The 121,896-nt window shown below is 44.5% G+C and overlaps 8 protein-coding genes and 1 non-coding gene across 18 annotated transcripts in view; 7 read left to right on the plus strand and 2 right to left on the minus strand.

Annotated features, from left to right (window-relative positions):
* The window catches only part of LOC111839716 (cell adhesion molecule CEACAM1-like), a 14,681-nt gene extending 10,334 nt beyond the window's left edge, over window positions 1-4,347 (plus strand). Inside the window, exons 8-11 of one of the 6 annotated variants that reach the window (XR_002837170.2) lie at window positions 1,033-1,199; window positions 1,648-1,692; window positions 2,424-2,455; window positions 2,999-4,347. Coding sequence is in view for 4 of the 6 variants with exons in the window: in XM_023803903.1 (XP_023659671.1) it covers window positions 1,033-1,180 (148 nt within the window). In the remaining 2 variants the exon portion in view is untranslated. The other 5 variants (XR_002837169.2, XM_023803906.2, XM_023803907.2 and 2 more) reach the window with 5 other exon arrangements.
* Window positions 4,348-39,347: 35,000 nt separating this feature from the next.
* On the plus strand, window positions 39,348-42,774 carry LOC111839735 (alpha-tectorin-like). The gene is made up of 4 exons (XM_023803955.2): window positions 39,348-39,480; window positions 40,511-40,561; window positions 41,634-41,920; window positions 42,181-42,774. The coding sequence occupies exons 1-4, from the start codon at window positions 39,468-39,470 to the stop codon at window positions 42,772-42,774; spliced, it is 945 nt and encodes a 314-aa protein (XP_023659723.2). The 5' UTR covers window positions 39,348-39,467.
* Window positions 42,775-43,367: 593 nt separating this feature from the next.
* Window positions 43,368-47,968, plus strand: LOC111839736 (IgGFc-binding protein-like). Its single transcript, XM_023803956.2, has 9 exons — window positions 43,368-43,604; window positions 43,900-44,464; window positions 44,650-44,915; window positions 45,000-45,341; window positions 45,543-46,110; window positions 46,337-46,536; window positions 46,697-47,074; window positions 47,219-47,478; window positions 47,819-47,968. Exons 1-9 carry the CDS (start codon window positions 43,368-43,370, stop codon window positions 47,826-47,828), a joined length of 2,826 nt encoding a protein of 941 aa, XP_023659724.2. The 3' UTR covers window positions 47,829-47,968.
* A 5,047-nt stretch (window positions 47,969-53,015) lies between these two features.
* LOC111839737 (IgGFc-binding protein-like) lies at window positions 53,016-60,111 on the minus strand. The gene is made up of 10 exons (XM_072706015.1): window positions 59,555-60,111; window positions 58,717-59,315; window positions 57,858-58,422; window positions 57,407-57,672; window positions 56,981-57,322; window positions 55,904-56,480; window positions 55,480-55,679; window positions 54,942-55,319; window positions 54,511-54,770; window positions 53,016-53,154 (listed from the first exon to the last, which is right to left on the minus strand). The coding sequence occupies exons 1-10, from the start codon at window positions 60,078-60,080 to the stop codon at window positions 53,148-53,150; spliced, it is 3,720 nt and encodes a 1,239-aa protein (XP_072562116.1). The 5' UTR covers window positions 60,081-60,111; the 3' UTR covers window positions 53,016-53,147.
* Window positions 60,112-70,263: 10,152 nt separating this feature from the next.
* On the plus strand, window positions 70,264-85,023 carry LOC111839723 (phosphatidylinositol 4-phosphate 5-kinase type-1 alpha-like). 4 transcript variants are annotated; one of them, XM_023803929.2, is made up of 16 exons: window positions 70,264-70,750; window positions 75,627-75,661; window positions 76,205-76,294; window positions 76,696-76,826; window positions 77,194-77,311; window positions 77,572-77,724; window positions 79,154-79,453; window positions 79,625-79,839; window positions 79,943-80,026; window positions 80,224-80,272; window positions 80,399-80,483; window positions 80,647-80,751; window positions 80,870-81,005; window positions 81,221-81,283; window positions 81,399-81,486; window positions 81,647-85,023. In XM_023803929.2, exons 2-16 carry the CDS (start codon window positions 75,647-75,649, stop codon window positions 81,647-81,649), a joined length of 1,635 nt encoding a protein of 544 aa, XP_023659697.1. In that variant the 5' UTR covers window positions 70,264-70,750; window positions 75,627-75,646; the 3' UTR covers window positions 81,650-85,023. The 4 variants fall into 4 exon arrangements, with proteins under 4 accessions (XP_023659697.1, XP_023659696.1, XP_023659698.1 ...); XM_023803928.2 differs by lacking the exons at window positions 70,264-70,750; window positions 75,627-75,661 and adding an exon at window positions 75,837-75,969; XM_072705436.1 differs by lacking the exons at window positions 70,264-70,750; window positions 75,627-75,661 and adding an exon at window positions 75,991-76,038.
* Window positions 85,024-86,625: 1,602 nt separating this feature from the next.
* Window positions 86,626-92,800, plus strand: LOC111839772 (26S proteasome non-ATPase regulatory subunit 4). Its single transcript, XM_023804013.1, has 10 exons — window positions 86,626-86,739; window positions 88,758-88,898; window positions 89,854-89,968; window positions 90,093-90,179; window positions 90,336-90,404; window positions 90,480-90,695; window positions 90,969-91,077; window positions 91,192-91,329; window positions 91,467-91,528; window positions 91,677-92,800. The coding sequence occupies exons 1-10, from the start codon at window positions 86,714-86,716 to the stop codon at window positions 91,848-91,850; spliced, it is 1,137 nt and encodes a 378-aa protein (XP_023659781.1). The 5' UTR covers window positions 86,626-86,713; the 3' UTR covers window positions 91,851-92,800.
* A 693-nt stretch (window positions 92,801-93,493) lies between these two features.
* Window positions 93,494-104,843, plus strand: LOC111839724 (zinc finger protein 687b-like). Of its 2 annotated transcripts, none has more exons than XM_023803931.2 (10): window positions 93,494-93,576; window positions 95,190-97,625; window positions 98,151-98,410; window positions 98,636-98,820; window positions 99,901-100,077; window positions 100,331-100,493; window positions 100,811-101,098; window positions 101,177-101,289; window positions 101,514-101,607; window positions 101,720-104,843. In XM_023803931.2, exons 2-10 carry the CDS (start codon window positions 95,210-95,212, stop codon window positions 102,272-102,274), a joined length of 4,251 nt encoding a protein of 1,416 aa, XP_023659699.2. In that variant the 5' UTR covers window positions 93,494-93,576; window positions 95,190-95,209; the 3' UTR covers window positions 102,275-104,843. The 2 variants fall into 2 exon arrangements, with proteins under 2 accessions (XP_023659699.2, XP_023659700.2); XM_023803932.2 differs by having other exon boundaries at window positions 93,533-94,586.
* Window positions 100,596-100,728, plus strand: LOC140582030 (small nucleolar RNA SNORA13). The gene has a single exon (XR_011985065.1). It is a non-coding gene; the product is annotated as a small nucleolar RNA SNORA13 (small nucleolar RNA).
* Window positions 104,844-105,797: 954 nt separating the features above from the next.
* Window positions 105,798-118,457, minus strand: otoa (otoancorin). Its single transcript, XM_023803977.2, has 23 exons — window positions 118,395-118,457; window positions 118,076-118,263; window positions 117,605-117,732; window positions 117,370-117,500; window positions 117,127-117,272; window positions 116,837-116,945; window positions 116,530-116,748; window positions 116,260-116,421; window positions 114,533-114,673; window positions 113,821-113,876; window positions 113,615-113,735; window positions 111,830-111,936; window positions 111,599-111,734; window positions 111,279-111,472; window positions 111,107-111,197; window positions 110,845-111,007; window positions 110,525-110,718; window positions 109,306-109,458; window positions 109,034-109,176; window positions 108,812-108,948; window positions 107,572-107,669; window positions 107,258-107,429; window positions 105,798-107,022 (listed from the first exon to the last, which is right to left on the minus strand). Exons 1-23 carry the CDS (start codon window positions 118,443-118,445, stop codon window positions 106,934-106,936), a joined length of 3,129 nt encoding a protein of 1,042 aa, XP_023659745.1. The 5' UTR covers window positions 118,446-118,457; the 3' UTR covers window positions 105,798-106,933.
* Window positions 118,458-121,896: the final 3,439 nt, after the last annotated feature.

Here is a 121,896-nt window from a genome sequence, read left to right on the forward strand (position 1 = left end):
CAGGACAGGACGCCAGTTCATTACAGGGCAGGGGACACCCTGGACAGGACGCCAGTTCATTACAGGGCAGGGGACACCCTGGACAGGATACCAGTTCATTACAGGGCAGGGGATACCCTGGACAGGATGCCAGTCCATTACAGGGCAGGGGACACCCTGGACAGGAAGCCAGTCTATTACAGGGCACAGGGCAGGGGACACCCTGGACAGGACGCCAGTCCATTACAGGGCAGGGGACACCCCGGACAGGACGCCAGTTCATTACAGGGCAGGGGACACCCTGGACAGGACGCCAGTTCATTACAGGGCAGGGGACACCCTGGACAGGATACCAGTTCATTACAGGGCAGGGGATACCCTGGACAGGATGCCAGTCCATTACAGGGCAAGGGACACCCTGGACAGGATGCCAGTTCATTACAGGGCAGGGGACACCCTGGACAGGACGCCAGTCCATTACAGGGCAGGGGACACCCTGGACAGGACGCCAGTCCATTACAGGGCAGGGGACACCCTGGACAGGACGCCAGTTCATTACAGGGCAGGGGACACCCTGGACAGGACTCCAGTTCATTACAGGGCAGGGGACACCCTGGACAGGATGCCAGGCCATTACAGGGCAGGGGACACCCTGGACAGGAAGCCAGTTCATTACAGGGCACAGGGCAGGGGACACCCTGGACAGGACGCCAGTTCATTACAGGGCAGGGGACACCCTGGACAGGATGCCAGTTCATTACAGGGCAGGGGACACCCTGGACAGGATGCCAGGCCATTACAGGGCAGGGGACACCCTGGACAGGATGCCAGTTCATTACAGGGCACAGGGCAGGGGACACCCTGGACAGGATACCAGTTCATTACAGGGCAGGGGATACCCTGGACAGGATGCCAGTCCATTACAGGGCAAGGGACACCCTGGACAGGATGCCAGTTCATTACAGGGCACATACACACATACAAACACACACATGCACACTGTGGGCAGTGTGGTGACATCGGTTTACCTAACCGCATGTTTTTGGACTATAGGAAGAAAGAGGAGTGCTGCACAAACACTGGGGAGCTGGCGGAGTGCCCATCCAAAAGCTGCACAAACACTGGGGAGCAGGCGGAGTGCCCATCCAAAAGCTGCACGAACACTGGGGAGCAGGCTAATGCTGCAGATACAGAGAGCTAGGGAAAGACGTCATTCAGCTGTATGAGGACATGGCTCCACCCACATGACTTCACCCACTGTTCCATAGCATTGACAGTTATGCTAATTTCACACAGATCATATGCAAATCAGTTGCAGTTGCACAAATTCTCTACAGCCCTGTATTCAGTCGGCTGCATTACTGTGTCAATAGACATGGTTTTTCGTATAGTACGGGTATCATTTTTGTGCCTGTCAATAAAAGAGCATTTAACAATTCAATTCCGGTTATAGCTGAACTTTAAATTCTTTAAATTCAGTTTTCCATAATGAAACCACTGGAAGAAACATAGATCTACTAGTGCATGAATGAGGAGGGAGGAGCTTTGAAACACTGCAGCACACAGAGGTGTGCGTAATGTAGTGCACAGTGTACTTCCAGGTCATAAAAAGCATGTCATTGAATAAATTGAATAATTGAATAACTAGTCCTTTGTTGTCCAATGTAGCTCTCACCTGGATTTGTGTGCTGGATCCAGTAAGACAATTGAAAGGTCTGTCTTCTGCTTGAGATTATCATTGATTTATATTGTGGCATGTCTGTAGTTTTTGATTGCACCCATACAGAGTATATGCCCTGCTAGAAATCATTCTTCCTTTATGCCACTACAAGGGAGGTGTTTCCTGTTTGACGAGTAGAAATCTCTAAAGGAATGACAGTTGGGAAAAAAACAACTAAGTGCTTTGCAATAACCGGATAAATGAAGTTTAGGGAAGCCAGATCATCTTTTTAAATCTGAATTGTCTTAATGAGCGGCCAAAGACCTTGCATGGATTATGTTACATATTAAATTACCAATGGAGTTACAGACAATAACAAGTGTTTCATGGAAGTACCTGCATACCCTCTCAAACCTTTTCTGGTAAATTCTATTTCTGCATTTGTTGAATATTTTGAAATCCAGATTTTTTCCGTGCAGCTTAATAGGCTTTTCTTTCAGAGCCTTGCATCAATGTTCTGCTGCACTGGTATAGATTGTGAATGAATCATCCGGCAATATGACTCCAAATGTACAGTAAAGTGACTTGTACTGTATTTGTGAGATAAGAACATTTGTTACTGAGCCCCAAGCTACAGAGCTCACCAGGCTGGGCAGCTGAACCAGACTCTCCCTGGATGAATCAATGAATAATTGCTAAATCTCATTTGTGACACATCACTTACAGTACTGACATCAGCAATCATTGACTCAATAGTCTCTCTGTTGCCTGTGCTTCTTTTCAGGATCGAATCACCGTACTAGCATCAGCGAATGGGTAAGTCACAGCTCCACGTTCCGGTAGTGTGAGCTCATTTTAATATGACATATATGCTGCATTGTTGGTTCAGGTTTAGCTGCTTGCCAGACATGCAGCACTGTTTGCTTTCTATGGCACTCCCCACACGGTGGCTGCTCTGCTCTCGGCTTTGCCACGTCCTCTAAAGGCAGGACAGTGCTCCGGAGCACAGTTGGCCCCGTGACGGCCTTCCTCACTGGCAGGTGTGATTTGGAGTCCGTGTTCATGTTGCGAGCTCAAATGTGATCTGAAACAGAAAGTGGAGGTTTTGGGGCTGAAAGTGGCACAGGGTAAAGCTCTTCCTCAAAGGCTATGGTTGCCGCTTATTTATTCCTGCCAGAGAAGGCAAAAAACATCCCAACTATAGCTAAACAGCACATTGTGAGATTAACATGGCAATCGCTGCCGGGAAGAGTAAGAGAGAAAAATTTGGTGTCCATCTACAGTTCTGCTGCTGTCTGCTCTTGAACCCTGGGTGCATATGAAGTTGCTGACACCTGGCCTCTCTGTCTCACCACCTAGGAGATGGACTGATGCCTTCGTCATGTATGACACTGACCCCCCGCCCCCACCGCCACCCCCACCCCCATCCAAGCCCCGCTACTGCATTCAGATGTACGACCAGGCAGGACTCCTGATCAAAAAGATGGCCAAAAAAGCAATCAGAAAATAGTTTTCAGCCGTGCAATAGGCTCCTCCCACTTTTGGTGACCTTCCCTTTGCGCCTTTTTTGACTGGCACTGAAGGAGTGAATCTGTGCCCAGCTGCCTGCACTGCCTCCTCCTGCTGGAGCAGTGGAGCAGCCTGATTTCACACCTGACTGCCCTGGCTTGCACGTATTTGCACTGGAAACTGCAAGGCTCTCCCTGTACATCAAGCCCTCGTGAAGAGATGCACAAGCGTCACCTGTCATCCAGCAGCGCAGCAGAATCCAGCCAGTCCCACTCCGCCTGTGCGACCTTTTTATCAATGGACTGCCTGTGCCGTATGCAAGTTACAGCAAAGATGGCAAGAGTCAGCACGTCTGTTTTGGGTAAATCAGTAACTCTTGTGGAGGGAGATTCTGGGTGCCGGGCTTTGATGTGAATGCTACAAACAGAAACGCTTCCTACATAGCAAAAATGTTAAAAATGGATCAATGAAAGCAACTTCTGCATTTTAAAACCACGAAAGTCACTGATGCGATAAGCAGGCACGTGAAATGAATATAGTTTTTTAGAAGGTGGCAGGTTATGTGTATTTTGTTAAAAAGAAAGAAAACTTTGTTTTGAGAAATCTTTTGTTTTAAGGTCATTTCTGGGTACTGTATGTTTACTGAATTCTCCACCAACTGAACTGGTTTTTTGCTTTTACCTTCAGTGGTTTGCGCCTCTTGGTATTTCGCCCTAAAGTATGCCCAGCTTGTTTACAGACCCAAGCTTTTAATGTCATTTGGTCTGTGAGGCGGCATGAGGGTCATGTGGAGGTGGAAACCTCATGCCCACCTACATACGTCTGAGAAGGAACTGCACAGCAGGTGGCCCTGGCTAACGAATGAATGTTCATTAAAGTGAATTGTAATACTTAGCTTGCTGCTTCTGATTGACCCCCCCCCCCCCAAAAAAAATCCAAAAATATTACTTCACCCACCATGTGCTGTAGACACTTCCCGCGCTTGACCTTATTTATTGGTAATGTCAAATAATGTGTTGAATGATACTGTCCAGTTCTGAGTTCAATGCATATCAATGTATGAAACTGCAAGGCATTATAAAGAAACTGCAGTGAGCGTAACAATAACTTGTTTATCAGATGCCAGAGATAAATCACTGTATCAAGGTTCTTAGGACGATGCCAACAACATTCCAAAGAAATAAAAATATTACTAATGACTCACCGTATAAGATTTTCAATTGTAAAATTTTTGTTATGACGATTTGACCTGTTTTTATATGTTTCTGCGAAGCACTCGGACAGCTTTTCTGTGCTTTTCCTCCAGTGCCTTCAGAGCAGGGTGGCTCGGTGCTCGGCTTGCGGGTCTTTGTTGACGTTGGGGGGGTTGTGCTGCCCTGCTATCTTACTGACGGAGGTGTGGCTCTTTGGCCATGAATGGTCCCCTTTGGCTGTCGCGCTACATTAGATCACAGTAGTTGGCGGAATGCAGACGTTACTGTGTTCTGTCAGGCCAATTAACGGGTGCTGATTGAGTCCCCCGAGGCAACACGGCACCTCTCCCACATCTGGGAGGTGTAGAGGCGCTGTGAGATCCCTCTGTCAGCGTCCCAGTTGCCCTCTGCCACTCCCCCCTCTCCATGGCTGCTCAGAAGCAGCTCAGAAAGTCAGTGTGCCCGGGGGCCTCACGCCGGGGAGCAGTTGATAGGTGAACGTGACACCGGTAGTCTGTCGTTTCTCGCTCTGCTAGCCGACGCACAGGTTTCCCGCTTCTCAGCCAGGGCCGCCTTCTTCCTCAGCCAGCTGTTCCCAAGGGCCAGGCGGATCCCACACGATGTCCTCTCACTTTTTTCTCCAGGCAGGCTTGGGGAGCCTATCTCTGACTGACGGCACACTGAATACCTTTAGCGTTTTATCGGGGGAGCAGCCAAAGGAGGAAGAAACTTTTGTCAGGTTCACACACACCGAACAAAAAAAAGTCAGCTGGATCCTGTTGGTATTTTGTAGCAGCTTGGATAGACTGGATTCTGCGTCACGATTCAGCAATGCTGCCTTCCTTGATGGTACATGGCAGGTTAACAACACCTGCTCTTTTGGGCTGGGTTCGGTTTAGGGGGTGGACTTAATCGTCTAGGTGAGTCTGGTTCTTGGCTGACTACCCTAAATGTGAATTGCAAAAAAAGTAAGTGTAGAAAAACTAAGTGTAGAAGTGAAACAGTGATCTTTTGGAACCTGCTGCTTCTTCATTCCTGACTCTTCCCTCTGCTGTGGTGACAGTGTGTTTTGGGGTGAGAGGCTGAGGTTTCAAAGGGGAGTATTAACTGCTGCACTGCATGGCTGAGCTCTGGCGGCGACGGTGCAGATCCGCTGGTAAAGCTTCTCCGAGGGCACCCTGCTCGCAAACTTCACTTCATAGCTATTTCTTGGGTTTTTTTTTATTTTTATTTTTTATTATTTTATAGAGAGGCATAAACTCTGTTGTATGCAAAATCCTTATTTTTGTATGTTAATAAAAACAAATAATAATGATCTCTGTGTGACTGTAGATCCGATCTGAACATTGGACTATTAGGACAGGCCTTGCACATCAATAGTAGTGAATTGCAGCATACAGGGACAAACAGCCAGCAGTCAGTGATGAAGGGCCCTCCTTTCCGCGCTGCGTCATTCAGCGCTCCGTCTCTCTGGAATGTACCTGAACTGTGTTGGCTCTTGGAGCTAAGAAGTCACGCTCAGTCGACTGTCTTGAACCTTCCTTTCAAGTGCAGAGCTGTAATTTCAGCAACCTATAATTAGAGAATTGCACTTTGAATATAGATTAGAGCTTCGTGGAGCAAAAGAAAATCTTTGTTTTGAACAGAGCTGAAATAATATAGCCATTAAATAAAACATAAAACATAAACGGTTTATTTCTAGTCTTCAATTTAACTTGTTTTGTGCTCAGTGCACTACAGTACATGGAGGTGCATTCAGCATATGAAGAAGGAAGACTAAACATGCAAAGGATCCCTGTTCTGTATGATTTGCGTCCTGAGCAATTTGCCTGAGGCAAAAGTTGTTTGTCTTTTGTTTGCTCATCCATCATAACACGCACCATTATTTTGACATGGATGGGACACAAACATACTACCCTGGGCTCCAGACTCTGACCATTCAGTCGCATTTTGCACACCAGTGCGACTTCGCCAGTCTTCCAAGCAGGAGCGAGGATTGGTCTGGAGGGTTTGGTATTCAGAGCCGGGGTGTTTCTTTAAATGTGTACTTGACCATACTTGGGTTCTCGTGTACCTGTTCTATGTCATCTCCCATCGCCAATGACCAGTTCCAAAACTAAGAACAGAAGTACAGAGGATGGTAAAAATCCCCAGATTGTTGTTCTTACCCCGCCCCAAATATGAAGGATACAGCGGTTGCATCCTCACTAAATGAGAGCAATCCTATGATTCATTGCATCCCAAGTTCATTCTTGGAAGGAAAATTAGCAAGACCGCTCTTGCCAAGGCCACAAGTATGATCTTTGCGTTCCTGGTATTGAAAAGACCCCTTTTTCCAAATTAGAACCTTTTCTATATTTCTAAGAACCATGACTGTGATAAGACATTTGAATTATGTTCCAGGTATTGATTTCTAAACGTGCATTTTTAGTCAGCTATGTAAGGGTTAATGCACGATTCCGCTTACATGTTTGTACTTGATTTTATTTTTACATTTAGAAACCAAAAATGCATTTATTATTAGAACTACGATTTAGTTTTTCAGTAAAATGGCAGCACAGCATTCTGCGCGGTTTTTCCTTTCAGCAAAACTGTATCTTGGGAGATTTCTAAATACCGGAATAATATTGCTTTTTAAAATACAGTCAAAATACCGCATGCATAAGGTTAATGTCTGAACAGTATCAAAAATTAGATATCACCTACTAGTATTAAATATCTTGGTTATCTACACTATATTGCCAAAAGTATTGGGACACCCCTCCAAATCATTGAATTCAGGTGTTCCAATCACTTCCATAGCCACAGGTGTATAAAATCAAACACCCAGGCATGCAGACTCCTTCTATAAACATTTGCGAAAGAATGGGTTGCTCTCAGGAGCTCAGTGAATTGAATTGTGATACCATGATAGGATGTCACCTGTGCAAGAAGTCCATTCGCGAAATTTCCTCACTACAACTGTTAATGGTATAATACCAAAGTGGAAGCAATTGGGAACAAGAGTAAGTCAGCCACAAAGTGGTAGGCCACGTAAAATCACAGATCAAGGACAACGCATGCTGAGGTGCACAGTGTGCAGAAGTCATCAACTGTCTGCAGAGTCAGTAGCTATAGACCTCCAAGCTTTGTGTGGCCTTCAGATTAGCTCAAGAATAGTGCGTAAAGAACTTCATGGAATGGGTTTCCATGGCCAAGCAGCTGCATCCAAGCCTTGTATCACCAAGTGCAATGCAAAGTGTCAGATGCAGTGGCGTAAAGCACACTGCCACTGGACTCTAGAGCAGTGGAGATGTGTTCTCTGGAGTAACGAATCCCACTTTTTTGTTTGTCAATCCAATGGACGAATCTGGGTTTGGCTGTTGCCAGGAGAAACGGTACTTGCCTGACTGCATTGTGCCAAGTGTAAAGTTTGGTGGAGGCGGGATTATGGTGCGGGGTTGTTTTTTAGGGGTTGGGCTTGGCCCATTAGTTCCAGTGAAAGGAACTCTTAATGCTGCAGCATTCGAAGCCATTTTGGACAATTTCACGCTCCCAAATTTGCGGGTACAGTTTGGGGATGGCCTCTTCCTGTTCCAACATGACTGCGCACCAGTGCACAAAGCGAGGTCCATAAGGACATGGATGAGTGAGTCTGGTGTGGAGGAACTTGACTGTCCTGCACAGAGCCCTGACCTCAACCCGATAGAACACCTTTGGGATGAATTAGAGTGGAGACTGCGAGCCAGGCCTTATCCAACATGAATGTCTGACCTCACAAATGCTCTCTTGGAAGAATGGTCAAAAATTCTCATATACACACTCCTAAACCTGGTGGACAGCCTTCCCAGAAGAGCTGAAGCTGTTATAGCTGCAAAGGGTGGGCCAACTCCATACTAAAGCCTATGTATTAAGAATGGGATGCCATTAAAGTTCATGTGTGTGTAAAGGCAGGTGTCCCAATACTTTTGGCAATATAGTGTATGACCCAAGCCACCATCTTAAGTTCAAAATTTTAAAAGTTAGTCTGGAGCCCTGCTACCCTGCCAACAGTATCAGCCTTCTGTGAGTAAGACGGGCTACTGAGCGTGAGGCGGCCTTTTGAGCGTAAGACGGGCTACTGAGCGTGAGACGGGCTACTGAGCGTGGATGGGCTACTGAGCGTGAGACGGGCTACTGAGTGTAAGATGGGCTACTGAGCGTGAGACGGGCTACTGAGCGTAAGATGGGCTACTGAACGTGAGACGGGCTACTGAGCGTAAGACGGGCTACTGAGCGTGAGATGGCCGTTGGAGCACGAGGCGGCCTTCTGTGTGTGAGAGATGGCCTTCCTCCTTCTCTGCTTCTCAGATGTGGGTTGGGTTTAATCAACTTCACTGCTCAGTTCAAGGGAAGCAGCAGGAGAGATAAGCCCAGTTCAAGTTGTAGGCATGTAGAAGCGTCTGCTAGCGCTGCAGTAAGACGTGACGAGTGTTAGGCTTGTTCATACAGGCCTGGCAGAGCGGGAGCCGCCAGCGAAGCAGCAGCGACGTCCCAGCAGGTAAAATGCCTTCAGGAATCTCCTCCCCTCAGTCTAACGTTTGAAATGCTGCCTCTGTGCCTGTAGAGGTAGAGGGCACAACAGCACATTCACGAGTGCGGCTTCCACAATACCAGATCTTGCATGGCAGCCAATGAAATGCGCAAACACATGTGCAATATTTGATGCCCCCTCCCCCACACACCCACAGACACAGACACACACAATACCTGTTGACACCTGCTGGAGTGTGGAAAATGACACATTTCCTCCGGTTTCCATGACTGTAGGTTACAGTGTTGTTTCTAAAACCTGTTCTGCCACAGGTTACTAGCCCTCAGAACGTATTTTCTCATGAAAATGAATCCAAAGGCCAGTGAATTTCCCGGTACTACACCTGTGCTGGTGTGTCAAATGTGGCCTTATGAAATTTCATTTGAGATTCCTAAAGGCACCTCTCAGCGTTACATTACTCACTTCCATAAAGTATTGTCATCCGTTGATAGTTTGGCCGCCCTTTCGTAAATGTTTAACTGCCTACGGCCCCCAGGGTGCAGCAGGCGTCCTGCGCTGCACAAACAGGAGCAGTCAGTCACAGAGCAGGATAAGACTTGCCATTAGTAATTACCTAAGACTGCAGTTGCGAGGCATTTCACCTCACATCAAACCGCAGAGTGAATTAGCTACAGAGTCAGCAGGGAGGCAGGGCAGGACTGGAGTCCATTTCCTGTAACCACTCTAGATTCTTTAGTCTAAGGACGTGACTGATCGTGATATATTGGTTGTGAAATGCATGTGCGCATGTGACAAGATGTGAGAAGCATTACATCCTCCGATTTCCTGGTACCGTTTGTGAGACAGTAGCTGTCAATCCCTTGTGTACCTGTGTGCTAATGAGCGTCACTGATCTCTCGCTTCCATACTGCTGACCCCATAATCCATGGCAGGCGACTCACACAGTTCCGTGACATAGAGGCCGCAGCTGAAATACACTTATCTGATTACAGGGACCTCAAATACATCATTTGATAGCTATTTTAAAGCATCCCCACTGAAAGGTCTCTGAATGGATGTGGTTATCACTCCAGTTACATTATGTATGTTTGTGTTTAATGATTTATCATCACGTTCAATATTGTAGATTGAATGCAGGAAGTACAAATGGAGGAGACTCCTTAAAGGGAACAGCTATGGAACAAAGGGGTTTAAAAGTAAATATTCACTCAGGTTATTAGCTACACCTAGTCATCAATGCAAACAGTCAATCATATGGCTGCAGCAGAATACCTACAGGGCCAACAGGATCAATTACTGTTCAGTGAACCACCGGAATGGCTGGGCCACATACTCTAAGCTATTTTGAATGTGGCGTGATTGATCTGGCCATGTGCAGAAGTTCCAGCATCTCCACTAGTCATCCTGCTGGGATTTTCACCCACTACAGAATCTCAATTATATAGAAAGTGGTGAAAAATCCAGTCAATGGCATTTCTGTAGATAAAAACTCCATGCTAGGAGCGAGGTTGGAAGAGCATAGCCGGATTCAATCATTAACGTGAGTAGAAAGGCACCTGTAACCTAAACTAGTGCAGAAATAACAGCTCATTGCAGCAGTGGTGTACAGAATGGCTGCTCTGAACTGGCAATCCATTTACTGGTTTTGGTTCTATACATCCTTGACAACATTGTCATAATGCACAATTGGCTACAGCAGCTAGTGTGATATTTTAATGAAATAATGCAGAGCAGTGACTGGTTTATATGTAACTGGGCAGATAAGAGCTGGGCTGCACCTTGTTCTACTGTGGCTAAACCCTGCGCAGCCAGCAGCAAAGTGGCACAGACTGGGTAGGCTTTATTCAGGAAGCGGTTATGAGGGCAGAGCGGGCAGACAAAACAGGTCCAAGAAGGAGCAGCTGCATTTATGTTCATCTTACTGGAGATCAGGAAGGCTGGGGAAGAAAGGGGACAGGAGCACACTGACAGGCAGTGTGTGCAGACTGAGAGACCCCACCATAGTTACACTGTGTTATACCTTTTATAAATGATGGGTATAAACCGTCAGACCTGCCACTTATCTATGAATCTTACATGTAATTCATATATGAATCATAACTGTGAGGCACTACGTTTTTGCAAGGGTATGAAAACTCATTGCACTTAGGCAGTAACATCAATTAGATATAATATATATATATACACACTCACACACTCAGTGGTTAGCTTGGGCCGTCATACTGCACATGACAAACCACTCTGTTTTTCACTTCAGTAACACAGTTTCTCAGAATTCACTGCCGCATTTACTTCCTATGCTGGAATTGTGTAATGACTCATTGCGTTTGCAATGCCACTCAGCACACCGACATGCCGCCCAGCACACCGACATGCCCCCCGGCTCACCGACATGCCCCCCGGCTGACCGACATGCCCCCCGGCTCACCGACATGCCGCCCGGCTCACCGACATGCCGCCCGGCTCACCGACATGCCACTCAGCACACCGACATGCCACTCAGCACACCGACATGCCGCCCGGCTCACCGACATGCCGCCCAGCTCACCGACATGTTGCCTTCCTCTCCCATCCTCCCCCGATACTCTGTGCTTCCAGCACATTCCTGCTGCTACCCCACGTGCATCTTTCACTCGTTTCACAGCAGGAAATGCAATCACCCAAAGGATAACAAAGAACCTTTATTTGCCATTTGTACAAGTACTTTGGAATGTGTTAGTTGTTTGCATATCCCATCATGCTCTCCTTTCACATGTACACACACACACACACACACACACACACACACAGGTGAGAGTGAAGCTTGGGGTCTGAGCACAGGGTCAGACCATTTCTTCGGCACCCCTGGAACAGTTTTCGGGGGTTAAGGGCCCAACCCAAGGGCCTTATGGAGGTGTGGCCACTGCATTGAACACTGTATTTGAACTAGAAACTTTATGATCACAGGCACAGAGGCCTGACCTGCTGAGCCACACACTGCCCCCCATGTTGAAAGGTACGCTATGTACTGACAAACTTGTCAGCGTGTTCCTCCACACAGGACCGTGGAGCTGCCAGTCCGCTGTCAGCAACAGTACGTGTTCAGCACCTTGCATTCTGGCTCTGGCTGTATCCTGGGTCCGCCCTAAATATGCTGTTACTCCAACGGTCGATTTCATCTTCTCCCACACTGCCCTCGGGGCAGTGGGGCAGGGGGGCAGGTTTGCTCATTTCCCAGAGCTGGGAATTTGCTCCATGAACTATCTGTTCCTTGAAATGATTCTACATTTCAGTACCATGTAGTTGCTATTGTAACTCTAAGATGTAGTAATTCTGCAGTTCAGTTACTCTGACTAACCCAGTTGAACTGTACCAGCCACTAGCATGATTGGTTCACCCTTCGTCATGCTTTGCTGCAGACTTCCTTACCCTCCTAACCACATCTGGCCAGAGCCCATTCTGTGCTCCACAGCTGGATGTCATCCTAACGCCTAACTGTGTCACATACAGCCTGGTTTCCAGCCCTATACATATTTTTCATGCATATCTAGCTCACCTTGCTGCTCCTCCATCTCCTTCTGCCTATGTCTCCTCTGGCCTTGTCCCTCCTGATCAGTTCCCTTCACTCCATGCTAATCAAGCCTCTGGTACCTTCACGTCTGGACTCCCAGCACAGGGCTGTAGCCACGACTCTGTCCCAGCACCCTCACAGCTTGCTCACCCCAGGCTCTGCAGCACTGCTGGCAATGAAGCTTAGGAAACGGCCAAAAAAATGAGGATGGATCACCTTTATCATCATTCTCTGCTACCATCATTGGTGCCAAAACCACCTACTACTAACACAGACAGACCAGAGAGAGAGAGCGGGGGGGGGGGGAGAACGGACATGGTGGAAGGAGATACTCGCAGCTGGAGGAACGTAAATAGGGTAGAACATTTGTAGGTAAAGTTTCAGCAGAGCTGGACACAGGGTGGTGCTGTGTGCCCAGGGTAGGTGCCGTGGAACGTTTTACATGCAAAACCTGAAACAAGTTACGCAGCCACACTGGCCAGATTATTCATAACCCTCAGCTCTATATTTGACTGTTGTCCTGCCTTGCATTTCAGTTACACAAATCTTATGTATTATAACAGTTATAAACAGTGCTCTCTATTTTTGTTCTTTTTATTTCTTTCATTTATTTATTTTTTTGCCACGAAAGACCAGCCATTGACATTAGATGACTAACAGTTTAGGGGAAAGACGCCATAATTTTTCTTTGGCAACTAACATTCTTAGAAACACGTAATTATTGTAATTATCGCCAGTGTGACTGGATACTTCACCTATAGCCTATATTATTTCACCTGTAATCTATATGAGAACATCGGTACAAGCCCTTGACTTGCAAACTAATAATACATATATTCATACATATTTATAAAACTTTGATTTCTTCTTCAGCTCTTGGTTTAACTGTTGCTGGTGAGTTTATGAAGCACTTGCAGCTCTGTGGGTCCCGCTGTTATCCAAACCTCCCTGGAGATCCGAAGGCCATCCATGCTCAGTCTGTGTGCAGTTTGCATGTTCTCCTCTTGTTGCCGACATTTTCTGCTGGGTACATCATTCTCACCCCACACATACATGCAATTAGCCTAACTGGCATTTACAAATTGGCTGTAGTGTGTATGTGTCCTGTGATGGACTGGCATCCCATCCAGGGTGGCCGGTGCCCTGTGCCCTGTCCCACTGGGGGTACGGTTGGGGCCCCCAGTCCAGGATAAGCAGGAGTAAGATGGAGGGACTAGCTTTTAGAATATGCTTCATAAACCACCACATAGTCATTACTTTTTAAAAATCTTAGCACCTGGACTAAGTATACAGAGGAAGTAGACCTGCTAAGTGGATTATTTTCAAGAGAACAGCAAATAATAGTCTTAGGAACATGTACTAGGCCAGGGGTCGGCGACCTGTGACTCATGAGTCACATGCGGCTCTTGTCAGAACGATAGACGCATTCACATTTTCATGTTTTAACATATTATGATAATACTTTCGTAAATATGAAAATTTATCTATGGGTTAATATTATTATGTTTCATGTAGGTATTTCTTTAGCTATATGTGAATGAGGCGGTCCGTCACGTGCTTCTGTTATGTCTTAACTGCATAATTTACATCTTCCTCAAAGTCATTCTCTATGACGAGATTACATCTCCGTTCAAATGGTATGCTTTCCGGAGTTTTCTTCAGTGTCAGAGATTGGATGTAGGCTTGAAAGTTTATTGGGATTCCTAATTCTTTCATATACTTTTTGTAGTAAATCGTCACCACGCCTTCCCAGGTCTTCATAAAATTGTTATATTTTCTCTGATTTACATAATATAGCCTGCAGAGTTCGGAGTGGTGAGGACATTTTGCACTGCTCAGTCAGCACAGGTACAAGTAGTGAAATGGAGACTGAAGGGCAGACAACTGCAGAGCCAAGCAAACTTGGGTGAAGGTGATTGATTTAAAACTGAGAACCTCCCCCCCCCTGCACCTGAAACTGTTTCTGTCTTCTCTATCCATTTTGGCTCTTTGTAAATCTTAGGTCAGACATTTAAAAAAATGGCTCTTTACTTTGAAAAGGTTGCCAACCACTGTACTAGGCACTAAGAAGTTTCAAACTGGCCTCTTAAACAATCATCAACAGTACAATGGAATGTCCCATAAGAACGCTACATGACCAATACAATGGATTATCCCATAAGAGCACTACATGACCAATACAATGGAATGTCCAATAAGGGCACTACATGACCAATACAATGGATAATCCCATAAGAGCACTACATCACCAATACAATGGAATATCCCATAGGAGCGCTACATGACCGATACAATGGAATATCCCATAGGAGCGCTACATCACCAATACAATGGAATACCCCATAAGAGCGCTACATCACCAGTACAATGGAATATCCCATTAGAGCGCTACATCACCAGTACAATGGAATACCCCATAAGAGCGCTACATCACCAGTACAATGGAATATCCCATAAGAGCGCTACATCACCAGTACAATGGAATATCCCATAGGAGCGTTACATCACCAATACAATGGAATATCCCATAGGAGCGCTACATCACCAATACAATGGAATATCCCATAGGAGCGCTACACCTATATTTGTGTGGTCTTTACTGTTCCCTCTTGATAAGCTGCCTCTAGGAGAAATAATCTAAAAGTATAAAATTAACTTTCATTCCCATGCCGATAACACACAAATATGCATCTGTGGAGCACAAATGACACACTGTCTTCCGCACAATGGGTTCAAAATGCAGCAGCAATAAATGAACTAGAATGAGTAACATTGTACCTGCCACTTTTTTGGTCTCACTTTGATTTTGTCTGTCATATTTCAGTATCTGTACTGATCCACAAGTTACAATTGTTTTAATACACCATATCGACAACAGTATTGGGACACCATTTCACCTACAGGAACTTTTATGACATCCCATTCTAAATCCATAAGTATCTGTATGGAGTTGGTCCCCCCCCATTGTTGCAATATATACTCTTCTGGGAAAGCTGTCCACAAGATTTTGAAGTGGAGTTTCCAGAAGAACATTTGTCAGGTCAGACACTGATGTTGGACATGAAGGCCTGGCTCACAATCTCCATTCTAGATCATCCCAAAGGTGTTAGATGGGGTTGAGGTCAGGGCTCTGTGTGGGCCTGGCAATGGGTCTGAATGAAACACCTGAATTCAATGATTAAGAGGTGTGTCTCAATACTTTTGTCCATATAGTGTATCTCCCCACCAGTTTCTGATGTACTTTAAAATCCATACGTTTACTGACACGACTGAACCTATCAGCATGTACGATCGTGAGCAGTGGTCACCCACAGGTCGACCATGAGATGCTAGGGGCCCACAGGGAGCCAATGAGGAGCTTGCATGATACTTTTTAGAAATCTGACTGATTGTTTGCTCTTTTTTTGCATGTATATTTCACTTTTTTTATGAGCGTCATACTGTCTCAGCAAGCTGCAGAACAGCGGTGAAAAGAGAGTTTGTCTGCCGTCATAAGATCCTCCCCTTGCTGATGTAATCTATCTGTAAATCAGAATCAGAATCAGCTTTATGCGCCAAGTGTACTGGGGCACACAAGGAATTTGCTTCCAGCTGCTTGAGACTCCCTAGTACGCAGACAATAAATGACACTGTACAAACAATAAATGACACTGTACAAGACATAAAATTTGAAATATACACACATGGGTAACACTGTACAAGTATAAGATGTGAGGTTGAGTGCAAACAGAGTTTAAGGGGGGAAAATTGACAGAAGGCAGGTGACACAGCTTAGCTGTTTATGAGGGTGATGGCTTGTGCTGCTCCTGTGTCTGGTGGGTTTCTGTAGCTCCTGCCAGAGGGGAGGAGCTGGAAAAGATTGGGTTCCTGGGTGTGACGGATCTGCAATGATTTTCTCTGCCCGTTTCCTAGTCCTTGAGTAGTACAAGTCCTGGATGGAGGGTAGGGGGGGCGCCGATGATTTTTTCCACTGCCCTCACTGTTCACTGCATTCTCCCTTGGTCCTTTTTAGTGGTTGCTCCAAACCACACTGTGATTGATGAGCAAAGGACAGACTCAATGACTGCAGTGTAGAACTGGCTCAACAGCTCCCATGGTAGACCATACCTCCTTATTTGCTGCAGGAAGTACATCCTTTGCTGGACCTTTTGATGTTGGGCTCCCACTTCAAGTCTTGGGAAATGGTTGTTCCCAGAAACTTGCAGGTCTCCACCATTGCCACAGGGCTGTTGGTGAGAATAATCTCCAAATAAATTTGGAGATCCTGATCTAGAACATCCACTGAGATAAGATGTAGGTCTTGCAATCCTGAAATGCATAAAAACATGGTGGGCAGAAGGATCTTCAGCTACATGGCTTGATGATCACTGTAAGGTCTGCCAACAGATATGTGAGAGATGGTCCTTCTGCTCCCACTATTTATATCCAGAATGCAGAATAATATCCACACCTACTACTTTACTCTAGCCTACTATACATAACTCTGCTGGCCAACTGTACTTGCCACAATTTTGGTTTCTCTTACACTTTGTCACATTTCAGTGTCTGTACCAAGCCACGTGTTCACTGTGCTATCCACACAAACAGATGTCCTGTACGCTGGTGCCCCAAACAGACCTTTGGGCCACAGATATAGCAGAGCACAGCCAGACCTGCTTGTCAGTGACATTATTATTACCCTAGACTGGGGCATTGTCTCAGGGTACATGGGTATGGCCAGTAGGAGGCCACGGACATCATGGAAATCTCACAGAAGCCAAAGGGTAAGCTCATGAAGCAGACTGAGCCAGCGACTGTGATACCAGAGCAAAGAAGCACCAGCATTTGCTCAGCAGAACCAAACACTAGACAAAGACCAAGGGGAGACTTAAATAGGGAGCTGCACGGGCGCAACATATGAGGACTGTAGATGAGCCGTTATGGGGAAAGACTGGGAGAGAAGTCTGGGTACTGGGACCTCAGGAGGCATGACAGCTACACCGGCCACAAGCATGTGGAGGCCAGCTTATACAACACCTCATTCCAAACCAAGGGTACTAAGATGGAGTTGGTCTTGTTGCTATAAGAGCCTCTACTCTTCTGGGAAGGCTTTCCAGTAGATGTTGGAACATTGCTGGTGGGATTTGCTGCCATTCAGGTTGGGTATCGATGTCAGGTGATCAGGTCCCTTCCTGTGAGCTCGCTCCCAGATCTGCTCCCATCACTACACTTGTGGCTGACCAGGGCAGAAATGTGGCACACTGACTTGGCGTTCTATCATGGTGTCCTTTCATGGCTTTCTATCATGGCATTATATCATGACGTTCTATGACAGTGGCAAGTGGAAATTCGCTAACCTCGAGAACGAGGAACATTTCTGTCGTTTACAAAGTTGCTACTTATCTGAATTCAAAGTTATTCTGACATACTGTAGCTATAAGGGAGGGCATCAGTGCTGTGGGCTCAGAAATGTCACTGCTGGCAGAAGCTGTTCTTTAGCTTGGTCATGCAGGCATATGGGGCACTGTAGCCCTTGCCAGACAGCAGAGGATTGGAGATGCTGTGGCAAGCGTGGATTGGGTCTATGCAGATGTTTGTAGCTTTGCGACAGCAGCAGGTCCTGTAGATTTCTCTCAGCAGTGGAAGCTGTTGAGCCAGTGATCCTCTGGCCATTTTGATAAAGCACTGGAGGGCCTTCCTGTGCAACTGACACGGAAATCAGGTACAAGGAATAGGCATTACTGTCAGTATGGTCTGATAGTTCAGTAATTTTAGTCAGAACATATGCACAAGCCTTGACTTGTAAACTAAAATTTACTAGAGGTCTTCTGCAGATGGGCTGAGCTGCTCATCAGTGTTTCCAGTTAGCTCTATAAATATGTGTGGCTTTTAACTGCCACCTGCTGGTAAAACACACAAAATATTGTGTTTCACACATAGTCTGTCATTCAGATAATACCGATAAGAAAAATTATACCTGCAAAATTCAGACTTTGGAAATGTGTTATTTGAAGCCTTTTGAAATGACTGCTTCAAGAAAAAGCACATAAAATGTTATGGAAGGGCATAGCAGAGAGCTGGACGATCCATGTTACAGCTTAGAGACACACACAAAAAAAAGGGCTTTATTGAAACCGAACTCCCCCCAAAAAAAAGCAAGAAACAAATGGAACCACAACAGGTCTAATCACAGGCAGGTAGAAAACAAGAACTAAAACAGGACGGAGCAACACAGGAACAAACACAACAACCAAATGAGGAACAGAAAAAGGGCAGGAATTAAATATACATGAGCTGAGGGATAGACAAGGGACAGGTGTGGGCCATAACCAATTAACCAAACACTGAAGGCTAAACAAACAAGACATTAAAGGTGGATCCTGATATAAAATAGCACAGTGGGGCCTGACAATATGCAAATCTTTTGTACATCTTGGACTAACAACATCACTTCATATTTTTGCTATGATATTTGGTATGGATGCGCAGATATAAGCCAGATTGCATTTAGCTAATTACTGTGTAGCCTCACATTGGTTACAGGGTCATTAGATTCCAGACACACATTCACTATAGGAGATTAGGAGACAAATATTCCCCAAACCTGTATATTTCAGCAGGAAGAAACCTTGAAACCCCCCCGATATACATGCGACCTCAGCACCCATACCCCCCCCCCTCCCCCCCACTGACTCCCAGCATTCCCTTCATTCACCACTCTCACTGACATCAACATTTCCTTGCTTCTCACCCACAGATCCACTACTTGTCCACTTTATTTCCCGGTGTTGCAGATTCACTCAGGTTTCCACTTTTAAGTTTCGGGAACCACAGTGAACTTCTTATGCCGCCGGTGCAGGGAAGGGAAAAGGTGCATGAGGAACTACAGAACACTGTCTGGCCAAAAGAAAAATTGCACATTTTATTGGACCACCTTTAGCTTTGATTATGGCGCGCATTCATCAATGCATTGTTTGAACCACTCTGTAAAATCTTCTTCAGCACATCTGAAAGACTTTCAAAGGGTTTAAGGTCAAAACTCTGTAAAGCCCAATTCACGTGTGGAAATGATTCCTCATGCTCCCTGAACCACTCTTTCGCAATTCGAGCCCGATGAATCTTGGCATTCTCCTCCTGGGATATGCCCGTGCCATTAGGAATGAAAACATCCTTTCATGGGATAATCTGGCCATTCAGGAGATTCAGGTACTCAGCTGACTTCACTTTATTGCTGTATAATGTTGTAATAATGATCTAATCATTGGCTCTTAAGTACTTGATGATTTAAATTCAATTGGTGACTTTTTTGGCTAGGCAGTCTATTATAAGGGGGTGGTGATTGGTTCATGCGGTGCCTGTGGGGTTATCAGCTCAGATCCCACAGTCAGTAGAATGATGTCATCAGTGGGCTCCTGGGGCCTTAACGCCGATTACTCCACGGGTTGTTTAACTCTGCTTTCTCTCAAAAAACGTACATCACTTTGCATCTGCTAAAAAATGATACATAATCAATAAGTAAATATGATAAGCCAGTAATAACTACAGTAAGTAATGCAATATGAGGATGTGTAAATCGACCACAGTATATAATGTCAATAAAGTGCAGGTTGTATATTAGCGGTGTGCAATGCAGTGGATAGACAGGTGCAGGTCTGCATGTCACCCAGGCACCAGTCATCTCATAACAAGATTACCTCAGCTGCTTCCTGGCTGGGATACCAGCTTGTGGTGTCAAACAGCTACAGATAATTCAAAATGTGGCAACATGTATTACTTCATTGGCTTCCTGTTGGTGCTCATGTCAACTTCAAGTCCTCATGCTGGCTTACATCCATCTCCTTCAAATTGCTCACTGAGAGTTACATCCTGTCTCTCCCTTTGCCCAGCAAGCCAAAACTACCTGGAGGTCCCCCCACAACACAAGAAGGCTCAATCTAGATCCAGGTACAGCTCTGTCTAACCACTGACCTATTCTATTTTCATCCCTGATCCCTTAGCTGCTCTATATCATATCTTCAATGTTCATTTTCCGCTTATCTTTGGATAGCTCTCTCATTATGTTTTGCACTTTCGCCTAGTTGGCTGTTTGACTGGCGTGTACCCCATGTGTAACATATACCTGCCTCACTCATATGTCGCTTTGGACAAAAGCTTCTGCTAAATAAATATATGTAATCACTGAGCAACCGCCCAACCGGTTACCAAGGTGCAAAATTCATAGGTAAACAATTGAACAGTTCAATAGATTCTTTGTCATTTGTACACAGGTACAGGCGATTTGTTAACTCTCATATTTTATTTCTTGGCTTAACTACATACAAAGAAATAATGCTGCAATCAGATTTTGTTTTTCCGGATGTTTATTGAATTCCTTTAGCTTACCAGTCTGTTTCTTCTGTGTTGTTGTATTTCCTAACAGGAACCCAAAAAAATTAGTACAGTATATTGTATATATAGATAATGGCGTGAGGCAGGAACAAACTTGGACAAGGACATGGAATTGTTACCTCAGAAGAACTGTGTTCAAACTGTCAGTGTGTCTGTGCCACTTTAATTATTGTTCCTTTTAAAAATTATCTTATATACAGTATGTTCAAAATCAGTGTAGCACCTCTGCTTTTGCATGCGCTCTTCCAGCCAATCAAAGTCACTCTTATCCTTGATGTTGGACTCACTCATAGACAGTGTACTGCATTTGTGAGACATTTAACAAAATGAATGAGGAGGAGGAAAGCGAGCAAGTACTGATCACTAAAAGACTTCAGCCTACCACTGTATGGCCATATCAAGTGATACTGCTTTGTGTCTGTTGGCATGGCAACAGCACCAATTTATCTGACAGACTCTGTCGGTAGATAATATGGATTGTATATGTAGGTTTAGCGCAAAATACTAAAGATATATGGTCAATGTAAAACTAGTTTCAGTAACTGAGGATTGGTACACCAAGGCCCCTGCCTTCGACTGCCACCCAGCCCACATAAGATGTGACCTGCTTGGCCCCCCCGCAGGTGGTGCCCCCCCCCCCCCAGGCCTGGCTCCTGGGTGGGGCTCCGGTCTCCCTGTTCTGGGCCGAGGTATATGATCCTTCTTCTTTTTCTTCATGAGGGTCTGATGATTCTCACTTTGTCTGGCCGCTCACTTAGGACCAATTCGCCTAGGGAGACCCTACCAGGGGCAATAGCCCTAAACAATACAGCTCCTAGGATCACAGAGGCACGCAAACCCCCCCATCCAATATTCCAATATTAAGCCTCACCCATTCCGGATACAGATACTTTGGAAGCACGGTTTACATGCTTGAAACTGGTTAGATCTACATTATCCAGTCATGCACATCTACAGTCATCACCAAATAAAAACACTATGTTTTTGTATCAGTTTCAATTTTATCTCTTTCTGACATTTTCGTCTTGTTTTTACTTGTTGACAGAAGTTTCAGTGCATTTTGTTTTGCCGTCATAGATTCGTTTTTATTGTCTTGTTTTTGTCAAGGAAAATTCTTCGTAGATGAATAATTTTCACTATAGTTTTCGTCAACAAAATTAACACTGTTTCCTCTTACCATTGCCTGTGAGCCTAGGTGCTTAAACTGGTTAAAGGCAGAATATTCCCCTCACCCGAAAGGAACAGTCCACTCTTTTCCATGAGTGCCAAAAAGCCTCACATAATTATACAAAGTTGCTAATTCTCCTTCACAAAGTCAAGCCAAATTCTTTGTCACAGGCACAGAATGTCAGAAATAATGCTTGGGGCGAGGCTCAAATCATTGCACATATAATCAGACGCAGTGTTGTACAGTGCTGTGCATGAACGCGCAACGTGTTCAATGAACGCCGTTCATTGAACGCGTTCATATTTTTCGTGAACGCTGACCTGAACGAATTAGTTCACAAATTATGAACGTGAACATGAGTGACGTTCGCTCTCGCAAGACTGAACGCCGATCACGTTTTATGACAGTTTTAAAGTTTGCTGATTACAGGCTGGCGTGGTTGGTGTTGCGAGTTCGCTTCTGCTGGAGGCAGTTTGTTTAAACATTTTAAATCGGTGTAGATTTAGATGGGGAAAATAAAACATTGTTATGCAAATTATGCCCACCTGGTTTTAAAAAAAACAAGTCACATCTGCATCCAATTTGAAACGACACATCGAGTTAAAGCGTCAAGGCCGGTTTAGGGAATACCTGCATCTTAATGATGAGCGCAAAATTAACTGTTTACTTTTAGTTATGTTCTTTTCCAAGCAATTTAAAAGATGTTGTCTGAATATTGCAGTTTAAGCAGACACCTTTTGTTTACATTTTGTGTTGATGTTGTCTGAATAAAATTTGCATATACAGTATACACTCTACCTCATTTTTCACTGTTAGCATAACATGACACAAGTGGTAAGATCGATTATCAACCTCAGAATTAGTTTTTAATGTAACTTAATCTTTTTAATGAAACTCATGTCTGTGATTGTTCAGTGGTATATGACAGACAGAAGGAGAAAATTGAAGGAGGTTCACATTGTAAGGTGCCTGTCAAAGTCATATGATGAGACTTTGAATTGAAACAGTCAAGTTTGTGTTGGAGGTCTTTGTTGGAATCATCTTCAGATACCAAGGAAGTCACGTGTATGCCATAGGATCATGGAGATGCTGCCTGACATTAGGGCTACCCATATAATCAGCAAGACTCAGCTCAAAATGGGCACATGGCGCCACCTTGTGGACCCACTGCCTTCAAGGCGTAAGGTGGAGGTCAGCTTCACTTACGGTCAGTAGGGGGTGATAAAAGCACAGGACTATCATGCCATAGCCAACAGAGACACAAAATCAGTAGAACAGTGATTCGTCCTGAATGGTGATTCCACTGGAAGGACCAGGGTGCACTGAGTTCTGAGCCATGCGGAGAGAACTGCAGGTGGATTTTGACAGTCCTCCACCAAAGATAACTGGCCTTGGGTTCCAGACACACGCACAATTACTATCTTCTAGAAATGGAATTTGTGACGTGGTGGAGATCAGTTTAAAATTGGTGGAGGGAGGAAAATAGTTGTAACATCTAATACTACATTAAAAGTAATATATTCAAGATACTGTACAACTTCAAGTGTATGATGACGACCAGGGATAGTCAGCCTGTCTGTACACGGAAAAACGTATCCATGTCAATGCTGTGGTGAAAACTATGTAGGCTATGTTTTTAGGTACCACGTCCTTGGTCAAATTTTAATCAAAATATCCATCAAATTTCACTCTTATCTTGACCTCTGATGATGACGACTCATAACATTTTTATCCAGTAGGTGGGAGTAAAGCACAACTGTCAGAAAAAATAAAATAAGCATGCTTATGGCATGATAATATGATGTCTATTTTTTATTGAATGTACAAAAGATAGATAAAGTGGTATTATTTCAGTATCGGTTTTTGATCATACATGATTCTGGACATAACCCTAATTAATGCAGATTCAAATATGCTGCTTTGACATTGTAATGTTACAGCACTGAAGAAACAAGATCTGCATATTAAACAGGCATTTTTGTCCAAAGGAACATAAAAGTGAGGAGCAGAGAGCAGGGTCCTGAAGCAAGTGGTGATAAGGTACTTATTCAAGGATGGTGAGATCACTATGTCAGCTGCAGAAACATTGATCTTCTAATCAGAAGTGCAAAGCTCTAATCCAGATGCACAAAAGGGGATATTTATGAAGATGATGAATCTGACATTAATTCAACTAATTTTCTCCTATACATCTCAAAGATATTATGCAGCAACACAGGTAGTCTTCCATGTATCCTTTCCCATGAATGAAATATGACATGAAGCTCCATCTGGTCCTCCAACTTGCAGGGGGAAATTTGGGGGTTGGAGACAGGACTGGCTCTCCAGCCACCATAAAAACTTCACACAGCTCCGGGAAAGCAGACAGGACTCTTTTCTGCTCTCCGTGGGAGTAGCTCTGCTGCAGACACCCACAGCAGGGCTACATGCATGATGATGGGGATGGGGGAAAGCCCCCGGGAGCCTCATTCCCAGAAGAGTCTAAACCAGTGGAGATACAGCGGGGTCAGGCCTGCTGGAGATTGGAGCTGGTGCGGGTCCTAACCTGAGGCGGCACTTCGGGGTAGGTGAGTGGAACGTCTTGTCCCTTTGGTGTGATGACCATCTTCCTTTGCTGTCGGACGGGCTTCATAACCTCTGCATTCCGGTGGCGGCACTCTGAGGTACGCAGACCGGGGAGCGGCCAGATCTCTGTAGGTGGATACACGTACTTTTAGTCTGGTCGGTCTGATGGCTGCCATACTCAGGGAGTAGCTGTTGCTGTACCAGATCGGCTTCTCCCGATGGTGTCTGATGTCAATCTTTTCAATGAGCGTATAATGAGACTGGGGCTAAGGCACTCTCCGGGTGTCTTGTCTGTTGTATCAGTGTCCACTCCAACCATGGTGAATGATGTCCCAGTGAGGGAGACACTTATTTGCAACTTTGCTTAGTGGTTGATGGGTGCCCATGCAGTGACACTCCTATGGTCATGGGTGACTTCAGTGTGACCACTGGCACTGACAGGGCTGACTATGAGCATTGTGTCAGTCCTCATGGGCTTGGTGACTAGGGAGAGAGTGGCTCCAATTTCCTTTTTGCAGGGTGGTAGGAGAAGTCTCATTAATATGTATGAGAGACGTGCTACATGATTGGCCAGGGCATGCCCTATTAGCAGACTGCCTGTTTTATTGCGCGAGGACGGCTGCGAGGACTCTGAAGGCAGATAAGGGTGTCATTAAATTGAGAAAAATACAGGTGATTTTACAGAGCAGAGATTTTAAAGTTGTAATTGTGATCTCATAATCGCAACAGGAATATGTCTCCCGCGTGATTCCCCAGAGGCACCGTAGCTCTGCTGGTAGACGCAGCCATGAAGCCTCGTGAGCGGGGCGGGCGGCAAATTCCCTTTTTGCAGGGTGGTAGGAGTTGTCTCATTAATATGTATGAGAGAAGTGCTACATGATTGGCCAGTGCATGCCTTACAAAATAGTGCGGCACTGCCGGCACCGCCGATATTACACAAAACTATATCGGAATTCAGTCTATAATTGATATAGTTTTAACAGTGCCAGCAGTGAAACAATTAGCCAGCTTATTAGCGGAATAACTTTGTATTGTAGATAAAACCCCCCGCGACCCAGACAGATAAGCGGTTTGGAAAATGGATGGATGGATGTAAATGAAAACCAAGCCACAGGTCCAATAGATAAAATATTGTAGTTCTCGAGTGGTGAAGGGATCATCAGGTGGACAGTAAAGTTCAGTTATTAGCAGACTGACTTGTGATCTCATAATCGCAACAGGAATATGTCTCCTAGTGACATCATCAAAAGAAGATACACTATATATTAGATATTCCATGGTCAATTGCAAGTGGGATTATCACAAAAATGGAAGCATTTAGGGATAACAGAAATTCAGCCACAAAGTGGCAGACCACGAAAAGGTGGGTCCGCCAAGTGCTGAGGCAAGTAGTGCATAAATCAGTAATGCTCTGCTGCGGCCGTGCAGTGGCATGCAAGCCTCACATCAGCATGCGCAATGCCAAGCATCAGATGGAGTACTGTAAGGCACGCCGCCACTGAACTTTGGAGCAGAGGAAATGGATTCTGTGGAGTGACAAATCACACTTCTCTGCTTGGCGGTCTGATGGACGAGTCTGGGCATGATGGATGAAAGGAAAATGTTACCTGCCTAACTCCATTGTGCCAACTGCAAAGTCTGGTATATGGGTTGGGCTAGACCTCTTAGCTCCAGGCTAGGGGCCACGTGAACTTTACCTGGGGCTTAACTAACTTTTTTTTCTTTTGAAAGAAGATTTGCATCCGGGCTAAACTACTTGGACCTAATGATGCCCATGCAGCACACCAAGACATTTTGGACAGTTCCATGCTTCCAATCTTGTGGGAACAGTTTGGGGAAGGCCCTTTTCTGTTCTAGCATGACTGTGCCCCAGTGCACAAAGCCAGGTCCATAAAGACATGGTTGGGTGAGTTTGGTGTGGAAGAACTTAACTGGCCCACACAGAGCCCTGACCTCAACCCCATCAAACACCTTAGAAATTAACTAGAATGGAAGTTGCGAGCCAGGCCTTCATGTCTGCCTGACCTAACAAATGCTTTTATTGATGACTGGTCAAAAATTCTCACAGACATACAACAAAAACCTTGTGGACAGCCTTCCCAGAAGAGAGGCAGTTGTTATAGCTGCAAAGGGGGGACCAACTCCATACAGATGCCTATGGATTTAGAATGGGATAAAAGTTCCTGGTCCCGATACTTTTGTCCATATAATTTATAATACATCATCAAAAGTGAGGGCATGGATACCCTGGGCGCGGTGAGGGCATGGATACCCTGGCACCTTACAAAATTGGGCAAGGGGGGGGAGGCACAAGGTATTATTTTCTCTGGGAACCCAGAATTTTCAGTTATGCCCCTTTGTGTAGTTATCGCAGAAATGACGGAACAATGTGTTTTAGCTTGACTTCCTCATTGAATCATACTTTGCTTTCTTGTCTGTGTTGATATGTAGGTTAAAACAGGAGTCCATTAGCTATTAATAATTTTAAAAGTATATAGTTTGACGCTGAATTTGATAAAGACTGATGTCTGAATTTCAGCAAATAAAACTCATGTCAGCATTTTCACTTTGACTCTCGCAGTTTTTGAGCAACGCTATGAAATTAAATCCCATTTAGCTGATAAAGAGCATTCAGGTTGATAAACAGAGAGTACACACATACCCAAGGGCAGCACGTAGCGCAGTGTATAACATCCATGCAGCCAAAAGATGTGGAAATTATTTCAAGGGCTTTTAAAAGAAAAAAAAAACAAACAAGACCTGATGTCAGAGAGGCAGAGAGAGCCAATGAGGGGCACAGCACACGCTACAAGACAGCTTGTCAGTGATCTCACAAATCTACATGTTCCTAGTTTCACATTGAACATCCAAAAAATGCTAACAATTAAAGCGAAGTGATTTTTTTTTTATTGCATGATTAGACAAGAGGTACGGACAGTGACATGCTGGCAGAAATGTATTGAATCAAGAATTGAATACTGATTCTGTGTCCATTTCAACATCATTGCACATATTAAAGAGACAATTTAATAAAAACTCAATCTATGACAGGGAGGTCACAAGAATTCAACCGCGAATGACATTGTCCTTTTGGTCTATAAATGAAAATCACTATCAGTTTTAGATCAAAACTTCAGTTATGTACTTGAGTCCATAAAAAGTGGTGTCCTGTAGGTGTGATAGACTCAGCTTACACAGGGCAGTCAGCTTGCACTCAGGACAGACAGCTTACACTCAGGACAGTCAGCTTGCACTCAGGACAGACAGCTTACACTCAGGACAGTCAGCTTGCACTCAGGACAGTCAGCTTGCACTCAGGACAGTCAGCTTACACTCAGGGCAGTCAGCTTACACTCAGGACAGTCAGCTTGCACTCAGGACAGTCAGCTTACACAGGGCAGTCAGCTTACACTCAGGACAGTCAGCTTACACAGGGCAGTCAGCTCAGTCAGCTTACACTCAGGACAGTCAGCTTACACTCAGGGCAGTCAGCTTACACTCAGGACAGTCAGCTTACACTCAGGGCAGTCAGCTTACACTCAGGACAGTCAGCTTACACTCAGGGCAGTCAGCTTACACAGGACAGTCAGCTTACACTCAGGGCAGTCAGCTTACACTCAGGACAGTCAGCTTACACTCAGGGCAGTCAGCTTACACAGGACAGTCAGCTTACACTCAGGACAGTCAGCTTGCACTCAGGACAGTCAGCTTGCACTCAGGACAGTCAGCTTACACTCACGGCACTCAACTTACACTCGTGGCAATCATCCAGTACTACTGAGGAAACATGTACAGAAAGTAAACTTATGGGAGCAGCTAAAATGTTTTAACATAAGAATCAGGGAACAAGTTGTTCTCTCTGGGGTGATATGAGTACAATCCTCTGTATGTAGGAAGCCTTCAGGTGAGATAGCATTTTTAGAGGGAAACTACATCCCCAGTAAATTTCCATTTCCTGAATTGGCACAAAAGCAAATATTCAAAATTGCTGTTGCTCTTTCTTATCAGTCACCTATCCACAAACAGCACATTTTTGTGCTCATAGCAGCCTTTCTCTGGCTCTCCTCAGCCCAGCATGCCTGTGTCTGTGGCCTCACCAGCCTCCATTCAGACAATGTGGCCACGGGGATCAAATCAGAACACATACAAAAACCATGTTTAATTATCTTCTAAAAGAATCATGTTTTCTAAATATGATCTTCTTACATTTCATCATTTGTTGGACCTAGGCCCAATGTTTAGTTTCTATCACAGGGATCATGCAAGCATCAACCTGTAAATTCTGTTTTCAGTCCAGGCTACACAGCAAAGTAATTACTGTTCCTAAAGTTGTTTGTATTTGTAAATCAAAGACCTCACCTTCATATGTGTATGGGTACTTAACAACAACAGCAGCAAAAATATTTTAATTATTATTAACTGTAACATGCCCAGAGCAGGAGTGGGATGCTGACCTCTGACCCAGAATGTGCTGGGAGCTCACACTGCCCTCTGTGTTTCCATGCCACCGTCAAATCAAAATCACACAGCAAACTCCACACGCACAGGGCAGGCGTGGGATGCTGACCCCTGACCCTGAATGTCGGGCGCTCACACTGCCCTCTGTGCTTCCATGCCACCGTCAAATCAAAATCAAAGTTATCAACCCTAGAAACAGGGCACTATGTATTAATTACGGCTTTGTTATGGGTGGGGGCTCCACTGTATCTCTGTCAGAAAGATCAAGCAATGAGCATTTTCAAGGAGCAATTTATCAAAATGGTGACTGGCACGGCAAAGCCTGATGGATCAGTGACAGTTAAGCTCACAAAGAGGCAGGTACCTGTACCAGCGCCAAGAAAATACTTAGTGTTCACATCTGAAGGTGGAGCTTAGGGGCAGATGATAGGGCTGCCAAAGGGCTACAGGGGTATCTAGTCCTTAGTCATGCATCATGATGCAGTGATGGTGATTGTAAAAAAGGTCTAGAGCTTCACCAAAAAATGTTCTGGGTTTCAGCCATCTAAGAACACCTCCAACACTGCCCACATTCAGCACCAATGAACAATGCACCAGAAATGTGTTAATAAATGTGTTGTCTTTGAAAGGCTAAAGTAGGTTCAATGTGAATCATAATAGGTAAATGAATGTGAATGTGAATTTATGAATGTGACTCATAAAAGGTAAAGTGAGTAGAGTGCCTACTTGGGGGAATAAACCAATGATTCAAAGAGCAAAGTCACGAGTTTAAGTGACTTAAATGAATCTTTCTTGCTTTCCAGGAGAAATCCAGGAGAACTCCAAAAAAATGCCAGTTCATGGGATTCTTTGAAAGTGCTCACTCATGTCCGACACAGCGAAGGCTGATGAGCTCGGCGAGGACTAAGCCTATTACAGCGAAGGCTGATGAGCTCGCCGAGGACTAAGCATATTACAGTGAAGGCTGATGAGCTCGGCGAGGACTAAGCCTATTACAGTGAAGGCTGATGAGCTCGCCGAGGACTAAGCCTATTACAGTGAAGGCTGATGAGCTCGCCGAGGACTAAGCATATTACAGTGAAGGCTGATGAGCTCGCCGAGGACTAAGCCTATTACAGTGAAGGCTGATGAGCTCGGCGAGGACTAAGCCTATTACAGTGAAGGCTGATGAGCTCGGCGAGGACTAAGCCTATTACAGTGAAGGCTGATGAGCTCGCCGAGGACTAAGCATATTACAGTGAAGGCTGATGAGCTCGCCGAGGACTAAGCATATTACAGTGAAGGCTGATGAGCTCGCCGAGGACTAAGCCTATTACAGTGAAGGCTGATGAGCTCGGCGAGGACTAAGCCTATTACAGTGAAGGCTGATGAGCTCGGCGAGGACTAAGCCTATTACAGCGAAGGCTGATGAGCTCGGCGAGGACTAAGCATATTACAGCGAAGGCTGATGAGCTCGGCGAGGACTAAGCCTATTACAGTGAAGGCTGATGAGTTCAGCGAGGACTAAGCCTATTACAGTGAAGGCTGATGAGCTCGGCGAGGACTAAGCCTATTACAGTGAAGGCTGATGAGCTCGGCGAGGACTAAGCATATTACAGTGAAGGCTGATGAGCTCGCCGAGGACTAAGCCTATTACAGCGAAGGCTGATGAGCTCGCCGAGGACTAAGCATATTACAGCGAAGGCTGATGAGCTCGCCGAGGACTAAGAATATTACTCAGATGAGTCACCAGGCCCAGATGGATCCATCCTAGAATACTGGAAACTGTAGGGAATAAGAGGCAAGGACTTCTGAACAGGTGCACGACTCAGTGGCCAGAAGTGTAACCGCTACCGTAACTGATACTCGATCTCGGAGGCGCCTGGACTCAGATCAGCATTACAAGACTGTGATCGCAAACATCCATTCTGGGCATCACACATAAAATCACCTTCCATGTTTACACCATACAGCAATTTATGAAAAAGGTCAATGTTTGATTCCGTCTACTCTGCATTCTATGTACATCCATACCTTTGCATACAAAGGTTCAGTATACAGCTGCTCAAACAGGTTAAGGATGCCTGGAATTAATGCCATAAGAAGTTTGGCTGCTAAATTGTCTCATTTTCTTTCATGGTCATTATTGGTTACATTAGTTTTTGGTTTTGTGTTTTTAATATTGTTTTGAATATTTAGACACTGGCTTTTATATATAGATATTTTATATCTCAGGAGTGAATTAAGTGAGTAAATTGGAGCATGGGATTATAAACAAAATGAACATGAACATGAAATTTTGTATTGATTCTGCTACAGATATGGAACAACATTGCAGGTCCATTTCAGCAAGTGTTTTTTTATTACTGAAAAATGTGTTTGCAAAATGGCGTCAAACTGAACATTGGACATGGAGGAGGATGAAATGGGGGAGACGTAGTTAGCCGAACAGTGAGGAGAAGAGAAAATCTCTGGGTGTTTGAACTGTTTTCCTAGTGATAGCATAAGTCCGTAATATTTTTATAAATTCCGGTTGGTATGTCTACAACACTGTATTGCCAGTGAAAATAATACCCACTGTCATTCTATACACAATATAGCTCCATGAATCGGCGTATACAACTCACTGCATATACGACTCTACCATCTGTACATACTTTTAAATACATTTAAAGGAAAGTGAGTAACCATCAAAACGAGGTAATTTGATGTTGGGAAAATAAAACAATGTCTTTGTGAGTAGCCTGTTTGCTCACACTTCCAGGGGTGGGTGTTTGCATATATACCTTTGTTTCCGCTGGGTCAGAAGCCAGGCAGATAGACTAATTGCTGTAAATAGCCCATTGTGTGCGTGTGCACGTGTGTGTGTTTGCACATGTGCGTGCCCTGTGATGGACTGGCATCCTGTCCAGGATGTCCTGCTGCCTGTTTGTCTTTACCATACAATAATTTATGAAAAAGGTCAATGTTAGATTCCGTCTGCTCTGAATTCTAAGTGCATCCATACCTTTGCATACAAATGTTCAGTAAATCAACATTCACTCCGGTGACTTCACTTGAAGAACTCTTGTACCATACATCCTAATGTATAAACTCCTCTCCTGATTGTATGAGTTTTTTGCTCCTTAAATGTTGCAAATACAGAAAGAAACATCCCAAACCAAGGAAAACGTTTTAACCTGTTTTCACAAACAGCTGTTCAAATAGGCTGCCTGCCCCTCATGATTTAATGGACAAATTAGGCTCAGCAAGTACCCAATAACAGGAAGTGCCATCAGGGGCCATGTGGAAGGCTGGCTTTGCGGTGACAGCTTTGTGATTAGACTTACCTGCCAAGTAGCAATCATTAGGGGGCAGCGTGTGGCTGTGATCAGAAGGTTGCCAATTTATGCCTAACCCCAGCACATCTGAGGGCCCTTGAGCAAGGCCCTTAACCCCCAGCCCCCTAGGCGCTGCTATGAGCAGCTGCCCTGCACAGCTGGGGGAGGCAGAGAATTTCCCCATGAGGATTAATAAAAACAATAATTATTATTATTATTGGAACTACATGCATATCTTGGATCACTGAGATTGTCCCACCTAAGCTGGAGCCAGCTGAAAATGAAAATGAAATTCGCAGACTTAACCCAAAAAAATAACACCTGCTGCACACAACTTTACGACTGTTTAACAAGAGCATTACTATGTTCCACACACACACTGACAGATCAACAAACTCCAGGAAACACGTACCATCCACACAGCGTTGCACGATACCGACTCTCTGAGCTCGATTTCAACAGAGCCATTTACCAGCATAAAGCACCAGGTGAATTATGTAATTAGTATTATTAAAATGAAAATAAAATTTAAAAATATATCAAATATCTCTCAAGGTGTGCTAGAAACTTAAGGGGTAATGATTGATGACCAGCTACCCTCTACTGACTCTCAGTCTTTAGATGATCTTTGTAAAAAATCTTGAAGATCAGAGCTGGTCTATTCTACCTGACATCCAGGCATGTTTCATCTCAAGAGCAGATGACTGCTGCTCTTTTGTGACAGGGCTTCCAGTGTGCGCTGTGAAATCACTGCAGGTGATTCAAAATGCAGCCTGTCCACTGTACCATATGGCAAAATTTCCTGCACCTCTGTTGCATCTCCATCATGACCATCACCACTGACACCTTCACCAAGTTCATGTTCTTGGTGCTCTCAGCACTGAGAAGGGAATGCCACCAGGTAACGTGTTAGCATCTACGTTCCATCTCACCCTCTGTGGTTGACAAGCCAGCAATGCCTGGAAATCCCGCCACCATTTGAAAACATGTCTCACTTTAGAATCTGAAGCTTGGGTGTTAATGGTACGTGTAATTCCTCTAGCGGAAGGTCTCTGATGACCTTGAAGAAACTTAAGATCCATCTCTACTTCAGCCTACTGATCTTCCCTGATCTTTCTCTTCATTGACTGTTCCATTGTTATCATCTCAATTGGCCACAATGGATGCTCATTTCTTGTATTCTGTCTTTATCTAGCAGTAACCATGTCATGTCATTTTGATTTGCCTGGTATTTCTCATGCTGTTTAGTGTATCTCCCTATATCTCTATCTCTCGCACCTGTTACCAGACATTAATTAGTAGCTTGGCCATGCAGCACTCGTGTGTAAGTTTGACAAGGTAAGTACTTGTCATTTAATATCTGCCTTGTACATCGCTCTGGAGAAGTGGCTGCCGAATAAATGAAAGTGACCAGCACAGTGGTGAAAAGGAGCATGTTTGACTGTGTTTGGGGAACTTTGCTGTGACAATTTAACGGTCCCTTGGTGAAGGCAAAGGCAGCCTCTCCCCAGGTTGCGATGGACTTATGTTCCAATGAAACCTATCGTAAGGTGAAAATGCATTTTAATACAGTACACCTAACCTAACAAACACCATAGCCTAGCCCAGCCTACCATAAAAACATGCTTGGAACACTTACATTATCCTATAGTATATCCTATATATACACTCACCTAAAGGATTATTAGGAACACCTGTTCAATTTCTCATTAATGCAATTATCTAATCAACCAATCACATGGCAGTTGCTTCAATGCATTTAGGGGTGTGGTCCTGGTCAAGACAATCTCCTGGGGTCTGTTTTACAAAGCAGGATTACTTGCTTAGCCGGATAACTTGCCAGATTTAAGGTAGTCTGAGCTGAAATAGACCTTATTTTCATCAACTTACATTTAGCCCAGGCTACCTTACCTTAGTATTTCACAATCTGCTCAGTTACTGGGATTTTCACGCACAACCATTTCTAGGGTTTACAAAGAATGGTGTGCAAATGGAAAAACATCCAGTATGCGGCAGTCCTGTGGGCGAAAATGTCTTGTTGATGCTAGAGGTCAGAGGAGAATGGGCCGACTGATTCAAGCTGATAGAAGAGCAACTTTGGCTGAAATAACCACTCATTACAACCGAGGTATGCAGCAAAGCATTTGTGAAGCCACAACACGCACAACCTTGAGGCGGATGGGCTACAACAGCAGAAGACCCCACCGGGTACCACTCATCTCCACTACAAATAGGAAAAAGAGGCTACAATTTGCACAAGCTCACCAAAATTGGACAGTTGAAGACTGGAAAAATGTTGCCTGGTCTGATGAGTCTCGATTTCTGTTGAGACATTCAAATGGTAGAGTCAGAATTTGGCGTAAACAGAACGAGAACATGGATCCATCATGCCTTGTTACCACTGTGCAGGCTGCTGGTGGTGGTGTAATGGTGTGGGGGATGTTTTCTTGGCACACTTTAGGCCCCTTAGTGCCAATTGGGCATCGTTTAAATGCCACGGCCTACCTGAGCATTGTTTCTGACCATGTCCATCCCTTTATGACCACCATGTACCCATCCTCTGATGGCTACTTCCAGCAGGATAATGCACCATGTCACAAAGCTCAAATCATTTCAAATTGGTTTCTTGAACATGACAATGAGTTCACTGTACTAAAATGGCCCCCACAGTCACCAGATCTCAACCCAATAGAGCATCTTTGGGATGTGGTGGAACGGGAGCTTCGTGCCCTGGATGTGCATCCCACAAATCTCCATCAACTGCAAGATGCTATCCTATCAATATGGGCCAACATTTCTAAAGAATGCTTTCAGCACCTTGTTGAATCAATGCCACGTAGAATTAAGGCAGTTCTGAAGGCGAAAGGGGGTCAAACACCGTATTAGTATGGTGTTCCTAATAATCCTTTAGGTGAGTGTATATCTGTAATGATATCATAACACATATCACACATTTTACTAGGCCAGCAATATGTATCTAACAGTAAGCAGAAAAAAGTCAGTTACTCAGTTGGACTGGAGATGTTAACAGACATTAACCATGAAGTGTTGATATTAAACTTTTTATCTTTGTGTGTTGTGATTTCACCTAGATGTTAATCAAAACACAAAATATACTAAATTTATATCATAAATGAACCTACAGAAGGAACAATGCATTTAACATTAGATTGTGGGCTTTGTTTTATATGCAGTTTGGATCTTGAGAGAATATGGTACCAATTAGATGGGGACTAAGATGGTGCATTAATGTTTAGGGGAGTCAAATAGCAGGATGGACAGGAAAGCCCCGATGAAGCGTGTAAGAGAGCAGCAAGGCAGCATCTTAATAATGCAGGCGTCAGAGTTAAATATGGTTTGGCCAGGTTATGAAACCTTTATGTCTAGTTCACAAATATTATACGCTGGGAGAGGTTCTTGTCTAGTGTGATGCTAATGAATGTAAAATGAATGTGAAACGAATTATTAATTTTAAATTAACCAGAAGAAAGAAACAAAATAGTGGAAAGGTAAACAAATCTGTTAACTGTCTGTTGAACTAAGTGTACATCAATCAGTTATAATTATGCATGTACCATGAATACACCTAACTACTATTGTTGTACACTAAAGCTAGTTACACCTGTCTAAATTAACAAAAAATAAATGAATAATATCCCAGAACAAACAACCCACTGAAAAGTAAAACAGCTACACAAGTGCTAAACAACAATAAAAAAATAACATAAAATTATCACACCATGACAGTTGTTTCAAGAGAAGTCATTCCTGATTTGAGTGATATTATAAGAGCATAAGAGAGTTACAAACGAGAGGCCATTCGGCCCATCAAGCTCGTTTGGAGAGCTCAATTAATAGCTCAAAGTTGGTAAAATCTTATCTAGCTCTGATTTAAAGAAACCCAAGGTTGTAGCTTGCATTACACTAACAGGAAGACTATTCCATATTAACCACATGCTGTGTAAAGAAGCCATTTGGCTGAACAGCATCCAGCTAGACCTGTTAGAATCTTATATACCTGGATCATGTCCCCCCTTAGTCTCCTTTGCTCAAGGCTAACCTCCTTTGCTAAGTTCAGCTAACCTCTCCTCATAAGACATTCCAGGAATCATTCTTGTAGTCCTATGTTGAACCCTTTCTAAGGCAGCAATGTCCTTTTTAAGGTAAAGTGACTAAACCTGCACACAATATTCTAGGTGGAGTCTTACCAAGGAATTGTATAATCTTAGCATCACCTCCCTTGACTTAAACTCCACACACCTTGAGATGTAACCCAACACCCTACTGGCCTTTTTAATTGCTTCCCCACACTGGCGAGAGTGGGACATGGAAGCATCAACATACACACCAAGGTCTTTCTCATAATTAGCTACCTTTATTTCAGTGGAACCCATAAAATATCTGTACTTTATATTTCTGCTCCCTGCATGGATTACCTTACATTTATCTACGTTAAATTTCATCTGCCAGGTATCAGCCCAGTCGCTAATTAAAGTAAGATCCTGCTGTAGCCTCTGTGGTGCTAATTTAGTACCTGCTACACCACCCTCCTTGGTGTTGTCTGCAAATTTAACCAGTTTACTGTATATATTGTTTATGCAAATTAGCAATAATAGTAGCCCTAAAATTGAACGCAGGCCTACTGTGACATTGTGCCTCTAATAACTACTTCACTATTTCTGCGATTTATTTTTTTTTTTAGCTTGGTTAGGCTAGAGTTAACTGGTGAGAGACAATGGAATTATTGGAAACTATAATATTTTATCAAGGGAATAGAAAACATTTTGAAGCTTTTAAGCATGGATGGATAACTCCACCCTAGATAAAATGCTAGCAATTATTGCATAATGTGACATTAGCTAAATGTAATCACATTTTATATGAGCAAAGATGATCTACCTGAAATGTATGTTCGTGTAAAATCCACTGAATAATATTTGAGCATATCTTACAATACTCCACCCTGAGGTTGTGTGTGTGGGACTAGTTCACTTAGTACCTCGACAGGTTTTTTCAAGCAGGCTGTCTGGTGACTGAAATTCTGCAGAGTGTATGACTCTGTGTGTGATGGGTCAGCGTGCGGCGCCCTGTCGCCTGTGCTTTCTGTGCTCTCTGTCACCCTGCATTTTGACTCTGTGTGTGATGGGTCAGCGTGCGGCGCCCTGTCGCCTGTGCTTCCTGTGCTCTCTGTCACCCTGCATTTTGACTCTGTGTGTGATGGGTCAGCGTGCGGCGCCCTGTCGCCTGTGCTTCCTGTGCTCTCTGTCACCCTGCATTTTGACACTGTGTGTGATGGGTCAGCGTGCGGCGCCCTGTCGCCTGTGCTTCCTGTGCTCTCTGTCACCCTGCATTTTGACTCTGTGTGTGATGGGTCAGCGTGCGGCGCCCTGTCGCCTGTGCTTCCTGTGCTCTCTGTCACCCTGCATTTTGACTCTGTGTGTGATGGGTCAGCGTGCGGCGCCCTGTCGCCTGTGCTTTCTGTGCTCTCTGTCACCCTGCATTTTGACTCTGTGTGTGATGGGTTAGCGTGCGGCGCCCTGTCGCCTGTGCTTTCTGTGCTCTCTGTCACCCTGCATTTTGACTCTGTGTGTGATGGGTCAGCGTGCGGCGCCCTGTCGCCTGTGCTTTCTGTGCTCTCTGTCACCCTGCATTTTGACTCTGTGTGTGATGGGTCAGCGTGCGGCGCCCTGTCGCCTGTGCTTCCTGTGCTCTCTGTCACCCTGCATTTTGACTCTGTGTGTGATGGGTCAGCGTGCGGAGCCCTGTTGCCTGTGCTTCCTGTGACCCTGCATTTTGACTCTGTGTGTGATGGGTTAGCGTGCGGCGCCCTGTCGCCTGTGCTTCCTGTGCTCTCTGTCACCCTGCATTTTGACTGTGCGTGTGATGGGTCAGCATGCGGCGCCCTGTCACCAGTGCTCAGTGGGCTCTCTGTGACCCTTCCTTATGTGCAGGAATAAATCAAATCATATAAAAGATGGATGCTTGTAGATCTAGTAATATTTATTACCAGTGTAATTTGATTTACTATGGGAAATTTTACTTACATTGAGGAAAACCGAAATGTAGATTGTAGTCCATGCATTTACTTATTTCCATTTTAATTGCTATTTTGATCAATCCACTGTTTCCCCTCCATAGTTCACTTAAGGACAAGGAAGCCTGTGGTAAATGCTGAGCCAGTACTTACCCAGAATAACACCTGGTCGCTCCCATAGCAACGTGGAAAAGCAGTTTGAGTTTGAAAAATGTCACATTTTCAACCTTGTGGGTGCTAGCACAAGGTTATGTAAGTGTGTTTTCCTTCCACCCACGTCTACTTAAAGTCTTCGACAAATTAGCGATCACCTACCTTAAACAAAGATATGTGAAATTAATGGAAGATCTAATGGTGGAAGCACCACACCTGTTTTTGGCCCATATGAAACACAAGTTGCCAGGCACATTCTCAACTGGCTGACAGCTGTTTTATCATAGAACATGACCTTGGCATATCTTATGATTCGTTTTAATGGCTTTTCTGTGTAGCCTCATGTGCAGATTTGTGGAACCTCCCTTGTGTGACCAATTGAATTCAGGTTCTGGTTTATTTCGGTTTTAGAACATTTCATCCATCTGTAGAGAGTATCCAGGGGTAAATTTCAAATTTAATATTTAAAAAAACTAGATTCTCAGAGACTTTTATTGGTCCAATACGAATATTTTAGTGCTTAAAATAATTTGTAATTCTCAAGACTGGTAGCAATACACTAGATCAATAAAGACTGAACACAGTCACATGAAAAATAATTTTTTTGAGAACAACCCCATGATTTAAAATGTCGGAAGAAGAAACGGTTAGGAAGTCTCAGTCTCAGTAATATAATTTTACTCTGGAAAGGCAACACTCCTCTACATTTACATTTATGTAGCTCAGTCAGACCATTGAAAGCAACTACATAACAATTATACAGGAAGTATTATGGCTATGACTGAGCACCATAAGTTACATTACAGTGGTGGATCAATCAGATGTCATTACAATGAAAATCTTCTCTCCACCCCCAAACAGCAGAGTGCAGCTTATCAGCATGCTGTGGGGTGGACCACATGTAGGTCACGTGATCCACCCCACACCCTGGGCAAAGCGTGCCAACTTTGTGCTGATTGGTCCAAGATTAGAAGCTCAGAAGAATTTAAGGCCGGCTGTCCAGACCCATATCATGCCAAATGGCCAACTCAGGTAAGTGGCTTCTGACTGTTTTGCGCATTAAGTAAGTTCCTTACTTTTTTGCTCTTTTATCAGTTGTAGGAAGGTGAAGAAAATCAGTAGTCTGAAGCATATAGAGTAATTTGCAGAAATCTTAACCCACCAAAGAAATTGTTTAAAGTTATTTAAGCAGGTAGATATAATACATTTGTTAAAAATACCATAATTTGACATTAACATATGCAGCATATGCAAATGAGAGAAACACAATTCGCAGGAACAAGAATTTCTTATGTTCAAAGAGTTTCTGGTATCATGTTGGATGGCTGGAAGGGCACCACTGAAGTCCCCAAATCTCTCCTCAGGGTCACACATTATTTATACTTATATCACCTGCACTTTAAATACAAAGTTCTGTCATCATATGCACTTGTACAGTTTTTAACCTGAAGTTTATTGCCTATATTAGTACTTCTGTATTTATACATGTATGTATACATTTTTAGTTATTGTAACTTTTCAGTTTATTGTAAGATTTTTAACTGTTGACTTATTCTTAATTCAATTTTTGATTTCATTTGCACAGTCTAAGGGACGTTCAGGGTACATTTCACTACACGTTATACTTGTATAACTAAGATCCACTTGTATAATCTTGTATCCCCAGCCATTCCACATCTTTTAAAATTTTCACAACCAACTCACTTAATTAGTTAAATAAGATAAGTTAGATAGGATTACCCGAACATAACATGCTAGTGGTTGAGTCAACAAATATGCAACTTTCAGACTTTGAAAATTTGACAGGCATAAAATCAGTTTTGCACCAACAGAAAGAAAATTTAAACACCATTTTGCCATCTTAAGACTTTTGCTCGCTACTGTATATGTAATTAAGTGACTGAAAGTAGTCTTTCTTTGACGCAAGGTTTTGCATTATTCTACATCTGTCCATATTAGCTGCACCTTCTGTGTTGTTGTACTAAATGATGCCCTAAACATAAGTGTGACCTGGGGCTATTTTTTGTTAATCTGGAAGACTGACTATGCTGTATGATTTCAGCCATGGGGATCAGAGGGCTGCTCTCATGCTGTGCAGCGCTGCTGCTGTGTGGTAAGTACTGAAGGACAGTGACTTTTCATCAAAATCATATTTATTAGTATTATGGTTATTAACATCAAATGTACAGACATCACTGCTGTTTTCACAATTATCTTATAACCAGTCACAGTAACCTGAATGTGAAAGAGGCGCCCAGCAAATGCAGCACACCAGCAATTCAACGACGTAGCAAAACAAATCAATATCACAGAAAAACACAAGTGCTTAACAGTAGCTTAGTCATCCCCAAAACTCCCATGCTGTGCTTCTTAGTCAGTACACAACATTTACATCCACGAGAAGACTTTCGTATTTCTTTAACGTTTGTGTAGATGTGTCTGGGTAGCATAAGTGTAAAATCTAAATGATAGCAATGTACCCAGTAAATTGGGAATTAATCAGACGTCCGAAATTTATTTCATGATAACGTGGCTTAAAAATAATCTAATTACCCTTGATTCAATCAAATAATTGTTGACTTCAATCAGGTTTAAATAGAAAAACAATCATTATTAAATAGTTGTGTATTATTAAATAACTAATATCCATGAAAAGCTGCTGAATAGACCAGGGCATCCAAAAGAGGAGCAAATTAGGGCTGTCAATATCGATTATATTAATAAACGAGGAAAATACAGATTAATCTGATGATTCACCTGAGGAGTAATCGTTTAATATAATATAATGTAATATAATATAATATAATATAATATTAAGCTGCAAGTTTTTGGACAGTGGAGGGAAACCGGGGGACCTGCCGAAAATCAACACACACACAGAGCGAACAAGCAAACTCCACACACACACACAGCGGCGCTGTGCCACCCTGACAGGCCGGTACGACGCGCAGTGTTAATATCTGACAGGCCATTGCATTTTCATCTACTTTTAATGTGAAGTGCTTCCACGCAAATGATGTTTCCTTAATTTGGATCCTCAAACCCTGTGCGCCGCCATCCTTCGGCCATGTTGAAGAGTAATCTAGAAGGAAAATTTTAATCGCGTTTTTAAATAATCAAGTTCAATCGAGCAAATGTGACAGCGCTAGTGTAAATCCGTTCCAACCCGTCTTTCATGTTCGTAGGGTTCTGCTCTGCGAGACGCGTCGAACCCGTGTCGAAAGCTGGTGCCTGTTGGGCTATGGGTGACCCACACTATCGTACCTTCGATGGACAATACTTCAACTTCATGGGGAACTGCACCTACATTATGGCCAAGAACTGCCATGTTGATGATGACCACCCCAGCTTTCAAGTGGAGACCAAGAATGAAAACCGTTTTGGGCTGCAGGTCACCTCAGTGGGTGCTGTCACCATCAAAATCTATGATGATGTCATATCCATTGTAAGCGGAGAGTTTGGGCTTGTCAGGGTAAGCAAACATGATTTATACTATGATTCTAAAATGTGTCACAAAATATGATTTTGTCAGTATGATTTCCTTTTTATGTGTGCAGTGATATTCTGATGAGTTTTGGCTTTAAGCCATAAAAGGTACTATTAATCTGAATGTTAGATCTTAATCTGAATGCAGAGAAATAACACATTTAATAGTTATATATATATATATATCTTACCTCTTATTATACAAATTGACAGATGCGTTATTTACACAGTGATTAATTTTTGTAGATTGATGACGAGATCTGGAGTCTCCCAGTCAGTTTGGAGAAGGGCACCAGCAGGGCCAACATGTACCAGAGTGGTATGTCTGTAATCCTAGAGGCAGACTTTGGCTTGACGGTTCAGTATGACTGGGAGGAGTACATCTTGATTACTGTGAATGACAGCTATGCCGGCAAAGTGTGCGGTCTTTGTGGGGACTTCAACGGCAACCAAGATGATGACCTCACCACTCCAAGTGGCACTGAAGCTGGCAGCATAGTGGCTCTGGGCAAGAGCTGGAAGGTTCCAGGGGGAGCAGGTGATGCTTCCTGCCAAGATGAGTGCTCAGCTCAGTGTGAGAACTGCAAGAGCAGCGGGATCAAAAAATGGGAGGCAGAGGTCTTCTGTGAAGTTCTTACAAAGATCATGGATGGGCCCTTCAGAAGCTGCAAAGCCATCATTGAGCCCAAGTTCTACAAAGAGATGTGTCTTTATGACTTCTGCATGGGCAAGGGAGTGAAGAAGTACCTGTGCAGCACCCTGCAGGTGTACACCGACACCTGCCAGCGAGCTGGAATCAAGGTTTTCAACTGGAGGGGACTGGCTGGCTGCCGTAAGTAACCTGTAAAATGTATGTATATAATACAGGGGCATACAGTATACAGGTCTCTGAAGTAGGAGTACACAGCTGCATAAAGCACTCAACTAGTATCAGGCAGTATTCTGTTGCCATGGAAATCTTTTTTATTCTCAGGATCTGAAATGATTCCTCTCCAATTCATCTACAATCCGATCATTGTAAAGTAAGAGAGGCTGAGTATGTTCCTTTTGTTTTGTGTTTGTTCTTCTCAGCTGAGCCCAAGTGCCCGGAGAACAGTCACTACGAGCTGTGTGGAAACCCCTGCCCTGCTACATGTGGAGAACCCAGTTTGTCCTCCTTGTGCAAGGGTGACTGTGTGGAGACCTGTGCTTGCAATGCAGGTTATGTACGGAGTGGGAACAAGTGTGTGCTTCCCTCCGAGTGTGGCTGCTGGTATAAGGATCGCTACGTACAAGCAGGAACCACCTTCTGGGGAGATGGCAGCTGCAACAACCAATGCACTTGCAATGCTGGTGGAAATATCACATGTAAGGAAACCAGCTGCCAGAATGGGGAACAGTGTCAGGTTGTTAATGGAATCAGAGACTGCTATCCAAGTTCTTATGCTACTTGCATGACTTATGGTGACCCCAACTACATTACCTTTGATGGGGAGCAATACAACTTCCGGGGCAGCTGTGTGTATCAGATGGCCAGTGTTTGCTCCAAAAGTGTCAATCTGGAGCCCTTTGATGTCCTGGTGCAGAATGACGTCAATGGCAACTTGTTTGGCACCAATATCAAATTGATAGAAGTTAAAGTGTACGGCCAAACCATCATTATCAGCAGCGAGTACCCAGGTCTGGTGACGGTGAGTGCATTTAATTAAAACTACTTAAACGTAACCATTCAATTAAGACTAATTTGTTTTCTTAATTTATAAAAAAACATCAAATGAGATATAAATAAATCAGCATGGTATGATTCTTTTATGACTTAATACATTCCCAGTTTTTTTCTCTATACAGATGACCCGTAGCATCTGCATAGAAATTATTGACAATTGTTAATAAAACGTATGAATTTTAAAAGTAAGCAAGATAGTGTCCCGTGCTGAATTATCATTTTTAAATGTTAATTTTGTGTCATTCCCAATTGCATTTCAGATAAATGGCGAGCTCTCCTTCCTTCCTGTAATACTGCTTGACAAGGTGTTGATATACATAAGCGGCTTCTCTGCTACGATCCAAACTGACTTTGGAGTAATAATATCATATGACTGGAGCAGTTTGGCTGCCGTCACTGTTCCTAAGACCTATGAGGGTGCAATGTGCGGGATGTGTGGGAACTACAACAGCAACCCCAAGGATGATATGCAGATGAGTGATGGAAAGATTGCGACAACTGGGCAGGAGATGGGTCAGAGCTGGCGTGTGGCAGAAACCCCTGGCTGTGTCCAAGGCTGCAACGGTCCCTGTCCTAGCTGTAGTTTTTTCCAGAAGATCTGGTATGAGAGCGACCGTTACTGTGGCCTCCTGAAAGATGACCATGGGCCACTCAGTAGCTGTTTCTCCAAGGTAGACCCAACTGAATTCTATCAGAGCTGCATGAATGATGTCTGCCTCAACAAGGGTGAAGGCAGAGCACAGTGCTCAGTCCTGGCTGCTTATGTTGCCTTGTGTCAGAAGAATGGAGTCCAAGTGTCTGAATGGCGATCTAGAAGTTTCTGTGGTGAGTGTCAGCCAGTTTTCATAGTTTTGCACGCAGAAATCATCCTCAGCTGTAGTCTTTGAGTGGCCTGCATATGCAAGAAATTACTCCACTGGGGGTTTAAATTATGAAGCATGATTTGATCTATGGATCATTTGTGAACCTTGCATCCATTACATAAAACAGTCTATGTGTTTTGCTTCCAGATAAACAATGTCCTGCCAACAGTCAGTACAGCCTTTGTGCCAGTGGCTGTCCAGCTACCTGTGGAAACTTGTCCCCTCCTGTTGGCTGTGACACTTCATGTCAAGAATCATGTGTCTGTGACAAAGGCTTCATCCTGAGTGGAAACAAGTGTGTCCCCTTTAACAAGTGTGGCTGTATGTTCAATGGCATGTATTACCATCTGGGGCAAACATTCAGCCCCAATGCAACATGCGATGTGGAGTGTAAATGCACAGATGATGGACGTGTAAGGGAGCATAAGTTCTGGCATTTAATCATTTAGCCACTTGAACTCTTCTGAGGTCTTCTAAACCTGATATCTGCTTCTCAGGTGCTGTGTTCGAAACTCTCCTGTGCTGCCCATGAAAAGTGTGAGATAAGAAACGGCGTTAGAGGTTGCTACCCCTTCGGAAATGGCATCTGCTCCATTTATGGAGACCCTCACTACAATACATTTGACAACACCACCTACGATTTCCAAGGCACATGCACCTACGTGGCTGCCAAAGCCTGCCACATAGAAGGATCCCACCTGACTCCCTTCACAGTTGTGGTGGAGAATGAGAGATGGTATCCTCAATCCAGCCAAAAGGTTTCAGTCGCCAAGCTTGTGGCTCTAGAGGTCTATGGAAACACTCTGATTCTGCGGAGGAACCAAATTGGATTCATTATGGTTAGTGACAGAAAATTACCATGCTCTTGACTATCGCACTAATATCTGAATAATCATACATTTATTTGGGTAATTATGTAAAAATTAATTCAATATGTAAAATTAATAAAACCTAATACTGCAGCTATTGTACAGCCATATAATGACTATCAGACTGGGAAAAAACAGCCATCTTGACTAATCTGACCTCTTTGTCCTTAGATAAATGGTCTTATTACCAACCTTCCAGTGAACATAAATGATGGCCAAATACAGGTTTATCAGGAAGGTAATTTTTATGTGATCAAAACAGACTTTGGACTCACCATCAAGTACGACCTTGTGTATCACGTTATCATCACTGTTCCATCTAATTATGAGGGAAAGACCTGTGGTCTCTGCGGCAATTTCAATTATAACGCAAACGACGACTTCCAGCTGCCTGATGGCAAAACCACCAAAGACCTGTTAACCTTTGGGTTAGCGTGGAAAGTGAGTGTGTCTGGAGTGGTTTGTGATGATGGCTGCAGTGGGGACATATGCCCAAACTGTGACGAAAAGAAGAAGGCTCGCTTCCAAGGGGAATGTGAAATCCTCATAAATCCCGAAGGCCCCTTTTCCTACTGCCAAAAAATTATTGACCCCAACTCCTACTTCAGAGACTGTGTCTATGATACCTGCATGTCAGATGGTGACAACAAAATGCTCTGCCACAGCATCGCTGCCTATGTGGCTGACTGTCAGAACATTGGAATAGAAATCAAAAACTGGAGGACACCAACATTCTGTCGTAAGTATTTGGGGGATTCTTGAATTTAATTTACTGTAATACGTTTTCTGTTACAAGTATATTAAAGAAAGTCACATTGAAAAAAAGATACTGCCATTTGTTTGCTAAGGAAAATAACCTTTTGCATTAAATTCTGAATACAACTCTAGAAAAGACTTGTCTTTTGTTTGAACTTGCTAAAATAACATCAGGGCTATTATCTGAAAACTTTGTCTTTCTCGTCCAGCGTTACCTTGCCCTGCCAACACCCACTATGAGGTCTGTCAAGGCACCTGCTCCAGTCCTTGTCCTGGCCTTTCTCACATGATAAAATGCACAGCCAGCTGTAATGAGGGATGTGCATGCAACTCTGGATACTTCTTCAATGGAACTGGTTGTGTCACTTTGGACCAGTGCAGTTGTTATGCAGATGGGCTCACTTACAAGGTAATGAGAAAAGCATTAAGTGTCTGAGTGAAGTCCTTTGCTGAGCTCTCTCCTGCAGCTCTAACGGAGAGACAAAAGATTAATACCTAATACAAATAGTAAAGTCGTTACCCTGTAACTGTATTGCATGGCAAAGTGCTTTCGTCTATTTTTATTCTAGATTGGGGAATCTGTAATATCAGAGGACTGTCGAAAGACCTGCACATGCCAGGCATCTGGAGCAGTCGTGTGCAAGTTAGCAGAGTGCAAAGCAGATGAAACGTGCCAGATCCGGAATGGCAAACGAGGCTGCTACAAGAACCAGTGTCTGTTGAAGTCCGGTGGCGATTTTACACTCTTCAATGGAATTAGTGGGGACATCACCATCAAGGGGTCCTACAACATTCTGGAGTTATGTGACCAGACCGTGTTGACTGAATGGTTCCGCGTGGTTGCAGACGTGCAGATGTGCGGTCAGGCTGGTGACGCCAGCGTTGTTGCCGTTCACACATTCTTTGAGGATATGCTCATTACCATTAACAATCATCATGACGTCTGGGTAAGCTGCACGTAAAGGGTCTTCCTCTGGCTTCCTGTTTTCTTGAATCTGCTGCATTCAGGGATTAATTAAATCCTCCATGATAGGATATAACCAATGAATCTTCCCATATTTATACAATTTCTTCTTCTTTTTGGTCACCAGTTGAATGGAAGGCCGTTGTCTCTGCCTGCCGTCCTGAAAAATGAGATTTCAGTTACAGTCTCTGACCAAACAGTCATCATGAAAAACAAGTCGGGCCTGATTGTGTCCTACAGTCTGTCCCTGGATCTCGGCGTCACTGTCAGCGATGAGCTGTCTGACAAGGTGTGCGGTGCTTGTGGGAAAGTTAATAGCACCATCAGAAAGTCTGGTGGCATTCAGACTGACCTGGATTCCTGGAGGGCACCTGACTTTCCCACATGGTGAGCCATGAGTCTATATTTTATCTGCTATTCAATCATTTCAGGTCAATAACAATGGAAGATTTTGTTCATTGTTCTTCTGTCCAATTAACATTAACAGCTTAGTTTAATTTTATTGATATTATGAGCTACTTATAAGCAGCAAAATCAAAAATGTGTGATACACATAAATATGCAACTCACTATGATTTTGTACTGGATAAGCAGTTATTAAATCCCAATGGATGGATGAATAGATAAATATGTGATTGGTCTCGTCTAGCAATGTCACAATAATTTAAGTCACAGCAAAGAAAGAAAAACTATGCTGACACTAAGAAAAATCTTCCCTCTCTTTCAGCTTGGTGTAAAACCCCAGAATTGCAGGAAAACTTCATATAGAGCAGATGATTTCAACAAATTGCATTTCACAAGGCTGAATAAACTTTTACAACAGGATCAATATTCAATCCTATTTTACTCCAACCTTCTTTTCTTTTAAAACTTGTGTTTCAAAATAAGATTATAAAATTTCAAATTAAGAAAATAAAGCTGTTTCAATAAAGCTGAATTGCAGATGTTTCATTTTACAGGAGATCATTTGTAAATAAATAGACATAGATCCAAACAGGCTCTTGGTCATTCGCTTCATCTGTGTCATTGCATTGGGTTACGTCTAACCTTTCACAAACATTGTATTAGTCACAGAAACATTTCACAGTAAATATATCTGAGCCGTTATGAAAAAAACTGTTTAGCTGGATGGACAATATGCCAGTCCCTCATTTCATATTATTGTTGATACAATAAAACTGCAAGTAAAGCTAGTCTGCAAGAGGACATGCAGTATGCAGCTAGAATACCTATACTGTACTGCACTGCACTTGCATGTGTGTGGGCTACGCTTGGACGTCAGTGAGAACAGTGATTACAGGCCTCTTTACATAAGGATGAATTATGCATAACATTTATATTAAAATATCGTTGTCGCCTTTACTGTCTGCCATTGACAGATAATACCTTTAGCTATACATGCAGCAACACATTGAGATGTAATTGGGGTAGCAATCGACAAGCTCAGTTACAACTAAATGGCTTTCAAATTAAATTACGTGAGACATGGCAGATGCTCCTTTAAGCCTCCTTTTTAAACAACATCGTTTTTCAGATAGATTTAGAATATTTTTAAATGGACATGTGATTCAACCCTTCAAATATCCCTGTCACCGTCAAAGACAGTACAGTCAAACCTCCCGTATCCGGGCAGAGTGGGACCGAGGGGTGTCCGTAAGTAAGAGATGCCCGTCACTTAGAAATACATTACAGTATACAACGTACATGTACACGTGTACACATACAAACTGCATGATATTTATGAGGTGCAAGGCTTATAATAGGATGTTATTTCAGCCTGAGCTAGCGAATCATCCCGTTTTATTCTTGCAGCGGTCATCCAGTTTTTAACCAGCATCAAGTGAGACGGATGATTTTTTCTTTATTCTTCCAAATATCACCTACCGTAGACTTAGCCACTCCAAAATGGTCTGCAACAACTCTGATTTTCCTTTTCGTATCTCTGTAATGATATCGAGCTTCTTTTGGCAAGAGGGTCTAGCTGCAGACGCCTGTAGAGTGGAGCTCCACCGGAAATACATCACCTCCACAGGAAACACGTGATCTTTAAGGATGTAAAGTGGAGCTCTGGTTAGGTTTAGGGTTAGGGTTAAGGTTAAGGTTAAGGTTAGGGTTTATTCGCTGTGACACAGAGTTGAGGCCACGTGTTTCCTGTGGAGGTGACGTATTTCCGGTGGAGCTCCACTCTACAGGAGTCTGCAGCTGGACCCTTCTCTCTTTTGGAGGGACATGACACTACGCTTCCTTTTTGAAGCCATGGATTTTGTGCAGTTTTACGCGCCGCTGTAAATTCATCTCCGCCCACAGCCTTGTCCTCTAGCTCGCTCTCCATTCGAAGTTCGCTCCGCCTCCACGTGCAGACTCCACCCACAGCCTCGTCCTCTAGCTCGCTCTCCATTCGACGTTCGCTCCACCTCCACGTGCAGACTCCACCCACAGCCTCGTCCTCTAGCTCGCTCTCCATTCGACGTTCGCTCCGCCTCCACGTGCAGACTCCGCCCACAGCCTCGTCCTCTAGCTCGCTCTTCATTCGACGTTCGCTCCGCCTCCACGTGCAGACTCCGCCCACAGCCTCGTCCTTTAGCTCGCTCTCCATTCGACGTTCGCTCCGCCTCCACGTGCAGACTCCGCCCACAGCCTCGTCCTCTAGCTCGCTCTCCATTCGACGTTCGCTCCGCCTCCACGTGCAGACTCCGCCCACAACTCTCTGTATGCTGAATTCGTCACTTCCGTCTTCCGAAGTGAGAAGTCCACCCCAAGACATCTCGGGAGCTCTGCTCACTTATCGATCATTGTTGTTGGTTTGCTTTTCTTTGATGGATATTACTGTGTATGATTTGTTTGGTTTATTGGGATTTCTGATTTTCGCTTTGCCCTTGTCTGTACATTTGCTTCGGTTTAATTGCTATTTGGTTTCGATCTAACGTTTGGTTAACGTCAGACTTTGATGCTTTGATCTCTTTGTATGCTCTGTGTGTGTGTCGCGTGCATGGGGAGTGACTGCCATTTTTGTTTTGCGAGCTTATGTGGTATGCTGTTGTTTGGATAATGGATACGGAAGCTGGGTTTTGTTTACTGTTTTCGCTATAGTCACTACAAGAAGTGCATGTCAGTTGGCTTCATCAAGATCCTGCCAAATGAATTTGCTCCACCAAACTGGATGAGAGAGAAAATATAAGAGCCTAATCAGTTCGGCCATATAGAATCCAACATCTGCCTGATCGAGGCTGCAAACATTTTTGTCAAACAATAATATTACATAATATCAACAATTTCACAAGCTCTTTACAAAATAGAGCTCTACAGTGCAGAGCCAAGCGGGCCATGACAATGACCCCAAAGACACTGTAAAAGGAACAGTGAATATATAGTTAGACATTGAAAGTCGTGGTATTTTAAATGGCACCGGCTGATAAAGGTTACAGTTTCTCTCTATTGCTTTGATGCTGCAATCAACTCAAACTCCACATTTTCAAATGAGTTACACAGGCCTAAACAGTGGCACTCATGGTCAAAGTGGCACGTTTTGTTTGCAAAAGGCTCTAACCGTGCCAAAACATTTAAAATATGAAACAAAAGCAAAGTTTGCCTTCAAACACCACAACTTGCAAATAAGTGTATGAGCTCTTCCAATCAATCATTACACAATGGACAACAAAATTCAAAATACAACGCTCAGTGTACCATTGCTTGTCATTGTAGCCTATTACATAGCTGTCATGCCAGTGCCATCTGTTATCTTTCTACATACAGTAGGCTGTGTTCTTGCAAAGAACTGGATCCAGAATCAGAAATGCTTTGATGCAAATTTTATTGATTCCATGACATTCTTTGTTTTCAAACTGTGGCCAAAACCTGAAATACTGTAAATATTACAGAAAATACATGTAAACCAAAATAACATCTATCAGATGCTAAGAAAATAAAAATAAAATCTATTACAATAAAGTATAAATAAAAAGAAATAGCCACTATTGATACTCAGTCTCTTCTGCCTTGACGATGGGGCCACCTGGCTTCATCCACATCACATTCAATATCCTCTCTTGCACCCAGTGAAAAACCTTGATATACACCTTGATTTATAGGTGCACAGACTGATTGCTGATTGAAGAGTTGTGCAAACAAGTTTCACACAGGTACATTGGATATTCATAATTATGCAAGTACTTTCTATCAGCTTTTAATAGATGTTTTCCTTTTGTTCAACACAGTGAATCCAATGGAGTTTGGGATCTTTCAATGAGATCTGTGGTGACTGTTTTGACAAAGGGTGTGAAAAATGTGTGAAACAAATGAAAAAGTGTTAAGGCATTTGAAAGAGAAGACTTCTCCTGTGCTAAGAATGTGATGATGAAGATCAAGTGAATCCCAGTTTCACTGAGCGTGTCTTAGCAAATGAGAAAAACTGTAAAATAAAATCTATTACAATAAAGTATAAAAATCTATTACAGTATAAGAAATAGCCACTATTGATACTCAGTCTCTTCTGTCTTGACGATGGGGCCACATGGCTTCATCCACATCACATTCAATATCCTCTCTTGCACCCAGTGAAAAACCTTGATATACGCCTTGATTTATAGGTGTACAGACTGATTGCTGATTGCAGATTTGTGTGAAGGAGTGTCAAACAGGTGCTGTAGTGATTTCATACTGATCTAGGTAGGTTCTAATAGTTGGGTATAGATGGTTTCTGTTTGGTCACCATAGTTAAAACAATGGCGTTTGGGCAGCTTGAATGACATCCGTGTTAACTGTTTTGAAAATGGGTGTAAAAAATGTGTGAATCCAACGAAAAAGTGTTAACACATTCGCAGGACATGACTTCAGGTCTGCTGAGATGGTGATGATGAAGACATAGTGGATCCCAGTTTCTTTCAGCAGGTCAAAGCAATCATGAAAAACTGTAACATTAAATCAATTTATATTAATTCATGCTGCAATCATAAAATGTGCTTTCAGATACAGTACAAACAAGCAAAAAATCTAATAGCATAAACAAAAATTTCATTTAAAAATTATGCAACTCTAGGTGTTCATGCTGAAGTGGATATGTAATTATGTTATTCCCTAAAAAAAATAATCACTCGTGATCCTCAAATGTAGTTCTGCAAATGGTAGCTAAAAGAATAACAAGGTGTCACTGAATCCAGGATGAGCCAGCTGTTTCCCCGGCCCTTCACGCCACGCCATTGGCATGGAGATGCCAGAGATGTTTTTAATTTTGCACTTACTGTAGTTTGTTTGTTACACTTTCACCTTGGGACCACAGGTTTTTGTGATAATTTTTCTGTATCTGCACTTCAGGGCCAGAGGTTTTTGTGATTGTGTGCTGTGTCTGCACTTCAGGACCGCAGGTTTTTGTGATTGTGTGCTGTATCTGCACTTCAGGACCACAGGTTTTTGTGATTGTGTGCTGTGTCTGCACTTCAGGACCGCAGGTTTTTGTGATTGTGTGCTGTATCTGCACTTCAGGACCACAGGTTTTTGTGATTGTGTGCTGTGTCTGCACTTCAGGACCGCAGGTTTTTGTGATTGTGTGCTGTGTCTGCACTTCAGGACCGCAGGTTTTTGTGATTGTGTGCTGTATCTGCACTTCAGGACCACAGGTTTTTGTGATTGTGTGCTGTGTCTGCACTTCAGGACCACAGGTTTTTGTGACTGTGTGCTGCATCAACTTGCATGATACAGCATCTGCTGAATGCTGTTGATATAAGTGAGTTATAATATTTATGGTAATATAAGGCTTAAAACGTGTGAGGCAATAGTGGGTGGGAGGGTGGGTTTATAAGTATCAGCAAAAAACAGCCAAAATGACTTCCAGAAAATAGCATGAACATCTTTACTGTTTCGACTTCATATAACAACTTACAATGCAATGCAGGTTTACTAAGGTAAAAAGATCAGTACTACAGTTTTGTACCGATTTAAGATTCCTTACTGATATGAAATCACCAATGCCAAATTTAAAACAAAATTACTGTTTGCTACATTCGTGGAAGTACAGAAATGCACTGCTGCTATTCATGTGGATTTCTGATGAGGTGTGGAGTTCAGGTGCTGCAAAAGGGAAATGGAAAACATTACTCGGTTACTCAGACTAAACAGTATTTCTATTTCATATTTTTTCAGCTTCTTGTCATTTTACTTATGCCATTAATTAACAATGCTTACACTCACTTGTCCTGTTTATGAACAGCTAGCTAGTCCTGTGCAGGTCAGACGAGTTCAGGCAAGCCAGTTCGCACATCACTATTTTGCTGATTTGTTTCTTACTATTAGCTTTGATGAGTCTGGCCATTTTTCTCATTAACAAGGCATTTTCAGTCAATGAAATGCCATTGACTGGATGCCATTGTATGTAAACCATGGTCTAAGCACTGTGATACCTGAAAGGAGGGTGACTATTGAGATTTGAGATACTGAAATACTGGGCCCCCAAATCACACCAATTTTTTAGGGCCCCTGTCCCTCAGGGGCCCTTGGGATCATCCTAACTCCAGGTGTATGTCTTCAGTTCGCTGTGTGGTGCAGCAGACTGCAGTGTTAGCTTAATGAAGTGGTCATTAATCAAGTAATAGAATAGTGTATCAGAATAACCACGAGTACATGTGTGATATTCACTGAACCAATCTTCCACTGGTTGGCTTCTAAATTAAGATTACATAAAACATTGCAGCAATTATCCTATGTTGTGTCTGAAATTTTACTGTATCTGACTCTCCCTGCCGGCCCCTGGAGGATGGGCTCCCCCTTTGAGTCTGGTCCCTCCCAAGGTTTCTTCCTTCTGGGGAGTTTCTCCTTGCCACTGTCGCTTATGGCTTACTCACTGGGGGCTTTGGGTGGGGATGCTGTAAAGCGCTTTGAGACGATGTAATGTTGTGATAATGCGCTATACAAAAATAAATTTGTTGTTTGTTGTTGTTGTTGTAATTGAAGAGCAAATTTCCAAAGCGCAGTTATTCCACGGAATATGTAAGTACCATTTTTACAGAGTCCATAAAGTGACACAAGGCAGGAAATATTCATGCTAAAGAGTTTTGCGCCGTGAGCACAAAAACATCTGCAAGACAACACAAATGCTTTTTGCAATGGATTGCAAATGTTTGGCAAGGGAACGCTAAACTGTTTAAAAATAATATTTCCCAACCCTGTCTCTTCATGAGCCCCTTACATTTCTGCAGAAAATAAATGAAAGTTCTTTGAATTACATGAGGACCGAGTGAGTTTTGGCTCCCAGCGCTGTAACATATGATGAAGAAGCCGGACATTAGGTCACTGACGATCTCATCTCAAAAATAACACAGAATGAGTTGAGTGAGTTTTGAAAAGGCTCTTCCATCCTTCCCCGTTATAAAGAAAATACCGATGGGAAGACACTGAATTGAATAATATATGTATAAAGCCATTGCTCACCATGTGGGAAAGTCAGGCGCCCTCCAGGAATCCAGGTAAGTCTGAATGCCATCAAAATTTCTGATGGTGCCATTAACTTTCCCACAAGCACCGCACACCTTGTCAGACAGCTCATCGCTGACAGTGACGCCGAGATCCAGGGACAGACTGTAGGACACAATCAGGCCCGACTTGTTTTTCATGATGACTGTTTGGTCAGAGACTGTAACTGAAATCTCATTTTTCAGGACGGCAGGCAGAGACAACGGCCTTCCATTCAACTGGTGACCAAAAAGAAGAAGAAATTGTATAAATATGGGAAAATCGAGTTGGTATAAATATTCATTGGTTATATCCCAGATATCATGGAGGATTTTTTTAATCCCTGAATGCAGCAGATTCATCAAGAAGAAAACAGGAAGCCAGAGGAAGACCCTTTGCGTGCAGCTTACCCAGACGTCATGATGATTGTTAATGGTAATGAACATATCCTCAAAGAATGTGTGAACGGCAACAACGCTGGCGTCACCAGCCTGACCGCACATCTGCACGTCTGCAACCATGCGGAACCATTCAGTCAACACGGTCTGGTCACATAACTCCAGAATGTTGTAGGACCCCTTGATGGTGATGTCCCCACTAATTCCATTGAAGAGTGTAAAATCGCCACCGGACTTCAACAGACACTGGTTCTTGTAGCAGCCTCGTTTGCCATTCCGGATCTGGCATGTTTCATCTGCTTTGCACTCTGCTAACTTGCACACGACTGCTCCAGATGCCTGGCATGTGCAGGTCTTTCGACAGTCCTCTGATATTACAGATTCCCCAATCTAGAATAAAAATAGCCGAAAGCACTTTGTCATGCAATACAGTTACAGGGTAACGACTTTACTATTTGTATTAGGTATTAATCTTTTGTCTCTCCGTTAGAGCTGCAGGAGAGAGCTCAGCAAAGGACTTCACTCAGACACTTAATGCTTTTCTCATTACCTTGTAAGTGAGCCCATCTGCATAACAACTGCACTGGTCCAAAGTGACACAACCAGTTCCATTGAAGAAGTATCCAGAGTTGCATGCACATCCCTCATTACAGCTGGCTGTGCATTTTATCATGTGAGAAAGGCCAGGACAAGGACTGGAGCAGGTGTCTTGACAGACTTCAAAGTGGGTGTTGGCAGGGCAAGGTAACGCTGGACGAGAAAGACAATGTTTTCAGATAATAGCCCTGATGTTATTTTAGCAAGTTCAAACAAAAGACAAGTCTTTTCTAGAGTTGTATTCAGAATTTAATGCAAAAGGATGTTTTCCTTAGAAAAGAAATGGTAGTATTTTTTTCATTGTAACTTTCTTTATTATACTTGTAACAGAAAACTTATTACAGTAAATTAAATTTAAGAATCCCCCAAATACTTACGACAGAATGTTGGTGTCCTCCAGTTTTTGATTTCTGTTCCAATGTTCTGACAGTCAGCCACATAGGCAGCGATGCTGTGGCAGAGCATTTTATGGTCCCTGTCTGACATGCAGGTATCATAGACACAGTCTCTGAAGTAGGAGTTTGGGTTGATCAAGTTATGGCACTTGGCAAAGGGACCATTGGGATTTCTGAGAGTTTCACATTGCTCTTGCAATTGACCCTTCTTGTCCTCATCACAGTTTGGGCATATGTCCCCACTGCAGCCATCATCACAAACCACTCCAGACACACTCACTTTCCACGCTAACCCAAAGGTTAACAGGTCTTTGGCGGTTTTGCCATCAGGCAGCTGAAAGTCGTCGTTTGCCTTATAATTGAAATTGCCGCAGAGACCACAGGTCTTTCCCTCATAATTAGATGGAACAGTGATGATAACGTGATACACAAGGTCGTACTTGATGGTGAGTCCAAAGTCTGTCTTGATCACATAAAATATTCCATCCTGATAGGCCTCCACTACTGGAAAACTTCCATTGTTTAGCTTCATTGGAAGATTAGCTAGAATGCCGTTCACCTAGGAAATTAAGTGAGCATTTTTTAGGAACTCTTTATTCTACATATCAAATGAAATAAAACTAATAACTTAACCAAAAGAAGAGAGAACATGTATTAGTACATGTTTTTCACAGAGTTGCTGCAGGCTTATTCATCGGCCTTTGATCTTTGATGCTGGTCCATCACAGCCCTGTCTAGTTCATGCACACTGATTCACTGAACCATGTCCTTTTGGAAGTGCGGGAGTAAACACACGCCAAGACACAAACTCTAAATGCACAAAGCTTGATTCATGAATGAAAACTATGGGCAAGGCAGCAATGCACATCACAAAGTTATCATGTTGCAAGTTTATGTTAAGGCCTATTTCGACTTAGACTACAATATATTGGAACATAACATGTTTTTTTTACGTGATTGGGTATAATCTACTTTGATTAATCAGTGAAATTCAATTTACTTGCATGATTACATTTAAATATTAATTTAGAAATATTTTTGTAATTTTCTGTCACTAACCATAATCAATCCAATTTGGTTCCTCCGCAGAATCAGAGTGTTTCCATAGACCTCTAGAGCCACAAGCTTGGCGACTGAAACCTTTTGGCTGGATTGAGGATACCATCTCTCATTCTCCACCACAACTGTGAAGGGGGTCAGGTGGGTTCCTTCTATGTGGCAGGCTTTGGCAGCCACGTAGGTGCATGTGCCTTGGAAATCGTAGGTGGTGTTGTCAAATGTATTGTAGTGAGGGTCTCCATAAATGGAGCAGATGCCATTTCCGAAGGGGTAGCAACCTCTGACGCCATTTCTTATCTCACACTTTTCATGGGCAGCACAGGAGAGTTTCGAACACAGCACCTGAGAAGCAGATATCAGGTTTAGAAGACCTCAGAAGAGTTCAAGTGGCTAAATGATTAAATGCCAGAACTTATGCTCCCTTACACGTCCATCATCTGTGCATTTACACTCCACATCGCATGTTGCATTGGGGCTGAATGTTTGTCCCAGATGGTAATACATGCCATTGAACATACAGCCACACTTGTTAAAGGGGACACACTTGTTTCCACTCAGGATGAAGCCTTTGTCACAGACACATGATTCTTGACATGAAGTGTCACAGCCAACAGGAGGGGACAAGTTTCCACAGGTAGCTGGACAGCCACTGGCACAAAGGCTGTACTGACTGTTGGCAGGACATTGTTTATCTGGAAGCAAAACACATAGACTGTTTTATGTAATGGATGCAAGGTTCACAAATGATCCATAGATCAAATCATGCTTCATAATTTAAACCCCCAGTGGAGTAATTTCTTGCATATGCAGGCCACTCAAAGACTATAGCTGAGGATGATTTCTGCGTGCAAAACTATGAAAACTGGCTGACACTCACCACAGAAACTTCTAGATCGCCATTCAGACACTTGGACTCCATTCTTCTGACACAAGGCAACATAAGCAGCCAGGACTGAGCACTGTGCTCTGCCTTCACCCTTGTTGAGGCAGACATCATTCATGCAGCTCTGATAGAATTCAGTTGGGTCTACCTTGGAGAAACAGCTACTGAGTGGCCCATGGTCATCTTTCAGGAGGCCACAGTAACGGTCGTTCTTATACCAGATCTTCTGGAAAAAACTACAGCTCGGACAGGGACCGTTGCAGCCTTGGACACAGCCAGGGGTTTCTGCCACACGCCAGCTCTGACCCATCTCCTGCCCAGTTGTCGCAATCTTTCCATCACTCATCTGCATATCATCCTTGGGGTTGCTGTTGTAGTTCCCACACATCCCGCACATTGCACCCTCATAGGTCTTAGGAACAGTGACGGCAGCCAAACTGCTCCAGTCATATGATATTATTACTCCAAAGTCAGTTTGGATCGTAGCAGAGAAGCCGCTTATGTATATCAACACCTTGTCAAGCAGTATGACAGGAAGGAAGGAGAGCTCGCCATTTATCTGAAATGCAATTGGGAATGACACAAAATTAACATTTAAAAATGATAATTCAGCACGGGACACTATCTTGCTTACTTTTAAAATTCATACGTTTTATTAATAATTGTCAATAATTTCTATGCAGATGCTACGGGTCATCTGTATAGAGAAAAAACTGGGAATGTATTAAGTCATAAAAGAATCATACCATGCTGATTTATTTATATCTCATTTGATGTTTTTTTATAAATTAAGAAAACAAATTAGTCTTAATTGAATGGTTACGTTTAAGTAGTTTTAATTAAATGCACTCACCGTCACCAGACCTGGGTACTCGCTGCTGATAATGATGGTTTGGCCGTACACCTTAACTTCTATCAATTTGATACTGGAGCTGAACTTGTTACCATCATATTCATTCTGCACCAGGACTTCAAAGGGCTCCAGATTGACACTTTTGGAGCAAACACTGGCCATCTGATACACACAGCTGCCCTGGAAGTCATATGGCTCCCCATCAAAGGTAATATAGTGGGGGTCACCATAAGTCATGCAAGTAGCATAAGAACTTGGATAGCAGTCTCTGATTCCATTAACAACCTGACACTGTTCCCCATTCTGGCAGCTGGTTTCCTTACATGTGATTTTTCCACCAGCATTGCAAGTGCATTGGTTGTTGCAGCTGCCATCTCCCCAGAAGGTGGTTCCCGCTTGTACGTAGCGATCCTTATACCAGCAGCCACACTCGGAGGGAAGCACACACTTGTTCCCACTCCGTACATAACCTGCATTGCAAGCACAGGTCTCCACACAGTCACCCTTGCACAAGGAGGACAAACTGGGTTCTCCACATGTAGCAGGGCAGGCGTTTCCACACAGCTCGTAGTGACTGTTCTCCGGGCACTTGGGCTCAGCTGAGAAGAACAAACACAAAACAAAAGGAACATACTCAGCCTCTCTTACTTTACAATGATCGGATTGTAGATGAATTGGAGAGGAATCATTTCAGATCCTGAGAATAAAAAAGATTTCCATGGCAACAGAATACTGCCTGATACTAGTTGAGTGCTTCATGCAGCTGTGTACTCCTACTTCAGAGACCTGTATACTGTTTGCCCCTGTATTATATACATACATTTTACAGGTTACTTACGGCAGCCAGCCAGTCCCCTCCAGTTGAAAACCTTGATTCCAGCTCGCTGGCAGGTGTCGGTGTACACCTGCAGGGTGCTGCACAGGTACTTCTTCACTCCCTTGCCCATGCAGAAGTCATAAAGACACATCTCTTTGTAGAACTTGGGCTCAATGATGGCTTTGCAGCTTCTGAAGGGCCCATCCATGATCTTTGTAAGAACTTCACAGAAGACCTCTGCCTCCCATTTTTTGATCCCACTGCTCTTGCAGTTCTCACACTGAGCTGAGCACTCATCTTGGCAGGAAGCATCACCTGGTCCCCCTGGAACCTTCCAGCTCTTGCCCAGAGCCACTATGCTGCCAGCTTCAGTGCCACTTGGAGTGGTGAGGTCATCATCTTGGTTGCCGTTGAAGTTCCCACAAAGACCGCACACTTTGCCGGCATAGCTGTCATTCACAGTAATCAAGATGTACTCCTCCCAGTCATACTGAACCGTCAAGCCAAAGTCTGCCTCTAGGATTACAGACATACCACTCTGGTACATGTTGACCGTGTTGCTTCCATTTTCTACAGTGACTGGGAGACTCCCGATCTCATCGTAAATCTACAAAAATTAATCACAGTGTAAGTAATATGCACCTGCATAATTGTGTAATAACAGGAAAGATGTACCTGTTCCATGTTCCTAAAGAACATGCCACCCGATCTACCTTGCACCCGACCCCCATGGCCCCCCTGCAGGTGAGGGGCCCACAGAAGGTGGACCCACGTACTTGATTCGGACTATGCCCGACCGGGCCCTATGGGTAGGGATCCAGCTACCAGGCTCTCGCTAATGAGCTCCCGTCCTGGTCTGACTCCAGGATGGAGCACCGGTCTCCCCAATCCAGGCAGGGTCACATGATCATTTATGTTGATCTTCATTGTGAATGACACTTTATCTGGCCACTCACCTTGGACCAATTTGCCTTTGGGGATCCTGCCAGGAGCAATAGCCCTTGACAACATACCTCCTAGGATCATGAAGGCACACAAGCCCCTCCACCATCATAAGGTGGTGATTCATGGAGGATGGGTTACTGCCCAAGTGAGGCAAGAAAGGAGCAGGATATCAACAGGCAGATGGGTGCAGTGTCTGCAGTAATGTAGGGCCAGCACTGTTCTGTACTTGTAAAGAGGGCGCCGAACCAGAAGGCAAAGCTATCGATTTCGTGGTCGATCTATGGTTCTACTGTCACCTACGGTCACGAGCCTTGGGTAATGACTTAAAAAATGAGATCACAAATACAAGCATCAGAAATGAGTTTGCTCTGCAGGGTGTCTGGACCCAGCCTTAGAGACAGGGTGAGGAGGTCAAACATTCAGGAGGAGCACTGAGTAGAGCTGCTGCTCCTCCACATCAAAAGGAGCCAGTTGAGGTGGTTCGGGCAACTATCTAGGATGCCAACTGGGAGGAGACCCGGGGCAGACCCAGGACCCGCTGGAGAGATTATGTCTCTTGGCTGGCCTGGGAATGCCTTGGCATTCCTCCGGAGCAGGTCTGGGCATCACTACTTAGACTGCTGCCTTCACTACCCGACCCCAGATAAGAGGTGGAAAATGAATGAACGAATTAATTAATATATAACTGTTGTTATAAATGTGTAATTTCTCTGCATTCAGATTAAGATCTAACATTAAGATTAATAGTCGTTCTTATGGCTTAAAGCCAAAATTCATCAAAAATATCACTGCACACATAATGCAAAAAATTCTATTGACAAAATCATATTTTATGACACATTTTAGAATGATAGTATGAATCATGTTTGCTTACCCTGACAAGCCCAAACTCTCCTCTTACAATGGATATGACAATATCATTGATTTTGATGGTGACAGCACCCACTGAGGTGACCTGCAACCCAACGAGATTTTCATTCTTGGTCTCCACTTGAAAGCTGGGGTGGTCATCATCAACATGGCAGTTCTTGGCCATAATGTAGGTGCAGTTCCCCATGAAGTTGAAGTATTGTCCATCGAAGGTACGATAGTGTGGGTCACCCATAGCCCAACAGGCACCAGCTTTCGACACGGGTTCGGCACGTCCCACAGAGCAGAACCCTACAAACATGAAAGATGGTTGGAACGGATTTACACCTCTGTTGGTGGAAACCTGCACAACCCTAGAGGTTTCAGACAGCAGCGTCTGCCACTGTGCCACCTGTGTTTAACCCATTTCACCAAAAGCATGATATTAAATGTGTTTTTTGTGCAAACTCCTAAGAATGAAGAAATGCATTTGGGGTTCTCGTCAGTTTAACAATGAACTGAAAACTAATGAAGGTCAAATATGGTTAATATCATGTAATGTCAGCTGGCTCTATGTTCTGACTATGTAGTGTTTTAGGGAGGAACAAACCACTGTATGTAGTGATGTGTGATTTTATTAAGCATTCCATTCTGCTTGCAGGAAGCAAGTTATTTCAGTCAGAAGTGATCATTTAAGTCGTGATTTCTGCTACAATTTAGGACAATCATCAAGGTAAAATTATGATGAAAGAAACAGAACTCAATGTCCTTCAGTACTTACCACACAGCAACAGTGCTGCACAGCATGAGAGCAGCCCTCTGATCCCCATGGCTGAAATCATACAACATAGTCAATCTTCCAGATTAACACACATCATTCAGTTAATCCTGCAAGGAAGATATTTCTGGACCACAATGCATAGGGTGTAATGTCAAAACAGGTTTAAAGGAAAGCCGGGCTTGCATTAAGGTACGAAAGCTAAGAAGGATTACTTTTGGCTCCTTATTCTCAAAAACAATATACGTACCATAAGATGTTACGTTAAAAACTGAAAAATCATAAAATTCTATTAATAAGCATTTTATGTATGGAAAGTATGAAAGAAAACAGGTACTTTATAACTATAAATAACTGGCAGGTAGGATTCTGGAACAGATAGCCGAAAGAAACAACTAGACGTCACTCACCTGATCTGGACAATTGGCCTAATGGTAAGTGGCCTTACGGGACATTACTTAAATTCTGCTGGGTCACCACTTGCAAGCCAATCAGGTTAGACCTTGCATGTTTGACAGTCTGGGGGACACACCCACGAGTCGTGTCCTGTCTTGGAAAGACTTCGCCAAGACCCCGGAGGCTGAGGATTATTTAAAGAAGTCACACTAAACTTTGTGGATTACTTCATTTTGTAATAATTTTCTTGATAACATGAATGTTCTCTGGAAGTTGCAGGTTATAAATCATCAGAGCAATAAGAATCATAAGAAGGACATCTTTTTATATTTTGAATGGATATTAATAAACTGATGATACTTAAAACTGAATTACACAGCATGCAGTTTTTTAAGAGATTAATATTTATCAATCCCCTTCTCATTTTTTAAGAGAACCCCAATTAAAATAACATAATTATGTGAAATGGTACATTTATTACTGGACCGTAGATACTGATATCAACAAATATTGAAGGTTTTTCCACTGACATAAAATCATAATTTGTCTAAATTGACTGAGCGCTTGAAAGAAAGTAAGGATTAAATGAATGCTGATTGGTTTCAGATATTCAGTGAAAAGAAAACCACAGCAAACAATTTATATTTGCCTGAGTGAAGAAAAATTGATGGGTGAAGGGAGTGTCATTTTCTATTGTTTTCAAATTTCACAATGCCATAAAGTAAACAACCTAGAGAGTAACAAACTTTCAGCTATAGGTGTTTCTCTCATACAGAACATATGCTCAAGTGTGTGTTACTTTACTATTTAATTGAAAGTGTGCCCATGTGGCGAAGATGTTGTCATACATTTGACAAACATGATTCGAGCTCTTCTGCAATCTTTAATACAAATAATACAACAAACTAAACAATACAGTGTGAGAAAAAAATAGGGTAAGATGCTTAAGAATCTTAAATTATATATTCTGCATAAAATTTGTAATACGTTACAAATAATGTTTTTGATCAAACAATGACAAAAGTGCATGACTATATGGGAACATAGAAATGCCAGACAGACAAAAGAAATGCCATTTGCTCCATTCAAGTTTGATGTCAACATGACATATGATCTGAGATTGACTTTTGAAAAGAAAATATAAATGGCTTTCTGAAATTAATAATAGGGATGTCAGACAAAGTGCTGAATGTAATGCAACACCCTTGTGGACCTGTTGCAAAATACACTGATAAAAATTCCCGATAAAATCTTTTGAATTTGAATTAAAGGTGAGGCACACACCATGAATATTAGGACTGTCAGCACACATGCAATACTGCTACAATTTTACTTATGAGTCTAGGGAAGGTTTTTCATTGCTCATGACAGTGTGAGATGAAATATGACCGCTATCCACATGCTGCGGACTAAAACAAGCAGTCACGACAGGAAATGTTTACTGACAGAGACTAATGGATTTATGAACTTGTTCTCTGTGTTTGGAATGGGACGCAGCCTGAAATGTTGGAAAAATAGGACTAAACTGTCCACAATTAAATTAAAAGATTTTAAGTTTATAAATAAGGGAAAACAAAATATCAAGTAGCATGCCTCGCAAACTGATTGCTTCTAACAACTTGATTTGTCAAGACAGGGATCCTGGTTGGTGACCCCCCCCCCCCCCCCAGGTCGACACATGGTCCAGTCCCACCCTCCGTAAATGTAATGTGCCTCATTCTTGACTCCCTGAGCAACCACTCGTTCAACACAAAGTCAAACCAGCGGTACCCAAGGATTCTCCGAAGAGACACAGTACCAAAGGAGTCCAGTCTTTGTCTCAGGTCACTGGATAGAGTCTATGTCTTGCAGTCATACAGCAACACAGGGAGAAACAGAACTCTGAAGACATGGACCTTTGCACCTGCACCCCTTTCCAGCAACCTCATGACCCCCCCATGCTCTCCCAGTCCATCTCCTGACTTCATAGGAAAGGTCACCAATGAAATGAAAGTCACTGCTGAGATAAGTGAGTCCATAACTGGGGCCACAGCCGGCACTAAGAGCAGTGTTGTTCCCCTGTAGTTGCTGCAATCCAGGTGATCACCCTTCCCTTTCCAGATAGAGACAACAAGTCTCATTTTCCAGTCAGTTGGGATGATGCCCATCTCCCAAGTGAAAGCAAAGATTGCTTGCAATGCCAAGAGGACAGCCTTACCATCAGCCTGGAGAAGTTCACCCAAGATACCACAGATCCATGCAGCCTAATTTATACCTGGCTGATATGCAACAGAGATGTCCAGCGTCTTAGCAGGAGGATCAGCTTTAAACAGCTTCTCAAAGTAGTTGACCCAGCATGATATAATCGCAGTGTCATCTGTGAGGACATTCCATCACACTGCCCTGACTGTAACTCTCCCCAAGTATGGCAGCCATCAGAGCAACCAAACCAATAACAGGTGGACCCACCTACAGAGATTTGGTGACTCTCTGGTCTGCATACCTCAGAGAGTGCAGTCACTGAGATGCAGAGTGTTCAAAGTTCCCCAGACAGCAGGGGAAGATGGTTATCATGCCGGAGAGGCAGGACATTCCACACACCTACTGGATGGGCCACCTCAGATTAGGACCCGAATGCCGCCGTGCAGCAGGTGACACCTGAGCACCACACCAGCTCCGATCCCCAACAGACCTGACCCGACTGGCTCTCCGGCAGTTTCGACTCCTCTGGAGATGATGCTCCTGAGGGCTTCCCCCATCCCCTTCATCATGTCTGGAGCCTCCCTGTGGGCAGCTGCAGCAGAGCTACTCCCACGGAGAGCAGAAGAGCCCTGACTCTCGTTTTGGAGCTGGGTGAAGTTTTTATGGTGGCTGGAGTGTCCGCCTCCAACCCCAAATTTTTCCCTGCAACTTGGAGGGCCGCTTGCAGAGCCAGATACCCAGGACCATATCGGAAATTGCCCCAATCATAACCCTCTACACTTGGAAGATTCCTCACAGGCAATTTGGTAAGTGTCTGACTACTGAGATATATGAAGAATGTAGAAAGTTACGGAATGTTTTGGTCCTCACCAAGAAGTTCAAACTTCATATGGCCTGTGAGGGTTCTTTTTGTTTCACCGATCCATAGAGTTATGTTATTTGGGGTTGAGTTTGTGGGTATGAGGCCAGACAGACTATTATCAAAGAAAGACCTCAGTGAAAAGTACAGATGAATATCAGTGCATCCTGCCTAGATTAGCATAACCAGGCTGGGTGTGCTGTTCACCAGGCTGGGGGGTGCTGTTCACCAACTGGGGGTGCTGTTCACCAGCTGGGGGGTGCTGTTCACCAGGCTGGGGGTGCTGTTCACCGGCTGGGGGTGCTGTTCACCAGGCTGGGGGTGCTGTTCAGCAGCTGGGGGTGTTGTTCACCAGCTGGGGGGTGCTGTTCACCAGGCTGGAGGTGCTGTTCACCATGCTGTGGGTGCTGTTCACCAGCTGGGGGGTGTTGTTCACCAGCTGGGGGTGCTGTTCACCAGGCTGGGGGTGCTGTTCACCAGCTGTGGGTGCTGTTCACCAGGCTGGGGGGTGCTGTTCACCAGCTTGCACATGTTGGATGGGCCACCACTGTAACTCAGCCGGCCTCAAACCCAACATGGCTTCTTAATGCATTCTCAGGAACTCACCAGCAGCAAGGTGAGGGTCAGATGAGGGTCAGGTGCACTGCCTTTGAGTGGCATGAGCAGGAGGTAGCAAGAGAGATTACACCTTGGCAATGGACCCTGGCTTTGATAATGCGGAATATTACCTCACTGGGAAGGAGTCTTTGTTAGTGCAGAAGAAAGGTATGCATTAGATATAGTCACCTTACCTCCATGCATTGTGTGGGTTCTGGAAATAGACCTCTAACTCGGCAGTGGAATCTCTCCTACTCTAGAGTTCCCCACTGTTAAAGATCATACAGTGGTGTGGAGATGATCATAAGTGGCAGGACAAGGGCTGTACAGTTGGAATTTGTCCCAGTGAAAGTCAGGGCTGCTCCCACGTGATCAGGAGCTGCAGAAGAAAATTCAAACTATTTTTTATTTGTTTCGGATGCTTGGTTTAAAAGAAATGCAGGTACTATTCGCTGGTGGTTGGTTACCACTGACCCATGTGGTGGTGTTCACCCCTGTTTCAGTGTGGCGGGTTCCCAACAGGCTGATGCATTACAGTAGTCATCATCAAACTCTCTTCAAAATTTCTCATCAGTCAGAAGAAGCGTTTAGAACGCCCATTACTTAGTAAAAACTCCGTATTGGGCTGGCATCCCATCCCAGGTCTCCCGTGCTTCCTAGAGGGAGGGCATCATAAAAGGGGGGACAGAGTTACTGTGACAAAAATGTGGAACATAACTGGATTGGTCTGGGTTGGGGGCCCAATATGATATGGTTACATGGGGCCCTAAATTTCCAGCAGCACCCCCGCATAAAATATATTATACTCAAAGTTCTTGTTGAGTAGGTACTGGATAAGCAGTTATGGAAGATGAAATATTATTACTTTGTTTTAATTAAATATGACCTTGTAAAACACCTTCCAGTTCATTTGAAAGGTACAGTAGTAACATAACATAAGTCCTGTAAAACAGTGGCCTGTGGACAGGTCAACAAACTGAATTAGATGGAGTATTGTTTAAGCAGCTATTTATACCCACAAGAAAGAATTAAACGCTTCAGGCTGATCACAAGTCAGATAAGTAAACATTTTAAAGAGAATACAATAAGCAGATAAACCCCCCTTCAACAAAAGTTGACATTGAAATGCACGAAACAATCACAGGCTTCTTAGTGGAATTACACCCATGTATAGAGAATTGACCCGGGACAATTCATTGTGGTCTGGGAGGGCAGCAAAGTAAACTGATTTTGTTTGTTTGTGATATGCCTATAATACAGAGCTCTTTGCCAAAGGAGGCTTCTGTTGATCAAAAAAATTAGATTCCAGTTTTACATACTGGAGCAAGCAAGCTCAGCGTGTCACAATGTTAAACTTTCTCAATCTGATGATTGTCTAAGTCTGTGGATGAATAATCTGTATAATATCCGGGAATTTCATGTAGACACATCACACTCATGAATCACACGTTTAGTGTTTTTCTCTATGTTCAGGGGCATATCTAAGCGGTCACCACCCCTGTTACCACCCCACATCAATAAATCTCACCGATCAATTTACCGGCATCGCCCTAGCCCGGTTGGTAAGTTTTATAAGTCTTATTGACTGCACCCCCCTCCCCGGTCGATCACCGTCCCAACACCCCGCATCGTTTTTAAGTTCTGTCTCATTTCTGTTTTGGCTATTGAGCCCCAGAAACAGCAACCTCTGGCTATTACAACAGACACGGGACCATGTGACTTGGCAGTGGAAAAGGAATCTCTATTTTGGGAAAGTGGCAGCCTTTTCATTACAGTAAATACAATAAAGTACAGTAAGAATGTGACGAACAACACATGTTTGGGAAATGTACGAAAACGAAAATCACCCATGCAGTTGAAGGTAGCAAAACCTTGGGCCTGTTGACTGACCTGACTGGGGGGATCATATTTAACAGTATCTCTCCCAAGACTGTGACAAAGAAAACATGTCATTGAACAGATTCTCTGTGGTTGACATAGCCTGAGAACACTACATCTTAACTGGTGTATTTATGTATTCATTCATCCTGTCAGGATCAGTCCCTGCCTCGTCCTATCCTGTCATTGTTTCCCTGTTTGGCCAGCAGGGGTCTCTAGCCATTCCTTTCATTCCTTTGTTGAGCACTGTCAGTAGCCCTTGTGTCTTCCCCTGGTCCTTGGGTGGTTGCATGCCTGAATGAACTGAGCATGCGGCTAAGTAACAAAGCGTCCCTCACCATCGTAAATATTGTGCTGTTGTGTGCCCCAACCTTTCATCTGTTTATTCTATGTTTATGATGTTTGTGTTTGTATTTCTGTGTTGATTTCTAGTTTTGCACCATTGTTATGTTATCATTGCCTGTGTCTAGTTTCATAGTTATGCCCTGTAACCTGTTTCTCATTTTGTTTTTGTATCCACTGTGCTTTGTAACTGTTAATAGTCCACCCTCGTGTAGCCCTTGTTATCAGTATGTATATATGCGCCTGCACTTACCCTGTTCCTTGTTTGGTTGTTGTAGATGTTGCTTGTTTCCTGCCCATGTTAGTAGTCTTTTATAATGGTCCATCAGTGTATCCTCTTTGATAGTTCTAGCCCTTATTGGTCCTTAGTTCACCTTCCTACCTTTGTTTTGACCCCTGATGGTCCCATTTGTTTCTTGTTTCATTTAGTTTTCAGTAAAATCTCCTTCTGTTTCCAAGCCGAACTGTGGATTATTCCTCCTTCCTGATGAGGCCCATCCTTTTCCCATAAGCACTGCACTCTTAATGAAGCCCACTGAAACTTTGCAGATTTGAATGCTGCACGGGATCAGAGGGAGGCGAGATGGGTGTGGGACCTGGACGTTTCAGATGGTTTCTTCTAAGGAACAAGAACAATCACAACAAAGTCACAAGAAGAGTACTGAGATGTAGCGAAATCTCAGGACGGTCCGTGACACGCTAAAAATGTGGGTTTTGGCCTTCCGTTGATGTGCGCAGTGCAAAATAAGACGTACCTGCCTACCTCAAGATGAGCAAGGCAAGTGAGCCGTGCTTCTCTAGGGGAGTATTCAGACCTTTCTGTAAGCCAGCATCTCTACGTTAGATGTATTTCACAGCTGCGTGACCCGTACACGCTGTCTACGTTACTGCTCATGAATTCAGTACTCAGTAATTAATAAAAATTAAAAAAAAATAAAGTGAAAACTGTCACTCCTTTCTTTTATTAATTCACAGAATGGATATGAACATACTTAAACTAACCAGTAAAAAATAAGTATAAATTCTAAAGTAACTTACTAGTAAATAAGTGTTACACGGGCGCTGGTGCAGCCTCCAGAGAGTCCAGTATCTCTTTTGCACAGAGACACAGGATGTGTTGGCCCTTAATGTGTTAAATTGCTAAAAATCGACACGTTAACGTGCACATTTTGTATGCATTAACAAGTTATTATGTGTTAACACATACAGAATGTGCACATTAACCTGTCAGTTTTGAATGTGTTAACGTGAAAAAAGCGAGCACATTTTGACCCTTATGGCCTACCATGGTATTATTGTGAATTACATGCTTTGAAATGTGCATTGCTGCTTGCATATGCTCTGATGAAACTTTGTCGCAGTATGCCAACATATGGAACATCACTGGCTACCACGTTTCACAGCTATCTGGCGCCACCTTATGCCAACATGTTTAAAAAGCTAAGAAAGAGGGCTTGTTTTAAGTATTTAACATCTGTTAGCAACATCTGGTAGCAACAGAGATGGTCATAGCCACTCCTTAGACCCACCCCTGTTTCATATACTTCATTTTACTCTCCCATGAGGCACAAACATAGGTGAGAGGGAAGCTTGGGGTCAGAGCACTGTATCAGGCCATTTTTCCAGTGGCCCTGAAGGAGTTTTCAGTGCCTTGCTGAAGGGCCCCACAGAAATATGATCACTGTGCTGGCCACAAGATTTGAACCACCATCCAGTACCTGTTATTATAAGTTGCTAATAAATTATTAATGTATATAAACGGATAATATTTTCATTTTAAACTGAATCGTTATTATAGTAATTATTATGTGCCAGTGGGTATTCCCAGTGAAGTTTTGTCGCGCATCCGTTATGCAGGACGCGCCGTTTCTAGTTAGCGTATGATTTCTAGGGCACGGAGCCCGCGCCTTGCTTCGGACGGCGGGTCGTGGGTGTGCTGCGGCCGCGGGTAGCGCTAAGTGACGCGGTGGGCTGGAGAAGCAGAGAGCCGGTCTCCGAGGAGACGGACGAAAACAAAGCGAAGGACTGGCCGCCGGAGGGCATGTAGCTATGCCGTTTGTTGTATGCGTTTGTGCTTATTTCTTGTGGAGCAGCTGAATATGTAACCCGTTAGTGAACCGTGAATAAACCTACGACCTCATCCGGCTGGTACGGCTGACACACCGGTGGCTATTCGGGGCATAGCCCGGTGCCAAGGCGGCCTTTAGCCCATTACGTGGAGACTGTTACTGCACCGACGACGGGGGAGCGGCCCTCGGTGTTGCCGTCCTGTGGGCCGTTCGGACCGAGCGAGGCTACGGCCGGGTGTCCGGACAGCAGGGCTCGGCTGAGTTAGGAAACAGACGGCATTTCTGCAGCCCCTCGGGGGCTGGAACCTCACCGACATGAATCGGTACGTTTCTTCATCTGTTTAAAATGCAAACAGATTTCAATGTGCAAATAAGTAATTGATTCCCGTGGTAAGGTTATAGGGTGTGCAAAATGCCGCATTATTTACATAGTAGCTTGTTAGTGGATTGTTCAAACATAGAACTATATATGCACTGTTATCCTGTATTTGCTGGATGCGTACTGTTATAAAAACAAATTGATATTAACACAATTAGATGACTCAAAGTTATATACCTAGTCATACAGATATCAAATACACGTATGTATTTTAATTAAACATACTTGGTTGACAGGTGTTTTTTTGTTGATAAACTCTCAGATTTATTTATTTTACCGATACACATTGCAGAGAAACCTGGGGCAGCGTGTAAACAGAGACAGATGGATGCTTTATTAATCCTGAAGAAAATCGCAGGTTTACAGTATCTCAACACATTTTAACAGTGAAGAGGCATTTAGACATTAATTTTGGAGATGCAGACCTTTGACTTTTAATAAAGAAACTGTTATCTGTTAGTTCGTGCAGATTTACGCAGTTTCCCTATAGTATTCTTCTGTAAATCATTTATCGCTTTGGTAAAATAAATGTTATTGGTATTTCATAAAATGAAATGTGATGGAAGGGAGCGGGGAAACGTTCTAACAAATGCAAACTTTTTAAATAAATGTCTTTATTGTTTTTCTGTAGTGTTCACAAGCAATTAAGTGCAGCACAGTGATTTTGGGGGAGATTTATGATTGTTTGACTGGCAATGTCACAGTAAACTACGGAAGAGGATTAGGGCCACCATGAAAATATTATTTGAGTTCTGACTTTAATCTCAGAATTCTGAGTTTAAAAAAAAGTCAGAATTCTGAGAAAGAAGTCAGAATTCTGAGATAAAAGTCAGAATTCTGAGGAAAAAAGTCTGAATTCTGACATTAAAGTCAGAATTCAAATAATATTTTCATGGTGGCCCTAATCCTCTTCCGTAGTTCACTGAATCCAACGTTATACTTTAATGGAATGACTGATTACACTCAGTCTGAGCAGCAGGCTGTGCCTCGAGGGCTTTTTGAAGCGAGGAGCAGCATATAAATCTGTTTAAACCTATTTTGGGAATCAAATACTGTTATTACACCACGTTGCGGAATCACATTTTCCCTTAATTGATTAAAAAGATGAGAAAAGTAAATGTTTCCGTCATTTTGTTGAAAGTTAGTCATGATGTCCACACATATGGAGGGTGACTTGCCGGCTCACCTCCGTTCCAGCGAAGCCAGTGGTCTCGTAGTGCTGGGTATGGGTCAGAATCGTTCAGTTCATGTTATTCTCACACAGACCTCATGAAACTGTTCTCAGATATCGGGCACCCATCTATGGGAGGTGTTTATTTTGTTTTTAAAACTGAAGAGCGGTACCAATTTAAATAAACAGATGGTGACGATACTAAATAACCAGGATAGCCGATAACATCGTACAGGTATAGTTCTCGACATTCTTTCCAAATTATTGATCGTTAATCGAGAACTCGAGAAGCTTGTTGGGCTACGAATGGCTTTTTAGGGCAGCAAATTAAAAAAAGAAATATATGAAAAAAAAATAAAATAGTGACTTTTGCGGCAGAAAATTCTCGTAAAGATATAAACTCGTAAATCGGGAGCTCAGAAAGTGAAAAACCATCTTTATCTCGGATAAACCAGTACTATATTAAGTTTATGGGGTCTGATACCGTGACTAAACCAAGTTCGTAGCGCCACCACCATCTGATTGGTCGAAATGCACGGAATTACCAGACAACTGCGTCCGTATGAAGAAAAAATTCACATTATTCGATATATTATTTATCATTAGTCATGGGCGTAAATTTCATTTAACAGTAGGGGGGGACAATAAATATAAAATTTCTCATGAGCAATTTTTGAAGGGGACACAAATAATACAGTCAAATTGTACTTATGAAGATATGTCCCCACAATGAAAAAATTTGCTTCTATCATTATCATTGTAGCATGGAGACTGTGTCATTATGGTTATTTTCAAAGGTTTTCTCAGGTTCAATGACAAAGCAGATTTTTCTTCAAAACTATTTATTGCATTGTTTGTTATGTTGTTTACAGTCAAGCCATCAACATACAATAAAATTTAAACATGACTTTAAATGCATAATAGAAATTGATTATACAAAAAAATACAGTGGGGTCAGTTCGGACGTAGCACAGTGCTCATTTAGTAAATGCACAGCTAAACAATATGCTAATTGTGGCCGTTAATGTTAAGTTAACATTATGCCAAGTCGTCACAAATAAAACAATGCATGGGAAACGGCTTTGGCGTGTTAGTTGCAGTGCACTATGCAACAAGCTATTGTAAACAAGCTAACGTTAACTAGATAAGTAATATTTTAATCGCTAATATAGCAGATTCATGGAAAATTACATCGGTAATCAGCATTTTTGCCGCAACTAATTTATGAATGAGTCTGCATCAACTACATTAAAGAGAATCGCTTTATTTAAAGTGAATAAAATACCCTACTTACTGGAGTTCAACATTAATTGAGCCACACCCCTGACTCGTGTGCGTGGAGTAGGCGATATGAACTGGGAAAGCAGGCAGTTGGCCAAACCACTGTGAGGAAGGGGAGGGGGAACTTAACTGTTTCTAAATGCATTTTTTGCGTTTGTTTTTTTTTCTACTTACAGAATTATTTTAGATATACATACATATATTTTTCACAATAGATTTATTTTTTTTTATATATACATATATTTTTTTTTGGGGGGGGACAACCCTTGGATAGGGGGGGACATGTCCCCTCCGTCCCCCCCGGGATTTACGCCCATGTCATTAGTAGTATCACACATTGAAGTATGACATTTATGTATTGATGCATTCCTGATGACTTGGAATAACCAACCTCCTATAGAACAGCGGAACAGAATGGGTTCATAATGCAAATTTACACAAGCGAATGCTAATTCCGCTATTGTTTGATAGGCTACTTGCATAATATGGCGATTCTCACAGATGTGCTAGTGGAAACTAGCACACAGTAATAATAATAATAATTTCCCATAGTAAATCATGATGTACATCGTGTGAACAGTAAATATTGTTGCTTCGGTTTTACTTCACTCTTGCTGTCCAAACCCCGCTCTCCAAATAGAGCCGACCCTTCTGCAGAGAGTTGGAACCGCGCTATAACTAGTCACTGTATGGGTCGCTTCCTGTATGCCAGTGCAAAAATGGCAGTGGAGACTGCTTTAAATTAAATCTCCACAAAACACGTGCCTTACAGTCTGCTGGGGTGTTTTTTTTCCCTCAGGTCTTTCTCAAACACAAATTTCCATTTATTTCTGCTGTGCAGTTGGCACCAGGCACCTGAACTATTTAATGTGAACTTGTGCATGAGCTTTAAAAGTACTTAGGGCCCCTTCTTTAACCATTGAGCAACTGCCCCTCCAAAAGTCTCTGCACAGTCTACACCGTAATGTCCAGCAACCCATTTAAAGATACTGGTAACTGCTCAACTTCTTAATGCTTAACCTGGCTGAGGTCATGGAAGACAGACTGACATCAGCAGCTTGGAGTAAAGTGCATATTCATCAACCCCAGTGTGAATGCATTGGTCTGAGAGGCAGATTGTCAGCTTTGAATCAGTTGAGTGACACATCACGCCAGTTGGGATTGAGTGCATCCTGTACAGTTCCCTGAAGAATGGTGGGGTGGTGGTGGATCTTCTGCATAAAACTCTTATTATGCTGCAGACTTTTGCAAAAAAAAAAACATATCGATGATAATGACTGAGCAGTGGGAAAATCTGTTGACTAATCCATCAAACTGTTATGTACACAAAGATGGGTAATGCCTGTTAAATAATCCTGCAGGGTCCTGCAGTGAAGGTAGGGAATATATCTGCCTGGTGTAGCTCCAGTCTAGCCCTTAAAGCCTATGATACAGTACTGTGCAAAAGTCTTAGGCAGTCCAAAGAAATGTTTAAAACTGTTTATCTGGGTAGCAAGTGTACTTTGGCTTAGAACAAAAAACACAATTTAACATTAGAACATGTGCAAATTAAGAGTAACACAATAAAAACTAGTAATAATTTCTTCTGTTTTCTAAAAAGTTACTGATATCTAGTTGGATGGCTAGATGAACACCGCTTCAGTTCCCAAACTTCTCCTCAGGGGCACCTCAGCCGTTCCATGATTTTGTTAAATTTCACCAACAGCTCAATTAAATGATTAAATAAATTGGTTTAAAAAGTCAGTGACAGATTGACTAGCTGTATGAGGTGTGCTAGTGGCCTAGTCAAAAAATACATGGCTGCACTGGACGGTCGCTGCAAATACTGGGGTGATTTTAGCAGAGGTTCTGAAATGGCTAAGCTGACACACTTTGACAGGCATAATATCATAGTTTTACACCAACACGAGGATAATCTAAACATCATTTTCTTTGCCTGCCTAAGACTTTTGCACAGTACTGTACATGCCATTAAATACCAGACCGTCTTAATGTTGTTAAGCTCTTGTTTACCTGCTAATTAATACCTGTAGTTATTATTAATTATGCAGAATGTTCTGTGTTAGTCCCCATTTGACCTGGAGCAGTGAGAACATCAGTGTAGCTGTGCATGTGCCTGGTAAAGGTAGCGTCCGCCATTTGTAACTGGCTTTGGGAAGAGAGATGAACACGAGGGAGCAGCCATTTGAGAGCTGTGCTGCTGTTAGACGCCTTTTTCCCTGGTGTCTTTTAGTCAGAGCTATGCGTGGCAGGTCCGAGTCACGCATGTATATCTTACGTCTTGCAGGTATCTGCCTTGTATTATTTATGTTTGCTGTAACCACATTTAATTCTCCTTTCTTGTCCTTTATTTTTTTTTCATCTACAGGCTTTAGTGGAGCTGAAAAGATGGCCGCCTCAGAGGTGATTCCCTTGCCGCTGTTTGTTGCCGTATGCGGAGTTGTTTATGCTGCTTCGCTCCTGTGCTTATCAGTACTTTCTTTAGTACAAGGAAAGTTCTGGTCTGCTCCGGAATGGAGCTTCCAGGTATTAGATGACCACCGTGTCCCGAGTTTGCCCATCCGGCATACAGTGTTACATGGGGGCGTGGCTACAAGGGCTATTTCCAGGGCTGCTGGGGCTGCACCCTGCTCTTTGCAGATCCAGGGCTTGTGAAAAACACTGGCTTTTGTTTCAGCACAGCTCCTGAGATGGCGTGCATTCTCACAGTGGTTTGACATGTTTCTGATTTCATTTTAAAGAATTTTTGAATGTGAACTAAACTTCATTTTAGTATATAAGTAATAATACTTTATTGTCTGATTTATTAATTATAGTAATTATTATTTTTGTGTCTTAATTCCTAGTTTCTAAATTGTCAAGTTTATTGCTTTGTACTTTGCATTACTTTTGCCATATCTAACCTTATTATATGAGTAGTAACTGTGACTGCAAATGCGTCTGCAGGCGGCAGGCTTCCCGGGGACGTCCCAAACCATGAAGAAGACCATCGGACACCGGGGGATCGACCACACGGGAGAAACCACCTACAAGAAGGTCAGCTGCTTTTCCTTTACATGAAAGTATGAAATGTGCAGAGTTCAGAAATGTTTTCTTTGATACCAGGAGTTTAAAGATAGATTTCTGTATTCCAAGTCTGCTACTGGGTGGGTAAGATGTTAGTGTCCTCATCAGTTACTTGCTATTCTTATCATTAAATATTTATTCCCGTTGTACCACCTATTCTGTTTTTCAGTATAATTTATTTGTGCACTGTGTCCTAGGACTTTATGCTCTTTATGTTTGTCCACACTGCATTACCTGTTTTCACTGTGTATGCTGTATTTACGGCAGAACATCTTCCTGGGATCCAGAAAGTATGTGTTAATCTTAATTTGTCCTGGTGTCAGACTGGGATGGGAAACTCAGTGCCCTCTTTGCTTGCTGTACCTGTGCAGACCACGTCCAGTGCCCTGAAAGGTGCCATCCAGCTGGGCATCACGCACACAGTGGGCAGCCTCAGTCAGAAGGCTGAGAGGGATGTCCTCATGCAGGACTTCCTGGTGGTGGAGAGCATCTTCTTCCCCAGGTCTTCTTGACTCGCCTGTGTACTGCTCTATGAAGCCTGCTCCTTAATGCTCCTTATTGCTCCTTATTGCTCCTTACTGCTCCTTATGTCTAACTTTGAGCCGCTTTCCTTATTGCTCCTTATTGCTCCTTATTGCTCCTTATTGCTCCTTAATGCTCCTTAATGCTCCTTATTGCTCCTTACTGCTCCTTACTGCTCCTTATGTCTAACTTTGAGCCGCTTTCCTTATTGCTCCTTATTGTTCCTTATTGCTCCTTAATGCTCCTTATTGCTCCTTATTGCTCCTTATTGCTCCTTACTGCTCCTTATGTCTAACTTTGAGCCGCTTTCCTTATTGCTCTTCTGCTGTGTGGATCTCTTTCCTCAGGGGGGGCAGTAATCTGACTCCAGCCCATCACTACAATGACTTCCGATTCAAGACTTACGCCCCCGTTGCCTTCCGCTACTTCCGAGAGCTCTTTGGTATCCGGCCGGATGATTACCTGGTACGCCTCCATCTTCTCACGCGTTCTCCATTTCTAAGCCAAAAGGCATAGGCATTTGTAGTGGTAAGCAAAGAAAGAAAGAGAAGACTTCATGGTTGGATGTTCTGCTGTGTAGCGAACATGCAGTGAGGCATACATGAGCAGTTGTGCTTGCGTTGTGCTGCAGTACTCCCTGAAGTGTACATGAGCAGTTCTACTTTCGTTGTGCTGCAGTAGTCCATGAAGCATGCATGAGCAGTTCTACTTGCATTGTGCTGCAGTACTCCCTGTGCAATGAGTCGCTGATTGAGCTGTCCAACCCCGGAGCAAGTGGTTCGGTCTTCTATGTCTCCAGTGACGATGAATTCATCATCAAGACAGTGCAGCACAAGGAGGCAGAGTTTCTGCAGAAGCTGTTGCCTGGCTACTTTATGGTGAGAGCATGTGTGTGAGTTTCTCCTGTTGGAGGTGCTTTATGGGTGTGATTCTCCTGGCAGATACACTGTCCCTTCCTCTGTGTTTGGCATAAGGTTCAGCTGTCATTCTCCTCTCCAGCTGCTCACTTTGATTGGGTCGTTATAAGCTGCACTGGAGTGACAGCAGATTACTCCCCGGAAGGGACACAGAAGGGAAAAGAAATTGATGGTTGAGGGAAAACTTTTGTGCGATCTTACAGTAATTTTCTGTTACTGTTAACTGCACTGTTTCCATTTAAAGTACAAAAGATAGAATTAATGGACTAATAAATATAAAACTGAACGATACAGACGTGTCCAGGAAAGTTTGCTTTCAGTGTTTCACTATGGGGATAGTGCAGACCATATATAACTGTCACATTATGTAGTTTTATACATATAGTTGTACCTTGTAACACAAACTTAATTTGTTGCAGAAGGCTGTTTGAGTTGCGATTTGGTCGAGGTCCAAGTCGAATTTCCCCATAAGAACCCCAGATTATTACCTTCCCTACCTACTTAACTAATGATAAAAAGCATTAACAATCAATATAAAACTAATACACACATGAAAAAGCACACATACAAAAGCAATAAACATGAAATTTATAAATTATTTATTCATTTTTGCACTGCGTACATTCACCGCCATAGCAAGACAGTTGGGCTATTGAATGTGAAGTGCACACAGAAACACTGAAACATTCATTTAAAATCGCCTGTAAAGAAATCTGGAAAACCAAGGGGTGTTGCTTGCTTTTATTGAATGATACTACAACCAGAAAACTGCATATATAGCTAATTTTACCGTGGTCTTAGAGTTCTAGGTGTAAACCCAAATCCAGGGGAATTCCTCCCTAGTCTTCTCATTTGAGGCTGTATTTGGGGATATGTATGGAAAGTGCTGCAGTACTGATAGCTCCCCCTGCTGGAGATCTCTAGGTAGTTTCACTGTAACTCAGTATATGTATCTATACTGAAATATGAATGTTTTTTATATGGTCTGTGCTGTCCCCCATAGTTTAATGCGTAAAGCACACTTTACTGGACGTGTCTGTATCATTTAGGTTTATGCTTATTAGTCCATTAATTCTGTCCTTTTTTACTGTAAATGTGTAAATGGACACAATGCAGATATTAGTAGTAACAGAAAAGTATTGCGAGGTCTTTTCCCCTCTGTGTCCCTTCAGAGGCTCCGTAGGACTAGATTCTCTTCAGTGGATTACAGCTGCTTTTTAAAATACTGGGTATCAGGTCACTCATACCAACGTAAACCTACACAAACACTCCCAAGTTGTACGATTCTGACTCAGAGAGGCTGCTGAGGACCACCGTGGAATGGGGGGGGGGGGGGGGTGTCTCTGAATGCCCCGCAGGATGTGCTCCTCAATCCCACGTCATTTTTCAGAACATCAACCAGAACAAGCGCACCTTGCTTCCCAAGTTCTATGGGCTGTACTGCGTGCAGATTGGCGGCAAGAACATCCGCATCCTGGTGATGAACAACCTGTTTCCGCGCGCCAGGCACATGCACCTCAAGTACGACCTCAAAGGCTCCACCTGCAAGCGCCAGGCCTCACCTAAGGAGCGTGAGAAGGCTCTGCCCACTTATAAGGACTTGGACTTCATCCAGAACATGCCTGATGGGTTACAGCTGGAGCCTGAGAACTACAATGCCCTGAGCAAGACCATCCAGAGGGATTGCTTGGTGGGTATGCTTCCATCCTCTCTGGTGTGCTCGTGATATCTTCTCTACGTCTCCAGGAGCACCCGTCTCTGTATACAAAGCGTAGCGTGAATGAGCTGTAGCAGCCAGTCTCTCTGTCATGTTGGCCAGTGTCCCACATCTGCAGTAACAGTGCATCTCATTCTGCCGCAGCTTTTGCAGAGCTTCAAAATCATGGACTACAGTCTGCTGCTTGGCATCCACAACATGGAGCATGCGGGCCGGGAGCGTGTGGACGAGAGTGTGAACGATTGGGCCGTAAACCCCGAGCAGAGGAGAGGCCCAGGCCAGAAGACACTGTACTGCACAGCCATGGAGTCCATCCAGGGCGAGGCACGCGGCAGAGTCGTGCTCGACTCCGAGGACTAGTGAGTCACTCCTCCCAGCATGACTGATATAAGCAAGAACCCCAAAAGCATTATTGTGAGTGGCTCAGGGGATGGTCATGTGATGCTTCCACTGGTCTTTTAGCACGGGGGGGATTCCAGCACACAACGTCAGAGGGGACCAGCTGCTGCTCTACATTGGCATCATCGACATCTTGCAGTCGTACAGGTAGCTGCCCGGCACGCGTGTCCATCTCTACCGCTTTCTGCTCTAGACCGTCTTTGCACCATCTGATTCATGTAATCATTTTAGTGTTAGAACAATTTGAAATCCCTTCTGTATTACCAATTTACTTTTCTGGAAATCAGCATTTTGGGGAACACATCTGAGTGATATGTCACAAACCGGCCAATGTTTTTCACCAGATTAATTAAGAAGTTGGAGCATTCATGGAAAGCCCTGATACACGATGGGGTAGGGCGGCTTCTGGTTACACATTCTCCTGTCTTGCAATGTAAAAAAAAAAAAATAAACAATAATTGTGACTTATTGACAGCATGCCGTTTTAAACATTAAACTTCACACTTCCTTTTTCTGTAGGACACAGTATCTGTGCACAGACCAGGCTTCTATGCTGAACGTTTCCAGAAGTTCATGTGCAACACGGTATTCAGGAAAGCCCCGTGTAAGTAATTGTGTATGAGTGTGTGTGTCTATCTGTCTGTGTCTTTGTGTGTCTGTGTGTTTATTCCATCACCCCTGGAAGATCCCTGCAAATGTGAAAATTTCTTAATGATGACTCTCAATGACATGATCTGACTCAGCCCGGCCTCGATCCTCTTTCCCAGCCAAGCCCTCCCCATCGAAGAAGAGAGGACCCGGGGCTCAGGGGAGCCTCCCCAGGGCGGCGGCCGCAGCTGGAGGCCCCAAACCGGATGTGGAGGGAAAGCAGGGTGAGCAGTATCTGCAAGGCTCAGCTCTGAATGGAGACGGCGTCGTCTGCTGAACATGAAACTGCAGAGCATTTTAGCAGCTGCACTAAGCTGGTGTGTTTTTTTTTTTTGCGACCAGACAGGCAATCTGGCCGGCCTGACCTGCTCGCAAGGACCCCTCGGCTTGATGAATTAAAAAATGACTCTGCTGAAACGACTCTGTCCAACTGCCCCCTGGGAAGCGCAGGTCTGGCCTCCTGCTCTCCGCCACACAGGTACCACTCTGCCATCCTCTCTGGGCCACAGTGAATGTGCTGTGTATCATTACCAGGCATGGTATCCAATAACGAAGTCATAAAGAAGTGCGATATGACAAGAATTCCTGGTACTTGAAATTGAGGCTGTTCTCCATTTCTCCTATATCAGTTTGCCTCTGCATGTCGACTCTATCAACATGACTCATGTTTTACTGTCACACTGTGTTCTGAAGGTCAGTAGGAGTTGAAGTGCATAAGCCAGCAAATCCAGAGGAATGGCACAGTGCCTCTGACAGGTGAGAGCTCGTCGCACTGGTCATAACATCAGCCCGCTGACTGCGAGCCTCGTGAGCTGCTCCTCTGCACGCTGCCTGGGGTGCCGACCGGCTCCGCTTCCCTTTACATCCGCAGTGTTGAAGTGGCAGTTCCAGAGCATCCGTCAGCCAGAGAAGATGCCATTTCCCTCAAAGACATCATTCCCGAAACTAACATCTGCTTTGTAAGCCACCTACCCAGATGTGCCAGCTTAACAATATTGACTTTGGCTGATAGAAGCTTGGGTGCCTGTAGCTTGGATGTCTTTGCTTTGTAACCCTTTATTAAGCCTGATGTATGTTAAGCGTGATATAGCTCATGACATGTCTGTGTCCTCTTGGCAGTAAAAGAAGAGTGAAAAGACATTGAGAGGAAGAGAGCCCAGAAGGGCCAGGGTGAGCCCTGTCTCCAGGCACACGTCCCAGCAAACTGGAGTAACGAGGAGTGGCGGAAAGGAGCCTCACATACAGGGCCCCACCCACTGTGACATCACTGCAGTGCTTGTCTCGTAATTATCACCATGACTGGGCTTCAGGTTATGATGCCTGATCTATGGGCTGCTCAGCCACACTAAGATGTGTGTTAGTGAGTATCATCCAACACACTGCAGCTCACATTTCTTAATGCACAAGACCGGGCTGAGATTTCTGCATTTATCTCATACTACATACTCCATGTGGCTTAAAAATATATTAGTTCTAACCCTTGATGTGGATTTATGAAAATATTGTAAGCAAGCTACAACAGTAGATACTATGACTCCAATCTGTTGCTACCCTTGCTCATGCAGGACATGCTGCTTGAGTTACAGTGAAACTACCTAGAGAACTCCAGCAGGGGGAGCTATCAGTACTGCAGCACTTTCCATATTAACTAGAGCCAAAGCAGACTAGGCTGGTGTTTCAGTATTCCTGGCCACTCCCTTTAGTATTTACAATAGCTTCTTAAAATTAAAGGGAAAGATGATGGGAGTTATATCTACATAAACTCTCTCTGACTGTAGTTACACTGCTCTTCCTGTGGAGGGATGCCTGATGACAGTAACTGTTGGTCTCCTAGCGGTAAATTTTCTGCAGTCCTATGTGCTGGATTTCTGTGCACTGAGCTCATACGGCAGCCACAGGGCATGAGGAAGGTCCTCCAAACTTGGCCTTTCCTCATCTCCCTTGATGCTGTGGTTTTTGGGAGCCTGGAGACTGCGTTTATGTACTGCCATGTTTCTATTTAAAGCCCACAGAATCTATTACAAAATGACTGGAAATGTAATGATATGACTGCCACTCACATGAAGAAGACACAAGGCGCTACTAACTGTTAAAAGCTAAATGTTTTGTGGAGGTCACTAAACTGTGTGCATGGATGAATTTGCCACACTTCGGCCCATGGCTGAGTTTAGGATGCACAGTGAAGATGACCAAAACATGCTCCCTGCAACAAGGAAAGACGATGAATGTCTTTTATAACGTGTCCACTAGAGATGCACCGATTCCACTTTTTCTGGCCCGATATGACACCTGGGCTTTGGGTATCGGTCAATACTGGGTACCGATCCAATACCAGGGTTTAATAAATAAGCTGACAGCTTTTGCCTCACTGTGTGGAAGAGACTGTGATCATTCTTTTATGTCACCTCCCCAGAAATGTAACTACACGTTGCAGTGACACAGACTGAAAGGACTGTGATTGGACTGCTTGGTAGCCTTCGTGCTTTTTATAGGAAAGCGTAAACCCAGGTGTACTTATAACTAATGCTACAGGTTCTATCACCAATACATCTAACATTAAATAACTTATTTAGTTTAATGTTAGATATAAATAATGCTTTAGTTTAGTTTTTCTCTCGCGTCTCCAGAAATTGCGGTAAAATTCGTTGTGGCGCTCCTTCTCTGCAAGCATTACCAAACTCCATGTTCTCTTCACTATGGTGCATCTTTAGATGTTTGATCAAATTGCTTGTGTTAAATGTCTGCTGTCCCTTCCTCCTCTTGACACTTTAGCAGAACAGAGCTTACAGTCTGCTTTACTTCTCTTGTCGTCCCTTATCTTTGTCCAAACTGCTGACATCCTCCGCGTATACTCACTGAATTTGCCAATGGCGGTGTTCTGTACATTTGTCCTTCCCAAATGTTTCTGGTTGACAAATCTCTCGGTAGATGCCAAAATCTGATTGGGCAGCACAAAAAGATATGAGCGTAGTATCACCCCGATTCCTGATTCCGGTATCGGTGCATCCCTAGTGTCCACAATGGTGTTTAACAAGAATGTGTCATTTTTCAATGCATTTGTATAATGAACAAGAATTTGAGACATAGAACTTTCATTGTCTCCTGCTGGAGCCCAGAGACTGAACCATAATGCTTTCTTCCAAACCTTGTGTCATCAGCGACTATGTGCTTTAGTGCTCAGTCTCTGGGCTCCAGCAGGAAAGCGAGTACCACTGGTTATGGTCGTAGTTGCAAGATGCAAATGTGATTCAGCAGCCAGGGGCTCGATATAGCCAGTGTGTCCGAGCCATGAACGAATGAAAATCTGAAAACATTTGAAAAACATGCAGTTTTTTTCTGAGATTTTGAATGTTCAGTATCAACATTCCAACTACTGAACGTATCAAAATCAATGGAGAGAAAAATACACTAAAATAAAGAGCTGAAAAGCTGATGGTGACCCTCTGGAGTTGCTCTATTGGCAGACTGGGCTGAAGATTAAGTTATGCTTTTCACAAATGAATTATGAATTTCACAAATCTTTAATGCCTTTAACATAAGAAACATTATTGTGCTGGGGAGGCTTAGTCCGCTTAACATACTTTTAGCACAATTGTTTTGCAATATAAGAAAGGTAAAACTCGGTAGTGTTCTGAATTGTGTTCAAATATCTAATTATCTCCAACACGGCACCCGGCTAAAACTAAATGGTCTGGAACCAGTTTTTAAAGGTGTTTTATTACAGACATTTTACTTAAGTATTTTTCTCCAGAAACATATGTACTTTGAATGTGTGTGATATTTAAATGATACCACAGGTCTACGTGTAATAGACTGAAAACACTGCATTCCGGCTTTTATATTTTAACTGTGGTTATGCATTAATGTGAATATGCAAATCTTGTTCTCGCCTGCATTGTATACGATTTTATAATTTGAGATATTTCAGTACACCTAGGGCCGTAATCTATGGGTAATGTTCTGTGTATAAAGTATGTACAGTATATATACTGTATGTATACATAGATGAACGGGGCCTTGTGAAGGTCTGCATTTCCTGTCAGGGATTCTGTAACCTAATGTTATGATTAGTTAATTAGTTATAAGTTTATTAGATTTTTTTTAATTATTATTCAAAGTCATCAGTATGTTAGTGTGAAGGATTTTATTTATATATCAGTTCTGACTGTGCCAAAAATGAACGCAACATTTAGTTCCTATGCTTCGACTGTCACTGAACTGACAGCCATTATGCTTTAATATAAGCTTGCTGCTTCACAGTAAACCTCAGAAAGCCCTTATGCAGTCATAGGTACAGCAGATGTAGTCATATTTGTCTTCATTTTATCTTTCATTCATAGACTGTGCCTCTCTTCTACCCAAAGTTTATGGCTTAAACATCACAAAAAGTTTGAAAAATGCAAAAAATTTTTAAAGAATGGAAATTGATAATTTGGCATTCAGTGGTTAATGGCGTGAAGCAAGAATTGTCACAGAATAAAATCTTGTGTATAGGACCTGTGGAGTTTGTTTTATTCATGTTGCATGAGTATTTTCTTGGTACTCCAGTTTCCTTTCACTGTCCAATGACATGCAGTCCAGTGACTCCCCTGTGATGGACTGGCATCTGCATTGTTCCTCTTGAGTCAGTGGTTCTGTCCGCACTGTGCAGTTCTTGCAAACCTTTTTTACTGAGAGATCTTTTTACTTTTTAAGAGAAAACAATTACCTAAGGAGTATACTTTCATAAAAATGAATATGTCATATAAACCAGGGTTGTTCAACTCTGGACCTTGATTCCAAATCCAGGCCGTGTTTTCAGTTCTCCCAGGTAGTTGTTTAATAATTACTGATTCTGATTGGTCAGAGGCTTCACACCTGACTGACAGGTAAAGGAAGGCTGGAAAACAAGCAGTGCTCGGACCTCGAGGACCGTGAGTTGAATAACCCTGATATAAACTATGACTTAATAAACTTATAGATTTTGGTTTCAACAGTAAGAAAACTGGTCTTTTCAGCAAACCTATATTTACATGTTGGAGAAAGCTGCTCCCTCAGGTACAGATACACTTAAAGATGGTAGAAAGGTGTCAGAAAGATCATTTACACCAGGGGTGGCCAATCTTACCCGCAAAGGGCTGGTGTGTATGCAGGTTTTTGGGATAACCTGTAAGTCAGCTGTTCAAACCCAGGTGGGAGGACTCTTCAACCAATCAGTCCTCTAATTAGTAATCTAATTAGGGAGTTGCAGCGAAAACCTGCATACACACCGGCCCTTTGCAGATAAGATTGGCCACCCCTGATTTACACCAACTCAAAATTCAAAATAAATTTAAATGGATCAACTTAAAAGGCCCTACTCAAGAGCTCAAAGTGATATTACACTGCCTGGCCAAAAAAAAGTGTCACACACTGTAACATTTAGTTGGGCCACATTTAGCTTTGATTATTGTGCACATTTGTCAATGCATCCATCCACATGTTTATGTAACATCTCAAGATTTTTTTCCATCCAGATTTGCATTGATTTCTCGTTGAGATCTTGTATCGATCCATAAAATCTTCTTCAGCACATCTCAATGATTTTCAGTGGGCTTAAGGTCAAGACTCTGTGGTGGCCAATTCATGTGTGAAAATGATTCCTCACACTCCCTGAACCACTCTTTGACAATTCGAGCCTGATGAATGGATCAACTTAAAATATGCCCATGCCGTTAGGAAAGAAAAAATCCTTTCATGGGATAACCTGGCCATCCAAGAGATTCAGGTACTCAGCTGACTTCACTTTATTGCTGTATAATGTTGCTGAGCTGTAATAATGATCCAATCATTTGGGTCTTAAGTACTTGCTGATTTTAATTCAAATGGTGACATTTTTTGGCCAGGCAGTGTATTATTAGCCATGGGATTTGAACCCACAACCATCCAGACAAAAGCACAAACCATACTCCACTGAGCTATATACTAATCAGACCACGTTAGCTGCAGTAGTATGTGACAGTGTGGTATGTGACTTACAAAAGTATGTTTGAGCAATTTCGTTTTTAGACTGTGGGAATAAATGTATAAGCCCACGCATACAAAAAAAAAATGGGTTGCGGCGTAGCGAAGAACGTTTGCATCCGGGTTACCGAGCGACTCCGGCATTCTAACCAATGAGTGGCTGCGTTTCCCAGAGCCGTCAGGGAAGGACGCAAAGTTTCCAAAATGGTGCTCGAGAGTACTATGGTTTGGTAAGATAGATATATTTAAATCAGTATTTGTCCTTTATTTCCTTTGGTTAATTTACCACCATACTTTTGATTAACTGGCAAGCGTGATGTGATATCATTACATTTTGAATGAAGAGAAGGGTTTTGCTTTTACTTCTGTCTGTTCGCCGGGGTTCCGTATTTTCCTGAGTCATTACTGACAGCCCTGTTTAGTCGTGGCTAGTCGAGTTCGTTGTGTAGTAAAAATATTTTGAATTTATACTTCTGCGTCAGTCTAATCGAATATTTCAAGTGTACACATCTTAACGAATGTGCTGTGTTTGACGTATATCTAGCTGAACTTAGCATAAAACCGCTGAAATGTTATTAACGGCCGGTTCTTGGGGAACCCACTAAAACTAGCCAGCCAGCCAGCTAGTACGGCTACCAACGTGTTAATAATGCTGCCAGTCGAATCTGAAGGATTCATAATATAAACCACGCTTCGTTAATCCAGACAACTAAGACAAACTGTATTGGTGTCAGTGTAACGGGACTGTATAAGGGTAGTCATAGCTAGCTACATATGCTAATGGATGGGAAAGATTTGCTTGGTTTTCCTGCGATATCCAAAAATATACAAAACGCACATCACCAATAGTTATTTTTTTTTCCGCTCTTCTAGTAAAATGACGTCTTTTATCCAGCGGTAATTTGAATCCACCTCTTTTATTAGTGGCTGCCACAATCTATATATTTTGTCTATAGCGCCGATACTCTGTAGCAACCATAGACCGTAATACCCTTTTTAATGTCTGTGGGGTAGTACTCCCAAAAACATTTGTTATTCATTTTCTCTGTATAACATAGTACATTTTTGTCAGATTATTTGCACTGCATAGTATTTGGGTAGAGTGGTGGCTTTGAGGCTAGGGATCTGTGCTAGCAACTGGAAGGTTGTTGGTTCAAATCCCGTGAATGCCCAGAGTGATTCTATTCTGTTGGGCCCTTGAGCAAGGCCCTTAACCTGCAATTGCTTCATCCTGGGTATGATGTTAATCTACATCCAGCTCTGTAAGGAGGTCCTCCAACTTACAGGGAAAAACTTGGGGGCTGGTGGCTGGATTGGTACTCCAGCTACTGGGGGGAAAAATACTGAGGTGCTGAGGTATCACCTGCCACATGGCTGCACTCAGGTTCTCATCCCTGATGTGGTTTGCCGTGTGGTGGGTGCGGCAACGTGTTGTAATCAGTGCTGCTCCTTACCTCGTAGTATTTGGTTATAATGTGTTGAATAGAGCTGGTGAGTATCCAAATATATTAAGTCTATGCACTTCAAGGATTTCCTTGAACATTTTGGTGACAAGCTTTTCCTACTTATTGGAATGCCTTAGTATGGGTAACAATGTGCTTTCACACCTGTGTGGTGGGAGGGTTTGATTCCTGCCCCTGCTCTGTATGCAGTTTGCATATATGTACATTCCCTGGTGGCTGCAGAGATGGAAACGTGTATTTACATTTATCCAGGGGTCATACAGTACAGGGAAGGGGTAGAGTGTGTGTGCATGCGCATCCCTGGGATTTCAATCTGCGACCTTTGCTTTGCTGGGACTATGCTTTACTTGTTGAGGTACAGGAGCTGGGAAATTATCATCTGCAAATTGGCCTGTGCTGGTGTGTTTGTGTGTGTCTGTCTGTCGTGTGTGTGTGTGTGTGTGTGTGTGTGTGTGTGTGTGTGTGTGTGTGTGTGTGTGTGTGTCCGTCCTGCGATGGGGTGACATTGGTCGTGCCTCCTACCCTGGCCGTACTGGATGTCGGGCTGGTAGGGACACTGTGCCAAATAAGACCTAATGAAGATGGACTCTGTTGCTGTTTATATCTTGTTGTGCCAGTTTTATCATCAAGTTTTTTGAACTAGACCTTGAATTAAAGTTTTGTGTGTGGCTGTGTCACATCTGTCGTGGCAAGTCCTATATACTTATAAAACCATAACACTTAGCATAATTGTTTTATGCTCCCTTTTTAGTCCAATTAAATGTGCTTCGTTATCTGTCCTACAGTGTGGATAACAGCGAGTACATGCGCAATGGAGACTTCCTCCCTACGAGGCTACAGGCCCAGCAGGATGCCGTAAACATTGTTTGCCACTCTAAGACCCGCAGTAATCCCGAGAACAATGTGGGTCTCATCACAATGGCCAAGTAAGTGTGTGATGTTCTGCTTCTTTGATGGGGTATGTACAGCTCTGGAAAAAATGAAGAGATCACTCTATATCACATGTGTCAGACTGTAGTCCTAGGGGGCTGGAGCCCTGCACATTTTTGGGTTTCCCCACGTTTAACACACCTGATTCAACTTCTTGTGCTAATTACTACACAGCTGTTGAACTGAATCATTTGTGGTGGAACAGGGAAAGAACTAAGCTACACAGGGCTGTGGCCCTCCAGGACTGCAGTTTGACACCCCTGCTCTACATATATAAAAAATTTGTATTTTTAACTCCTGGTTTAATCCTGGTTCTGCTGGCAGAGGCTACACTGTGAGGCAGGCTGCTTCCAGGCTCAAAGTTTATAAGACAGCAGCACACAAGAACTGACAATAACCAAAAACCAGCCAGGTAGAGGGCAGAAGCAACTTTCTAATGCCAGAGTTGATAGTCAACTTATCCAGCAGTGCCTCATAAATCAGAGGATGCCCTCAAGTGACCTTCAAAAAGAATGGAAACATTAAGTTCAGGTGTGAAGTGCACTGCTAGGGCTATTCATAACAGGGTTCTAGGAGCAGGACTGAAGACCCATAAAGTAAGGAAAAAGCTCTTCATCAACGAGATACCCATAAATAGAGAAATGAGTGCAGCTGAAAGTTTTGCTGTGGTCTCCTAATTTTTCCCAGTATATTATTTTATTATTTTATTTCAGTATTATATATTTTTCCATTCTTTGTAATGGTGTGTCTGCTTATCACTGTTCTGCTGGGGCTCTTGGCAGATTCGTGCTCTGCGTCTGTGTGGCCATAACAGCATCACTGTGACTTGTGTGGGTGTAATACTCTGGATGTACCTGAAATATGTGAGCGTGATTGCAGGGCATGATGGTGCAATGTCAGTTCATAAGACTATACTTTTGATATATGCTTTTTAAATGTATCTTTCCACAGTAACTGTGAGGTGTTGACCACACTTACCCCAGACACGGGACGCATCCTCTCCAAATTGCATGCTGTCCAGCCTCGGGGCAAGATCAGCTTTTGCACTGGTATTCGAGTAGCACACGTGAGTCTCCCTGTGCACAGCGCACTGCACACTGCATGTCACTGGTGGCACATGTGAGTTGAGCAGTTTTATTTTTATCTGGTCAGTGAGTGTGCTTTGTTTACCAATGTCTGTCTCCATGTAGCTGGCTCTGAAACATAGACAAGGGAAGAATCACAAGATGCGCATCATCGCCTTTGTAGGCAGCCCTGTGGAGGACAATGAGAAGGATGTGAGTTTGTCTGTTTCAGTCATGGTAGCTGCTAGGTGTGTGCTAAAGCAGAGCAGGCAGGGCATCAGGAGTTCCTTATACATCAGAAAAACTTTCTCTGGCGAGAAACAACACTCACTCACTCTCTTTGCTCTCTCCGTGTGTCTCATCTAACAGCTGGTTAAATTGGCCAAACGGTTGAAGAAAGAGAAAGTAAATGTGGATGTAATCAATTTTGGGGAGGAGGTAAGGCTGGTGACCAGATGTCCGTAGCACTAACGTGTCTCCCAGTGCTGTTACTCACCTCCTTGTCCTCTGTAGGAGGTAAACACTGAGAAGCTCACTGCATTCATCAACACCCTGAATGGGAAGGAAGGTACAAGCTCTCACTTGGTGACGGTTCCACCAGGACCCAGCCTGGCCGACGCCTTGCTCTCCTCACCCATCCTAGCAGGAGAAGGGGGTTCCATGCTGGGCTTGGGAGCCAGCGACTTTGAGTTCGGGGTGGACCCCAGTGCTGACCCTGAGTTGGCATTGGTAAGGGTTAAATCCAAAAATGAGAATTCTCCTGTGTAGTAATGTAAGGGGATTAAATGTGTAGTAATATATTGCTGTACAAGGTTGTAGTGGGTGATGGGGGGGGTCTTAGAGAGCTGAAGATGGGGGACAGCTCCTATGGTGCATTCCAGTTCAAGTGGCTGCTTGCCCCCAGGCCTGCGAGTGTCCATGAGTCCTGGGGGGTTTTAGAGAGCTGAGGATGGGGGACAGCTCCTATGGTGTATTTCGGTTCAAGTGGCTGCTCGCCCCCAGGCTCTGCGGGTGTCCATGGAGGAACAGAGACAGCGGCAGGAGGAGGAAGCTCGGCGAGCGGCAGCCGCTTCCGCCGCAGAGGCTGGCATCCCCACTTCGGCTGGAGATGGTGAGTGATGGTGTCGTTTTTCAGGAATTGGCTGTCCTCAGCTTGCTTTTTGAAGATGGAGCCTCATGTAAAGGCTTTGGTTTGTAGATCTCTCTTCCTGTCCCATATGAACAGAATCAGAGGAGGCTCTGCTGAAGATGTCTGTGTCCCAGCCGGAATCTGGGGCTGCTGTGCTGCCGGACTTCAGTAGCATGACGGAGGAGGAGCAGATTGCCTATGCCATGCAGATGTCTTTGCAGGGAGCTGGGGGCGGTAAGTCTGACTGCCTGCTGCCACTTCCGCCTCTCCGGGACTCTGCACGCTATCACTTCTGCTCAGTACTAGCTGTTGATCGGTTACACTGTAGTCACCTTTTCCCCACTTTCGCCCTGCTTTATATGTTTGCGCAGATTATGGTGAGCCTGTTGCTATGGACACAGGAGTCCCAATGGACACAGCTGATTCAGCAAAGGTAGGCAGTCTGGTGCTGTGGACGGTCTCGTTTTGAAGAATGTGGATGGTGTTATGATGTAAGTTGACCGTGCAGTTCTTTTTATTCAATTTTACTACCCCAATCTTTTCCCTGTGTCTTGGTGTCCGGCCCGTTTCATCATCCTCAGGAGGAGGATGACTATGATGTGATGCAGGACCCCGAGTTCCTTCAGAGCGTGTTGGAGAATCTGCCGGGTGTGGACCCCAACAACGAGGCCATCCGCAATGCCATGGGGTCCCTGGCCTCGCAGACGGGAGCGAAGCCACCGGATTCTAAGAAAGATGACGAGAAGAAGAAGTGAAGCCTGGATAAGCAGATGTGATGAGGACACCCCCAGGCACACATTTCACTGATCTGAAAGGACAACTGTTAGAAATGGACAGCAGAGGTGACATTTAGGTGGGCATAGTGTTAGTTTGGAGTGACTTTTTGACAGTTGGGCCTCCACACCAGACAAAGGACATGGAGGGTATCACATAAAGACAGGCGCATTACATTAGACACATCTAAAACCTTGTACGTTACAAAAATGTTGTATACTAAATAGCTATGTCTCCCTCTTTGCTTTTGTTTTTCATTTTCTATTGCAATTAAAAATGCTGAAGTACCTGCATGTCTCTTTCAATTCCCTGCTCTCTTTCCCTACTATTTCTCAGCCTGTTGCTCATTTAATATGAAATTGAAACCTGAGTACAAATAAACTTGAATACTGCGACGTGTTAGTGTTTCGCCCCTGTGTGCCTTTAGTGCATGTGGAAGGCAGGAAATCTGACCATTACAGATAGCTTGCTGTTGCAAACGAGTATGGTGCATCTATGCCTTTTACATGCCAGGTTTGTTGTGGGCAGTGGCGGGGCAGCCTTAACACTGAAATTTGACATGCTTTCAGAATAAATCCAAAACAGATTGATTTAGAACTTCTTGATACAGTGTTTTGTTGTTAATTTCTCTCACGCACCCCTGCTTGGAAGTGTGAATGTGGTGATTAGGGGTTTGTTCTGGGGCTGAGGACAGTTATCTGTGGTCATCTGGTGTCTAGTACTAGGTTAGTTAATAAGGATGGAAGACAAAATTATACATGTAACCATTTTTAAAAAAGGTTTTGAACTGCGTCTTTCTGATGCTTTCTGTAAATCACAGGTTTGTCCTGATTGGTCTGTGCACCTCAGGGGGATCTGAGGTATTCAGGTTATTGCTGTGCATTGAAGTGTTTTATGTATACAAAAGAATAAAAGGAATATGAACCTGTTACTTCACTGAATATCTTCAGACTATGTGCAACTTTTAAAGTTTTTTCTAATATAGACATGAATAATCTTTGGGGACAGAATGACAGTCAAGTGCCGTTATTGCACATATAAATATTTTTTTCTTTGACAACACTGGGGACAGGTGGACATTGCAAAAATTAGGCAATATTAACGTTTTATTATTCAAAGCACAACATCTTTTCCAAACAATTAAACAGGAATTCCGCATAATTTTTTTTTTATGCTGGATCCAGGAATCAATGGCTTGATTGTGATTTCTCGGGTACTTTACTACATTACTAACTAGACTACAGCATCCAAAAACTAAACTGGGGGTCCAACACTAAGGTACGCAAGTATTGGAAATAACTGCCAGGATAAATAATTATCCAGTTAAAATAAATTCCTGATTAATTGTCGGGGAATCCAATACATGCTGCCCTTGTTCTTCACGGCATTTTGGAATAGATACGCACAGAAAAACGTAACCTGTCCGTATTTTACATGCGGTAAACGTAAGGTCCGAAAAGGCCGAAAGTAAAACCAAACAAAAAATAATAAATTACAATTTTCCAAGAAAGAAAAAATCTGAAAAGGTGTTCAGATCCTTTAGTTTTATATAGCTTACCCTAAGATTTGGTACCATATTCAATTTATAGTTCAAAATTAAGGGAAGTATATTTTAGGTGTATATATCTATCAGGAAGGCCAGTCTCGTCATGTGATCGGAAGCTGATGCTGCAACTGGAGTGAGAGCGTCGGGAATCTTAGAGATAGGTAAACAAGTTTAAAATTTCTGATAGAAATGGCAGCATTATACAGCGTTTCAGATGTATAGTATTTACAGGAACGCATGAAAAATCTCGATGCACTAACATGCGCCAACTAAGGCCAGTTTTAGAAACTCGAAATGGCCGTTGTGCTAGCTAGCGATCACTAGCTAGCCCCAGCGAGGTTGAGGGGGAGCTTAAAATAAACTTACACGAATAAATAGATTATCATCAATTTTTCTTTAAACTATAGGGGTCCAGCATAAAGTTATTAGTCAGTTTTTCGCATCCATGAATCGAGCATTTCGATTGTATTACAGCTAACGAGTTGCTCTATTTTATTTGCTAGCGTCAACTGGCTCGATAAGTAAACTGAATTGGACGCATACTATTTATGTAAAATATTTTCGTCTTAAAACGATGAGTTTTAACAGGCTGATAAACATTACTTACTTCCCGTCACTTCAGAACTCTAAAACGTCAGTGATTCGGTGTGTTTATATGTCCGATAGGTATTTTTCAGTTTTGTTTAGCTCTGAAAATCGTTGGCACGGCTGACAGTGAATATGAATACTCGTTTACAGTGTTCCATATAAACTTATCGTAATCGTCTGGGATCGTACATTTATTTCGTTTAAACAGAAAACACTTTGAAATGAGAGCATTCATCCGTAAGGATCAGTATCTTTCCGTCCGGATCTAGGGGATCGAGGGGCCGCCTGGACGATCGGGTCATGCGCGCTCTCAGTAATGCTAATGGAAGCCCTGGGTGATATTGGAAAATCACAAAATTGTGAAATAAAAACTAATCAAGGCCTATGTCTCTCAAGCTCCTCAATTAGGAAATGAAACCTAGACAGGTGGCTGCTGGTGTAGACCTGGTGTCCATGTGCGCGAGGACACCTTGCAAGATAAGGTCATGGTGCAGATACTTTAGTTCAGTGCAGTCGTGAAGGTGTACTACTCTGGTCAGAAGTCCATATTTGTAGCTTTTTGTTTACTCTGCTGCCGTGCCAGGTGAGCATTTCTGTGGTCATGGCAACTTGCAAGAGCTTTGTGTGCTGCCTCCTGCCGACGTATCACTAGGCTGGATGGTAACAAAGCATAAGTCACGTTTGGCTGTATTTTTGTAGTGAGATGTGAGACTTCAGTGGTGTGTGGGTCACATTTAGCCATGCTGCTGTCATATATGCTACATTTTACTGCCCATTTAAAGTGCAAGATGCAGTAGTTAGCTGCAGAATATGCAGCCTAGTATAAAATGTTTGTGCTGGACACATAGGTGTTTTGTGATTACATAAATTTTCCCGCATAACTAAATTTGAGAGCATTAATTATCAAGCACAGCAGCTGCAAGCGATGATATGTCGCAGTGCTCAGACTGTGACATTCCCCCATCTTCCGTTATGTTCCATGCCCTTTGTGTCTCACTGTCATCATTGTCTTTGCTACTGTAGCTGCACTTGATATGTTTCCATCTTCTGCAGGACATAAATGAGCAGTTTAGTAAGATTTGACATGTTTTGGTAGCAGTACAGTGTAATCAGTGTAATGATGTATCTTTGTCGTTATGCCCCGTTCTGTTACCCCCTCTGTACCCCCCCCTGGCCTTGGCTGCAGCTTCCTCTCCACACGCCTAAATGGGGGACATGAAGACTCCAGATTTTGATGACCTGCTGGCAGCGTTTGACATTCCAGATATCGATGCAAAAGAAGCCATCCAGTCTGCCCCTGAGGAAATGGAAGGACACCAGGTCCTTGGGAAGGCGGAGGGCACTGGCGCCCCCCCTCTGAGACCCCCAAGCCCCCTGGATCCCCAGGGTCTCCCTCCTCCCGGCCAGGGTGACACCTCTATTGTCAGTGTCATCGTGAAGAACCGAGTGCGCCCTGACAGCAGCGGAGGGGCAGAGCTGGAGCACAGCAAGGAGAGCCTGGCTAACAGCCCTGGGGCTGCGGCCAGCGGAGCGGCTGGGGCTGGGGGCAGGACTGAGGCTGGCGGGGTCCTCATGGGCTCCCGGCTGGGCCCCAGAATGCCAGGCTTGGTACTGTCTCAGCCTCCCAGCCACAACAGCTTTGGAACCACAGCCATGTCGCAGAGTCAGTCCAATGGGGAAATCTGGCCCCCGTGCTCCCCAAAAACAGCCTCCGAGGGCGGGGCCTTGGGTGTGCGGACAGCCAGGCGAGACAGCAATGTTTTGGACAGGCCAAAACCCCTGATGAGTCCGGGAGATCCCTTAGGAAAAGGGAGTAAAATAGGGCTTTTACAGCAGGAGTCCAGCCCCCTGGGAGCAGATCCAGGCAAAGCCCCTGGCTCCTTTGCCCCCTCCCCCTTTGCTGGTTCTGCCCCCCAGATGTCGGGAGTGTCCCCGGGACTGTCGTCCTCTTTCTTTACTCCTTCAAAGCCGATGCCCCCAGCCACCTCCAGTCCATCTTCTCTCCCTGCTAGTCTTCACCTCTCTCACCCTGCGATGTACCCTTCACCTCCGCTGCGCGCTTCTCAGGGCCTTAATGGCGCACAGCAGTCTGCCTCTGCGGTTTTTCGTCGCTTGGAGTCGGATGAGGAGGACTCGGAGCCAGACTTTGGGAGTCCCTTGGTGATTCAGGAAAGCGTCGAATCCCCAGTATGTTCTCCACCCAAACTGTCTCATTATCATCGGTCTCCTCCTAAGGTCCTCCTTTCCACTTCTCCCCGTCTAGTTCCACTGGCGCCTACTTCAAACAAAGTCGGTGTTCTGCCAGGCCCTGGGTCGCCGTCCCCTCCTTCTTTTCCTCCAGCTCCCTCTTTTCCTCCAGCTCCCTCTTTACCTGCAGCCAGTAGTCCTGGGCAGGAAGACAGGAATCCTGAACATGTCAAAGAGGAGCGGGATTCTCCCGAAAGCCCTGAGCCAGAAACCCCCAGCGGTGCAGCTCCCACATGCTCTCAGCCCGCCGCTCCGACCCTCAAAGGTGACTCTGGCCCAGGTTCATCTTCGGAAGCTAAGAACAGGGACAGAGAATTGCTCGGTATCAAAAAGGAGGACGACGGGGAGCTCGAGGAAGGCAAAGCGGACGGATCAGCTGAGGACAAGACCTGCGTAGGAGATCTTGGAGGTGAGGGCACCAAAAAGGAGGTGGTTAAAATGGAGGTGCAGGATCAGGAGGAGGTCACTGCTGTCCTGGGTAGACCCTCGTCGGAAGGGAGCACTCTCCTTTCCCGGCCCCTGAAAGTGCGCATCAAGACCATAAAGACTTCCAGCGGCGGCATCACCAGGACCGTCACCCGAGTGGCAGCCAAAGGTGCCCCGCAGTCCAGCAGAGGCCAGGCAGGGGGTCGGGCAGTGGCCACCAGGCAGAGGAAAGCCGACGTAGACGCCTCCCAACCGATAGCAGCAAAGAGCTCCCTGCTGCCGGTGTCCACCCTGCAGGATGCCAGTAGCGCCATGCTCGTGGCAGCTAGCAAGGCTCAGACCAAGCTGGCAACCGCCGCATCCGAGAGGGCCAAGGCGTCTGGGGCAAAGGCCACCATTCCCTGTACGTCTGGCACAGCCACCCCCTCCAAATTCACCATGGGCATCGGTGGGGTCGCGGTCCGCCCCACGGCGCAGAAGGCTGTCAACGGCGCTGCCGCTCCAGCTGGTGGCCAGCAGATGTCCAAGCCGGCCTCCATCGTGAGTGGCACTGGCACTGTTATCTCGCGCAGCCAGTCAAGCTTGGTGGAAGCTTTTAACAAGATCCTGAACAGCAAGAATCTGCTGCCCAGCTACCGGCCGGACCTGTCCTCCCCCCCGCCTGCCGAGTGGAGCCTCCCACTGCCCTCCAGCGGCTACCGCTGCCTGGAATGCGGCGATGCCTTTGCCCTCGAGCGCAGCCTGGCACGCCACTACGACCGGCGCTCCTTACGCATTGAGGTCACCTGCAACCATTGCGCCAAGCGGCTGGCCTTCTTCAACAAGTGCAGCTTGCTGCTGCATGCACGTGAGCACAAAGAGAGCGGTCTGGTCATGCAGTGCTCCCACCTGCTAATGAGGCCCATCCCCATCGAGCAGATGGTGGGCCAGCAGGACACCACGCCCATTGGTGAGTCCCTCTCTGCCCTCCTGTCAGTCCATGTGGGCACTAAGCAGAGATGCTGCACCACGTTTTGTCTGATGGTGATAAATGATCTTTGCTGAGGGATAAGAAGCTTTGCAATGGAAAGAAGTGAGAGGTCACACATTTCATTAGGCCAGTGATTGATGATGACTGTCACGTTTTGCGAGAATATTGAGGCTTGGATGATCTCTGCTTTTTGCATGTGCTGCCAGGATTATTTGCATATGCATTTAATTTCAAATTTTGGGTTTTCCCTTTAGTGTACAGCTCAGGTTCTTAGTAACTAAATGTTAACTGTGACATTTGAATGCTGGAAACATGACTTGCTTCAAGACATAAGATTTACTGAATTGCCTTTAAATTTGATATGAATTCATATATTTAGTAATTAGCTTCATCGTTTTCTTCCAAAAAGTCCATTTCTACAGAATTGCTTTGGTCCCGTCCGAAATGAAGCAGCAAGTCCTTGTTCTTTGGGGTTTAACCGATGGTGTCCTCCCTCTCTTCCAGGTGTCCTCTCTCCGGTGACCCCATCGACGGCCGGGGCTGCTGGCCCCATCGTCCCCAGCACATTGAAGGAGGGGCCTGCCACCCAGCCCAATCCTCCCCGGCGGGCCCCCGAGGGCCCCCTGGCCTCCCTGCCGTTGCCCTGCCCCAAGGTGGAACCCCTGCAGTATCACGGCTTTAAGTGTCCCGAGTGCCATAGCCAATTCGCCGGAGCTACGGAGCTCGCTGCCCATTTCCAGGAGGTCAAGGCGGAGTCCAGCAGCGTGAGTCCTCATGGGTCCCGGGGCCACTTTCTGCGCCACTTCCTTTTGCCTTTCGTAGGTCTGGCCCAGTGAGACTCTCTGCCTTCATGACTTTGAGAGGTTATTTTTACTGAGGAGGCGCAGGAAGTGGTAAGCAGCTGGGAGGGCTCTGGGGTCGGGCCTCTGCTTGGAAGTTCATAGTGAACATGGTGATGAGTGTGTGCTGACGTGAGCGTGTCCCTGCAGACATGCACGCTGTGCTCCCCAGCCATGATGCTGCCCAACGGCTGCAGCGCCGCCGCCCACCAGCGCATCCACAAGCACCGCGCACCACACGTCTGCCCCGAGTGCGGGGGCTCCGCCCGCCAGGCCAGCTTCCAGACCCACCTGGACGAGGCCTGCATGCACTTTGCCCGCCGCATCGGCTACAGGTCGGGCCCGATCACCACCATCGCCATAGCAGTAAAATACTGTCATGTTTCGAGCCGATGCTTTGAACCCCTGTAGCCCGTTTCGAGCAGTTGCACACGGAAAAGCACTTGTATCAGAAGTCTGACTGGCTCTGTTATATCAGCAGGATAGGGACCATGGGACACGGTGCTCAGTAGGGCCCTCTAGGGTCACGGGATATGAAATGCATGCCGTTCACCCGTCATTATGCAAGCACACTGCCAGTAAGCTGCCTGAGAAAACATGCTCGTTTGAGGCATGTTTTACCAGTCTGGTGTCCTTTCATATGACCTATGAGATATTGTCTCCCGGTGGTGTAGCAGGAGGCGCTGCTGCCTCACGCCTTCACTGCCTCGAGTTCTGCGATTCCTGGAATATGCTCCAGGCTAGCATCACAACTCTGCACTGCATCTTTTCCACTATTTATTACTAACCTTTATTTCGTTTCACTGTTGGAATCAAGGCCCGTATGCACATAAACTGCACACAGGGTGAGTGTGTTATCAATTGGGTGCAAAAATCACTTCAGAGAGACTACAGAGACCAGCCTCTTGTGTTCAGCCTAATCCGACAAAGTATAAGAGGGACACGGAAGCCCCATCCGGGTGCTCAATAAGGGCCCCTCTGGACGAAGGCCATGAAGGCAAATTCATGCCCACGCTGGTTACAGAGGGCAGCTTTGTCACTGCGATGGTATAGAGGTGTTACCCTCAGCAGGGGCTGCTGACGGGTGATGAGTCTCACTGCGAAGGCCTGGCTTCCTCATGTTTGCCTCGTGCTTATAAAGGAGACTGGCTGAGGGCGTGTTTCCGCCTGTCCCTCTGCCCATAGTGGTGCACGGAGAGCTGTTATTCCCTAGCCTCAGAGGGTGAGAAGATGCCACCACTTATGTCAATTCTTAGAGAGAATCCGACAGGATGATGTACAGTGTCAGTGTGCCCCTATCCTCTTCCTGCTGAAATTTTTCTAATTAGTTCTAATAAACTGCGTCTTTAAAATACAAAAGAACATTGGAGTTGAGAGTCCTTTTGCCCTTACTGTCCCTCTGATCCGCCCTGCAGGTGTTCCAGCTGCCTCATTGTGTTTGGGGGCCTGAACTCCATCAAGACACACATCCAGGTGGCCCACTGCGAGGTCTTCCACAAGTGTCCCAACTGCCCCATGGCCTTCAAGTCCTCCGCTGGGGCTGGTAGCCATATTAGTTCCCAGCACCCTTCGCTGGGCAGCGTGCAGGCCAAGTAAGGTGCCACATGGGACCGAGGCATGTAGTCGGACCCAAATAGCATGTTAGAAAGTGCAGTTAGCCAGACTGCTTGCATTGACACTGTATGCATATTTTAGCATGTCTGCCTCACTGTGTTGAACTGCTAGCAAGTTGTTCTGTGACGGTCTTGATGTGCTAGTACCCAGTTTTGGTTGCCTGCTGCTTTTTTGTTGTTTGATCTGACAGGCTGTCCTTCCTCATGAACCTTCCATTGTCCATTTATGCAGGATGATCTACAAGTGTGTGATGTGTGACACCGTTTTTACCCAGAAGCCTCTGCTCTACGTGCATTTTGACACACATCTGGCTAAGCAGAAAGTGCACGTCTTCAAGTGCCCTGATTGTACCAAACTTTACGCTCAGAAAAGTTCCATGATGGAGCACATAAAGGTTTGTCATTTTTTATGAAGTTGTAGTTTCACTTCTGTTCTCTTGATCTTTGAGCGGGTTCCTGCTCTACATGAAAGGTAGGGCACTTTCCACATGAAGCCTTGCCTTTTTGTGTTGCACATTCATGTTTTCAGTGTGAATGTGCTGTCACCAAAGGCATACATCATCTCTTGTGTTGGCCTTAGCAAGGTGTCAACAGTGTCACCTTGTATTAAGTTCTACAACAAGAACATGACACTGTGCTGATCCTTCTACCATGTTCATGTTCCTGACCTTTGACACTGACCTGTTTTCATTCTGGAATGTCTCTCTGCCAGACAACCCACAGAGGCTTGTCCGTGAAACAGGAGGCCCCAGCCTCCTCTGTGCCCCCCACCACCAATCCTGAGAGCTCTGACGGAGAGGACTGGGCTGGGGACCCAGAAGACTGCGAGGAGGATGGGGAGGCAGGGGAGCAGGGCCCTGATGAGGCCCCCAGCTCTCCGGAAGCAGGTCTGGGGCCCTCAGCTCAGAGTGCGTCTTTGGAGTGGACGTGCACACAGTGTGGAGCGCACTGTGCAGAGCGGGAGGACTACGTGAGCCACATGCGGAAGGAGCACGGCAAGGTGTGTGGCCGCTCCCCAGGGGGTCTGCGCCAGGTGCACGGCGCCATAAGCTTAACTCTGCCACCTGTCACTCCCCAGGCCATGAAGAAGTTCCCATGTCGCATGTGCGAGCGCTCCTTCTGCTCTGCCCCCAGCCTGCGACGCCACGTGCGAGTCAACCATGAGGGCATCAAAAGGGTCTTCCACTGCCAGTGCGTCTGTCTATCCTCCTCCTGCGACCTGGGCTCTGCCCAGTTGTTTAGCCTTTGCTCTGGGGATTCGTGGAGTTTTTTTTTTTTTTTTGGGTTTGGGTTTGGCCTGGGTTTTGTCTGTGTACCCCACCCCCTGTTCTGCATGGTTAGCTGTCTCTGGCTGAGAGTTTTTCACCCTGTGTGTGAGGTTGTGAGGATGGTCACGCCATGCTGTCCATGTGCAGGTACTGCACTGAGGGCAAGCGGACCTTCAGCAGCCGGGTCATTCTGGAGAACCACATCCGGGTCCGGCATGGTGTCAGGAGCAGGAATGAACAGGTATCTCAAAATCGTTTTTTCACTGCTAATTGTGAGCTGTTGATTCACGGCACCTTTATAGAACACCAGAACATTTCTCCCCATATAAAAAGTTTTCGCCCGCCCCCCCCAGAGACCGGAACTATCCCGAAAGCGCCTGGCCCCTGGTGCCCCTACAGCGGAGGCCAATGGCAATTCCTCTGAGCAGGAGGCTGAGCTAACCCGGATGGGAGAGGAGACAGAAGCATCGCGGAGCGCAGGCGGCGGTGAGGAGGACAGCGGGGAGGACAGCAGGCCAGTGAAGCGGCCCCGGGGCTCCGAGGAGGTCCCCAGCGATGGGCGCTTCCATTGTGTGCCGTGTGGCTTCTCTACAGAGGACCAGCACGAGTTTCAGCAGCACATCCCACAGCACCGCACCGAAGCTGGGGCCCAATGCTCCCAGTGTGGCGCCTGCTTCGCCTCAGCCAGCTCATTGAGCCGGCACTGCTTCATCAGTCACCGTGTGCGCACTGCCCCTGGGCCCGGTGACCGCAGCCCGTCCCCCTCGGGGCAGGATGAGGACAGCGAGGGCAGCCTTGGCTGCAAAGTGTGTGGCCGGCACTTTGATAAGGCTTCGGACCTGACCACGCACTTCCGCACACATGGCATGGCCTTCATCGCCGCTCACAAGACTGACAAACTGGTATAGGGGCACAAGGAGGTGCTGTCAGACCGCTTGGTACTGGTGGTGTGAGAGTGCACTACATGTGCGTTCATCTCCATCTCAGGTCATTTGGTATTGTCAGTGATACTGCCTTGGGAATCCTGTCCATGCAGATGGACACCTCTGCGCTGAAGTTGAGTTTGTGAAGAAGTGAGCTCTGCGCCATGGTCTCCCTACTGTATATCAGAAGTGAGCTCTGCACCGTGGTTTTCCTGCTCTATATCTGAAGAGAGCCATGTTCTCCCTGTTTACGTTGGAAGTAAGCTCGACTCCATGGTCTCATTGCTCCACATCAGAAGCGAGCTCTCCGCCATGGTCTCGCTGCTTTACTTCGGAAGCGAGCTCTGCGCCCTGGTCTCACTGCCCTACTTCAGAAGTGAGCTCTGCGCCATGGTCTCACTGCTCTACTTCGGAAGCGAGCTCTGCGCCATGGTCTCACTGCTCTACATCAGAAGTGAGCTCTGCGCCATGGTCTCACTGCTCTACTTCGGAAGCGAGCTCTGCGCCATGGTCTCACTGCTCTACATCAGAAGCGAGCTCTGCGCCATGGTCTCACTGCTCTACATCAGAAGCGAGCTCTGCGCCATGGTCTCACTGCTCTACTTCGGAAGCGAGCTCTGCGCTATGGTCTCACTTTTCTACATCAGAAGCGAGCTCTGCGCTATGGTCTCACTTTTCTACATCAGAAGCGAGCTATGCGCCATGGTGTCACTGCACTACATCAGAAGCGAACTCTGCGCCATGGTCTCACTACTCTACATCGGATGTGAGTGCTCCGCCATGGTCTCCCTCTACATCAGAAGTGAGCTCTGCGCTATGGTCTCACTGCTCTACATCAGAAGCGAGCCCTGCACCATGGTCTCCCTGCTGTACATTGTTGTGCATATCCTACCTGTATCCTTGTGTCCCCCAGTCAGGTCCTGCAGACTTGTAGATATATAGCTTTCTTTGTTGTTTTCTCATTGCTTGATAATCCATGATCTTTAGCTCTTATATTTGACTTATTTTCTGATGTAAAAATGGGAAAAAAACGTAGTTCAGAACTACTGGAGCAACAGACTGCCCCCTGCAGGTCGCAGGTGCTTTACGTTGTGCACTGTCACTCCACAATATCTGGTTCAGCTGAGGAAAATTCTACACAGGCATTTTTTGTTTCTGTGGGAAGACTAAAAACAAGATTTAATGAACACTATTTTTTCTACTAATCACATAATATAATTGTATTTAATTACATTAGCTAATTATTTTTAATAATTGTCATGGTTTACCTTACTGTGTTTTTTTTTTTTGTTTTTTAGAAGTTTAAAGAATTATGAAAAATTTCTTCAGTCTATTTGGCCTTTTACTTTATTTCTATACATATTGAAATGGGGTTTAGATTTTGGATTTTTGTCACTCTCCCAAGACCCTAGCGCTAGTTTCTGTGCTGCTAGGAGCAGCTGGTGGCACCCAAGACCCTAGCGCTAGTTTCTGTGCTGCTAGGAGCGGCTGGTGGCACCCAAGACCCTAGCTCTACAGTTACTGTGCTGCTAGGAGCGGCTGGTGGCACCCAAGACCCTAGCTCTACAGTTACTGTGCTGCTAGGAGCGGCTGGTGGCACCCAAGACCCTAGCTCTACAGTTGCTGTGCTGCTAGGAGCGGCTGGTGGCACCCAAGACCCTAGCTCTACAGTTGCTGTGCTGCTAGGAGCTGCTGGTGGCACCCAAGACCCTAGGCCTACAGTTGCTGTGCTGCTAGGAGCGGCTGGTGGCACCCAAGACCCTAGCTCTACAGTTACTGTGCTGCTAGGAGCGGCTGGTGGCACCCAAGACCCTAGCTCTACAGTTGCTGTGCTGCTAGGAGCGGCTGGTGGCACCCAAGACCCTAGCTCTACAGTTGCTGTGCTGCTAGGAGCGGCTGGTGGCACCCAAGACCCTAGCTCTACAGTTACTGTGCTGCTAGGAGCGGCTGGTGGCACCCAAGACCCTAGCTCTACAGTTGCTGTGCTGCTAGGAGTGGCTGGTGGCACCCAAGACCCTAGCTCTACAGTTGCTGTGCTGCTAGGAGCGGCTTGTGGCACAGAGGGACTGTGGGAGCCCAGACTGAGCTTGGCTGCCCAGCTGGACCTGCTGCTGTAGCAGACAAGAAGTTTGTACATATATGTGCCCCCTGCACAGACTGGTAGACTTAGGAAGCTCCATGAATTCTGCTTTGCTGTGACAATGTGAAAGCGATATTGTGCACTTGTCATTTCAGCTGTCTGAATGCTAATGAATTGATTGTACTTTTTATGTAGCCTAAATTTTAAAGCAGTTAGTACAAAATGCTTTTACTGTATGCCTGATGATTATGTACAAACGAGAAGAAAAGGTTTTTAATAGTTTGTACAAATAATCTTGCCTGTCGTCTCACTGATGATAATCTCTCTATAGGTTTTTTTTTTTCTAGAACTCATGTCACCATGAAAAATGTTGCCTAATCAATTTATCAGTGATTTTTCTGTTTTCCTCCCATTATTCATCTTAACGAGAGAAATCATTTCTTGTTGTTTTAAATAAATGATGTATGTTTGGGATGGTCAGTATCTTACTGTTTTCTTAGACAGGAGTGCTGCTGTCATAGGCACTGTAAATATTTGGCAGTCAAAGCGGGGTGCGGTCACACGGCTGTAAGCCTGCCCACTGCATTCGTGCTAATCTCAAGTAAGAAAATCTAGTTATTAAAAATGTGCTTTCATAATTAATTATGTTAAACTCCAGAAAAGACAATGTCTTATTCAGATGGTCAGTGCAAATTTCTTATGAGGTGGTGTCTCAGACAGATCGATGCTTTGGAGGTTTTATATCAAGATAGAGAAATATGAATTTCCAGAGCCGTATTTTCTGATGTGGGTCTGAGGCGGCTGAACCTACAGCAGCCATACAAACATGCCGTATTCTCAACTTTTCAGAGGTAAGCTACGCTTTGTAACTTGATGGTGCTGAGAGGCAACCTTAAGTAAAATAAGAGCCATACAGTTGTAATGACCAAAAACATGTTTGTAGGTTCATTTGGCTAAAATGAGGTCACTGCAGGGTTGTTGCACCTCCTGTGACAGAGTGAGGAGTTTGATGATCTGAAGGGAACCTCGATATAGAGGCACTACTCCTTCAGTTCAAGAGGAGTCAGCTGGACACGTCCTCTTGAAGGAGCCACTGGGGAAGACCGGGATGCGCGGGAGGTGATGATATCTCCCAGGCGGCTCGGAAACGAAGATCCCCCCCCCCCCTTTCACACATGCAGGCAGATCCCCCTTGAGGCACCCTGCCGCCCTGTTAAGGTATTTTCTGCAAGACTTCAATGCAGCATATTACTTACTCTCTGAAGATTACCATGCGTTTCTGGTAACAGCTTACTACAAAACATTGTGCGAGTATCATGCAAGCAAGTAAAAGAAATGTAAAATTTGAGAGAAACATTCACAACATATATAATGTTTACAATATTACAAAGAACCAAGAATGCAAGTGGATGTAACAGTGAGATCAGATAGTGTTTTATTCAGGACAGCAGCTCTTTTTGATGTTTATACAAGGTAATGCATCGCTTTAAGCTTGGAAGTATATAAAATAGCAAATGCTGAAATATGAGCATATAAATTGACGTAGATAATAAAGGTGATGCCTCTACAGACTGCATCCTACCTGACGCCCTGTAACTCTCTTTACTCTCTCATTTCTGTCCTTCCACATATGAACTTTCTGCTCAGCAGGGTCATCCAGTTATTAGTATTTTAGGTGTAACATTACAACACCATCGCATGTTTGTGTTTTGTTTTTCAGAATTTTCTAGTCTGAGTATCAGAAGTGTAAAGTGGAAGCTACATTTTCTAGATGTTGTAAACATGGTGTGCCAATGAGTGTGGGGGCATCATTGGCTGGTTTAATCTGCATTTTTTTTTGTCGCTTTGATGCGATCTAGACTGTGTTCATGATGGTCTACCTGACATGATGCTTCTGTGTGGCCTGGGTCATCTAGATGCCAGTACTAGCTGACCAATGCGATGTGGACTTTGTTCATGGTGGCATTTCCGTTTGTGGAACTGAGGCTAGTGAAAGGCTATTGGCACACACAATCTCACTAACGACTAATTCTATTAAAGGATGCTTTAATGTGCATACAGCTCTGGAAAAAATTGAGGCCACTCTATATTTGTAAAAACCTGCATGTTTAAATCCAGGATAAATCCTGGTTCGGCTGGCAGAGGACTACACTGAGCAGCAGGCTGCTTCCAAGCTCAAAGTTTTTAGATCAGCAGTACACATGAACAAGGTGAAGCAGGAGACACTGGCAACAACCAAAAACCAGCCAGGTAGAGAGCTGAAGCGACTTTCTAATGTCAGAGATGATCGTCAGTTTATTTGGCAGTGCCTCATAAATCGGAGGATGACCACAAGTGACCTTCAAAAAGAATGGGAAATATTAAGTGATGTGAAGTGCACTGCTAGGACAGTTCATAACAGCCTCCTAGAAGCAGGACTGAAGACTCATAAAGCAAGGAAGGAGCCCTTCATTAAAGAGAAACAGGGAAGAGCCAGGCTGGAGTTTGCAAAAAAAATGAATGTTTTACACAGGTGTATGCCCATAAATTATGAAATGAGTGCCTGAAAAATTTGCTGTGGTCTTTTAATAGTTTCCAGAGCTGTATTTTAGCACAAATAACAAAAATAACTGTAAGACGATGACACTTGTAGTTGAATTCAGCCCAGGAGCTCCTAAAGTAAAGAAGATTGTCTTATTGTCTCAGTTTTATCAGTAAAGTAATACTAAAGTAATACTAAAGTAATACCCTTATCAGTAGTATCATCATTGTATAAGACAATTTATAATTTATAATTTTTAACCTTTTCAATGAAAAATAAAGCATCTGATTGGTAATGTTACTACCATCATAAAGATTTATCAGAATTTTTGCATGAAGGTTCATGAAGGTGCATGAAGAGAACTTACCACCCCTTTGTGGTAGTGAAACAGCAGGTGTTCCAACGAGGCCCGTGGAGGACACAGCTCCTGTGTCTCCCAGAGAAGCCCTCTGCTCGCTCGTCATTGGCTGCTTCTGGGCCTCAGTCACCACTGCAGCATTATCAGGGCCCAGTGCCTTTAGCTGACTTGGTGAGAGTGTCTGATAGGAGCAAGGAAAAGTGGGACTTAACAGGCACCATGACACAGACAATCAAACACTGAGATAAAGAGGAAACATGTTGAATGAGGGACATCAGGCTGGACACGGCCAGCACAGGTGGGGGGATGATTGGGACACTTACGGCCAGAAGAGCCGGGAGGATGAGCGGGATGGTGGATGGCTGGATGAAGGGCAGCACAGAGGGGCTCAAGCTCTGCAGCTCTGAGGCATTCAAGGCAGCTGAGGGGCAGAAACATACCATTAGTCAGTAGGTCATGGAGAACTACTAAAGCCAGCATGAGCTTCTGGACAAAGTGGCCACTGATGTGCTCTGGGTCTCAAGGGCTATGGATCCAACAGTGTCAAAAACCCCAGAAAGTGTCACTTAAAACCCCAGAAACAGCCACTATCCATTTCATTAAATTAAGCAGCTAAGGTGTAATGCAAAACAACAAGCAGCACATCTGATGACAGCAAAGGTATCAGTAGGAAGCAAACAGGAGCAATATGGCAGAAAGATGCAGGAAGGAGGCCAGGGCAGGAAATAAGGGCATTTTTCCACCATATCAAGTACCGTACTTTCGGTACCTTGAGGAAGTACCAAAAGTACGGTACTTCAAGATGTTGGTTTTCTCATGCCATAAACACTGGTACCGGCGCTGAATGACATAACAATGTGAGGCGGGGTATTCTGTGCTGAACTCGAAAAATGGCTATAGTAGGTTGTATTATAGGAGTTTGCATTAAAGTTTCACTAAAATATTATTGCTCTGTTACTCTGTCATAGGAAAAAAACTTAGCAAGGTTTATTTCTTTTATTGATTTTTATATTTTAAAAATCAGTTTAAATTTTTACCTCCGCTGCTTTGAGTGCTGCATGTGGTCTCCGAGACAATCGTAATCATTTTCATCCTTGCCATTTATATCACTCAAAGACGGGTTTGAGAGAAATTTATGAACTCCTTTTTTGTTTTATAAATACCCAAATATTTATAACGACAAAATCACATTGGTTGGACAGCACGCTATATGTGTGCTGTATTAGTATATTTAACAAAACTTTTTCTCATCCTTTATCTTCATCATCTCATCCTCATCTTATCCTTAATATTTATCATTATTTTCTGACTTCAAAACTCTTTTCAAGGCAGCGTTTGTATTGTGTTTCAGCGGCAGGCTATTTCCATAACCAATCAACAAAGGAAGCGGTCCAAGTCCCACACCAAAGTACAGAAGTACCCCAGCTGGTTTGGCACTTTCGGTACTGGAACTTTTGGTACTGGTACTCGACCAGTAATCAATGGAAAAGAGAAAGTACTGAAAGTACAGTACTTGGTGCTATAGAAAAGCGCCCTAAATGGTAGTACTGCTCTGTAACTGACCCAGGATGTTCCCTGCACTGTTCACTTGGGCTGCTGACCAGTTTGCTGGTGCTCCGATGGCTTCCAGCACCTGCACCTTCAGCTGCATGGCCACATCAAGCGGGCAGTGGATCCTGCCCAGTGCCCCCAGCGCCTCCCTGCAACAGAGTGCACCTCCATCATGGTCACTGCTGGCAGCACCATCGCCCACTGCATCTGGACGCTGTAGAATGGGCTTCTGACCTGCACGTCTCTGGTCTCAGCTGACCGATTTCTTTAGCACTCAGTCCACACAGAAACTGGCCCAGTCCCACAATCTCCATGGTTCCCAGCTTGGCTGGTGTGCAACCAGTGCGGTTCATAAACCTAAGCCACACTGCTGTCCTCTGGCAGGGAATAATAATAAAATAGATGTTTGCCCTTCGTCACTATCAAATATTCATCATATTCAAATACTATTCAAATATTCATTATCATCATCATTACACATTTCACCACTTCTCTTGCCTGCTGACCTGTCTCTGCTCCCAGACACATGAGGAGAGCATCTCCAGGGTGTCCAGGGAGCTGATGTTGAGTTCCTGGAGCTCAGTGTGGAGGAAACTCTGGGTGACACAGCCCAGCTGTTGCACCTGCTCCTCGGACAGCACCCCTGGCTGACCCCAGACCTGCACCCAGTGAAGAACAATAGAAATGAGAATACGAGCAACATGAGAGGCTGGAATACATGGCAGTTCAAGGAAAACAAGATCAAGAAAAAAGGCCCTTATGCAAATATATAAAAATCTCATGGGCAGACTGATTTAACTATTTAAATTGACATGCACATATTCAGTGAGACTGGTGTGTTTATGGGTTTGCTATACACAAAGCGTCCTGGTTATGACGTTAATCTACATCCAGACCTGGTCCATTTGGACTGGTGTGGTGCTGAGGTATCACACACTGCACAGCTACACTCAGGTTCTCATCCCTGAGGTGGTTTATTGTGTGGTGGGTGCAGCAACGCGCTGTAATCATCACACGCCCCTTATCCTTACCTATACACAGCAGCAGCTACATTACATTACATTTACAGCATTTGGCAGATGCCCCTAGCCAGAGCGACTTACATAAGTGCTTAGAATTCTCATCAGTGAATACATTCTGTTACTCATTCAATTGAACCCAGCTAAGAATACTATCACTCTAAAAAACTGTTGGCAAGTAATCATTTTTTCTTTAATAAGAGCATAACCCTGGAAGTGCTAATCCAAGTACTTCAGAAAGAGGTAGGTTTTTAGTCATCGTTTGAAGACACCCAATGACTCAGCTGTTCAGACATCTAGGGGAAGTTCATTCCACCACTTAGATGCCAAAACAGAGACGGGTCTAGATGCATGTCTTCCTTGTGCCTTGAGAGATGGTGGGACCAGTCGAGCAGTGCTGAAGGATCAGAGAGAGCATGGTGCAGTGCGGGGTGAGATAAGTTCTTTTCAATAGGAGAGTGCTGTTCCATTTTTGGCTTTGTAGGCAAGCAACAGTGCTTTGAATTTGATCCGTCCAACTACAGGAAGCCAGTGGAGGGAGCTTAACGATGGTGTGATGTGGGAGAACCTGCTAGGAGTCAGTTACAGTAGTCTGGTCTCAAGATGACAAGAGATTGAACAAGTACCTGAACAGACCTGACCAACTACTCCTTGTAGTCGGCGTGCTGGAGTACCCGGGTACTGCCTGATGCCCAAGGCCACCTACCTCCATCGTTTTATTGCGCAGGGCCTGGAGCTGCATGGCACTGTAATTGTGGACCGTCCCAAGGGTAGACACCCTATCCCTGAAAGTTTGGGGGGAGATGCCTGCAAGCTGAGCTGGACTCCAGTACACATTTCTCTCTCCTAGGTCCTCAATCTCCAGCACTGTGGGGATGCTTATGGAGGAGAATGCTGGTACTGGGGTTGTGAGAAGGCAGGGGCATCGATCAAAAGGTAAAGAAAACGTAGTAGGGTTCTACACTACGTAAAGAGCACAGAGGAGAATTCTGGGTAAAAGAGACCATTTCTAATGGGACTTCTCACCGTCTCGTTTAGTGCGGGCAGGTACAGATCCTGTAGTGAGGATAAATAGCTTCCTGTTCAAGCCATTAAGGTCTGTCAACGTGGGAAACACCTCTGGAGAGCCAGAGTATAGAGTTTGGGGCAGGCTGTCCTTGATGTTCATGAGGGCATCCTTCACCCAAGCCTGGGAACATACAGAAAGAGACCAAGGAGCATGGCAACATTAAACACGGTAAAGGGAGTGATGACAGCGCTCATGCATCATGAGCTCTTTATCATGCACCTCAGAAGGAAGGGATGTGAGGATGGACTCGTTCAGCAGCAGAAGGGGTCCCAGGGACATCACTGTGGTGGCCGTCCATTCTGAGGGGTCACTGGGTGACAGCGAGACAAACCACTCGTCAGAACCTGGGAGCCAGAACATGATAGAAAAAAATGTGGCTGGGAACACTCACCCATATGTGGTCTTCAGGAGTGTGAATATGGCCTCTGTGTTATCACGACGGAGGGTGGGACACTTGGCCAGTGCCAGCAGACTGGCGTTAATGGCCTCTGGGCTCAGTCCAGAGAAACGCCTTACATCTAATGCACACACTAGATTTCCCAAGTGACTGATGTCTTCAGGTGAGAGCGTGGACAGGTTCCTTCCCTGGAAATTCAACACGTGCAGAGTGAGGCTGCTCATTTCAATGATGCATTAATGCACGAATTAAGCACATTACTCTTTATCTAGACAAGCAGAACTTCTATGGTTGATTATGATGACAGTGTTTACCAGGCAAGTCAGAGCCTTATCAGCGAGGGCCTGGCATGAGGGGGATTTGATTGGCAGGGAAGACATGTTGACGACGGCCATCTTCTCCAGGAAACGTGAGCACTGATGTTTTGGCAGACTTGCTATTATTTTAGGGCTGTTAAGGACATTTGGGAGGACAACTGTGAAAAATTACTGAATCGGTAACAAATACAATTTAACTGGATCATGGGCTTTCCATGGATGACTCACTTAAGCTCAAGCAGCATAACCGCAGGAATGCTGTTCACATCGATGCTGCTGAAGTTGCTGAAGTTACCATCCTTGTTGTAAAAGAGCTTCACATTGGCACACAATGCCTAAAAAGGAGACAGGGGCACTGAGTCAGAGCCGTTTAGTTGGATAAAACATCTTCAGGAAGAGTGAAAACACTATATCTGGAACCCTAACATTCAATGTAAAAAACAAACCCAGTCATAATCACATTCAAACACCAATTCATATGTCACACATAAAATCAGACCTAAAATCCATACTCAGCAACTTCCCATCAAAGCTACAATAACAGCCTTAATCTTAACCCTAACGACACCCAGTTCCAAATGCAGTGGTACCTCAGTTCTCAAACTCATTAGAACTCGAATTTCTTAAAAGTCAAACCAACCAGTTCAAAAAAAAAATTACCTAGAACTTGATCTGAATCTCAGAAGTCAAACCGTAAACGCCGATCTAAGATAACTTGTACACGCAGGCACGTCTCTCAGCGGAAACATAGGTTTCAGTCTAAGCCTGGCATTAGCTGTGATAGCATCCTGCATGTTTACACTAGCTGAATACATAGGCCTATATTTAGACAGTAAAAATACATTTAGACAATGATAGACAGTAACAGTAATTATTATTATATAATAAAATACATTTAAAAATAAAGATTTCTTATTAATTATTTTAATATTAATAACCATTAATACATTTAATTATAATAATATTGTTGTGCCGGACGGAACGGAGACAAAGACGCAGATGTCAGGGTATCGGGGAATACAGGGTTTAATTACAGGTAAGGCAGGCAAAACACAGACGGACAATACAATGACTGGACTAGGGAAACAAACTGAAACGCGGACGAAATACAGAGGACTAATGACAACAACCAGAAACAGCTGATCACACGGGTATTCCACACGGAGTTAACGAGGGGGCGTGGCACACGGAAGGAGCGGACGATCGGAGCAGGACACATTGTTTTTTTTAACTTTACACATTGTTTGGATACATTTATTTTCTTACTTTACAAATTACTGTTTTGATAAATGTGCTTAGATGTGTTAGTACAGTGTCACGCCCACAGGGGCGGGACCAGACAGGTGCAACTCGTCAACAGACGATTAGCCTCCTTTAAAAGCTGAGCAAACCCAGATCTTCCTCGCGAAGTATTGTGCCGATGTTACGAAGCCATGCTGAGCATTCTTCTAGTCTTCTGTCTACCCGCTTTCCCCCGCCTTACCTGTTTACCTCATGTACGATCCTTACCTTATTGCCTTCCGTCCTCAGACCAGCTCCCGTACTTGACCTACCTGTCCTGCCGAGTCCAGCCTCTTCTGTTCTCCCCTCCTCGTGTTCCCTGGTCCTGTGTCTATTCGTCGGACGGATTCCCCTGGGCTGAGGAGCCAGCGTTCCATCTCTCTGCAGGACTGTGCCCTTCCTGTGCTTATCCCAAACTCGACTCATTAAAGGCTTGTTATCCCTGCATTCCTGGATCTCTGTCTCCCTTCTTGACCAGCCGTAACATACAGTATATGCTCTTCTTGTTTTATCTGGTTCATTTTGTGTTTAAATGCTAAAAAAACATATTTAGATGTAATTTTTTGGACCGGGAACCAATTAATTGGTTTTCCATTATTTCTTATGGGGGAAATTCGATCACAACTTTTTAGGATTCAATCCGGAGTTCTGAACAGATTAAATTCGAGTTCTGAGGTACCACTGTATAAGCTTATCCTAACCTGAACCCCAAAACCATGACTGTGATCAAACCTGAGTTCTGGAGAGCCACTGTGCGTTCAGAGCCAGCATCTGAATCATCTCCATGACATCACTCTGATTAGTTCTATTGATCATCTCACAGGTCACGCCCTGCACTGCTGGACCCAGCTTCCTTAAAAGGGAGAGGACATATCTGGACTCCAGTGGGCACCTTATAAGGTGGTACAGTGACATGGCACCACGCCGCTGACTCTTACCCCAGCTCCTTCAGAGCTAGCTTCCCACTCAGAATCTTGCTCATGATGAAGGCAGCCTGCAAACAGAGAGAGATGAGTGTGAGCGGCTGAGGACAGATGACTGTGCCAGGGCAGGTGCCCCCTGTGTTGTGGATGGGCAGATGGCTGCGCCAGGGCAGGTGCCCCCTGTGTTGTGGATGGGCAGATGACTATGCCAGGGCAGGTGCCCCCTTTGTTGTGGATGGGCAGATGACTATGCCAGGGCAGGTTCACCCTGTATTGCCCCCTGTGTTGTGGATGGGCAGATGACTATGCCAGGGCAGGTTCACCCTGTATTGCCCCCTGTGTTGTGGATGGGCAGACGACTGTGCCAGGGCAGGTGCCCCCTGTGTTGTGGATGGGCAGATGACTATGCCAGGGCAGGTGCCCCCTGTGTTGTGGATGGGCAGATGACTATGCCAGGGCAGGTTCACCCTGTATTGCCCCCTGTGTTGTGGATGGGCAGATGACTGTGCCAGGGCAGGTGCCCCCTGTGTAGTGGATGGGCAGATGGCTGTGCCAGGGCAGGTGCCCCCTGTGTTGTGGATGGGCAGATGACTATGCCAGGGCAGGTGCCCCCTGTGTTGTGGATGGGCAGATGGCTGTGCCAGGGCAGGTGCCCCCTGTGTTGTGGATGGGCAGATGGCTGTGCCAGGGCAGGTGCCCTTATGGTGGACGGGCGCAAGGCTGTCACCTGGGCACGGCTCCAGCTTCGGTCCCTCACTTGCTCAGCAGACTGTAGCCTGGCCTTTGCCAGCATCTCCAGGGACACATGGGACAGCAGCCCGTCTGGGAGTCCGCTCACCAATTCCGGCATGCTTATGTTTCTGTGAAGCTGGAGGGGGCCAGACAGCAGCATCAGCTGTGGCGGTGTAGTGTGTGTGTCTGTGTGTGTGTTTGTGTCTACATGTGTGTCTATTAGGCATGTAACGATGACTCGCGAATCGGTTAAAAATCGATGTAAATGTATTTAAACCGGCTGATGTGGAAAATGAATCGCTACTTTAGGAGTACTTGACGGTACTTTACTTAACAGAAAAACTGATGTAATATTACGTTTGATTTCACGACGTCAGATCGACGTCAGATGTCACTGCCTATTCACGTCGACGTCTACGTCTAGTTTTTGGTTTTGACCGAATGCGATCGAGATGGCGAGAGAATTTGAAATTGAGGACATCCCCCCCGATCTTAAATCGGTGGTGTGGCAGCATTTTAGCTTTCCGGTAATCACAAACGAAAACGGCGAGAAAAGCACAGACAAGACAAAAACTGCGTGCAAGCATTGTAAAAGACTGATAACATACACAAATAGCACAACGAACATGCTTCAGCATCAATTCACTACCGCCAGAGCGAAGATTATTAAAAGGGCAAACCACGCTAAAAAGTTGCACATCCAAGCCTTAGTTTATTTGGTAACGCTTTATATTAAGTGCACCTTCATAATGCATTTATAGAACATTAATAAGCAGCATGCAAGTACACTTTAATATCCTAACATCCCTTAACAGCTTTAATATACATTAATAACAAACATTACATGATTATACAATTATGTTTGTTATTATTATATAATGTTTGTTATTAATGTATATTATAGCTGTACATGACGTTTATAAATGTTTTATGAATACTTAATGAATACATTATGAAGGTGTACTGAAAGTTTTATGAATGCAGTATAAAAGCATTATGAAGGTGCAGTTAATGTAAAGTGTTACCGTTTATTTACAGTAGCCTATTTGAAGTTTTTTTTATTTTGATTTGAGATTTTTTTTTAAAAAAGTATTTTATTCAATTTCAGTTGCACTGTTAAGAAGAGGACACTTTTGCACAGAAAGATAAATAAAGGAATATTTTTAAATAAATTTGTCTGCAGCTCATCCTTTTAAAAAATCGTGAGAAAATTGTATCGTGAAATCAGAATCGTGAATCGTATCAAATCGTGGGTTGAGTGTATAGTTACATCCCTAGTGTCTGTGTGTGTGCGAGCGGGTTTACCTATCCTTATGGGGACACAATGTCCCCATAACGTGATAAATATCCGTTTTTTTTCCCTTATGGGGACCGGTTTCCTGGTCCCCATAAGGGAAAACTCTATTTTATAAAAATCGGTGACTGCTATGAAAAAACTAAAAATGTAAAAACTCTTGTATTTTCTTAGGTTACTTATGGTTATGGTTAGGGCAGGGTAGGGGTTAAGGTTGTCATAGTTAGCGTTAGCATTTTTCCCATTGAAATGAATGAGCGGTCCCCATAAGGATATGTTTACCCTACATGTGCATTTGTGTGTGTGTGTGTGTGTGTGTGTGTGTGTGTGTGTCTGTGTGTTGTGACTCTTCCCTCCCCTGCTCCTCCTCCCCTGCTCACTGTCCTAGTCTCTCGCTTTTGAATCATTTTCCTTCCGCCCTTCCTCACCCCATCTAGTAGTGCCACCTTCTGCAGGGTGGAGAGCTCCTGGCTGAGTCTGCCCAGGCCTTGTGACCCTAGCAGTCCCTGGGCTTCCACCTTGCACAGCAGGGAGCTGCGTACCCCCCGCACCACCGATCCCAGAGACAGCAAGTCGCTATTGGACACTGACTGCAATGGAATAGGAGAGGGAAACGTGTATTATTTATTGCGATTAGACCCAGAGAAGAAGCAGGAATGGGAGAGACTGGGAGGTGCCACCCAGGCAGAGACCCCCACCTGGGCTCCCTGCAGTAGGGTGTTGGCCAGCACTCGGGCCTGGCCTGGCCCCCACTTGGCCATACCCAGCGAAGCCAGGTTGCTCTGGATGATGGAGAGGGACAGGTTGGCCAGCCAGGAAGCGGGCAGCGCTGACACTGCCGGACCCAGCCACATCACTGACTCCGGGCTCAGGTTCCCCTTCCCAGAAACAAGCTTTTTCACCAGCGTTGTCCGTAGCTGGAGTGGCAGAGGGATGGGTGAAGATGTAGCTACGAGAAGCCAAGACCCTGGACTGGGGTGAGGCTGGGCGCTGGTGCAGGAATACCTTATCAGCGTCGGAGTTACTGCAGTCAGCAAGCTGGGGCAGCAGGAGCTCAGTCAGGGACACATTGAGAGGCGTGGCATCGCCATAGAAACAGGTCAGGGGGCCCAGTCTAGCGAACAAGTAAAGATAAATACAGACGCAAAAAAAGATGCAAGATAGACACAAGCAACCCAGTCACACTGCATTTACAGGTGCACAGTACTGTCCGCACAGAGCTGCTTTAGAAGCTGCATACTGTGACAGGAAGTGATGTAATCATTAGTGACTCCCATTCAGAGTCAAACACACACTTATCAAGGTTCTGGAGGAACTCCTGCTGCTTAGAGAAACAGTCCTGCTTTACTCTGCTGAGCAAAGTCTTTCCAAGGGTGGAACCATCGTCACCCAGTTTGCGGAAAGAGACTTGAAACTGGTCGGACTGGACAAATGGGCAGAGCTGGGATGAAGAGGCACAGAGAGGCGCATGTTAGCATAGCAGTACACTCTGATTGTGAACACTACCCAGAGCTCCATACTGAGAAAGAGCGTCATACCTGCTCTTTAGGGACGCTTTTAAACTCCGAGGGTGGCAGCAGGGTAAGGAAGCGACGCAGGATGTGCATGACCTGTGCTGAGAGCCACGTGCCAGGCAGACAGAGGTCTGTGGTGCCGGCTACTGGTGAGACTGGCCACAATGATTCTATAATTACTTAATGCATTTTCATGTTATGGACGTATTTGTTATTAGTCAACTAAATTCATATGCCAGACCTCTGGCTTTCTGCTGACCTGCTGGTCTAGGTCCAGAAGGCAGTGGGACCCTGCAGTTCTGACTGATTTGCTGTTTGGCCCAGTTCATGATCTTGACTTTTTGATCCATGGATATCGACTCAAACATGTCATTGAACACACCCATCCTGAGGAGACAGACCTGCTAATCTTAACTCAATTTCCTTGTTATTTAGTGCCCTTCACCAGAGATTTGTCCCAAGGTGGTTGACAAGGGTATGTAGCATCATTACATCATTTATCTCTCTCAAACCCTGACTGTCTGGTGTGCAGACTGGTGACTGGTGATGGTGAGCCCTAGCAAACAGTTTTATGTAAACTTATTATGCATTAGTATTGTACCACTCCATGTAAATATCCTGTACTGTCATTGATGTTGCAGCATGTTGCAGTTTCTCTAACTCGGATCAGCTTCTGAAATGTACGGCATTCGAGAGTGTTATCAAGCCCCAGTAAGGAGGTACAGCTTACATGTCTGATAGCTGCTGGTGATCCAGCTCTGCAGGCAAGGCTGAGCTGGGTAGCGGTACCTCCTGGAGGAGAACCTTGGATGCCCAGAGAAGCAGGTCCCGTTCCTGAGCTTTAAAACCAGATCCATTCACCAGGGCCTCCCAGGCCAGAGGGGCCACAAAGGCTCGCAGGAGACAGCGATGTGCATCCTGATGAGGGGCAGAGATAGATAGAGAGACAGAGCAGAGAGATGGCAGAACCTCAGAACAGCAGAGGGATACTGGACAGCAGATGGCGAGGCTGTGCAGCTGCACCTCATTCATGGAGCGGCAGAACTCACCGATGCGTTCTTCAAGATCTCAACCGCCTGCAGTAAGCAGGAGCAGTTCATCAGCCTTTCTGTGATGTTCTTCCCACCCAGCCAGTAAAAGGAAGAGATGTGAGGGACAGACTGCACACAAGAACATCTGCCAGCTCTGCTGAAATTCACCCACTCATTCATATCATGAGTTTTCGCAATGTCTGCGGCCTAGGTGGGCTTACCCAGTTCATGGGTCTTGAGGGCATGTCTCCTGTAGCGTTAAACTGATTCATATGTGACTCAGACCTCAGTGGTGGAGGCAAGGAGGAGAGCAAGGGGAGGAACAGGGAGAATGGACTGGACCCTGAGCCTTTCTGCACCAATGGACTGAGAGACAAAACCAGGGAAAGACACACATTTTGCTCCATGAGGTGCAAAAGCTCATGAATAAATGTGTAGATGAAAACACATGCACACAGGTAACTGGTGAGAGGCAGGATCACCTGCTCATGTTGTCCATCATGGTGAGCGGGGGATGTCCTGCAGCCAGACAGATACAGAGTGAAATGGACGACAAAATTCTACAGGTCAGCTTGCGATGCCCTTACGAAGCACTTAGCCTGGGGACTTGTGCCAAGGGCAGAGGAAGAATTAGAAATGGATCTTACCCATTGGGAGGCACTTGTTCATCTGTTAGGATAGAAAAGGGAGGTAAGTCTGGGTCCAGGTGCTGCTCAGTGATGTGTGAAGCTGCAGTGGTGCAGTGAGGGTTACCAGTTTCCTGGCTTTGTCTTTGAAGTCCGAGGGCAGTGGAGGAAAGGGCAGCCGGGACTCGTTATTGGCGACCATGTGTGACGGTGCAGGTTCCTGTGGAAGCACTGAGCAAAAGGCAAAGAATCACCGACTATATGAGGAGCCAGAGGCAGTATCAGACAGACATTGAAATACCACCACAGTAATAAATCTGAAATCTGTTTAGAAATGCTTATTCTCTAGTAGATTTAACTTTATAATAGTAATTTTCCTAACAATGCAGTATTTATCTCAGAAATAAAATGATCAAGGATGGTGCATTTTTTGTAATATCAGCAGACTGGAGGCACACAGAGAGCGTGGATATTCACCCGCGAGTCCATGGACCAGCAGGTGGAGCACGGTGACAGTCGCCACCCAGATAAGCATGGCGGCTTCCTCTTATTCCTGAGTTGCTGTTGGTAGGACAGAGTGCAATATCAGTGTGTTCATTTGCAACAATATAAAGTGGAAATTTTACAGAAGTATATCGGTTTGCTTAACAGTTTCTGCGAAACCATGTGTGGATAGTGATTGCATTGGTTATAGAGTCATTTTTTCAGTATTAGATTTAAAAAGTTAAATTAAAAAAAAAAATCTGTGAGAATAGGGACAATTACATAGGTGAAATGTTTTCGATGACACGTCCTGGTCCGTTTAAGTAAGGTTAGTTTTTCAGGCGGAAAGGGGATCTCACTGGCAATGTATGGCAGGGGTCCATACACTGACAGTGATTGATTTGATGATTGTGCAGGAAATATGTCAAGATGCTATGATATGTGCAGAATGAGCGGTAAGTGCAAACAAACAAGGGATCAGTGCAAACAAAATAGTGCTCAGTTAAGCTGCCAGATTGTGTGTGGAGGGCGTGGGCCAGAGAATCAGCACTACAAATACACTAGTGGTCAAGATTGTGGAAACACTTCTCATTTTTAAAGATTGCAGAGCTTTGTTCCAGTTACTCCAGTTACTTATGTAATCATCCAATAAATGATATTCGTAAGCATTCTCTGATTGTTTATAAACATTACCACCAGTATTTGTGTAGTAATTTTGAAAGCGTAATGGCCACCAGTGTAAGCTACTTTAGAGCACATTGACAGCTGCGGGGAAGAAGCTGCTCCTTAGCTTAAACCCTAAATTCCACCGTAGAATAAGAGGAAACTTTGTGTGGCTACTTGTGAAACACAGAAAAACATTTTCAAGAAAGACATATTACGCCGTAATACCAAGATTTGAATAAATAAATTTACTACCGTAAAACTAATAGCAGGCTATTCAAGCACAGGCAAATTATCTGCAGACGGGTTGACTGTAGTTTATAGCGAGATACATATAACGAAAAACTGGGCAAATTTTATTTTATTATGGTGACAGCTGCCGTATATTATATTATATTCATAATGCAATATGTAGGCATAATAGTAAGCTAATATGTTGATTTTCATTTCACATTGTCGGGGAATGCCTCTCCATGGCAACATGATTATGTAAGCAGACTATGTATCAGGTGATGTTATTTATTTATTTATTTATTTTTTAATGAATCTGTTTCTTTTCCAGTGCTGCCACGGGGTTGCGTTGCTATGCACTGTGATCTGTGCTAGCAGCTGCCTAGATACCGTGCAGTTTCCGGCATCCCACTGGTACCTAAAGGGGAATCACATCGGCACACAGGGACATTGCGGTGAGCCCAGCACCTTGTTCTGAGAACATCTGCAGGAACACATTTTACTACAGAGAACCTGTTGTCCTTTCAAGTAAATCTGCATAATGCCTCGTTAGTGTAGTAGTGTTTGATACCAACACAAATACGAAAATGAAACATTTATCATGTCAAACTTTAACAACACCATCAGTACAAATTCTTGCAGAATAAATATTTTAAAGCTTTTCCCTGTTATGTAACAATGTTCAGGGTGGGGGGGCGAATCCTGAGCACCTGCACCTATTGCCCAAAAGAGTGACAGCGCTTCCCTTAACCGGCCCAGGATCCCCCCCCCCCCCCCCCCCCAGCTGAGCACCTGCTGTAATGGTGTGATTTCTCTAATTGAATGTAGAATTAGTGTTAATCCCAAACATCATGATGGGAGGTATTATTAAACTTTTATTTTATACCACTATACACCAAAGTAACAACAAAACTGCTGCCGAGTATCTGTCTTCCTGTGTTTTAACGATTTACAATAATTTCAAAACATATGACATGTGCAGAGACATATGATTAATATGTTTACATTTGACTGTGGTTTTAATACATGCACATATGCATTACCTGGGTAAAATCTGTTACATGAAAGCTGTGCTGATTGTAGAGAACTATTTGTCTCAGTTTGTCATGTACATTTTACTGAAATTTTACAATTACTTGTGATATACTCATTTGAGCCCAATGTATTACTTTGTTGGAAAATAATTTCTTTTCATTATGTATTACTTAGTATTAAGTTAATTTCACTGAGTGTAGTTTAACAACAGTGGTATAAAATTAATACTTTAAAAATTGATACGTTACTTTGCCAGCAAACAATGAATGTCTGCTTCACTCACCGCTCTGTGATCAGCCGACGTCCGGCTTCTGCTGGCTGTCAGACACTGTGGGAGACGGGCAGCATCCGGCAGGTTTATGTCGCTCCCTGTCTCCTCCCACCTGCACTGTCTGGGTATCATACAGGTGGGAGAGGCAGAATGAGATGAGTCTCAAACCCTGTATACCTGATCCCACAAAAGCTGGGTGGGGTGCAGCATT

This window comes from Paramormyrops kingsleyae, chromosome 23 (assembly GCF_048594095.1).
Source record: "Paramormyrops kingsleyae isolate MSU_618 chromosome 23, PKINGS_0.4, whole genome shotgun sequence".
NCBI lineage: Eukaryota > Metazoa > Chordata > Actinopteri > Osteoglossiformes > Mormyridae > Paramormyrops > Paramormyrops kingsleyae.

What these genes read in the sequence shown, in the direction of transcription:
- LOC111839735 (XM_023803955.2), top strand. An exon ending in TGCAGCGCTGCTGCTGTGTG is followed by an intron (nt 40,562 to 41,633) that starts GTAAGTACTGAA and finishes TCATGTTCGTAG; the next exon opens with GGTTCTGCTCTGCGAGACGC. An exon ending in GAGAGTTTGGGCTTGTCAGG is followed by an intron (nt 41,921 to 42,180) that starts GTAAGCAAACAT and finishes TAATTTTTGTAG; the next exon opens with ATTGATGACGAGATCTGGAG.
- LOC111839736 (XM_023803956.2), top strand. Translation starts at nt 43,368, where the DNA reads ATGACTTATGGTGACCCCAACTACATTACCTTTGATGGGGAGCAATAC. An exon ending in AATGCACAGATGATGGACGT is followed by an intron (nt 44,916 to 44,999) that starts GTAAGGGAGCAT and finishes TCTGCTTCTCAG; the next exon opens with GTGCTGTGTTCGAAACTCTC. An exon ending in GAGGACACCAACATTCTGTC is followed by an intron (nt 46,111 to 46,336) that starts GTAAGTATTTGG and finishes TTTCTCGTCCAG; the next exon opens with CGTTACCTTGCCCTGCCAAC.
- LOC111839737 (XM_072706015.1), bottom strand. Translation starts at nt 60,080, where the DNA reads ATGTACCAGAGTGGTATGTCTGTAATCCTAGAGGCAGACTTTGGCTTG. An exon ending in GCGATCTAGAAGTTTCTGTG is followed by an intron (nt 57,673 to 57,857) that starts GTGAGTGTCAGC and finishes TTTTGCTTCCAG; the next exon opens with ATAAACAATGTCCTGCCAAC. An exon ending in ACCAAATTGGATTGATTATG is followed by an intron (nt 56,481 to 56,980) that starts GTTAGTGACAGA and finishes TTAATTTCCTAG; the next exon opens with GTGAACGGCATTCTAGCTAA.
- LOC111839723 (XM_023803928.2), top strand. Translation starts at nt 75,949, where the DNA reads ATGGCGTGCATTCTCACAGTG. An exon ending in GAGAAACCACCTACAAGAAG is followed by an intron (nt 76,295 to 76,695) that starts GTCAGCTGCTTT and finishes GTACCTGTGCAG; the next exon opens with ACCACGTCCAGTGCCCTGAA. An exon ending in GACATCTTGCAGTCGTACAG is followed by an intron (nt 80,027 to 80,223) that starts GTAGCTGCCCGG and finishes GTTTTTCACCAG; the next exon opens with ATTAATTAAGAAGTTGGAGC.
- LOC111839772 (XM_023804013.1), top strand. Translation starts at nt 86,714, where the DNA reads ATGGTGCTCGAGAGTACTATGGTTTG. An exon ending in TTTGCAGGGAGCTGGGGGCG is followed by an intron (nt 91,330 to 91,466) that starts GTAAGTCTGACT and finishes ATGTTTGCGCAG; the next exon opens with ATTATGGTGAGCCTGTTGCT. An exon ending in ACACAGCTGATTCAGCAAAG is followed by an intron (nt 91,529 to 91,676) that starts GTAGGCAGTCTG and finishes CATCATCCTCAG; the next exon opens with GAGGAGGATGACTATGATGT.
- LOC111839724 (XM_023803931.2), top strand. Translation starts at nt 95,210, where the DNA reads ATGGGGGACATGAAGACTCCAGATTTTGATGACCTGCTGGCAGCGTTT. An exon ending in TCAAGGCGGAGTCCAGCAGC is followed by an intron (nt 98,411 to 98,635) that starts GTGAGTCCTCAT and finishes GTGTCCCTGCAG; the next exon opens with ACATGCACGCTGTGCTCCCC. An exon ending in TCAGGAGCAGGAATGAACAG is followed by an intron (nt 101,608 to 101,719) that starts GTATCTCAAAAT and finishes CGCCCCCCCCAG; the next exon opens with AGACCGGAACTATCCCGAAA.
- otoa (XM_023803977.2), bottom strand. Translation starts at nt 118,445, where the DNA reads ATGAACTGCTCCTGCTTACTGCAGGCGGTTGAGATCTTGAAGAACGCA. An exon ending in CCCTACTGCAGGGAGCCCAG is followed by an intron (nt 116,422 to 116,529) that starts GTGGGGGTCTCT and finishes ATTCCATTGCAG; the next exon opens with TCAGTGTCCAATAGCGACTT. An exon ending in TCCTCCCGGCTCTTCTGGCC is followed by an intron (nt 107,430 to 107,571) that starts GTAAGTGTCCCA and finishes TGCTCCTATCAG; the next exon opens with ACACTCTCACCAAGTCAGCT.